At 60.5% G+C, this 131,783-nt stretch overlaps 12 protein-coding genes across 18 annotated transcripts; 4 read left to right on the top strand and 8 right to left on the bottom strand.

The window, feature by feature from the left end:
* Window positions 1-3,215: 3,215 nt before the first annotated feature.
* Window positions 3,216-47,204, bottom strand: NHEJ1 (non-homologous end joining factor 1). Its single transcript, XM_086465857.1, has 8 exons — window positions 47,186-47,204; window positions 46,883-47,068; window positions 45,752-45,961; window positions 43,539-43,677; window positions 42,036-42,094; window positions 4,317-4,434; window positions 3,964-4,067; window positions 3,216-3,673 (listed from the first exon to the last, which is right to left on the bottom strand). The coding sequence occupies exons 2-8, from the start codon at window positions 47,066-47,068 to the stop codon at window positions 3,593-3,595; spliced, it is 897 nt and encodes a 298-aa protein (XP_086321983.1). The 5' UTR covers window positions 47,186-47,204; the 3' UTR covers window positions 3,216-3,592.
* Window positions 47,205-49,749: 2,545 nt separating this feature from the next.
* On the bottom strand, window positions 49,750-54,278 carry SLC23A3 (solute carrier family 23 member 3). Its single transcript, XM_086465791.1, has 12 exons — window positions 54,171-54,278; window positions 53,748-53,908; window positions 53,127-53,221; window positions 52,746-52,819; window positions 52,249-52,430; window positions 51,973-52,096; window positions 51,451-51,598; window positions 51,117-51,370; window positions 50,824-50,929; window positions 50,581-50,748; window positions 50,285-50,380; window positions 49,750-50,096 (listed from the first exon to the last, which is right to left on the bottom strand). Exons 1-12 carry the CDS (start codon window positions 54,276-54,278, stop codon window positions 49,750-49,752), a joined length of 1,863 nt encoding a protein of 620 aa, XP_086321917.1.
* Window positions 54,279-55,284: 1,006 nt separating this feature from the next.
* Window positions 55,285-61,978, bottom strand: CNPPD1 (cyclin Pas1/PHO80 domain containing 1). The gene is made up of 8 exons (XM_009960044.2): window positions 61,868-61,978; window positions 61,503-61,605; window positions 58,869-58,950; window positions 58,154-58,274; window positions 57,933-58,061; window positions 57,706-57,767; window positions 57,358-57,475; window positions 55,285-56,827 (listed from the first exon to the last, which is right to left on the bottom strand). The coding sequence occupies exons 1-8, from the start codon at window positions 61,934-61,936 to the stop codon at window positions 56,183-56,185; spliced, it is 1,329 nt and encodes a 442-aa protein (XP_009958346.2). The 5' UTR covers window positions 61,937-61,978; the 3' UTR covers window positions 55,285-56,182.
* A 295-nt stretch (window positions 61,979-62,273) lies between these two features.
* Window positions 62,274-76,586, top strand: RETREG2 (reticulophagy regulator family member 2). The gene is made up of 9 exons (XM_086465202.1): window positions 62,274-62,614; window positions 65,001-65,107; window positions 69,930-69,960; window positions 70,722-70,857; window positions 72,186-72,270; window positions 73,038-73,175; window positions 73,511-73,605; window positions 74,549-74,684; window positions 75,418-76,586. The coding sequence occupies exons 1-9, from the start codon at window positions 62,274-62,276 to the stop codon at window positions 76,146-76,148; spliced, it is 1,800 nt and encodes a 599-aa protein (XP_086321328.1). The 3' UTR covers window positions 76,149-76,586.
* Window positions 76,587-77,187: 601 nt separating this feature from the next.
* On the top strand, window positions 77,188-81,836 carry ZFAND2B (zinc finger AN1-type containing 2B). 2 transcript variants are annotated; one of them, XM_086465089.1, is made up of 9 exons: window positions 77,188-77,248; window positions 77,946-78,040; window positions 78,479-78,610; window positions 79,238-79,389; window positions 79,869-79,976; window positions 80,147-80,210; window positions 80,753-80,829; window positions 81,427-81,508; window positions 81,764-81,836. In XM_086465089.1, exons 1-9 carry the CDS (start codon window positions 77,194-77,196, stop codon window positions 81,800-81,802), a joined length of 804 nt encoding a protein of 267 aa, XP_086321215.1. In that variant the 5' UTR covers window positions 77,188-77,193; the 3' UTR covers window positions 81,803-81,836. The 2 variants fall into 2 exon arrangements, with proteins under 2 accessions (XP_086321215.1, XP_086321216.1); XM_086465090.1 differs by having other exon boundaries at window positions 81,430-81,508.
* Window positions 81,837-83,416: 1,580 nt separating this feature from the next.
* On the bottom strand, window positions 83,417-89,520 carry ABCB6 (ATP binding cassette subfamily B member 6 (LAN blood group)). The gene is made up of 19 exons (XM_086465138.1): window positions 88,903-89,520; window positions 88,250-88,387; window positions 87,774-87,963; window positions 87,465-87,557; window positions 87,044-87,236; window positions 86,836-86,957; window positions 86,641-86,750; window positions 86,487-86,552; window positions 86,224-86,349; window positions 86,058-86,134; window positions 85,889-85,952; window positions 85,706-85,791; window positions 85,541-85,598; window positions 85,256-85,360; window positions 84,658-84,832; window positions 84,224-84,336; window positions 84,034-84,128; window positions 83,796-83,864; window positions 83,417-83,694 (listed from the first exon to the last, which is right to left on the bottom strand). The coding sequence occupies exons 1-19, from the start codon at window positions 89,416-89,418 to the stop codon at window positions 83,568-83,570; spliced, it is 2,523 nt and encodes an 840-aa protein (XP_086321264.1). The 5' UTR covers window positions 89,419-89,520; the 3' UTR covers window positions 83,417-83,567.
* Window positions 89,521-90,663: 1,143 nt separating this feature from the next.
* ATG9A (autophagy related 9A) lies at window positions 90,664-101,115 on the bottom strand. The gene is made up of 14 exons (XM_086465417.1): window positions 101,006-101,115; window positions 100,590-100,633; window positions 99,215-99,279; window positions 98,756-98,917; window positions 98,511-98,652; window positions 96,829-97,577; window positions 96,329-96,482; window positions 95,920-96,099; window positions 94,791-95,036; window positions 94,269-94,489; window positions 93,737-93,854; window positions 93,349-93,571; window positions 93,063-93,205; window positions 90,664-92,978 (listed from the first exon to the last, which is right to left on the bottom strand). The coding sequence occupies exons 1-14, from the start codon at window positions 101,106-101,108 to the stop codon at window positions 92,973-92,975; spliced, it is 2,556 nt and encodes an 851-aa protein (XP_086321543.1). The 5' UTR covers window positions 101,109-101,115; the 3' UTR covers window positions 90,664-92,972.
* Window positions 101,116-101,771: 656 nt separating this feature from the next.
* Window positions 101,772-108,436, top strand: ANKZF1 (ankyrin repeat and zinc finger peptidyl tRNA hydrolase 1). Of its 2 annotated transcripts, none has more exons than XM_086465436.1 (15): window positions 101,772-101,898; window positions 102,176-102,285; window positions 102,659-102,761; window positions 103,147-103,331; window positions 103,605-103,720; window positions 104,012-104,165; window positions 104,384-104,606; window positions 104,782-104,883; window positions 105,065-105,244; window positions 105,359-105,463; window positions 105,901-106,174; window positions 106,633-106,744; window positions 106,861-107,028; window positions 107,162-107,214; window positions 107,800-108,436. In XM_086465436.1, exons 1-15 carry the CDS (start codon window positions 101,772-101,774, stop codon window positions 107,918-107,920), a joined length of 2,133 nt encoding a protein of 710 aa, XP_086321562.1. In that variant the 3' UTR covers window positions 107,921-108,436. The 2 variants fall into 2 exon arrangements, with proteins under 2 accessions (XP_086321562.1, XP_086321561.1); XM_086465435.1 differs by having other exon boundaries at window positions 105,089-105,273; window positions 105,376-105,463; window positions 107,144-107,214.
* A 235-nt stretch (window positions 108,437-108,671) lies between these two features.
* Window positions 108,672-114,194, bottom strand: GLB1L (galactosidase beta 1 like). Of its 2 annotated transcripts, XM_086465437.1 has the most exons (17): window positions 114,078-114,194; window positions 113,425-113,597; window positions 112,954-113,104; window positions 112,646-112,706; window positions 112,289-112,383; window positions 111,723-111,903; window positions 111,587-111,645; window positions 111,250-111,398; window positions 111,160-111,218; window positions 111,011-111,055; window positions 110,595-110,713; window positions 110,391-110,465; window positions 110,224-110,313; window positions 109,972-110,085; window positions 109,545-109,676; window positions 108,965-109,180; window positions 108,672-108,890 (listed from the first exon to the last, which is right to left on the bottom strand). In XM_086465437.1, the coding sequence occupies exons 1-17, from the start codon at window positions 114,189-114,191 to the stop codon at window positions 108,672-108,674; spliced, it is 2,052 nt and encodes a 683-aa protein (XP_086321563.1). In that variant the 5' UTR covers window positions 114,192-114,194. The 2 variants fall into 2 exon arrangements, with proteins under 2 accessions (XP_086321563.1, XP_086321564.1); XM_086465438.1 differs by lacking the exon at window positions 111,160-111,218 and having other exon boundaries at window positions 111,011-111,051; window positions 111,277-111,398.
* Window positions 114,195-115,047: 853 nt separating this feature from the next.
* STK16 (serine/threonine kinase 16) lies at window positions 115,048-117,253 on the top strand. Of its 4 annotated transcripts, none has more exons than XM_086465440.1 (7): window positions 115,048-115,196; window positions 115,998-116,217; window positions 116,297-116,430; window positions 116,506-116,626; window positions 116,707-116,802; window positions 116,871-116,992; window positions 117,082-117,253. In XM_086465440.1, the coding sequence occupies exons 1-7, from the start codon at window positions 115,048-115,050 to the stop codon at window positions 117,218-117,220; spliced, it is 981 nt and encodes a 326-aa protein (XP_086321566.1). In that variant the 3' UTR covers window positions 117,221-117,253. The 4 variants fall into 4 exon arrangements, with proteins under 4 accessions (XP_086321566.1, XP_086321567.1, XP_086321568.1 ...); XM_086465441.1 differs by having other exon boundaries at window positions 115,064-115,149; XM_086465442.1 differs by lacking the exon at window positions 116,707-116,802 and having other exon boundaries at window positions 115,064-115,149.
* A 1,651-nt stretch (window positions 117,254-118,904) lies between these two features.
* LOC104342013 (tubulin alpha-5 chain) lies at window positions 118,905-120,938 on the bottom strand. Its single transcript, XM_009959899.2, has 3 exons — window positions 120,719-120,938; window positions 120,065-120,213; window positions 118,905-119,876 (listed from the first exon to the last, which is right to left on the bottom strand). The coding sequence occupies exons 1-3, from the start codon at window positions 120,897-120,899 to the stop codon at window positions 118,905-118,907; spliced, it is 1,302 nt and encodes a 433-aa protein (XP_009958201.2). The 5' UTR covers window positions 120,900-120,938.
* A 3,580-nt stretch (window positions 120,939-124,518) lies between these two features.
* LOC104341520 (tubulin alpha-5 chain) lies at window positions 124,519-128,223 on the bottom strand. Its single transcript, XM_086466200.1, has 4 exons — window positions 128,188-128,223; window positions 125,962-126,184; window positions 125,673-125,821; window positions 124,519-125,490 (listed from the first exon to the last, which is right to left on the bottom strand). The coding sequence occupies exons 1-4, from the start codon at window positions 128,188-128,190 to the stop codon at window positions 124,519-124,521; spliced, it is 1,347 nt and encodes a 448-aa protein (XP_086322326.1). The 5' UTR covers window positions 128,191-128,223.
* Between the last annotated feature and the right edge of the window lie 3,560 nt (window positions 128,224-131,783).

Raw genomic sequence — 131,783 nt, forward strand, 5'->3', positions numbered from 1 at the left:
GTCCATGTCACACATGTCTCTCCCCCTCCCAGCAGATCCAGGCTGACAGTAAGGAACATATCCCTGTCCTCGCTGGTACAACATTTGTGTCCCATGGAGGCCCAGGGCTTCAGGCAGGGAGCTGGGTTTGTCCGTGAGAGCAGCTCCTACCCACCCAGCCTCAGCACCCTGCATTGGCTCTGGCCATAGTGAGCAGTGACAGTGTCCTGTCACTGGGTGCAGAGTCCATCACCTCTCTATGCAGCATTCCCAATGCCAGCCCGTGTCCCTGCCAGGGAAAGCCCACTGACTGAGACTGGAGCCCCAGGCATGACAGGACAGCCAGGGCTGGGTGTGCAGGGAGGTGCGACAGGGTCCATCTAGCCAGGGGGTGAGGGGGAATTTCTGCTCGGGGGGGCGGGGGGGGGGATTTCTGCCCAGGGAGCTGGTGGGAAGGGATGTTTCCTGCCGCAGCACTAGGTCACAGGGAGGAATTACCTTCCAGTGAAGGTGGGGAGATGCAGCGTTCCATCTCTGTATGGCACGGCATCTCCTACAGCGCTCAGCCACTCTCAGGCATCTCCGGGACGCCCAGCCACCATGCACTGCTCCTGCCTGCGTCCCGACCATGCCCAAGCCCCTCCTCCCTCTGCACCCCGGCTTTCCCCACCACCGCCTCCCCCTATTCCTGCCCCGAGCGGGAACCGCTAACCTGCAGTGTCCCACAGACACCTCGCTGGGCTCCCAAGGCTGCCCGGGGCAGGGGGCACAGGGCTGGCACAGGGCCCCGCAGGGCTGCCCGGAGCCGGGTGCTGCGCAGGGGGAGCGGGCGGCGGAGTCAGCCCATGCAGTCTAGGTGGTGCTATTTCTCTATTTTTGCATCGGACGGGTTTGGGATTTTCCTCTCCCTGTTCACTGCCTTGGTCGTCTTCTTCTCCTCCTCTCTCTCTCGCTCCCTCTTTTTTTTTTTTTTTTTTTTTTTTCTTTTCCTTTTCTAAAAATACTTGACAGCGATTGAAAGGTCCCTTTAATCGAGGCCACAGAGCCCTTATTAAGGGCACGGGTCGGGGTGCTGGGCCGTGCCCGGCATAACGGCTTCATTAAACCCTGCGAAAACTAATATTTATGGAATCAAATTTATGGAGGCCGAGGCCGAACTTGTGGCCTTTAATGTGTGTCGGGAGCTCAAATCCAGCCGGCTCCAGGGAGGAGGGGGTGGGGACAGGGAAGGAGACCCCAGAGGGACAGGATGGGACAATGAGTGGTGACACTCCCTGGAGCCGGCAGCAACCTGGGCCAGGGAGGCACCAGCGGCCACACACACTGGAGTCTTGGGGGCCGAGGTCCCTGTGGTGGCCTGGGGGGCATCAGCAGAGCTCTTTTTCCTGATGATGTCTTCACTCTCCTGCTTTTATTTACCCCCCATCCACACTCCCGCAGCCCCAACTTCCCTTGCCCTGGGAGCAGAGTGAGTGGAGCAGGATTTGTCCCTGAAGCAGGTCTTTAGCCCCAGCCCATGCCTGCCATGGTGCTCGCCTGTCCCTTGGGCACAGAGCCACAGGGCTCCCTGGGGGGACAGACTCTGCAGCATGACAGGGCTCTTGAGCAACGCCCCTGCGGCATCCCTGGCACTGACTCCCCCGAGGGGAGCACCCCAGGAAGAAGCAGAGACACGGTCTGGGTGCAGCTGGCAACTGGGACGACCCGGGGGTGTAGGTGCTGGTTTGCACCACCCGCTCCCCCTATAGAGCCCACCAGCCACCAGCACAGCGGGCTGGGAATGTGCCCCCTGCTCTGTGATTTCTCCTTATCCCCAAAGGGGGCAGATGAGCCAAGTGCCCTCACTGGGGTGATAAACACTCTTCCTGCAGGTCGTGGTGTGCACAGGGAAGCAGAACGAAGCCCAGGCCCAGTGGGAAGCTGGGGGACCTGGCTTGGAACAGAGCAGCTCCCAAGCCAGGAGATGGAGCCCACATGGATGGAACAGGAGTTGCACCAGGGGACAACCTGGTGACAGAAGACACAGGAAACATAAAGTTGCTAAACTGCTGCTTGGGTCCTACTCAGCTGGTAGCAGGACCCTTCCTGGGGGTAAGTGCCCAGCAGGCAGACTCAAAGCTGCCCGGGTAAGATGCTGGCAGATGGGACAAGGCAGGACACGTAGCTACGGCTGTCAGCACAAGCTCCCCATCCCATGGCTGTCCCTTCCCATCGCCCACCCTGCCCCTCAGAGAGGAAATATAAAAAGCAATCGGCTGCTCTCACTCTGGGGCTGGCCGGCTGTGGCCCAGCAAAGGCCCTTTCATTCCCCTTCCACAGACACAGGGGCTGCTCCGGATGTTTTTGTTTCCCCCTTGCTGCCCAGGAGGGCAGTCAGTGTGACTGCAGCCAGCCCAGCCCCAGGGAGCAGGGCAGCCGGGGCCACAGGTCCCTGCCCCAGGAGAGCAGCACCGTAGGCTGCAGCCTGACTGCGGCAGTGCTGCCTGGCTCTCTGCCTGCTGTTTTAGGACCTGGCTCAGGCACAGGAGTGGGGTCCCATCCCAAAAGCAAGCATGTGGACACAAGGTCTGGAAGAGAAGAGCAAGGGTTAACGGATGGATGGATGGATGGATGGATGGATGGATGGATGGATGGATGGATGGATGGGGTGTGAAGGGGAAGAGGTGGTGCTTTTGTCCAGGGAGCATCTGTAACCTGCTCCAGGCACATCTGTCCAGGGCTGCTCCCAGGCCTGCAACCTTTCAGTGTGTTAGTGGCTTGGTTGTCCCCTGTTCCTTGGAGGCCAGAGCATGGATTAACCCCGTATCACCTGCCCATCAACCCTGGGGGAGCTGCCTGCAAAACAGAGGGTGCCCCTCAGCCCAAGCAGGCTGCCTTTGCAAACCTGCTTCTGCAAGGGCTTCACCTGGCTCCAGGCACCAGCACTTGGCATGTCCCTGGCATGGGACAAGGACAACATGGGCTCCAGCCCCCCCCGGCATGCTGTGCCCCCAGGATCCGGGCGTCCTCTCACACGCACCCCACCCCACATACTGATGCTGGGTGAGGCACAGCACAGGCTGGGAGCTGTCGTCTTGCCCCACAGCAATGAGCTGCTGTCACCTTCTCACCGTCCAGAGCCACTGCAAGCCCCTGGGGCAGCAGGACTGGCCTGAGAGGGACACAGCAGCACCAGGGGCTGCACCCCTGCCTGGACATTGCAGGCCCAGGGAGGACAGAGCAGGAGGAGAAAGGAGTCTCATCCAGACACAGACCTTTATTGCAAACCCACACGACAGCAGCCAAACCCCACAGCCCTGCCAGAACCCTGGCAGCCCCACACCCATCCAGCAGCATCCCTCTCGCTCCCCCCAGGTCCAGCGCTGGTTTCACCACAAGGCAGCCTGGGCAAGCTCTGCACCAGGGAAGAGGCAGAAGAAAAACGTTCCTGAGACACTGTTGAAGAAAGGAGATGCCCCCTCTCCCTGGCTGGAGACACCTCAGGAGGGGACCATGACCTGGGCAGGGTCCGCCAGGAGATGCAGGAGAGAAGGCAGAGGATGCATGGGTGTTCTGCATTGCCTCTCAGATGCTCAGGGGAGCAGAGACCCTCGGGGTGGGTGGCAGTAATCTTTCAGCTGAAGAGCCCCTTCGCCTTCTTTGGCTTGGCCTTGGCCGCAGGCAGACGGGGCTTCTGGACGGGGGAGGAGGCTGGCTGGAAACAAAGGGGAGGCAGTGTCAGACCCTCCCGGGGGGTCACGCAGGACGGGTGCATGTGTGCAAGCAGTGACACTCCCGTCATCCCCGTGGGGGAGCGCAAACCACAAGCACTTGTGCAACTGCACTCTCCCCAGCTAGGGTGCGTGGGGTAGGATGGGCTACAAACCAAGCTGAGACCCCCAGCCCATCCTGGAAGATCATGGGTCTGGGATGCAAGGAGGGAGGGGTGGTGCAGGCCCCATCCTGACATTAGTACAGAGACGCTGTTTCTAGAGCTGCGCTCACCGTGGTGCCCTCGCTGGAAGATGCTGTATCATCCTCCTGGGATGGAGGCGGCGGATGGGGGTGCCCTGTGGTTTCTGCAGTGGGTGCCGGGCTCTCAGTGTCCTCTGGTACCAGCAAAAAGAGATGCAATTTGGGATTAAGATGGGGGAGCACGGGGCATTGCCCAAACCCATACCAGGAATGGTGCCTGGGTGGGGGAGCTCAGCCCATCGGGGGGGAAGCAAAGGGGGCGACTGTTACATGGGGTGAGCTGCACCCAGGGCCCCACTCGCCTTCCCTCGGGATGGGGGGTTAGCTGCAGGGGGGCCGGCTGCTTCGCGTGCTCCCCATCGCACAGCCATGGAGCTCCTCACCCGAGTGCTGCCGTTTCCGAGCCTGCGTGGCCTCCTGCTGCATCACCGCCATGTAGAGCTGCCGCAGGGCGGAGGTGAATGCCTGCCCTGCTCCCACACTGCAGATCTGGGGCAGGGTCTGCAGGAGAGAGCAGAGGCACCATCACCCTGTCAGGAAATCACCTGCCAGGAGCCGGTTCCTGCCAGGACACCCTGCCACAGTGCATCCCTCTGCCCACCGGGCTCCCATCTACTTTGCCCCAGGGACTGCAGCACGGCTTGCGGGGCCGGCCAGCTCTGGCACTGGGCAAGACTTGGCTGCTCCCCAGCCATGCATACACGTGCACACACACGCGTGTGCACACACCCGCACACCTGCTCCAGCCAGCGGACTGCCTTCCCATTCAGAGGCAGACTGCGGAGGCTTGCAGGTCATTCATGAAACACCGGAGATAAGATTGCATGGGAAGGGCTGTGGCTTCCCCGGCTGGAGCAGCGTGGAGGCCACAGCTCGCCCATAAGGACAGTGAGCCTTGGGCATGGGCAGAACCTCGGCACGAGGTGGGGACAAGCCCCTGCCTGCCATGACTTCCTCCAGCGATGTCTAAGTAAGCAGCACAAGCCATCCCCAGTGGCCCCATGGCAAGTAAGGGCGATGTGGCAGCGAGACGAGGGATGCTCAGGTTTACTCCCAGGCTGCCAGAGCAGCCCCCACCTCCCTGCACACAGTTTTTTTCCATCCAGGGCTGCTGGATGCCACCCTCACCCTCTGGGCCATGCATGGGGGACCTTGGGTCTCACGATGGGGAGGCTGTCAGGTTGGGCAAGCACCGCACTCCACTAGGAACCTAATGCAGCACATATCCAGCAAACAAACACATGCAGGGATGGGGAAACACGTGTGTGCCCTGGAAGGGGTGGCTGTGTGGGGGCATGTAGAGCACGATATGGGTGCACATATGCAGGTGAGTGTGAGTATGTGTGCATACACGCGGGCTGTGTGCAGCCATGTGTAGATGGGCATGGCTCTGGGTGCATGCGTGGCTGGTTGTATGGCAGTGTGTGTGTGTGTGTGTGTGTGTGTGTGTCAAAGGTCTGCGTGCTAATCTCTGCTCCGCTCCGCACCCAAACAGCAGGAGAACAAAGTGTAACAGATAAGGCCGGATTCCCTCTGCGCCAGGAGAACGGGGAGGGGATGGAGACGCTCAGACCCACTCAAGGCCAGAGTCCAAAGCCTGGACCCAGCTTGCCAGTGGCAGAAAGGGCAGGTTGAGCCCCACTTGCTGTTCCCCACTGGATGGGGAGGGAGGGCAGGGCTGATGCCAGGATGGGTTGGCTGCTGCCCAGAAAGGTGCCTTCCCTGCAGCTCTCATCCCTCCTGCTGGAGCTGTGGGCATGAAAGGCCCCTTAGGTGTAGGACACACATGGCACTGGCATTTGCTTTTTGGCCAGCTTCTGTGCAGGACTTCCTGTGTCCCTGCCCACTGCCACAGGAGGGAGCGATGCTCTGGTCCCAGCACCCTGCCAGCATCCCAAGGATTGCTTGCCACTGGGCAAACACACCTCTAAATGCCTCCTTGCCTGGCCTCCCAGCCCTGAGATGTGCTGGCCCACCTCAAGGTACCAGGGAGGAGGAGGGATGCTGAGCACCTTGGACACCCCAGGGATGCTCTTGCCCTGGGTGTCTCACCCCATGGGGCCAGGGTTGCACCCGAGGTTGCAAGAGCAGCATCCAAGGCAGGGAAGGTGACTGCACTTCAAAGGCAGGAGAGAGGCTGGCAACGGGTGGCCAACACAGCCCAGATCAAAGGCACAAGCTGGAGTCATAATTCAGAGAAAAGCAAACAGCAGCTCTCAGGAAAGCCAAGAACGGTGGTGGAGTGAGCAAAGTGTACTAGATACCATTGCATGGGTCAATGCCCCAGGAGGGTGGGGGAGTCCCCTGCAGAGCCACCCGGCCCTGGGTGCTACTACCCTGCTGGCCAAGAAGGATAGGCATCTGGGGTGACACAGGGATCTGCAGGTGCAGGGCGCCCACTGCCCATGCCTCCAGGAAGGGCCCAGCTCTGGCAAGCCCACGGTGCAATTTGGGAGTCACTGGCTACCTCCTGCCGCTGCCCTTCCCGGCAGCTCAAGGCCGTGGGCTCAGAGCCATCGGGCCACTGGAGCTGGCCCACTCCGGCATGGGAGGGCCGCGCTTCACAGCCCCAGAGGGAAATGGGTTCATAACCAGGGCTGGAAGCATTTCCCTGCAGAGCCATGACTCAGCAGGGAGCGGAGCATGCTGTGCTAGCCACCGGCCACCTGATGGCCCCGGAGGCTGAGAGGGACAAGGAGGTGTCCCCAGAAGGGGCTGGGTGGGGGACAAGCCCTGGGTACCGGTGACTTTCCCCTCCATCCTTGCCCCACTGCTCCAGCACATCCCCGAGCCGAATCCCGCTGCAGCCAACTCGTTGTCCCGACTGCAACATCAGTCCCAGCCTCCAGTGACTTGTTTTCCTCTGATTACCCATCTCTGGGATAAACACGATGCCCGAGATCCGGCGAGCGCACAAACAGAGAGCTGGGACCCGGGGGAGCGCCGGACGGGTGGCCCACGCAACTCACCGGGCACCGGGGAGCGATGCCTGGGGGAGCTGGCACAGCTTGTCCCATATGTTATGACTACCTGGCCACAAGGCCGAGCGGGATGCCCGGATATCAGGAGTGACTCAAGGCTGCGAGGGAGGCTCCGCAGCACACCCTGAACTGCGATTAGTCCAGCCGGGGGGGGCTGCCTGGCAAAGGGGGGCAGGCGCCTGGCCTCGTGCCGGGAGCAAGCCGTGCTGGCCGGCAGCCCTGCCACGGTGGGGGCAGGTCACGGGGAGCTGGGCTGCAGCCTCGCTCAGTGCCCCCCATCCCGCAGGGCTTTGCCATGGGGCTGTACCCCAGTGTGGCAGGGTATGGCATCCATTTCCCAGGCATCCTGCCTTCGCCCACCCCTACCCAGACTCCTTTCTCAAGAGGCCATAAGAGACGGCAATTTGGATGTCCTCTGGACAGTGTGAGCAGGAGGGGCACGTCACCCAGCCCGGCGCTGTGCCCCCAATGCAGAAGCATCACCTTTCCCTGGCCCGGACCTGGGGTGGGTTTGCAGGCAGGCTGGACCATGCTGGGCCTCCGCACTGGTGCCAAGCACCAGAGTCTAAATCGGTCGTGCTCAAAGCTGGGGACTGACCCTTTCATTATCACACCAGACGTTCGAAGCGGTTACCAACATTCTTCACTACAAACCCCACATTCCTATTTTTTAATATATTTTTAACTGGAAAACAGAGCGAATGGGGCCTGTTTGGAAATTACAGCCTGGCTGCTGTGGCTTGTATGTCAGATCTGCCCACATTCCCGTGGCCAGGCTCAGCACATGCTCCACAGGGGCACACTTAATAATTCCTGCTGGGGCCGGGAGCCAAGGGGTGTGGGCCGGTGGGGGGGGTGGGGGGGTGGGGGGGGGGTGGGGGGCATGGCTTCCCCAGGCTCCCCCCGCCAGCGGGCTCTGCAGAAGCGGTGTGGTGGAGCGGTGGCCCAGGAATGGCGCACTGGCTTTCTGGAGATGGACACGGCCACTGCCGTGCTGGCACAGGCGAAGCCTGGCGGTGCTGTGGCAGCCAGCGGTGGGCCAGGGCAGGGCTCCATGGCTGGGGCATTCCTGCGCCTCATGGCCAGGCTGCCCTCAGCACCCTCCCCTGCCGCAAGCTTTGTGCATGCTCCTGGGAATGTGGCTCACTGGATGCGTGCTGGGCATCTCTGCCCATGGTCGTACCAGTGTTAGTCAGGCTGGGGAGGGATCCACCCTGGGATCGAGGTAGAAGAGCACCGATCTGTGCTAGTTGCTCACCCAGACTCTGCCAACAGCACCAAGGAATCCAGCCAGGACCTGCCTTGGGAGTATAGAGTTGGAGGGGGTTGAACTGCTGCCTTCCAGCTGGGATCAAGGGCAGGGAAAGGGGCAGCTCATCCCCCCTGGGACAGAGCAGGACATATCAGCATGGCCTCCCTCCCCAGCTCCCTGGTGGGGCAGTGACCCTCTCTCTGGGGACAGAGCTGCCCCAAAGCACCCTGAGCTGCCCCCAGGCACCCCAAGCTGCCCCACGCTGAACTCCAATGCCCCTTCCCAGCTCCTCCCAGCCCTTGGACCTGCTCGCACATACTTACCCCAGGCCTGCAGCAGTCCCTGGGGCACCGTGTACCCCAGCGGCAGATGGCCAAGGGACGTGCCCTGAGCTCCCACTGTCACCCCCCACCACCCATGTCCCTGGGGACATGCAGCAGCAGCAGCAGCTAGGAGAGCTGCAGCCAGCCCGCCCGTGGATCACGCAGGGGCAGGATGGCCAGGGCTTCCCAGGCAGGGAGCCAGGCTGAGCACACCTGGCAGGAAGCAGCGGTGCCGGCAGGGGAAGGCAGCCGGAGAGCTGCTGAGAGGTGAAGGGGTCACCCCGGGGAAGAGCGGGGTGGTGAGGCCAGGACGGCCAAGCGTCCCAGCCCAACCTGGCATGGCACGGCATGGCACAGCACGGCACTCCTCCCAGCGCCGCTCTGGCCCTGCTGCGGGCAATGTTTTCCTTTCCCCCTGATTTTCGGGGCCTTTCCAGCGAGCAAATGTCAGGCGCATAAAGAGCGGCACTGTAAGCGGAAGATGGAGCGAGAATGCCTGCCCGCGTCCCTCCGTAAGTGCTGTCTCACACTTCATCAAGGCAGCCTTTGCAAGCGAGGCACCCGCTTAACAACCAGCAGTCTATGCTGGCCGGCGACCGCAGCAGCCCTGCCGCTCAATACCCTTTTCTTTTCTCCTTGTGCTGTTTCTGCGGCTTGGGTTACAGCTTTTCTCGCAGACACTGAGCGGAGGGGCGCGGTGGCAGCGGGGGCTCCGCATTGTGCCGCCGTCTCCGCTGCGGGTCCCCCCCATGCAGACATGCTGGGGGGGGGGGGGGGTGTCCTGCCCCTGCCCTGCCCATCCACTGCTTCTTCCAGCTCCCAGGGATAAATCCCAGGGAAAGGAGGGTCAGCAGCAGTGCAGAGGTAGGGCAGGAGGTTGCAGCATCTCCTCCCCAGCCACGCGAGGACCAGCCCACCAGGAGCAGGCTGGGGCTTGGCAGAGGGCTGGTGGGGAGCGAGGGGCTCCAGCCCCCAGTGGGTGCAGCTGCTACTCCATCACACTTGGAGAGAGGCCACCCTGACATGCTGCTCAGCAAACCCATGGGCATCCGAGCCCTCCCACTGCCCAAGTGCCAACAAACTCCCTGAAAAAGAGTGGAGCAGAGCAGCCCTTGCTACAGGCACCAGCCTTGACTCCCCACCTGGGTGATCCTGCAAGAATCACAGAATGGCAGGGGTTGGAAGGGACCTCTGGAGATCATCTAGTCCAACCCCCCTGCTGAAGCAGCTTCACCTAGAGCAGGTCGCACAGGACTGCATCCAGGTGGGTTTTGAATATCTCCAGGGCAGGAGACTCCACAGCCTCCCCGGACAGCCTGTTCCAGTGCTCTGCCATCCTCAAAGTAAAGTTTTTCCTCATGTTCAAGTGGAACTTCCTGTGCTCAGTTTGTGCCCGTTGCCCTTTGTCCTGTCACTGGGCACCACTGAAAAGAGCATGGGCCTATCCTCTTGACACCCACCCTTTAGATATCTATAAGCATTGATAAATTCCCCAGTCAGTCTTCTCTTCTCCAGACTAAACAGATCCAGGTCTCTCAGCCTTTCCTTGTAAGAGAGATGCTCCAGTCCCTTAACCATCTTTGTGGCCCTACGCTTGACTCTCCAATAGTTTCCTGTCTTTCTTGAATTGAAGGGGCCCAGAACTGGACACAGTACTCGAGATGGGCATTGCTGCCCTGGGGCTGGGGGTGGCTTCTGGTGGCACCCCCAGCTCCAGCCTGACCATGGGCACTTGTCCTCCTGTCCAGCAGTCCATGGGGCAACAGCAGGAGAGACTCCAGGGCAGCTGGCATTGGGTGCCAGTTTGGCAAGAGAGCTGGGCAAGGAGGATGCCCTGAAGAGCAGCAGGTCTCAGCATGCCAGGAGTTGTGAGGACTTGCTGCTGGCTTCCAGGAAGTCAGAGCCACAGGCTGATGGCACCTAGAAGCATCACCTCTGCCAACCTGGCCCACCACCAACATGGGGTGCCTTCTCCAGTGGCTAGTGCAGTTAGGGGAGGGCCTGAGCAAGCTCAGGAGCAGAAGGCACGGAGACCTGGTGGCCATGGTCCCTCATGTCCCAGGGGAACGGTTCTCTGCAAGGAAGCTGGGTCACTCACACTGCCTTGTTCTTGTAGGGTGGTTCGGTCAATATGGACACATCACCCAGGCTTATTATTGCAGAGTTCCTCTGCAAAGTGTGCCAGCTCATGTGGGTTTATTATTGTCTGTCCAGGAAAGCGGGACACATCGCGCTGGCTTGTTATTATAGGGTTACTCAGGAAGGCCAGCCAGCTCATCCCGGCTTGTTATTATTGCACAGGGCTCATGGGGGGCTGGCTAGGAAACTTCCTGCAAAGTGGGGTGACGGAAAGGCAGCCACACCTGGTGAATCACAAGGATGCTGTGTGGCGATAAGGAACAGCGAGGGGTGGGATCCCGCACCCCGGCTCCACCCAGCGAGGACAGGCCACTCATTCACGGGCACAAACACTGGTGGCTCCCCTGAGATGTGTGGGGCAGCGGGGCTGGCGGAGGCTGCAGGAGGGTGGGTCACAGCTTGGGACTGGCAGAGCAGCCCACAGACCCATTGAGAAGCGAAATCGGGGGGGGGTGACAGGAGGAGACCCATGAGGGTGCTGCACCCAGCATGTCCCTAAACCGGGCACGCAAGGGATTAGCTGAGCTGACAGGGCCCAGAGCGGAAGCTGGGGCTGAGCCAGGCAGGATTAGGGGCTTTGGGGGGAATCTGGGTGCGTTCAGGAATGGGCTGAGCGGGAGGCAGCAGCCGCTCCACCCCGGTGGCTTTGCAGTTCCTGCCAAGCATGGGCGCAGCCAGAAGGGCAGCCCCTGGGGACACTGCCCCATCGTCACCCGAAACTGCAGCAGGAAGCATTGCTGCATGGGGCACAGGGGCACCAGAGCTCACCCCTGGGCTGGCTCAGGCAGCTCCCCAGGCACACAGCTCCAGCAGGGCTGGGTCTGACATGCTCCAGTGGCCCTGGCACAGCCACTGGCACAGCCACTGAGTCACCGTCACTTCCCCTTGCTCTGCAACAGCCCGTGTTTCCCAGCCCTGGCAGTCTGCTGGTGTCCCTGCAGGCAGTGTCCAGCTCTGCCAGATGCCTATGTATCCCCCAGGCAGTGCCGGGTGTCCAGGTGGCCCATGGGCAGTGCCCAGCTATGACAGATGCCCAGGTGTCCCCAGGCAGTGCCGGGCACCCAGGTGTCCCTGCAGGCAGTGCCCAGCTGTGCCGGGTGCCCAGGTGTCCCTGCAGGCAGTGCCCAGCTGTGCTGGGTGCCCAGGTGTGCCACGGGCAGCGCCAGGTGCCTGGGTGTTCCTGCAGGCAGTGCCCAGCTGTGCCGGGTGCCCAGGTGTCCCCAGGCAGTGCCGGGTGCCCAGGTGTCCCACGGGCAGTGCCCAGCTGCTCAGCGCAGATGTTGGTTCCCAGCCAGGCAACCGGATTGAGTGTCAGGCGAGCTCTCCGTGCACAGCAGCGGCGGCAGGAGGCCAAGCTGCCCTGTGAGCACACAGCCCCTTCATTCATGGCAAAAAATAGCCCCCCGGGGTGTGGTCCAGCCTGGAAAAGCCCCCTCCAGCCCCGGCCAGCCCATGTTTATTCAGTACGCGGGGGAACGCACTGCCCTCCCCCTGCCCGCCAGCCCTATGCACCATCTCCCTGCCAGAGCAGCCGCTCTTGGACGCGGTTCCCTGGGTCCCACCAGCCAAAACACACAGGCTGGGGTGGGGGGGATGGCAAACCCCTAAAAAGCACTGGGTTTGTCTCCGGGAGGAGCAGCCCCCGGTGATGTCATGAGAGTTTGCAAGCGGCCACATGAAAGGGACTCGCTGCCCAGGAAATCCACAGGTCCATGCTCCGCCAGACAAGCCAGCGATTCTTCAGCGGGCCGGGAAGGAAACCTTGGGGAGCCCGAGCCAAGCCTGCCCTTGCCCCAGGCACAGAGCCTGCCCCAGCCCCACAGCCTCCCAGGGTCCCCGACCGTGCTCTGCAGTCCCCCCGTATCCCTTTCTCAGCATCTACAGTTCTCAGCAGCCCAAGCCCTGCCCCTAAATCAGCACCCCTGGGTACCAATCCCTGCCCCGCAGTCTACAGGGCACCAAGCCTCACCCTGTAGACTCCCAGCATCCTAAGTCCTGCTCTGCAGCCTCCAGAGTTCAGACCCCTGCCCCACAGACCCTGGACCCCAGACCCTCTCTCTTTGCTGGCCCTGGGGGTGGGTAGCACCCCCATTTCCATGGTGATCCATCAGGCAGGTGATTTAGGGCCATGCAGCGCTACCACCAGACAACAGGGATGCAGCAGGGCAAGGGATTCTCTTTCATGAAGGATTACACTGGGGACAGCTGGGAACACACAGACGCAGCCCCCTCCAGCCCCCTGCCCAAAAGCTAGTTTGGATCTCATCCCACTCTGGCGGGCACTGCAGACACGGGCTCTGAAACCAAATCCACTGCCCAGGGCCTCCCTTCCCCATTTCCCACGGGCGCAGGGCATAGCAACTGGACCGATAAGGAGGATCTGCCTTCCTCCTCCTCCTCCCCACACAGGAGAGACACCCCTGGGCTCCCATCAAAGCCCAGAGCCCTAGTACCCCCCATTCTGTCCTACACATCCCCACCATGGATCCCACGTTGCATGGGAATTGGCGATGGAGCTGCCTCCCCTGCCCCATCGCCAGCTGCAGCCCAGAATTGGCAAGTGAAGATCAGGACGGTTTTGACTTCACACCCCCAGCACTTCCCATGCACTGTTTTCAGAGGCTGCAAGCATCCAGCCTGTCCACCTGCAACTTGCCCATGAAGACCTCTCCTGCTCTACTTGCTCCATCTCCCCCTGCACAGGCTCAAGGTGACAAGACCTGTCCGCACTCACAAAGGTGCCTGGGGGCCAGCACCTACCCCTGGCTGGTGCCGCAGCACACGGGGACACTGGCTGTGAGATCCTCTGTGGAGCAATGGGCACAGGTGTCTTCACAGCACAGTGCTGGGGTGGAGGGCTCTTTGGGGCCAGCTGAGCAGTGACAAAGGACCCTGTGACTGAGACCCTGCTGCCCGCAGCAGACAGAGGGTCTTTGCAAAAGGGCTGGCTCTGAGCAGACCACAGCCTGGAACATCTAGGATGTGGGACATCTCCATCCTGCTGGTACTCAAATCCGTCTATGACAGCACTGGGCTCATGGAGGGGACAGGGCCAGCAGAGAGGGGATGGGAGCCCCCAAGGTCAGCATAAGGCTCACAGGGCTGTTCCCTCTCCGCCCTGGAATTGGGATGGGATGTTTGCTCCTGCTGTCCCTGTGTCGGTGAAGAGAGGGGACTCAGTCTCTGGGACTGTCAATCAGGCATCTTTCACCAGAGCTAAAAATGCACTCTCAGAAGGAAAACAAAATAAAAACACAAAGCAAAACAGAGAGGTGAAAAATTCCTTGACATTTCTCTCCTGCGAGTCCCCAGGGCCGGCAGAGAGGCGAGAGCCCCCGGAGTTTGTCAAGCAAACACTTTCACACCCTCGGCCACGCTCGGCACGCTGCCGCTGGAATGCCAAATATATATTTAAGCCCTGCTCATCAAAGGAGTCTGTTCGGAGTCGGTCTCGGGCAACGTGCGTGTGGGTTTGGCCCGGAGAGAAAACCAGAGATGCTGAGAACATTTCTTGGGGATGGGAGACAGCTCACACACACACACACACACACGCGCGCGCGTACCCACACGCATGAGATAAATGACAACCTTCAAGGTCGTGTGGCTGTAAGGTCGCGGGCTGGGCACGAGATACCTGCCCGCTGCAGCACTCACCCTTATCAGCTCCTGTCGCACCATGGGGTGGGGATGTTTAGGCTGGAGGGAGGCCAGCAGCCATTCTGCATTCCAGCACACTATAAACTTTGTCAAAGCTAAATGAGCTCAGCCAACAAAGCCAGGGTCCGGGAAGACGAGCAGGAAGCAACGCTCTGGGAGAGGACAAGCTTGCAGGGACACAGAGGGCTGGCTGGGTCTGTGCGCCCTGCGAGGAGGTGATGACTATCCTCAGCCTGGGCACAGCACCAGCACCATGCAACAGGGAGGTGCAGACACAGAGTTCGTGCTTGCCGGAGTGCCACGGCATTCCTGGCTGCTGCACGGATCCTGCTCTGCCCCCCTCCCCCGGCACTAACTGCACCAGGCAGCCAGTCCCAGCCCTCCCTCCGGGCATCGCTGCTCATCTGCTGCCAAAACACCCCCAGCACCTTACTTAGAGGAGCCGAGGGCAGGGGGCTGCTGGTTGCATCTGCTCCATGGCTCCTCCTCCCAGCCGTGGCTTTGCTGGAATGAGCTGTCTGGGCACAGCAAGGAGCACTTTGGGAGCGGGGCTGCAGGCAGCAAAGAGGAGAGCCTTTCTGCATGGACCACCCCTGTTCCTCAGCTCCTGCCCTTAGAAGCATCCCTTTGGTTTGTTGCAGATGGCCCAGGAACCTATGCCCACCTCATGAACTGCTTCAGAGTCAGAGAAATGGGGGAGTCTCTGCCTTCCTCTTCTTCTGCACGGGGTTTGCTCTCAGCCATGGCAGTGCTGTGGCAAAGCCCTAGAGCTGGCTGCAGGGCAGGAACCGAGATGCTCCTGCCTCATCTCTGAAGGCAGGTCTGGCAAATGCCAGACACAGGCTGGAGGACAGGGCAGGAGCTCCATCTCCAGAGATGACGGCCCAGGCTTTCCCCTCTCTGTCACTGCTCCAGCCAGGAGCAAAGAGGTTTGAGCCTAAATCTTGTACGTAATCCCAGCTGACAGAGCCACAGGTCGGGGTCTGGCCAGGGTCTGGAGCTGGCCAGGGCAAAAGAGATCATTGCCACGAGCACACAGAGCACACCGGCGCTGTGAAATCAGGCATTACGCGCCTGTCGCCCGTGGCAGGACCGGCCCGCCAGGCTGCCGGGGAGCTGCTCTGGTTACGGCAGGGGTAATCCTGGCACCAGTGGGGCTTGACCCTGCACAGCCGTGCCCCCCAAGCCGGGTTCATCTCCAGGTGATGGGAGGGATTGCTGGGCCGTGGGTTGGATTTCAGGCACCTGCTGCTAATAAAACACTCTGTCAGGGCACCTTCACCCTCTCAGCCCTTGGAGAGAGGGATGAGGTCCCTGCGGTGCTGCCTGGGGGCACACAGAGGGCTGGGGAAGCTGGGAGCCATGGCCCAAATGCTGGCCCATGCTGCGCCCCTCTGTCCAGGCAAGCAGACTTCCCCTTGCCACTGCAGCCCCATCCATCTCTGCCCTGCCAGGTTTGGCCACTGCAGCCTGAGTTGCTGCTCATTTTCAAGCACAGGGACCCCAGCCTGTGCTAGGAGCATGATGCTCCGAGCCCCACTGCTCCCCCGTGGGCAATGAGGAGAAAAGATCTCTCCAGCTCCAGTGACCGCTGCTTTTTCCAGCCCCCTGCCCACTCATCACATGCCCTCTCCATTCAGGCTTGCCTTGCTCCAAAAGGTTCACCCACCCCTTGCCATCTCCAGACAGCAAAACCATGCCCTTTGGCTAAATACAGGGTTTTTTAAAAGCCTCACCATTTTCATCCCTATTTTTTCTAGGCATTTTCTTCCATGCAGCACTCCCTGTCATCAGCAGCACTGGAAAACAAGGTACTCAGGGCACCTGCTTGCATCTCCCCTGTGCTCATGTCAAACATCATCTGTTTGCAGTCACTCTCTCCTGGACCACCATCACCTTCTAGTCTAAGAATTTGTTTATCTTCAATCTTATCCATAATAACATGCTCAAATATATTCTCTCCTATATGATGCCAGGCTAGAAAATCCTCCTCCACAACTTAAACCCCTGCCATCCCCATGGCCCTGCTCTTTGCCAGCCTTAAAGACATCAGAGGGCTTGGCAAGCCAAACCGTGCTGGCTCCTGCCCCTGCTCTCCCTTGCCGGACACCAGCCTTTCGTGGGGCTGCTGGCTGGCTGGGAGGGACAATTTCCAGAGCTGCTAGGCCACTGTGCAGGAGGACCTTCTCCCTCCTGTAAGAGTCAGTCTTTCTGAAGCCTCAGGGGAATGGGGGACCTCTACAGCTCCCCCTGCACGTCAGCTGCCATTGTCTCAAAACACGAGCCTGTCACCAGCAGACACAATGGTGATACTCAGGAAGCTGTTTCTTTACTCCCCAACAACCCCAGCTCCTCCAGCAGCCCCAAAACAGGGGGAGCAGTGTCCCCCCAAATCCCCTGCCTCCAGGAGCTGAAGCTGGGAGAGAACCTCTCGAAACACCTGGAAACTCAAAAAGGCAGCTCCCAAAGTAGACATCAGAGCCAAGGCCAGGACTGGGCTGCTCGTCGCCAGGACTGGGCTGGCTCCTGAAGCTGGTACCCACAGCCCACTTGCCTCCTACCAGGCTGCACATCTGCAGCCTCCACCCGCGCAGGAGAGCAGGAATCAATTACAGGGCTGGCAAAGGCAGGGCTGCTCCAGGGCTGGCAAGCGGCACCAGCTCCAGCGGCCGCAGAGCACGTGGCACGGCACCGGAGGCAGCCCGCCGGCCAGCCCCGCGCCTGGGCTGAGCACAGATGTGCCACTGGCTCATGGGGAAGAGGCAGGGGAACCACTTGAAAGCCACAGCATGAAAGCCCTGGTAAACCAGGGCCACTCCTCTGCTCCTCTGGCTTTGCGTGCTATTTATTTATAGTGCTCTGGGTGCCCACCCTGGGGGAGTTCAAACTCTGGGGTGCAGAATTCTGCCAAGCCAGCTCTCTTCTCTGCTGTACAGCTCCCTGGACCCCCAGCAAGGTCTGCAAAAGGTCCCAGACAGCTAAGATGCTCTAGGGTGGGATGTACCAGCTGGGTCTGGGATCCAGCCAGCCACAGGGGCTCATGGCACGGCCACATCAGCCTGCACTGGAGGGGTCAGCCTGCATGCTGCACCCTTGGACAACCAGCATGTACAGCAGGAACATATAGACAAGCCCCACCACATCAGTCAGGAGACAAGGAGAGACCCAACCAAGCCATGGTCACTCACTGGAGACCCACCATCAGTAAACCCAGGAGGCTGTGGCTGGGCTGGGGTGGAGATGTCCCTGCTCTCTCCGGCTGCAAAGGGAGTGCTGGGTGGAAAAACTGTACGGAGGCTCCCCTCAAGCTTGTAGTCTGGTTTCCTTGTTGCATGGGAGGGTATCAGGGCTCGGTCCCGTGTCCCAGCACCCAGCACCTCCTGGGCATTTGCAAGGGCCTCTTGTATCACTGCAAGCAGAGGAGGGAGAGCTGAGCTTACACCAGTGAAACGTGATTCTGCCAACCCCACCTCATCGGGGGTGCCGGAGGGCTTGGGGGAAGGTGGGCAGTGAGGAAGAGCAGCAGCGCCATGCCCTCAGCATCTCCCAGAATGCTGGCCCTGCACCCTCACGTCCTGCCAAGCAGCACGAGCAGGCACGGCTCTGTGCCCAACCCCGGCTGTGCCGGCTGCAGTGTGGCAAGAGCAAGCCGTGGGGAGGGATGCCTGCACCCCCTGCGATGTGGCTGGCGGGGTCACAGCCGTCAGAGACCCCAGGGCAGGGGACAAGGCAGACCCTCCCGATGGTCCCTGCAGCACAGATACTTGCCATGTGCATGTCCAGCACACACACAGGCTCATGGGGCAGGAGAACCACCACTGTGGTGGTGGCAGCTGGGCGACGAGACATGCAAGTGCCTGAGCACCAGGTCACACCCTGACAGCCAGGATGAGGATCTGGGCGCCTTGGGGAGCAAACGTGGCCATAGCCCCATGCCTCCTCGCTCTCCTGAGCAGAGGTGTGGGGGTTCCCAGCATCTCCCAAGGGCTGCAGAGTGAGGATGCTGCCCGTGCAGCCCAGAGCCGTGGTGACCCCTGGGGTGGGGGGGTAGGACCATGCCGATCAGGAGCAGGTGGGTGCTGCTGGCACTCCCCCAGACAGCAGTCAAGGAGCAGCTAGATTTATTCCACCAGTATGTGGGCAGCAGGAGGGGACCAGGGGGTTCCTCCAGCCCGTCTGCCCCATGCACTGCGCACGTCCCACCGCCCTTCTCGGCGCTGGTGTGGCCAACCCTGCCCCGACACCAGTGACGGGAACAGAGCCCTTCTGGACCGTCTCTTTGGCACCCACATGTCCCGATGACTGGCCCTGAGTGGACCCAAGTTCTTCCTCCCCCGACCACAGAAGGGAAAGTTTCCAAATTAAAAACCTAAACCCGACAACAAGGTGCCCATGGCAGGAACCTTTTAAACTGGCCATTAAAGTTTATAAGTTAGACGGGCACCAGGAGCGAGCGGCAGAGCTACAGGAAAACAGCCGCCCCTCCTTGAGCAGCCTAACCACGGCTGTCCCCAAAGCCACAGGGCTGACGTCACGGCATGACTTCACCTCCATCACCCACCGCCTGGCCAGCCCCAGCCCCGTGTTTACCCCTGCCCTTCCCCGCTGCTGTCCCTCGCAGCCCGCTTTTCCCTTTGAGGTCGGTCGGCAGCCCCGGGGCCTGGCGAGGAAGAGGAAAAGAGCAGAGAGAGGGAAACCAAACCTCAGCACCCACAAGGCGGGCTGCAAAACACGGAGCCCCAGTGGCCCTGCTGCAGGGATGGCAGGGTCTGTCCTAGGCCTCCCACCTCTCCCCGGCTGCGTCCCCCCCTTCCTGCTGCCAAGCTGCTGTCCCTGTGGTGACAGACTGGGAAAAGTCCGGCAGACAGGGCTGTTATTCTCCCGTTTCCCACAGACAACACACTCTGTGCCCTTGGGAAGGTGGGCTGGGGGAGGGTATTGGAGCCAACCTGGTGTCCTATCCTGCCACAGCACGCTGGGATGCACTGTGGGTCCCTGAGAGGACCCAGCCTCCATCCCAAGGGGTGAGATGCTATGGGGTGGGTGAGACGCACAGCCTGTCCCCAAGCCCAGCTGGGAACACGTGGCCAGCACCAGGGCGATGCACAGCACGGGGTTTCAACTAGAAGAGCTTTGGGAGTAGCAGAAACAGAAGCCTCAGGTGCGTGGGTGCAGACTGGGGCAGCACCGTTCCCTCTCCCCTGCCAGCATGGGGGCGCTTTGGCTGTAGACCCCTCACAGAGGAGCCACCAGCCTCGGTGAGGTGCTGCGGGTGTGCGCGGGACACAGACTTGCTTTGCACGGCGGGGTGGGAGGGCGTACAGTGGGCGATAAAACCTCATGGGTAGTGAGTGATACTGGAAGAGCCCTGGAAGAAACACCACGGTCATTTTCAGAGTGGCTCTGTGCAGGGGCCAGTGCCGAGCCCTCCGAGCCCTGTGCAAAGCCAGTGCTGCATGCTGGAACCAGCCTGAACGATGCACTCAGCTCAGAGACGCACGTTGCCAGAACATGGGTGAGAGCCACAAAAGCCACATGGGTTCAGGAGGGGCAAGGCTGGGGGCTGAGCAGCCGCAGAGCTGCCTGCAGTGAGCACTGGTCAGAACAAGCTGGGGAAGCCACCGTCCCCATCGGCTGCTGTTCAGAGCCTCGTGGGGCACATTTTGCCCACTGTCACCTCCCGGAGAGGTCTGTGGGTTGCATTTATAGACTCGGCCACAGACTCTGGTCCTTGTCCTCTGGACCGCACAGTGCTGCCGCTGCATCCGCAGCATCTCCGGGAGCAGGGAGCTGCGCTAACCCCCTCTGCACCCCGGTGAGTCAGGGCACACACACAAGCTGCTCGCACGCCTCTCCGCGAGCATCGATCGATGGGGGAGTGCACACACACTCACACACACACACACACAAACAGGGCAGCCTCTGCAAATAACTGCTTGTTAAGTTAAAATTAAACTCTGCACAAATATTGACCTTTGGAGGGGACACAAACTCTGCCGATATATTTACCAGCTTTATAAATGGGCCTGACCACAGTGCCCTATATGCTGAGCTGGAGGAGACAGGGGTTGTGGAGGTGCCCAAACGACGTGCATCTCACCCCTCCCCGAATGGGGCTTTCCCCGGACAATGCCACTGTACCCCCCAGCTGCCCCCCACCCTCCCTGAAGTCTCCACTCCAGCCTGAAGGAGGATGGATGGTGGGCATGAGGATGAGCTGGATCCACTTTTCGCCCCTAGTTCACGGTTTCTCAGGGGAGAAGCCAGCAGCTCACAGACAGCCCTGGAGCACCCAGGGGAAGCTCTTGTCCCTTCTGGGCTTGTGAAATTGGTCCAGCAGAGCAGTCCCAAAGCTCGCCCTCATCCTCCAACCCTTCCAAACCTCTGCACTGACCTAAGCCTCACTGTCTGGCAGGGGCACCCACTGCCAAACCTCAGTTGCCCGGCATTCGGGCAGGCTGCTCTGCCCATGAGTCCGTGCCCCTTCTGCAGAGCAGCCGGCACATCCTGGGGGGTTCCCATCTCTCGAGGGGGACCAAGAGCCCAGGGCTTGGTCCTCCATCTGGGAAGGCTTCAGGAGCTACAGAAACACCAGCAGCCTGCAGCCGAGGGGACAGAAAGCACCCAGTGACAGAAATGATGTGAAGAGAAGGCACAGCACTGCTCTGTGGTGGGAAGTTACCCCTCGCAAACCCACCAGAGCTCTCAGAAGGGGTCGACATGCCCAGCGGAGGATACTGGGGGATGCAGTGGGACTGGGAAAAGACTTTGGGCAAGGTGTTTCCCCAAGGATGGCTAAACCAGCTTGGCTGTCATGGAAGAAGCAGCAAGCTCTTCTCACAGCCTACACCTAGGGTAAAGCACAGGAGGCAAGTTGGAATAAAGGGTGGCTTTTGCAGGCAGAGGATACGAATGGGATGGCACAGGAGGCAAGAGCATTTCTCAATGATATTAAACTCTTCAGGGCAGTCAGAAAAACTGCTGAGTGCAACAAGTTGCTGTTAAATAGCTGGGCAATGAAGGAGGCATGAAATCAGTGCTGACAAATGCAGCACAAAGGACATGGAGAACAAGTCCAGCTATGTGGTGCACGGTGCAGGGGAGACATCCCCTTGTTAATGCAAGGGGAACACACAAGCCCGGGCTCAGCAAGACAGAAGAGGACCCTGAGCATCCCGAGGAGACCAGGATGAGGCCAGTGTGCCTGGGGCTGTCACTGCCCCTCAATGCTTGGCCAAAGAGGGTGACGGGGCAGCGGGCACAGGGTCCAGCCAAGCATGCACCAGCAGGCAGCGGTCCTCAGTGTGCAAGAGGGATGACGGAGGGTGGATCTAGGCAATGGCGCCTTGAGCACGCAAGCCCAAGGCTGCGCATGGCCAGGAGAGGGGTGCAAAGGGGGTGTGCATGCAGCAGGCACAACTCCTGCACCAAGAGCAGTGCGTGCACCAGCTCGTCGGTGGGAGGAAGGCTTGTGCCCGCGCCAACTGCCCGGTCCCTGGCCCCAGGGATGCAGGGAGGAGAGCACGACACATACAGCAGGGGATGCCCAAGTTCCAGCTCTCGGAAATACTGAATAGAGTCTTATTCAGGCTGATGTAAAACACTGTTAAAACACACAAAAATCCTTTGAGTAATGGGCGAGCGGGAAAGAGGCATCTATAATTAACAGTAACTGTTCGAGACGGTCGCTGCCCAGAGACGTGTACTGTGCAAAACCACTTGAAAAGGCCTCGTCTGAAAGGCGAAGCCTGGGGTTTTTCAAGAAGCCCGTCATGTAACGATCCCGGCCCTTCCAAAATAATTCTGCCATATTAAAAAAACCCAAAACCTCAGCTTAATCGCCCTGCAGCACTGGGACTGGAGAGCTCTGAGAAGAGGGGAAGGGAAGCAAAACCGGCTTCCAATTAGAGCCTCGTTAGAAAGGAAAGCTGGGGAGCTATTAGAGAGCGGGCCAGGGGTGAGCTGAGCTAAGCTGAGCCAGCTGCCTGGAGACCCACTGCAGGAGGGGTGTCCCCACCAGGCCTGCCCCTTCTTCCCCCTCGGTGGGCGCTCTCAGACCCCAAGGGTGGCACTTGGCCTGAGCAGGTGGAGAAGAGGTTGCTGCAGTCTCATCCCTAAAAGTTCCCCCTGGGAAGTCTTGGCCCTACACAGGGCAAGGTTTGGAGATGTTCATGGAGCTGTGCAGGGAGTGCTGGGGATGGGAGAAAGGGGAATTGTGGCTAGAAGGATGCTGCAGCTGGAGAGGGGAAAGGAAACAGGGGTCTGTGGGCTTCATTGCCTCCTCCTGCCCTCAGAGGCACAGAGCTGGGGCCAGAGACTGCCCCAGCCTGCGTGTTCCAGTGACACCAGGATGGGGGTCCCAACTCTGCCAAGCCCTGGGTTGCAGCAGCAGGGGGGGGGGGGGGCGGAGAGGACAGTCCCACTGTGAGCGCATCCATCCTCCTGCCCTGCATCCACACCTTGCCACCTTCCCTGGCACACCAGTTCCCTGTCCCCTCCCATGCAGACCAATGTCTTCCAGTGCCTGGCATGCCTGCAGCCCAAGGATGGCTCGTGCAGTGGCTACTGCCAGTCATCGAAGTGCCAGAGCCCAGCCAGGTTGGCATGAATGCCCGGGCATCATCGCCCACAGCACAAGTTCAGCCACAGCATCCACCCCAGGCCATTTCCTTCATCAGCTCTCAATTTTGCCCACCAGCCCTGTCTGCCCAGGCCAGGGCACTGGGCACCCGCTTGCCTGCCTGCAGGCTGGCTCCGGGGCTGGCCGGACGGGAGGCACGCTGCCCAGAGCAGCCTCCCCTTCCCATCCCACAGCCTGGGACCCATCCAACACAAAGTTAATTTCTAACCATGGGTAACCACCAGTGCCTGAGCTGGGATGATTTATCCCCTATCTGCCTGGGTTGGATTTATGAGCCACACATCCCCTAGGCTGCGATAAAGGCCATGTCTGTGCTCCTCCATCTCCCCCTTGCCGTAGCCCCTCCGTGCAGACCCACTGCCCCCCCCATCTACAAGCCTTCCCCCAGCACGGAAACCTGACAGCCCGCAGAAGAACAGTAAACAGCACAGAAAATAGCACACGTTGGAGGCCAAGGAGAGACACGCCGGCCGGGGAAGCCACAAATGATTCCTGCTTTCGGGACCTGTTCAAGGAAACAGAGTGGGACGTATCCTGGGCTCCCACCAGCCTTCAAAAGGGGAGAGGGGAGCTGCTATTAATAGCCAAGCCAGGGCGCTGCTCGCTCACAGGGCAGGGTAGGACAATGCCACCGCCACGCTGGGGATGGCCGGGTGGAGAGGAGCAGTCCCTGTGGCACCAGCCGGAGGCAGCGCTGGGTGGGAGCAGGCATTTCCCCTACAAGTGGGAATTCACATGCAGGGTGGAAAATCCCTCAGCCTATCAGCCCAGCATAAAGGCCAGGAGAACCAGGAACCCAAAGCAGGGCCAGGTGCTGCTACATTTGCCCCTGACAAACAGCACTAGGCAGGGGGTGCCAAGGGAGGGCTCATCCGTGCACCTGCTTGTCCCAGTCCATCCTCCCCTGCACACGATGCTCAGCAGCCCAGCACCTGGGCACGATGTCATGGGGATGGCCCAGGTTTGCACTTCAGGCTGCTCTAGGGTCTGACCCGGCTGAAGGGGTGTGTCACCTGGCTTCTTTTTAAACAAGGTCTGAGCCTTCTCCCCCTGTGCTGGGAACATGACCAGCCCCTGTGCAGCGTCAGGCATTACTGCAGGGCTGGCAGTCTCTGCAGCATGCCAAAATGTGCGGGGAGCTGCATGCACCTTGCACCTGGGTCCATATTCTGTCCCTCCGTCAGCCAGAGGCTGCCTTGCAGCAGCCGAGATGCAGTGAGCCTTGTGCAGCAGTGCCACTGCCCCGCCAGCCAGGATGGCATCACCCTTCACACCACCACTGAGCCCTTCCAGTCCCTGCAGCCAGACGGATGCACAGCCCAACAGGCGGGCAACCTGGCCAAACAGAGTGTGGTCCTGAGCTGCACTGAGCAGCCCAGCCCAAAGCAGCCCCCCTGCCAGTGGCAGCCAGCTGGGGAGGGGGCAAGGGGCAGCAGAGACGGCCCTGGGGTTTGCAGGATGAGGCTGCAAGGAGCAGGATGGATGAGGCTGCAAGGAGCAGGATGGATGAGGCTGCAGGCAGCATCCTGGCTCTCGGGGCAGGCACTGCCAGCCCCCCGCCAGCCCCCAGCCCTCTGCAGTGCTGATAGTGGCAGCCCCGGCAAGGGAGAGAAGAGAGCCTTGTTCTGGGGCCAAGACTAAGGCGATTCAGTGCTCTGCTCCCCTGAGGTTTCTCGGGTGAAACCTGGCTCTGTAATGGCTGTGTCTGTAAAACGTATGGAAATGCCCATAAAACCTGTATCAAATCCTATATGGATATATATGGATACATGGAGAGAACTATGAAATTAGGAACATGCGGGGAACTGGGGCAGGACGGCTCCCTGCGAGCCGTAAAAACACACAAGTGAAAGGCAGGGGAGGCGGGAGCACAGGGAGCCGCGCAGACAGGCCGGCACGGCCAGGAGCCAGGGGAAGGGCACCCTGGCTCCGCGCTGCACAGTTCTGCTGAGACCTGCGCCCATGGAAAGCCACAGGGATGGAAGAGGGACCTGTCCGTGGGGCAGCAAAAAGAGCTGGCACCGGCTGAGCACAGCAGAGTGGCTGATGGCAGCCCCGGAGATGCACCAACCTGTATGTCCCTTCGGGGATGCCCCATCCCCGAGGGCAAGTGCCAGTGCAAGAAGCTGGCACGGCATCTACTAGAGCAAGCGGCTCCTGGTTTTATTCCAAGGGCACACACCAAATGCAAAGCACATGTGCATCCCCAAACACGCAGCACTCCTGAGACAGGCCCCCAGCACAAGGAGCTCTTATGGGGTATCTTCATGTGGGCTGGGCTGCGTGCCCTGCTCTGCAGGGGTCGTGATGTAGCAACATGGGCAAAGGGACGTGCTGAGCAGCAAGCAGAGCCTTGCTGCCATCAGCATCCCATCATATATACCTGCCATGAGCCAGCCGAGTCCCTATGATCCTACAGAGCAGACTTGCTTTTTCTTGCAATCGCATCACTTCGAGAGCTGAGGTTTTAGGAAAAATCTCTAATATCAACAGGTTTTGCAGAAAAATCATAAATGAATAGGCAGACAGAGGGCCCTTGCCAAGGAGTAAGCAGTAAATGACGAGAGAGGAGGTGAGCCGTGGCAGTTTGCTGTCACCACTGGCACTGTTTGCTCCTTGCACTGTGCTGGTCAGCACCCAGTTGGCTCCAGTCCTTCTTGCCTTGCCCCAGCTGGGACCCCACACCCAGCCCTCTGCTGCTCCCACCGAAACCCTTCTCTCCTTGTAGCCCTCCCAAAGCAGAAAACAGGCCCAGAACCCCGAAGTTTGGAGCTTAATCATTTTCCCTGATCCATTTGCCATGAGAGCAGTGAGCATGGGGGGATCTGTGCAGCAGGGAAACTCAGGGCAGGATCCAGCCCCAGGCATGTCCCTGCTCCAAACCCACACGGGGCTGACGTTGTGGTGATGTGGGAAAGCTCCTTGGCCGTTCCACCCGGTGTCCCTGCTGCGTGACAGCCCCTACGTGGCTCCCTGCTGCACCACTAACCAGGGCAAAAGCACAATGCTGGTACCAGCCCCGCTGCCCAGAAGAATCCCTGCCACAGAGCCTGCAGCCGAGCGACGCAGACATGCAGTGCCTGGGATGCAGAGCGGCAGTGCTTGGGACACAGAGATGCGGTGCTGGGGCTGCAGATACAAAGCTGGGATGCAGAAACGCAATGCTGGGGCTGCAGAGATGCAATGCCAGGGCTGCAGTGATGCAGTGCCCAGGATGCAGAGGTGCAGTGCCGGAGCTGCAGCCACACGCAGCTGGCCGCGGCGGGCCATCAGGTGGCCACTGACCAGAGACGGGGCGCCATCTGCCGCGTCCCTGTCACACGCCAGTGCATGGTGTGTCCCCAAACCCACCAGCACAGAGCCAGCTGCCGTACTCAGCTCGGCGGGCGTGGGGAACCAGGCCCAGCTGCAGGCAGGGAGCACGCTGCCCACTATGATCACCCCTGTCCCCTTCTACCTGCAGGTGTGACAACCAGGAAAGTTCACAGCCCCCAGACAGGATGGGTGCAGGGCAAGGTTTGGTGCTTCTGGGGTGCAAGGGCAGCCCACAGCACTGGGGCAGGGGGAGGAGGTGACAGTGCTGGGCAGCTTTTGGGGGACAGGTTTATGCGGTGCCCCACCAAGGCAGGGGTGCCAGGCAAGGACAGGGCTGCAGAGGCTGGAGACCACGCCAGGCTGCAGGGGAGAGCAGGGGCACTGGACAGTCCCTGTTCCCAGGTGCAACTCATGGGTCTGCCCAGCTCCAAGCTCAACTGGGCAGCCACAAAACAGGGCAGAGCCCAGGGAGAGGCGGTCCCCAAATCTGCACAGCTCATCCTGCGCCAGCAACTGTGGCCCTTGCTCAGCCCTGGCTGGTGGCGGGTTGGCACCTTCAGCTCTGCACAGCGCCACCTTCCTGGGCACCACGCTGCCAAGCAGGTGAAAAACACGCAGGGGCCACGCAGTCGAGGGATATGACATGAATATGGATGAGGCTGAGTGGATTCATGAATATTAACTCCCGTTGTGGCTTTCAGGAACATCAACGCGGCACAAAGATCTAATATTACTCTTGGCTAAGCAAATGCAGCGATATCCTCACGTCAACCCTGCCAGGACCGTGCCAGGCGTGCCCCAGCTGGCTGGGACAGGGTGGCATGCCTGGCCCCAGCCCATGTCCCCAGGCTTTGTGCTCCAGCTCTCCCGCAGCCTGGGGGAGTGGGACGGGAGCCCCGCTCTCTGTGCAACCCCAAGGTCCTGAACTGCAGGGAGCAAGAGCAGGCTGGCACGGACCCGACTGCTCTGTGACGGCGGCACCTGCGCCATGCCAGGCACAGGTGGCCGCGGCACCCCAGGAGCCAGCCGAGGGCTGCTGCCTGTGGGGCTGGCACACCCCGCAGCTGGGGAAAATGGCACTGACTGGCTCCAGCCCCTCTGGGCAAGGGGCAGCCCAAGCTAGCAGGGTCTGCATGGGCCAGTAATGCTTTAAAAAGCATTGTTGATGAAGGTTACGGAGCCAGAGGAAGCATCCTCCAGGGACCTGGGGGTGCCTGAGCATCCTTCCAGCCATGCCACTGGCAGGGTCCAGAGGACGGGATGGCAGACAGGGCCCCAGGGAGACACAAGGACGGCAGGAGGGATGTGACTGCATTTGGGACACACACCTCCTCCCCGTCCTTTGGGCAGGATGGAACCTGGAGAGCAGCTCCCCTGGGGCTTCCTAAGGACCCCAGGCCAGAGAGCTCCCAGGACCCAAGGAGCAGCCACACTGAGGGCCATGGGGATCTAGGGATGCTCCCGCAGACACGTCCTTCCTTCCTCTGCCCCAATATCCATCTGCATCTCCCCTCAGCAGCCACAGCTCCCAGGTCAGTACTGCTGCCAGCAGGGACACAACCGAGAAGGATTTTAGGGGTGTAAACCCCTTGGCTTGGCAGAGCATCCCACCACGCTCCTCCAGCTCCAGTACCGTGGGCCACCTGCATCCCCTTGGCGAGGCTGGCAGCCTTGGGGCTGGCGCGGTGGTCCCTGGGCACGGCGGCAGGATCCTGCACTCGGATGGTGCAGCACGAGGTCACGCCCAGGCCCGTGAACCTGGGCAGGCACAGGGGAGACCTTCTAGTCGCACAATTACCATATTATGTAGCACTAATAAAAAAAAAAGGGGGGGGACAGGGGGGAAAGGCTTGAAGTTTTCTTAGTGCCACATAGTAAAGTATTTATAGAAAGCCAGGCGTGAATGGGCTGCTCACAGGCTGCACTCCTCCTCGGCGTCAGGATCTCCAGGAATTATTCTGTGCAGTCACATTGTTGTATTCACCCAGAGATTGAGTTTAATTACAGACACACGGGCAAACAGGCTGTCAGTGTTCCAGCCTCGCCAGGGAAAGGGCAACTGAGCTCCCTTTAATGAACGTATTTTAAAAAGACCCAAGGTTGAAATACAGAGGGGGAGGAGGGGGGCTGCAGAGGCAGCGCTGGGGGCAGCAGGGATAGGGAGAAGGGGCAATGGGGGGGGGTCATGGGGTACTGGGAGAGCTGCAGGGGCTCTCCGGGTGGGGGAATGGGGCTGGGATGCTGGGGAGAGGATGGGGCCGGTGGGTCCAGGGAGTGTGGAGCACACAGAGCAAGAGGCGCATGGACCAGATGTGGCCAGAGCTGCTCGCAGGATGCAGGGCCCCAAGCGTCCGCTCTGCACGGGATGGCAGATCCCTTCGGAGACCCAACGGAGCTTCCCAAAGAAAATGGGGGGGAGTGGGGAGGGCTACCAACTTATTACAGAGCGGGGTATAAACAGAACAAATAAATATAGAGCTGCTTTATTACAAGGCTGGCCAGCTCTGGTGGCTGGCTGATTACAGGGCAGGCTGCTCCAGTGCTACGCAAGCCCAGACCTCAATAAAGGCCAGATTGGAGCTGCCTTTTGCTCATTGACAACTTCGGCGTGCTTCTGCCGTGCTGCCCAGCTCCAGTGCGCCTCTGGCTGCCCCCGCACCCCAGCACGGGGCGACGGGGAAAATAAAAGCTTAAACAAATAGTGACTAAGCGATGAGCAGGGGCAGGCAGGATCAGCAGCCTTGCAGACAAGCACTAAAAATACAGTTTATTTTCCTAAGGAGCCAGCAACTTCCAAAACTGGAGGTTTAAACAAAAAAAAAAAAAAAAAAAAAAGGAAATAATAAAATGCCATAAGAATTATAGATCCATGGCGGGGGTGGGGGAAAGACCCAAGAACAAGGAAAGAAAAACACAGTGATGAGTAAGACACACACATGACGTACATAAATACACCGAGACGGAAACGCATAAGCCTCCTGCACACAGAGGCACACGCAGGCACACGAAGAGGCACACGTGCGTGGCCAGCTCTTGGCTCCCAGCGGGGATGAAGCCAGCCCATGCTCCCTCCTCTGCCCGAGGCCGAGGGCATTAACCTCTGCACACATGCACACATCTTTCCAGGGCTCAGGCTGAAAGGGCACTTTGTCTCCTGGTCCCCGGCACTCCCTACACCTGGGCTCCCATGCCATCACTGGTGAGGCAGTGGCCGCTGTCCCCAAGGGCTCCTGTGACCACCTCTGTGATGAATCCCTGGCACCCAGCACAAGCCACGGACCCTGCGGTGGGGTGGAGGGTCAGGGCACAGACCCAGCCAGGCCAGGAGCCTCCTGGCTGGCAGATGAGGCAGCCCCATGCCCGGGCGGCCGGCCAGCACGCCAGACCCCAGCGAGCCCGCAGAAGATGAGGGAGGGATGGAGACCGGCACGTCCATGGGGCTGTGGGTCGGGAGGTTTTAAAGGAGTTGATTTAGTATTGTCTCACCTGCCTTGAAACAGTCACTTGAGCAAGGGATGGAGGTTGCCTCGGGTCATCGTGGTGCTGAACAGAGCCCTTATAGCACAGGCCTGGAGAAAGGGGCTGCTTTGGGACAAGCCAGCTCCCCTGGGCACAGCTGGGTGGGACTGATGTGGTCCCACATGCCCCCAATGCACAGCTCTGCCAAGGAGACGCTCCCCCAAACACCTCCTCACAGTGATGGATGAACATCACCCTGACCACCAGCCCCACCAAGCCCATATGACGCCTCAGCACCACTGCACCCTCCCCAGGGCACGAGTTTGGGAGAAGGGGCAGAGCTGGAAGGGAAAGCAAGGCATTCCCGGTGCTGTGCAGCTTTCCTCAGCAGTTTGCAAGGGTCCCTTCCCAGAAGGCATCACCGTGTGCCCCCAGGGACCCCAGCCCCACACACTGCCCACCATGCTCCGCAGCAAAGCCTGGCCGTGGTGCTCTTGGGGATGTTGCATGGGGCAAAGCGAGATACAGCAGAGCCCCAAATCTCCTTCCACGCCCCACATGGGACCAAGGCACCTGCCACCTCTGCACTTCTTCTGCCCTCACCATCCACCATCACCTGCATGGGCAGGTTCCCTGCCAGGCACTTGGTACACAGCACACGGTGAGCCCGGGGCCGGTCGGGGCCACCGCAGCAGCCCCCGCTCTTGTCTCCCCCACCAGCCCGGGGAGCGGAAAACGGATCTCTGCAAAGGGCAGCTCATGCGGAAGCTGTTCGCATCCCGTAGTGCGGGCTCGACGGGTGAGGAGCAGGGCAGCTCCCAGGTCGCCGGGTTATCGGATGATAACAAGCCAGCACAGCCCGAGCACGCGACTTCCAGCAATGCAAGGCCGCTTCCTTTGTTTTGGGAAAACAAGAGGGGAACAAGACCTTTTCTGGCACGTTCTTGCCCGGCCTGAAGCTGTCCCCCACTTGCACCGGCTCAGAGAGGAGCCGTCCCCTCTGCCCCGCTCCTGGCAGGAGGAGGGGGCCGGGGCCAGCCCTCGCCCTTTTCGCCTTTCCCACCTCCGTGAGGAGCAGGGCTGGAGTCAGTGACGTGCCGAGCAGCGCTGGACGGCTGCTCCTTGCATCTGGTGAGGGTCCCAGCTGCCTCTCCAGCCTGGCTGTGCCATGGGCTTGCAGCCCCATCAGAGAGCTCCTGGTCCTGCCTGCAGAAGCCTATCTCCCAAGCACCCTGAAAGGGTGATGCTAAGGCTCAGGGGGGCCAAGACACTCTCGCTTTGGGCTGCAGGGACCCTGTCGTGGTAGGGTTAGCTTAACGCCTCCCCCATCTCCAAATGCAGGGCTGAGCCCTGTATTAGGGCAGTGGAGCAGCACAGGGTGGCAGAGGGCTTTGGGCAGCCATTCCCACCTTCCCCTCCATCCCATGGACCTGCTCCATCCCCACAATGCTACCCACCGCTCCCCGGAGAACTGCGGGTTTGATGGGGGTGTGGGAGACCCCCCCCCACCCCTTCCCCAGCGGAGGAGGAGGAGGAAACATAATAAGAAAAATAAAATTTATAAGCGAGGCAGTAATTACAGTGTGGCTACAAAAGGCTGCCTCCTCAGGGCCATCATTATGCGGCTAAATTTAACGCCCCGCACGGCTGCTCGGAGGGGGGGGAGCCGCGTCCCGGGGCTCTGAGCATCCACACAGACGCCGGCTCCTGCTACCTTCCCTCCGTGCCGGCCAGGGCAGCACAGCTGAACGGCAGCCAAGAAAGCCATAAAGCAGGTCAGAATTTTTTTAATAGTCTATTTACCAAGATGCTGTTTTTACTGCCGAGGTTTCTCTCGTTTTATCTCTGGCTTTTTTTTTTTCCCCTCGCTCTCTCTTTTTCCCCTGACTCCTAAACAGACTGGGCTGTATTTTCTGTTTTAGGCTCCTCTCTCTCACTTGCTCTAAATACTATTTTCAGAACTCTAATTTTATATGGTATGTCCCTTTTTTTTTCTTTCTCTCTCTTTTTTTTTTTTTTTGGTAAATATTTGCCATGACTAAGCCAGGACACATCCCGTTTAAAAGGCTCCCATCCCACAAAACATCAGCCCTTTAATGACATGAATCTCATTAGCTCTCACCATGAAAAGAGGTATAGAAAGGGAGCATCACTCAGCCCCTCTGAGTTCCTCTATCTGCACAGACGTATATTTAGCCGTGTGTACTGTACAGTCACAGGAGGGGACAGTCTGGGCACACGCACACCACCTCATTCAGCCGGAGGGACCCAGAGCAGGGGCTCTTGGGACCAGTGGGTTTTGGGATATCCGTCTGCCTGGGATGGGGTTGGGAAGGGCTCTGGGCCCAGCGGAGCCAGAACTGGTCCCCAAGAGCTGGCAGCTGGGCACAGAGGAGCCTCAGAGCCCCTCCAAGCTGGGATCTGGTATCCTGTGAAGGACCTTGTCCAGCATGGGGGCCGGTTGTGCACAGCCCACCCATGCAAGGAGCAGGGCTGCGAGAGGAGCCCAGGCACTGCCCTCTCCATGTCCTCAGCCCCACCGGCCAGGTTCAGCACTGGGCAGCAGATGTCGGCTGCACACTTGGAGCTTGATCTGGAAGGGCCAGCACAGGGTCCTGGGAAAGGTACTGGGTCCGCCAGCCCAGAGAGGTTTCCTTACTGACGTGAGGGTCTGTCTGCGATCACCTACAGACATCAAACACCGGAGCTCGTGGAGCAACTGCAGAGAATCCCTGGGGAGCAAGCACAGCATCCCTCAGGAGCAAGCAGAGCTCCCAAGGGCTCAGGCTCTTCCAGCCTTCCTCCCAGCAGAGAAGGAGGCTCTGTCTCCATCTGTAACAGCACCTGCTGTTAGGGAACCTGTCCATCCACAGTCCCAGAGTGGGCATGATCATCCCTACTTTGGCATGGCCTTACCTTCCCCAGCGTGGTGGTCTTTTGCCACGGCATGAAGTCTTCCCTTCCTCAGCACGGTCATCCCTTCTTTGACACCGTCATCCCTTCCTCAGCACAGTCAGTCCTCCCTCAGGATGGTCACTTTTTCCTCTTGGTTCAAAGCTGTCTGGTACCAGAAGGTGAAACCCCAGGAGATGCCACAGGCTTCTCCATGTCTGAGTTGTCACCCACAGAGCCTGAAGCCAAACGCAACAGAAGAGGCCCATGGAGAAGAATTTGCTTACTCTTTCCCAGATCCTCTGTGCATTTTCCCTCTCATTTCTAGTCCAACCATGTTATGATGCTATTCGTTAGCCCCACCGCACCCCTACCATGCCAGCATCAGGTAAGCATGTTAGCATGACCTCCTCCTCCTCCAGAGCTGTCCCCAGCAAGCCAGGTGTGAAAGCTGTGCAAACATACTGCTTGAGCCCACAGCATGGCGCATGGCTGTGCTCACCACATTCACATGGGTGCTCCTCCACGTTTTGGGGGAGACAGCAAGAGAAATAAGGCAAAGAAGGGCTGCAGATGGGCAGTGCCGTGCAGGGACCAGCGCTGCTGCAGATGTTGCACTGACTGAGCAGCACAAGCTCTCCAACCCATAAATAAACATGGGGGGATTTCACTTCCCCACTATTTTTCTTTAAATTGCTTTAAAGATTGGGTTTCAGCAGCCGAGGAGACCCAGCATTAACCAATACCACCAGCTCAGGCAGCAGATGCCCACAGTCAAAAGATAGCACACCCACGCTGGCTGCATGCATAGTCTCTGGTGTGGGACCCTCTCTCCGACAACTGGGCCACATTTCCAAGAGTTTCCACAACCCGGAGAGCAAGACACAACTGGAAGGGGAGACTCACACTTCCCCAAGTGCATGGCTCCCAGAGCTGGGGCTTTCTGCAGCCGTGCCGGGAGCTGGAGCCCGTGTGCCGGGCAGGGCTCCATGCGCGCATGCACTGCTGAGCCAGGCTCCCCCCTGGCCCCCAGCAGCCAACATTAATTCATTAACAGTCCCATTAACACCCAGCTGTGGTTTCCCCCCAAACTCAGGCAGGGACCTGCTCCCCTGTGACAGCTGCTGACAGGCCAAGTTTCCACCTTCAGCCCTTCTGGAGTTCTGTATAAAAATAAGTGGGGCTTTTTTTTTCAAAAGGAAAACTGTATTTCCCCTATCCACATGCCCGCGCACACGTGCAGGACTCGCAGCAGGAATTTGCTCCAATTTCCCCCACCCACAAACACATCGCCTTTGGCCAGAGACCAAATGTGGGCATTTTCAGCCCAAAATATCAGGTTTTTCAGCACCCAGAAGTCAAGAAGCTGGGTGAACCCCAGCTGGGCTAAATAGGGCACCCGCTCCCTGGCCAAGGGGTGCTGTGAGACCCAAGGGTGCTCCTGCCGGGGCCTCATCCAGCAAGGCAGCTGCCAGCGCCTCCAGAGGAGTTGCCCTCCTGGCATGGCTAAGCATCCTGTTTGGGATCTGGTACCCAATTTCTATTTTCCCCTTTTCATCGGCTTTCACAGACAGCCGTGAGCACCAGATGCTCCAGCATCCCAAGGAGATGCCCGGCCCAGCACCTACTTGGGACCTGTTACCCAACATCTGTTTTCTCCTTTTTCACATCACCATCTTTCCTCAACAGCCATGAGCACCAGCTGATGTTCAGGAGGCAACCCCTGACCCTCCAGAAGCCCTAGACCACCCCATGCCCCAGAGGGGCCCATATCCTTGCCATATCGCATCCAGCTGCACACCAGGCTCTGCAGTCTGTGTCAGCAGCACAGGAGCTGGCTCTCTGGGGCTCTCACTGGGAAACTGGAGACCAGGGAGCAGAGATCTCCATGTGAAATGCAGCCCCTGGGGAATCACAGCACCACTTGGGGCTGGCAGGGCGTGCTACCTTGGGTATGTCACCAACAGGGTGGTTTCAGCTCCCTGGAGAGGACAAAGCAAGGGCCACCTATCTCCCAAGGTGCCTGGCTGCTAGCTGATCACCCTGCATTCCTCTGATCCAGAGGTGTTCACCTCACCAAAAGTCCTCTAACTACTCCTTCCTTTAAATAGCAAAGCTCACAAATGCCCTATACGGCTCCGTGTCTATACGTTGTCTATATATTTGTGTACACACACATGCACACAACACACAGAGATTTATTCGTGTTTTCAGAGTGGTTCAGGATACATTCCAGGACGAAATTCCAGCCAGTGCTGGAGCCAAGAACATCAGTGGCCCCAGCGTTCGCTGCCCCCTCTGCCTGCGCACACACTAAATACGGAAAGGGAGAGGTATAAATAGAGAGAGAAATACATGAATGGCCCTGTTTCCTTACGCAGACACATAGGACGCAAAGGTCTAAGCCGAGTGGGAGCAGGCAGCCTCAGAAATCTGATGGCTGTGCCCCCTGGGGTGCAGGCAGCAGCACCCGGGGATGGTGTGTCTAGCTGTTTGGTACCACCTCTGCATGGGCTGGCACAACTGGCAGAGGCTATGGGGGCATTGGCCCAAGGGATAGGGAGGGAGCAGCTCTCAGAACCACCAAAAAAAGCTGCCTGTGGGTGTCACAGGAGAAGGGGCACAACGGGGGGTATGGGGGGAGCTGGGGAAGGGCTTAGGACATGCAAGGAAGTGGTGAGTGAGCCCAGCAGCCTGTTCTGCACACTGCAGGGGTGCAGGGAGCTGGGGAAGGCAGCACTGAGGGTGCAGGCAGCACCACTCCTCTGCCCTGCCCGTGGCCAGTGGAGCTGGAAATGCCCCAGTCTGGACCCTATCAGCTGGGGATGAAGAAGTTGCCACGTCCCTTGCTGACACAGAGCAGTGCCTATAGAGCCCCATCAAAGTCCACCTTGTTCTCCTCCCCAAAAGGTCCTTTGCTTGTAGAAGCTGCTGCCACATCCTGAGCCAAAGGGCCGGGACAGGCGACTGAGGGGTGCAGCGGCGAGGGGCAGACCATGCTCGGCACCTTCCCCCCACCAGTCATCCTCGCATCCCCCCTTTGCCCTGCTCTAACCCAAACACAGCCCCAGCGAGCTCACCCTGGCGAGGCTGGGACCCCAAACATCTGCACACTCCCCGCTGCCCCCGACGCACCCCAGGGCCGGGCAGCTGCCTGCAGCCGCGGGGCCAGCAATGCCCAAGATGTGGGAGCAGGGCTGGGGGTGGCAGCGGGGGGATTGCTGCTTTGCTTTCCGGAGGGGGAAGGGGCTCTCCCCCTTCAATGCGCCCGTTTGAGCTGAGGCCTGGCACTGGCTCAAACCACCGCTTGCTGACACGAGATCAATCATCCCCCGAGCTGAACTGCTCCCCAGCAGCACCGCACGGCCGGTGCCCATGAATGGGCTGGGGCCTCTCCCGCAGCAGCAGGGTCTGGCCCCTCCTGCCAGATGGCCTGTGATGCCCCTCTGCTTGCTTGCAGCAGCACCCGGCACGGCACAGCATCGTGTGGCACGGCACAACATGGCACAGCTTTACATGATGTGGCACAGCTTTACATGGCATGGCACAGCCCGACATGATATGGTACAACCTGACATGGTATGGCACAGCATAGCACGGCACGGAGAGATGAGGAAGGCTCCAACTGCAAAGGAGGATTCCCTGCGTGTGCCAGACCACACACCACTGCAGAGCCAAGGGCCGTGCAGTACCCCAGGTAGGGTGGTTGTGATGGAGCTTGTCCATCCCTCCATCCCTGGTGATGCTGGGCTGAAGTGTGACCAAGCAGGCAGCTGCCTGTACCTGGCCCAGGTGCCACCTGCCCTCTACAGTGGCAGTGCCAAAGCTGTGGCCACGCACAGCCACAGTCACAGGGGGTCAGGCTGCAAACTCACATCCCCAGGAGGAGCATCCCCATGGGGCTTCCAGGACAGCAGCCACTGCTGCCACAGCACATCCCCATCCCTGGCAGATACAAGGGCTGGAGCAACCACGGTCAGCCCGGCCCTAGCCTGGCTGCTGGGGGCTCACTCCTTGCCCATGGTCTGGGCATTATTTTGGGCAGGCTGCTGCCCTGGGGTGCCTGTGCCAAGTCTGGTTTTAGCAGCGTGCAGCTCCACTGACTCACTGCTTGTGCAAGCGGCCTGTGGCTGCCGGCGGCGGCCCAGAAAGCGAGACCAGGCTGGGCTCCCCCTGCCTGATCGGGCCTCACCAAATAAATAAATAACGCCACAGCACCGACCACCACATGCCTCCATGGCAAACACCACAGGGGGGCTGGTGCCCACGCAGTGGTCAGCACCCACGCAGCGATGAGCACCTGTGCTCCTCCCCAAATGCCCCTCCATGAGCACAAAGTGCTGGCCGCTGTCCCACATTCCCCTTCAGCCATCAGATGTGGCACTCTGTCGGTGCCGGCATGCACACTCCTGCTCTTGCACACACACTCACGCTGAGCACAAGCGACCCTCTGCTCCTCCTGACTGCAGCAGCGTGCAGCTCCTTGTGTACATGTGTGTGCAGGGCAGCGTGTGCTTTGCTGCCCCCCAGCATGGCCACAGCCCACCATGTTTCCAGTGTGGGAAATGGACCCCAGCGCAATGATGAGATGGGGTGACCAAAGTTTGTTCAGGAATGAAGGAAGGACCCCACAAACAGCCCCAGTCCAGAACAGGACATAGGCACCCATGGGTCTCACATGCTTGCTGGGCAAGCACAGCACAGATGCTCGGCTGCACACAGGAAAATGCTCTGCACACAGAAGCATCCCTAAAAGCCATCCCCAAAAGGTGCCACCTCTGCCCTGAGCCAGCCTTCCCCAGGGCCTTGACACTTTTGCACCGCTCAGCCCTGCCAGCAACAGCGCCATGGCTGCCACCTCCTTCCCCAGCCCCACGCCAAGGGAGCCCAGCCTGGCCGAGTGCCAGCGGCATCTTCTCCCCTGAGACCGTGCATCCTGCGTGCGAGCAGCCCATGTCGCACCCATGCCGCCGGCCCCGCTCTGGCCCGGTTGCAGCTGCAAAGCCGCAGCTACCTTGTGCTAATTAAAAACATCCCTCGTTGGAAGGAGCCAAAGGGCCGCTTCCTCCCCACCGCACCGGGCTGGCGTGGGTTGGAGGGATGCCGTCCCCGCCCTGCAAAACACGCGGCCCACCGCCGCCTTCGCCCTCGGCCAGACCGCGGCAGCTCCGCTCCCTGGGGCTTATTTTTAGCACCCATTAAAAAGGAGAGGCAGGGTGCTGGAGGCAGGCAGCGTGCAGGCAGGTGCCTGGCTGGACCCCAGGGCAGCGATGGCCGGTGGCTCCGATGGGCGCCCCAGCCGCCCTCCACCTGCCCTGCTTGTCCGTGTCCCCTCACAGGAGGGGGACGGGCGCCTGGCCCCCGTCCCAGCCCCGGTGGGGAACAATAAGAGGGACGCTGACCCCTGGGCACCCTGACGTCAGCCAGCACCGCTGCCGGCACCGCCGCCAGCCCTGGCCCCGGGGCTCCCGCTCGCCCTCGGCCCGGGGCCGCACTGGAAGCCGCCTGTTTGTTTATCTTCCTCTCCGGCGTTGCTTGTTTTGATGGCACATCCTCCTCCTCCTCGCCAGGCCCCGGGGTCGAGCCGTGAACCCGCCGCGTCCTGTTTGCCGAGGTCCCGCGCTCGGCTTGCGGAGGTGCAGAGCAGCCACCCCTGCGCCCACCGGCCGCGACAGATAAAAATACGCAGGGCAAAGCATCCTGGGGCGCCAGGGCTATATTTGCACTGATGGTATTGGTGAGTTTGTCCCCGGCATACCTGTCCCTGCCCTCCCCGGGGTGGGGGGCACAGTGCTGTATGGACCCCCTGACCCTGCTCCTCATTGAGCCAGGACACAGGCTCTGGCAGAAGCTGTGTCATGAAACGTTGACCACAGTCAGGCCAGGGCAAGCTCTCAAAACCCATGGGTGGGCGCCCCACGCTGCCCCATGGGGTCACCTCTGCAACCCAAAGGGACACCTGAGGACAAAATACCCCTGACCCTCTTGGTCCTAGGCTGCTGGGAAGGGTACTGGGGCAGCCCCGAGGCGCTGAGCCCTCTGCAGCCGCCTGCTCTTTCCCCTCACGGCGTGAACTCCTGGGCTTGCCAATAAAAGCTGCTGGCTTTGCCTCGGCTCGAGCACAGCCGCCGCGCTCCCTCCAGCTCTGCCCAAGCCCAGGCAGCTGCTCAGCAGTGAACCTTTGCCAAAAACTGTGTGTGTGAAAGCGTCGTTTCCTAAACGTATAAATATTCCGAGGGCTTTGCTGGAAAACTCCCCATGATTAGTTAAAATGCCCTGGACAGCTGAGTGCACTCAAGCCCAGGGGAAGGGCATGTTTAAGCTGAGAGGCCATGCAGCTCTTCCCTGGGGGACTGGCAGGTCCTTTCCTCTCTATGGGGGATGCAGCAAAATTTTGGGAACCAAGGAAAGATGTGGAGTGCTTTCCCGCACCTCACCAGCCCCGTGCCACACCATCACAATCCCTTTCCAGCCCAGAGGTGCTTATCGCTACCAAAAATCCACAACCTGAAGCCCCACTTCCCAGAAGGAGAAGCTGGAAGGCCCATCAGACCTCTCCTCCTGACCTCCTGCCCCCTGATGTTCAACCACACACAACCCAAGACCATGCCCAGCAACTTGGCTTTCTTCCAGGCAGGCTCCCAGCCCACTTTTGGAGACATCAAGAGATGAAGGATCAACCGCTGCCCTTGGGAGTGTGCCCCGATCACTAATCGCCCGTGGGAGCAAACCCAAGTGCCTCCGTCCTAGCTCGAAATTGCCTGGCTCCGGCTCCTGGTGCCTGGCTCGTGCTCCGCTGCTCCCCGCGAGATTAAAGAGAGCCCTTCACTAACCAGCATTTTCTCCTTGTAAAGACCCTCACGCACTGTAATCAAAGCGCCTCTCAATTTTCTCCCTGATAAGCTAGACGGAGCTCTTCCCTTCCAAGTCTCTCAATGCCGGGCTCTCTCCCTAGCCGTCAATTCACTCCTGCGACTCCGCACTGATTGTCCGGCGTCTTTTGGAAAACCCAGACATGAGAGTCAGTTGCAGTGTTCCCAGCTCCCTACAGTATGTCCCGAGGGACCCCAGCCTCTCATGCTGCTCCTTTTTGGAGCTGGCAAATGGAGTACTAAATTGTCAGGGGGCTCTGAAATACCTGCCCAGAGACAAGGAGATCATCCAGCCCACCCTTCTGCTGCAGGAAGAGAGGGGAGACTGGGGTGAACAGCCAGTTTTGGTGGTGGAGAGCTGCAAAGCTGTGTTCAGTGCTCCTCACTAACACAAGACCTAGGAGGCATCAGGAGAGGGTACCACGTTCAAACCAAAGGCAGCAGCTGCTTGCAGCTCACGGCTCATTGCTGCAGGAGGGTACATGGGCCAAAAGCATCAACAGCAGGTTTATAAAGCAACGGGATGAATGTAGAGAAGACAGATGCCCCCAGGCAGACTGAACACATTACTGCATCCCTCCACCAGCCTCTCCCCTGTGGCTAGTGCTCAGAACTGGCTGCCAGGGGATGCAGAAGGGGAGCATCTCCCAAACGCTCCCATTCCCTGTCTGGTGCTGCAGCCCCAAGATGCTGCTCCTGGACTGTTCTCGGGACACACAGCACCTACTGCCCTCCCCTCTTTTAAGTCTGGGCTGGATGAGCTCCCCACCAGCTGCTTTTGCAAGGCTCTGTGTAGGGCTGCATCCCTCCCCTCCTGCCCACCCTGCACCACCGAGCACCTTCCCCCGTGCCCCACACCCTACCAGCTCTCGGAGGACTCTGAGTTTCAAGCCTGATGTTCATCTTTAGCAGATGTTATTCAGCCGACCCTCGGACAAAGACACACTTCATCATCCCCCGATCCTGGCACTTCTGCCTGCATCCTTCCAGCGACAGCACCGAAACATTTACCGACTGCTTCTGCCATGTCTGCTCCAGTATCAATCATTTTACCACCTCCATCTACTAATAAGCTTATCCTGTTACTGGGAGCTTGGGGTTTTCTCTTACTACACTAAATAAAACCCTTTCCTTCTGCCCTTTGCCATGATTTTTCCCTGATGTCTTTAGCTTCTGTTATCCATTTTCTACACTTCATAATTTCTAATTTATATTGATTGCTATCTACTCCCGCTCTCCCATTTGTTATAAACTGCTCTTTTATTTCTAATTGCTGCCTTCACTTCGCCACTGAACCAGAACGGGCTCTCGGCCAGCGCTGCCCTCTTTCTTGATTGTGGAATTGTGGCTTTTTGTGGTTCTGAAATTCTTCTGAAAGAGCTCACCATTTTCATTCACATTTTTCTATCTAAATGTTTCCTCCGAGCTGATTTCACTCATAATTTTCCCCCTGCTTTGGGAAATTAGCCCTTTCAAAGCATGAAGGATATAAATTACTGTTTAGGAATGTCCTTTCTTTGCCCAGGGTGAATGTAATCTGGTCATGATCATCGGTCCCTAGGCAACCTCCAAGTTGCAGTCCAGCAGTGAATTCATGTCTATCCATCAAAACCAGGGGGGGGAACAAAAGTTGCCTGCACTGGATGCAATGCCTCTTATAAAAGACAAATAGTTTCTAATTTTTAGAAACTCTGCAGATGGTTCATTTTTGGCTGTGCAAGAGCATCAGCATGTGTCTCACAAAGCGATGTCCTCTCGAAGCCCATGTGACACCACCAACACCCTGGCTGACTCCCCAGTCCCCAGCAGACACTGCTGCTCCCCACTCCTGTGTCTTTGCAGTGAGCACAGGAACACTCCGAAGTATCCTGAGCCTTTTCGCATCAATGGGCATCGATCATTTCTGATCTTGCCACACTGGTTTGAATCATTTTAGTGCTTCTGTGATTATTTCCAGTAATGAAAAAGGATCAGAGGAAAGACTCTCTCCTTCCAGCCCCAGTTTCTCCAAAACACGTGTCTGATTTTAGAGTGCGCCAAGGGGAGAGTGGTGGGCACGGCACAGATAACAAGCTGAAAGGCACTTGTCCCCATGACACGCCATGGCAAAGCCACCCCTAAAAGCAGCAGGTGAAGCAAAAGGAGCAGATGGCTTCCCCTCATTCACCTGCTCCCTGCCTCCCGTCAGCATGGGTGTTTCAGGTCCACGGCAAGCGCGGGGGGGGCAGGTGAGGACACCCTAGGGATGGCGCGCTCCTGTGGAGCAGCCAGCCCGGCTCACACCTCCGGCAACTCCCAGCAGCCAGGCAGTGCCAAGAGGGTGTCAAAACATGGTGCCACGTCCCCATCCGGCCATGGCAGGCGTGCCTCCAGCTCTGCTCGCCCTGCAGACAAGGTGCAAGGACACAAGGAGGGCCTTGGGAGAGCCAGTGGGCATTACCCACTTCCACACAAGTCCAGCCACCCCCACCAGTGCCCTCATCCAGGCCGGCACACCTCACACTGGGGCTGCTGGCGCCGGCTCCCCAACACCCTTTTGCTGAAGGAGGGAGGACTTGCACCGCTCCTTACCTCAGCCATGAAGTTCTGCTGAAATGTCTCCTCCTGGAAAGGCTCTGTCCGCAGGCGGTCTGCAAGGGAGAGCAGGCATCAGCCCGGGCAGGTCTGGTCAGACCTCCCACCCCAGTTTCCCCTTCCCCTGCCTGTGGGGTGAGCAGGCTCATCCCAGACCCAGCAGGAGAGCCCAGCAGGCCCCTTGGGCTAGGGACACGTCACCCAGTCAGCAGAAGGTGCAAGGACCACAGGGAATTGGGAGAATAAGGTTGAGCCTGTTGATGCAGACAGCAGCCAGGTAGCAGAGCCCAGAGCTCACCCACACTTGTCCCAGCACCCTCCTGCACAGAGAAGCAGGGGACAGTGGCAGAACATGCTCAGCACCATTCCCAGATCTGAAAGCTTGAAAGAGCCGCCTGGGTCTGAGCACTGCAGGACGGGGGACTGCTTGTCTCCAGCTGCTTCTCTGGAGGGGTGAGCCAGCCTGTGTCCTCCTCTTGCAGAACTGGGACAAACCCCTGTTATAGCTCATGCTGCTCTGCACCTTGTTCAAAACACTAATTTTTCCCATCGTGGCTAAGATGTTGTCTGGAGAAGCACTTGGCCAGCTTTGCTCAACAGCACTGGTGCAAAGGCTCCTCCCAGCTTCCCGCCCTGCCCAGGCAAGGGACCACTTGCCCACCAACATCCATCCCTGGACCCAAACTGGGTTGTCCTGGCTGCTCTGAGCCCTGTAGAGCCAGCATGCAGCAGGACAGAGGGGATGCAGCTCTAGTGCAGCTGCAGGGCAGATTCAGGCTCCTGAGGTGGGGTACCTGCCATGGGACAGAGTCTGGACCACATCACCTTCCTGGCCATCGTACGTAAGTCAGGGCTGACCCTCATCAGACCCCACATCCCACAGGGGACAAGGTTCCCACGGAAGGGCAGGTATCACCTCTGGCAGCAGGACAGAGCATGGCACTAGCAAGGATGACCCGAAAAACAGTGCCCAGCCAACTACCGTGGGTGGAGGACGACCCCCCCCGCCAAGGTGGCTGCCCCAGGCAGGTCCTGACCCAGATCCTACCCAAGGGGCCTTTGGGTGGGCTGGGTGCTGGAGGGGGGGGCACGCACACGGCTGTGCTTCCCACGGCGGGGCAAGCTGGGAGCCCCTGGTTGCTCTCCAAGCTCTCGGCAAGCTACTGTGCTCGGGCAGGGAGCCTGACACCGCTCCAGGGCCAGCCCTCGCTGGCATCCCCGCCGGCTCCTGGGGAGCAGCCAGGTGCTCTCGGCAAAGCAGAGAGCCCCTTGGCGACTCCCCAACTCCTCCAGCTACCAGTCAAGGGCCGTTCCTCCCCCAGCTCTCCCCAGGGGCTGCTCCCCAGCCTTCTGGCTACCGTCTTGCTGCCGGCGCGGCTGAACATGAAACACAAGCCTGGCTGGGTAGTAGCCAGAGGGAGCAGAGCACGCCAGCCTGGAGCTAAGGAGGAAACTCACTCCCTGCTTGCTCCTCTCTCTGCCCCGGGCATTCCTCCTCACCTCTGCTGAGAGCAGCCCCGCTATCTCTGTAGTCTTCAATCTCAGCATCCTTCTGGAGCAGCAGGGAGGTCAGCTCTTGCACCTGGTACTGCAGCGCCAGGCTTATCCGAATCAGGGGCTGCACAAGGTGACGGGACACCTAGGATGGAGGAGGGACACTCTTTAGGAAGGTCGAGGGAGGCGCATAGCTGTCCACAGAGCGGTCAAAGCAGGGCAGCCAGCAAGGCCCTAGCAAGAGCTGCACCCCAGGTCACACAGGGCTCCCCAAGATACCCCAAGTCTCACCTGAATTCAGTGGGAAGCGGTTGAAAGATGTGAGCCGGGAGAAGGGAGGCCAGATGCTGCGGGACACATCCCTCCATCCCAGCCCCATCCTTTCACAGCTGGGGGCTGCAGCAGGGGAGGGCTTGGGTGGGAGACCCTGACGGGGACAGGGTGCACGGGTAGGCAATGCTCCACCCGCCATTTGGGGTGCAGCAGGAGGCAGAGAGCTCCCCAAGTGCCACCTACACCCTCCCCACGGCTCTGTGCACCCCATGGCATGTTCCTACATAGCAAACAGGCACAGATGGGCAAAAAATCAGAAGGGCCCAAGCTGTCAAACCGTAGCTTGAGGAACGAGAGAGACTTTCCCAGGGAGGCAAGATTAAAAGCAGTGGGGATCCCAATGCGCACGACTCGCACAGGCTGCAGCTCCCCATCGCAGCCTACCATGCCCACCCTTAGCTTACGGCTGCACAAACCCCATGCAGAGCCCTGGGCATGTCCCCTGCCCCAGAGCCAGGCTGGGCCACCCTGGCCCACCAGGCACATGAAGCAGCCTCCTTCCCATCACCTCCCACAGCCCCTGGGAGAGCATTTGGGATCCCTCCACCCCAGCACGCCCCTTGTCTTTGTGGCCAGGCTGATCCCATGGGTGGAAGGGCAGCAAACCCAGCATCATTTGAGAAGCCTTCTCGCTCCTGTCGTGACCCCACGGTGGGCTCTGTGCTCTGCTCACCCCCAGGCACAAGCCACAGAGGTGACAGACATCAGCTACCCAAGCACTCGGAGGGCACCATCCACTGCAGAGCTGGGACGGGGCAAGCAGTGATTTGCCAGGTGGGCTCTGTGCCTGCCTCAAGCCCCTGGCTGGCTGCTGCTGCATGGAGCTTAGCAGGGTAGAGTTGGTCCCCATTCCTGCACCCACACCAGCCACGCTCAGCATCCCAACTGCTCCCCACCTCCTGGGTGCCTTGCAGACATCCAACACGTTTCCAAGCAAAAGGAGAGGAGCGGTTACCAGATGAGAGCTCGGGCTTTGCATCTTCTCAGCTCAGCCTCCGCACTTCTTGCCCAGGGAGGACAGACACCCCCCCGGCAGATGGGGACCCCAGCATCCCTCCCCATGATGCCCAAGCGCAGCCATTCGCGGGGGGCGGGGGGAGAAGGGAGATACCCCGCAGCCAGGACCCGGGGGACCCGGCGGGAGGGGGGTGTCGGGGATTTAGGGCGATTCCTCCCGCGGCCGCCCACCGGCAGCGGAGCCGCAGGGCCGGCCCCGGGGCCGGGGCTGCTCCCGCCGAGGCGGTTAGCGGGTACCGGGCGCCCTCTTGTGCGTGCAGAGCCGCAGGGCCCCGGGGGGGGGGGGGGGGGGGGCGGCCCGCGCAGCCCCCGGCCCCGCAGCGCCCATCCCGCCTGCCGGGGGTCCGGCGGAGGTGCTGCCCCTGGGTGCTCAGCTTGAGACAGCGGGCTCCGGGGGCTGCTTCCCAAAACCCAGCACGGTACGCAGCCCCGTGGTAAGAGCAATCCCTCAAAAGCCGAGGAGAGCTCGCTTTAATTCCCTCCGTCGGGACAGGGTGCCTGCAGAGCCTTTGGGGGTACCCGCCGCTCCATGCCCCACTTCATGGCGTGCACCAAAGGGGAGCAGCATCGCTCTGCCATGGGTGGTGCTGGCGGGGCATCATCCCAAATTGGACGTCTCCCTGCTGCCCTGGTTGCAGCAGCAGGACGTGCTGGGCCATCCCTGCCTCGCTGCAAGGCATCGCCAACGAAGGTGCCAAATCCACGATGGGAAGAAACAGGGACAGTGACACCTCGGAAGGGGCATCAGGCAGAGCCAGGCACCCTACAGCCACCAGATGGCCCAAGACCACCCAAAAGTCTCTAAGCATTAGGAGACAGTCCTTAATTTTGGCTGTCCCCCTCCCCAAACTCTCCACAGCTTTGCTCACCATCTCCAAGGGAGCGGGGCAGCAGTGGAAATCCCAGTAGAAGGGCAGCCCCGAGAGCTCGCTCTTCACATTCAGGCTGAGACTGCCAGCAGCATGGTGGCAGAAGAAGGAGGTGGCAGCGTCCGGCTGCCCGGCCAGCAAGGGGCACATCAGCTTGCTCAAGTGGCGCAGGAAGGAGGACACGTGGACTGTCAGCCGCTTGTTCAGCTCCTGGGGAAAGGCAAGGTTAGGGGTGCAGCAATGACTTAAGGACCTTGGCACTGGCAAAAAAGCAGTAGAAACTCCAGCACAGAAGGAGTCAAACTACTTCTGCATGTCCCAATGCTGCAAAAAGCCATCCCTGGGCCTCGGCTTCCAGCCCCACCACAGGACATTCCCCACCGGTTCTCCCAGGCCAGCCAAGTTAGGAAGGCTCCCCTGCCCTGCCAGCCAAGGAGGGTGCAGGTGGTGGGCAGGGTACAATGGTCTCCACCAGCGCATCTGTCCTGCATACCACCACCAGTGCCACAGGCTGGCCGAGAGCTGTCACAGCTCAGCTCGCCTGCCAGAGCTGGGGCATGGCTGCCACCACATGCTCACTCCTCCTGCCACCAGCCGCTCAGCACAGCCACTCTGTGGGTGGAGGAACATGGCAGACAGGGGTGCTACATGGGGGCCTAGGCACATGGGCTAGGGTGAGGGCATGAGGCATGGGCCCATTTGTTTTGGGGGCCGTGCTGACAGGACGCCCCATGGGAGCCTGTGCCTAGCTATGAACGTGAACAGGAGTCTCTCCGTCACTGGTGGGAAGGTAGCCTTGTTTCAAGCTCCTCTGTAGTACACTGGTCCTGGGGAAACAAGCTGCCCATCCAGCCCACAAGTGAAATGAGTGTGCTGGCCTCAGCATGCAGGCCCAGTGAACACCTGGCTGCCCTGGGCACGCTAAATAGCCTGGCCCACACTTCCAGGAGGAGGGTGCTTGGCCAAGCAGGGTGACAGCACTTAGGCAGAGCCGCCTGGGGACTTCCCAGGCCAGGCATTTGCACCCAAGCCCTGTCAGAACCAAGAGCCATTGAGTCACCAAGCAGTTTATGCTGGCATGTCAGCTGCTGCGAGGAGAAAAGGAGGTCCCTGGACTTTCCAGACACTCACCTTGGACCTTTGTCCCACAGTCTCGGCATCTGCACTCTCGTACCAGACACCGCTGAGGTCGGAGATCAGCACGATGTAGCCAGTATCCCTGAAGCACGCTTTGGCAAGAAAAGCAGACTCGCCAAAGCAAACAGAAGCCCAGGGCTGTGCTAGGAGGCTGCTCTCCAGCTCCTCGGAGCCCTCCATCTGCAAGACAGCAAGCGGGTCTCTTTCTCACTCCCCCACCCAGGAAGATCTTGGTCCCTAGGGTGGCTTTGCAGGGACCTTTGGTCACTGCCGGCCCCTCCACGATGCCAATCCCACCTCGCAGCCCGGAGGTGAGGATGCTCATCCAGCTCTGGCCACAGAAATCCCTGCACATTCATGCAGCTCTGCCAGGACGGGCATTTTGGGGACCTCTGTGCAGGGCGGTTCCTACCCCTGCTCACGAGAAGCACCCCAAATGCAGACGCACAACGTAACTGCTGCCTCCCCGACGTTATCCGGTGCGCGCTGCCATTAATACGGCAGAATTAACACTTAAGCTGCCCCGTTTGCACCGGGACGGGCAGCTCGGACACCCCGTCCCCTGCGCCCCGCGGAGCACGGCGCCACCCCCTGCCCGTACCGCCGCGGGCAGAGCACCGGCAGCTGCCCACGGCGCCCCGAGCGCTGCCGCGCCCCGCTCCGCCCCCCCCCCCCCCCCCCGCAGCAGGCTCGGGGGACCGGGCGCCCCCGGGGGACGGGCGGCAGGGCTGGGGCTCTGCGGAGCCGCGGAGTTACCCGAGGGCAAGAGAGGAGCGGGCGGGCCAAGGGCTGCCGGGGCGAGGCGAGCGGCGCCGGGCCGGAGGCGAGGGCCGGACTACGGCTCCCAGCATGCTGCGCTCTTCCGCGGCGGGCGGCTGCCGGGGCACGCCGGGACGGGGGAGCGGCGCCGCGGCCGTGGCTTCTGCGGGGCGCGGGGGGCGAGGGGTGCTGCTCCCTTGCCTGCCGATGGGGGCCCAAGCTGGGGCTTCCCGCGTGGTCACGGGAGGTGCCGCTGTGCAAAGCGACGGGGACTGAAGTGCCTCAAGGGTTTGGGTTGAGCGTGCTCCTGTTCGGGAACGCCCCGGTGGAAGCGCTCAGCTGGGGACAGCCCTCGGGCTGCGGGCACGGCGCGGCCCGGAGCGGCAGCAGCAGCCGGGGGCTCCTGTCCCTTGGCCCCGTGTCGCCCACGCAGGCACGGCCCAGGGCACACACCTGCACCGCTGCACCCCTGGGCTTGCGCTGGCACTTGGCTGCTGCCCCCCAGTGAGCCCCGCACAGCTGGGGGTGCGGGTGCCCGTGTCCCCCACGCCCGGGGGCTGGGCTCGCAGGACACCGCAGAGCAGGGTTGTGCCAGCCTGGCAGGGGCCGTGGGCGCTGTGCACCCTCCGGCCCTCCGACCACCCCCACGCTGAGTGCAGCCTCATCCTCGCCTGGGTACTGAGCCCCCCTCCCCACCCAGCACCTATGCACTGTGATCTCCTGCCTGCACCCCATGCATCAAGGATACTGGGAGCAGGCAGGGGCTTTGGGGTGCAGGACAGACTGGGTTGCATGGTCAGTTTAGGGTGCACAAGGGTTTGAGGTGCAGGAGAGGGTGGGGTGCCAGACCCAGTTGGGCTTTGGGCACAGCTGGCACACAGGGCCAGGTTGGGGTGCTGGGAAGGGTGCTGGCTGGGTGAGGCCAGGCTGTGCATTACACCCTATACACACTGGGTGCACAGGGCCCAGCTGTGGGGATCACAGACAGGTAGGGAAAAGGTGCTCACCCCTGAGGACCTGCACGCACAGTGGCACCACATTCCTCATACCCTGCAGCCACCTTTGGGTGTTCCTGGGCCTTGGGAGGGCTCCTCAGGACCAGGTGGAGGGGGCAACCAGAACCTGGAGCTGTGGTCTAGCCTGAGCATGTCACTCCTGTAGACCAGCTCCATTGTCCTCCAACTCCATCCTGCCTTCGAGCTTGCACTCCAGGCCAGCTTGCATCACCCAAGGGCTGCAAAGCCCCAGCCTTTCCTACCATACAGCTGGGCTTTTGCAAGCTAGTTCAGACTGGTAGAGACAGCACTGGGAGTGCAGGGCCCTGCCCCTGGACTCTGATCTGCTGTAAATCCTGGAGCAACAAGCAGGACTGGTGCAGACTCTGCTGCAGTTGGTGTAACCAGCCAGCAGCGAGAAACAACTCAGGCACTGAGCTTAATCACGGGGGTCAAAGGCAATGTTTTCTTCCCCAGAGAAATCCACTGCTGGCTGGTTTAGCAACGAGAGTGATACCTGGGGGGCAGTTAAGTGGTGAGCACTGCTGGCACCAAGCCGCTGCCGATGGAAGGGGTTCACTGTTTCAGGGAACTGAGCTGAGCTGCACCCCGAGCCTGAGGCATCCTGGTGTGCCAGAGCATTTGTATACGCCTGGTGCCATGGGCACAGCTGGAACACAGCTGTGTCCTGAGCATGGTGCCAGTGGGTGAGCAGAGCCCAGGACAACAGCCCTTTGGGGCTGGCCAAAGCACTGAGCCCTTCTCCAGCCACGTCCACATAGTGGGTTTTAGGGGCACCCACATCCCCAGCTCCAGTGGCATCAGGTGGCCATGCCCCCCGCAGTCACAGTCCTCAGGGAACCAGGGGAGGGTGAACTGGCATCTCCCAGGCAAATCCTGGCTGGAAAGGAACCCCCTAGAAGGGACAAAGTTGAATGAAGGTTTTTATAGCTCGTTCCCAAGCAGGGAAATGAGGTTTGTGCTGGGAGTGTGGAAGTGCAGGTCCCTCCAGTCCACGTGGACTTCAGAAATGAGGATCAAAGTGACTCACAAGCTGCCTTGGGGGCACAGCCCCAGTCCCCCATGAGGTGTCCACACACCGTGGGGTCAGGCCACAGCGTGCCATGTGGGCATCTCCATCTCGCTTGGCCTCCTGTCAAGCTGTGGCTCCCCTGAACTGGGTTTGGGGAGCAGTTGCGTCCCTTCCCCTGGGGCAGTGGTCCCCTCCTCAGTGGCATGGCTGCCCTCCTCCTCCTTCTCTTCCTCTTCCTCACTCCCCGGGCAGAGGAAGCAGCAGGGGAAGGCTTTGCAGGAGGACGGCAGCAGCCTCCTCAGCCCAGCAGGGAGCCCATACGCCTGGCTGGCTTCACCCCTCTCTCCACGGGGGTGACGATCACCTGCCCCAGCTTTCCATGGCGCCAGCTCGGAGAGCAGCCCTCGCTCCTCCAGAGTTCCTGCAAGCAGGGTGGTGTGCAATGAGATGGGAGCCCCTTCCTCCAGCTGCACCCTCCTGGCCCACACCAGCCCCAGGACTCCCAGCAGGGCTGCCTGGAGGCAGAGCTGGTGGTTCAGGGACAATCCCATGGCCAGCTCCAGCCCTCAAAGCAGGTGTTCACACAGAGCACCAAGAGCAGCCCCTCACCTGAGACCGTGTTCTCCAGGAAAAACGACAAGAAGCCAGTTAAGAAGATGGGCACCATGAGCAGGGAGAGGAAGAGGAGGTCCAGGGGCACCCAGCCTGTAGGGACAGTGGCAGAATCACCCATGACGTCCCAGCCTGACAGTGGGAAAGGGGCAGGAGCTGCCATGGCAGATCCAGGGGTTGGAGGGAGCTGCCTGCTGCCATGAGCTGAACCAGCCTCCCAGGACATCAGAGATGTGTGGTCACCATGCCACAGTGCCCGAAGCTTTGCCTTCCCTGGGGAATATCCCCACTACCTGTGGCCAAGGGAGCTGGAGTGGCACCGAACCACCGCGGCACCAGCAGTGCCATGAACATGGTGAAGCCAACGATGAAGATGTTTCTCCCAGAGTCGATGTCCGCATACTGGAAGTAGGAGATCCCGGTGCCCACGGCCACAGCGTAGGTGACACAGAGCACCCCTCCTGCAAGGGGCAGGAGTCAAACAGAGCCAGGCAGGCTGCAGGCACTGCAATGCAGGGGAAGGGCAGGGTACCCACCGTGAACCGCCAGCGGGATGCGGGTGAAGAGCCCTGCCAGCCTCGGGGACAGGCCCAGCACCACGCACACTAGTGCGCTTACTTGCACCGAGAGGCGAGAGCCAGCCTGGTGGAAAGGAAGGGAAAATGAGGATGGGGAGCATCACCCCCCACTGTCCCCCCAGTCCTGCCATACAGACCTGCCTTTCCCAGTGCTGGCTCAGTGACAGTCTGGGTGCCACAGGTCCACCACACCTCCTGCTCCAGTGCCTCCCCATCCCTTGCCGACCTTCCTCCCCCCACCCCAGGCATACCTGCGTGAGGCCGGCGGTGCAGGCGTTGGCAATGCTGGCGGCCGTGCCTCCCAGGGTGCCCAGCAGCCCTGCCAGGAGGCTGCCCAGCCCTTCTGCACAGAGCCCCCGGTTGCAGGCATGGGGGGGCAGCCGGGGGGCCCGCAGCAGCCTCCCGCACAGCACGTAGCAACCCACTGAGTTCATGCTGCAGCCGATGGCCATGGCAATGCCCACTGCCAGCGCCCGGGGAGTGAGCAGCGGCCACCCCCACTCGCCTGCAGCGGAGGGAGAAGGGGCAGGTGAAAGAGGCCCTGGCCAAAGGCGGATGGCTGCACCCAGCCCTGCCGCCCCCCACCTGCGTAGGGGATGCGGACCCAAGGGGCATGGACGGTGCTGTTGGCCCAGGACAGCCGTGCCATGGCCAGGTCCAGTGATTCCCAGGGGATGTGGAGGTGGCTGAGGATGGCACAGACGATGCAGACACCAGCAAATGGGAGCAGTACCTGCAAAGCAGCAAGAGGACTCTCAGCTGGGGACCCTCCTCCCCTGCCTTGGCCAGCACCCCATCTGCTGTGCCCCAAACAGCAAGTCCTTGTGCTGTGACCTCTCCCAGGGAGCAATGCCACAGCTCCCCTTACCCCTGCAGGGAGCATCCCAGGATCTGCTGCTCCAACACCCTCAAGCACAGGTTCCTTGCACTCCCCCAGCAGCACCCATGCCCTGGGACCTGCACCAGGACTTCTCACCCCTGCCTCTGCCTCCAGGACCCAGCTCTGCTTCAGGGCTACCAGGTCCCACGTAACCCCACACCAAAGAGCCAGGCTCAGAGAGAAGCCTGGGCACGGAGGAGAGAGTGGGGTCAGACAAACCACGGTACCGAGAATGTGCGCAGGGTGGGGACAGGCGGCTCCATGGAGCCCCCCTGAGCCTGAGGCCAGGCACAGAAGGGCAGGCGACAGGACCCCAGATGCTGGGAGAACATGACAGCGAGGAACATGAGCCTAGGAGAGGGAGCACAGGTTACCACGCAGCATCACAGCGATGAGGCCCCAGACGTGCGCCATGCACTGCACACTGGATGCCCCATTCCTGTCCCCATGGTGAAGGGAAGCCTCAGGGGCTGCACACTAGCATGGACCCCAGGCTCACGTACAGCAGTGCTACCCCCCAGTTAGTAGAGCAGAAAAAAGCAGCCTCCTTGTATGCAGACAGCCCGATGATGGAGAGGCTGGGGGCCAGGACCATGGGCCCACAGCACTGGGCTGCCCACCCACACACGCCAGACACTCCCAGCACCAGCTGAACTAGCCCAGAGACCAGCACAGCTCCAGAGACCTGCAGGAGGAAAGGATGGGATCCATGGGACAGGATACATGGAGAGCAACCCAACACCTTCCCTTGGCCACCCTCCCACCACCCCTGTAGCATCGCTTGTACCCCATGCTCCACTCACCCCAAGCCCAAGGGAACATATGCACCCACATGCACCACAAACCCCGTTGCCTTTGCGCACCCCCTTGTGTCCCCTCTATTCATGGCAATCCACAGGAGGGCTGGAAAACGGACTAGGGGCACAGGGATGCAGGTGACAACTGGGGTGTTGGTGGAGCAGGAGGATGAGGACCCCCAGCCCAGCGCAGGAGCACCCACCTCTCGCAGTGAGGCAGCCTGGCTCCCTGTGACAGTGCAGTGTGGTGCAGGGCACGCACTGGCCACAGCTGTGCCTGGAAGGGAATTTCCGAGGGGTATGATGCACGTGGATGCTGGGCTCCTGGAGCCGGGTCCAAGAGCACAGAATGGAGAAGGGCCAGCATGCCAGCATCCCTGTAAGCTCTGACCCCGGGGAGGCGAACAAATGCATTGGGGCTGCGCTAAGGGGTGAGTAGGGTGCTGTGCACCATCACCAGAGGGGCCAGCAGGCAGGACCCCTTGCTATCCCTCACCCCTACCCCATGGGCCAGACACCATGTCACTGCCTGGCACTGGTACGGCCTGGGCCCCACGGGACACAGGCTCCAGGGCTGCGCTCACCGTTTCTGTCCACGCTGGCACCGAGGGATAGGTGGGAGCTCAGCACCATGGCAGGGACCAGGTACTCAAAGGATGGGATCTGAACCAGCGGCAGCCTGGGGAAGGGGACAGCAAGGGCACATTATGGAGGAAAGAGGGGACAGGGCTGCTCCCCAAGCTCTGGCTGCCAGAGGAGCAAAGGACAGGAAGGGAAGGAGATGAGAAGCCCAAAGTGGCAGGAGGTCACACCATGTCCCAAATGTGCCCTAGCACATCCCAAGCGGCAGCACACAGGATGCACACAGAGGTCGGGGGCTTTGCCAAAGCACACACCCAGCCCCCATGTGGGGTGTGGGCAGCACAGGCACCGGACAGTCTGGAGGAGCAGAGTCTGGTGCTGGAGTGAGGAGCTAGAGGTAAAGCACAGCAGCTTTGCTAGAGGGACACGTGAGAGAGGAGGATGCAGTGATGGCAGGGAGGGGACAGCCACGCAGAGATGCAGGGCAAAGGGTTGTCCTCATGTCCCTTCCCACCTCCAGCAAAGCCTGTCTTCCCACAGCCTAGGAGGGGCAGAAACATGCCCTGCCGTGGCATCACCCTTCTCCTGGCGACAGCTGTGTCCCCTTTGTCCCCCTTGCTCACCGGCTCCCCAGGGTGGTCTGCAGCACCGTGGAGATGCCACAGGCAAAGAGGCTGCGTGCCAGGAGCTCGCTGGTGGTCTGGGCCTGGAGCAGGTCCTCGGGCAGGGTGGGCAGCAGGAGGAGGTGGAAGATGCAGAGCGAGGAGGCCTGCACGGCCAGGTGCTGTGCGGGGAGAAGAGGGGGTGGCCATGACTCCCTGTGGCACCCAGCGCTGCCGCCCCCCACGCTGAGCCCCCCTGAGTGGGTGCATGCTCACTGACACCCACCGGGCAGCATCCACCACTGCCCACTCCCCTCCCAGCACACCCTGGCCAGAGCCCCATGCACCCTTTGCTTGGCAGGATGCAGCCCCTGCCCTGCCACCTGCGAGGATCCCAGCCCTCTCCCCATCTCTCTGGATGTTGATCGTGGTCCCCCCCATTACCTGAAGGGCTAAACAACAGCTCAGCATCCAGGAATACATCTTCTGCGGGGCGCAGGATGCGAGCATGGCGCTCCCAGCACCAGGCGCTCCATGGTGGCCCCCATTCATGCTGCTGCCTCCCCACACCGCTCCCAGTTTGCGGTGCAGAAGGGGTGGGCAGGCTCCCCCGCCCCCGAGGGCTCCTCTGAGCCCTTGCAAGGCTGAACTTCCACCTTCCACAGCAGCTGCCCCGGGGTTAGCCATTAACTTGAGTTGGTGAATAACCTGCCCTTGCAGCCAGGAATGCAAGTGTCACCCTGGGTTGTCACAAGGGCCAGATGACAGCCACCCACAGCCAGCACAGTGCCAACTGCCCACAGCCCAGGTCCCATCCCTGCCTCCTCACAGGGACTGGGCGGGCCACAGCAGACACCTCTTCCTTCATGTGCTTGGAGCATCCGCACCAGCGGCATCCTCCGGCTCCACGTGCCCTGCCTGTGCTTGTTCCTCCCTAGCACAGCATCCCCCTGCCCTCCCGGCCCCGAGGAGCCTGACAACAGCTACACAGCCCCCCATACGTCCTGCCATTCCCCTCTGTGGGCACTGTGCCCACACCAGGAAGATCTCTGATGGGGGTCTACCACATCCCCTGTGCTCCTAGGAGGAGGGCACTGAATCCTGCCACTGGACAAGGATGCCAGGGACAAGAGCTGCCCGCTTGGCTGGGAAGGCTCCTCAAGGAGCACAGGCAGGGGATGCTCATGTTTTGTCACAGCACAGAGGTGGCTGTGCCAGCAACCACAACGGCAACCCTGCCAAGCCCTTGCCGCTCAGAGCTCGCTCATTAACTGGACAGACTTTGGAGAGCAAAGAGCAGTGGAGACCAGGCGTTCCACACATTCCCAAAGTCAGGGAACCTCCTCTCTCCCACTGTCGCTGCCTTCCCCAGCCACTATGTCCCTCTTGTCACCAGAGGGCCTGGTCCCTCTTGAGCCCTGGAAGCCAGGCCTCACAGTGCTCCTGAGCTCACTTGCAGCACCCAGGATCTGCCTTGCACCCCGGCTCAGAGAGCAAGCGCAGCTGCATCGATGGGGCTCCACACTGGGGTAGGGGCAGCTCAGCAGGACAAGGCAGGTGCACAGCAAGAACTACTTTTATTGGAAGAGATTTGCATCTACAAAAGAGTGAAAAACAGGTGTAAAATCCACAGTAAAAAGAAGGGGCACAATGACTGGGCTGATCAGCAAAACAAGGTGCCTTCTCCCCACCCCCAGGAGCAGTCAGGCACTGTTTGCTCACAACCACATACAGCTGGGGTTTGGGATGGGGTCACAGAGCACGCCAGTTTCAACACATCCAACACAAGCAGGATAAGGAAGCACAGCCTTAACCACACCACACCATCTCCAAGCCCAGCAGAGCACAACCCTTCCCTGGGGCACAGCCACATCGGGGTCCCCTCATGGTGTGACCCTTACACCTTCCAAAAAGCGGCCTGGCAGCCCCCAAGGGGAATTGCTGCCGTGGCCAGCCAGCTCAGGCTGCTCGCTCCCGCCCTCCTTTGACCTCCTCTTCCCTCACCCAGGCACCCCACCTCCTCCTGGACTACCCTGTTCCCCACACTGGGGTTACTGCTGCAGCCCCTCCACCCTGCACACACAGCCACAGCGTCCTACATCCCACACACCACCTCTGTCCAGCACAACCAAGGGCCACCCACTCGCTGTAGGAAGAGGTACAACACCCTCCTTGCCCTAGCACCCCAACCCATGGGCACCTCATTTCTACCCTCCACCTAATAGGTTCCCACCCCAGCACCCCAACAGCAAGCCAACTCTGCCCCAAACTGTCCCAGCAGCCCCCAAAGTGAAAGACACCCCTGCCCTGGGTGGGGAGACACAAATGCTGGTTTGGAAGTAACACTGGGGCCTCCCGCCCCATGCAGTCCCAGGGATCAGGGGTCCCAGAAGTGCAAGGAAGTGAGTTGTGCCACACTAGGAGGGAAGGGGGAAAGGGGCTGCTGCCCCATGCTCCTAGCTGGGGAAAATGAAGCTCTTGATTCTACTGAGATCCATGGCAGTGTGCAAGGAACACTGCTGCAGCCCCAGGGGGTCCAGCCAGTCCCTGCGGTTGGGGGCTGCACCCCACGCGGGGCCCGCGCCGGCTGAGCAGGCATGGCAGTGGAGCGCCGGGGGAGCCGGGAGCACGGCGAGTCCGAAGGGGCCAGGCTGGCTGGGGGCTGCGGCGGGGGCGGTACGGTTGGATCTCTCACAGGCGGTGGGTACTCTCCGGCAGTGGCCTTGCGGGGGGCTCCTGCGTTGGGCCAGATCAGGCGCCTTCGGGTAGGACAGAGCCGTCATCACACTGCCCCACAGGTAGAGGGCAGTCGCTGTGACACCCCCGCGACGGGGCTCCTCGGTCGTCTCGTTCTCCCCCAGGCAACGGGTGCTGCTGGCTGGGGAGCTGTCGGGCAGCTCGGGCTGCGGCTGGTCAGGCACTGGGGCCGGCTGGGCATCCAGCTGGGCATCCAGCTGGCAGGTGCCCTCCTCGGGGAACAGCGCGGGCCGGGGGCCTGCAGGGCTGACACTCCTCAGGCACACAGAGCGGTGCACCGCGGTGACAGAGGCAAAGAGAGCAGCGAAGCCGGTCAGGTACACCACGCCCAGGAGGCAGGCCAGCTGCAGAGAAGCCAACGGTTAGCCCAGACCCCCCCAGCAGCCCCCCGCAGCCAGCTGTGACCCAGCAGGGCCGTGCATCGCCCCAGCAGCCGTGATGGCAAATGGCACCACCAGCACCAGGGCCAGATGGTGGGGAGCAGGTAGCCACGCTGCTAACAGCGGCCGGCACACAGCCTGTTCAAAGCAGGGCCTAAATATCACAAATCAAGATGCCACAGCTAAAAATCTAACAGTTCCTGTTTAAATTCCCAGCCAGCACCCATTTTCCTCCACACCACCACCATGAGCTTGCACCATGACTTGTGGGGCTGTGCTCCACCACAGGGCACAGACTAACCCAGCACCAGGCTGCAGGGCCTCAGGCAGCACAGCTGCAAATCAGCCATCTTCTGGCTTCTGACAGCTTCCCTTTTCAACAGGGAATAAACCAAGCTGCTGCTCCCAGTGGAAAAAAAAAAAGGGACCTGCTCCAAACCCATGGCCTGCTGGGTCTCACATTCGTGCAAATAGCTGCTGTTCCACACCCTTACCTTCACCACTTGCTGGTAGAACTGGCCCAGCACATGCTGCCACATGGACTGCTCCATGAGGACGCACAGATCCGTGTAGGTGAACCAGCCGCGCCACATGCCCTGCTTTTCTGCCACACTGCAGGAAAAAAAGGGAATGGTCGATGTTGTATGGACCCTCCCCATCAAAGAAGCTTCAGCCCAGGCAGGCTTGGGTCTGCTCAAGGTCTGTGGAAGGGAGCTGCAGAGCTAGCAAAGGCTCACGGGTACCCCAACCTGTTATTTCACTGCAGCAGGGCTAGCTCTGAGCAGTGGCAGAGCCAGGGCTGCAAGGCAGATGAAAGGCTCACCCCCGCCCCGCACACCTACCGTCCTTCCAGCCAGCTCAGCACTTCAAACAGCTCCCGGGGATCCGTGTAGAGACTCCAGTCCTGTCAAGGTCAGAATGAAAGGTCAGAACCGTCAGGGCAGGGCACCCAGCATCCAGACACACCCCTCCCTACTCCTTCATGGGAGTTTGTGGGGAAAAAGCAGAAATCCAGACTCCCCTCACTGCCTCCTTTCCCCGACCCTGTGAAATAGCTGGCCTCACTTACAATGGCGCTCAGGAAGTTCATCTCCAGCGTGTTCATGGTCTGGACATCCACCTTCCCTGCTGCTCCCCACTCGTCATTGAACACCTCCTCCTCCTCACCCTCATCATACAGGTACTTACTAGCAACCATCTAAAAGCAGGACAAAGGACAGGATCTCAGTCCCCTCTGCAGTCCTCCAGGCCTGCCTCCAACCCAATGACCCCCTAGCCCATACCACTCACCATGGAGATCAGGAACAGGTCTGAAGATGAGATCTGCTGCAGGTATTCAGGGTTCCGGTGCCGGAGTCTCTCAATGTAAACCAGTGCCAGCATCATGGAGCAGGGTGAGATGCAAGCTTCCCTGTGGGACAGGGCAAGAACCAACCCAAAGGTTATCTGCGTGCTACAAACATCCCGGCCACCACAGCACAAGGCGGCCGCTCCCTCCCCATATAGGTAACGGGGAGGTTTAGCACATAGATGGCCAGATACATCCCAGCCTCGCCAGCTCCACGCCAGCTGCCCTGAGCTGCAGCAGGAAAAAGTGCAGGGGATGCAGGCTGGAGAGCAGAAAGCCCTGGCTCCTGTTCCCAGGCACAGGCAGCTCCAAACCGAGCAGCCCTGCCCGCAGGCAGGCACACTGCGAGGGCTCAGCTGCCAAGAGCAGACCCAGGGTTCAGACCTGGCTACCTAGTGAGCTGCAGATCCAGCCAGTACAGACTCCCTGTAACAAGAGCACCCCCGCACCCCAGAGACCAGGGCCAACCTGAAGCAGGCCTGGCTGGGTCAGGAAGCCACTATGCCTCCTGTCTGTCACCTTCCCCTAGCTCCTCTTTGACACTAATCAGGCCTAAGGACAAAGCCAATGCTGGCCCAGGGGACAGAAGGGAGTCACAGGTGAGACCAGAGCTCCCAGTTCCGACATGGGACATGAGCAATAGGTTTTGCTTCTTACCGAGATACGTGAGACACATATTTCTTCTGGAGTCTGCGGATAGGGCTGGGAGCCACCTTCTGCAGCAGCTCCACAGCAATATCTAGGACAGAAAAGCAGCAAAAGGGTTTAGCCCCATATGGCACAGCCCACCCTCACCCTTCCCCTTCCCACCCAAGCCCATTGAGTCTTGGTGTTTGCTCAGCCCCTCAAGTCTAATTTACACTGTGGAGGTAGGCCAGGCCCTGACAGCAGAAGTCAGGGATGAGGGAGGAACAAACAAATAGGCAGGACAGCCAGACCAGAGCAGGAAGAGGACGCGAGTGTCCAAGGCCCAGCAGCAGTGCCAGATCCAGATTAGCATGTCTGCGTCATGAGGAGTTACCAGCAGTTAGCTGCACAGAGAGGTTAACACCCTCCCCTCACCCTGCAGGACCTCAGGCAGCCCTTTCGGAGGCTTTGTAGGACCAGATGTCAACACTACGTCTTCCCAGTCTTTTGCTCCCCTCCAACCAGCGCCCTCCTCCTCCAGAGCTCATCAGCACTGACCCAACTTCCCCCACACCACAGCCCCAGCGTCTCTGAGACAATGACGAACAAGGTACTCATTCACGTGAGGAGGAGCCCGAAGGCACTAACAGGGTATGGAAGCAGTGACACAGTGTAACTGCAGCTCGTCTCAGCCTGTTTCCCCTGTGCCTCAACATTCAAGCACTGAAAAGGCCAGAAGCTGACAGCTTCAGCAGCTCCCATCTCACTTCTCAAGGCAATAGGACCAGCTAGGAGCACCCCAAACAGGACTACAGCCTAAGGCTTGGCAAGAAGTGTTTCAACAGGCAACTCCAGCTCCATTTTGCTGCTGAGCCTTTGGGTGACAGAATCAAGAGCAGAGCTTGTCCCAGCAGCCCTGCATTTCCAGCTTCCAGAGGAAGCATCACCACGCAACCTCTTCTCTCCACATCCCTCCTTTCCATGCCTCTCCAGGAACTACGAGAACAGCTGCAGTCCCACAGGAATTACTTGCCCAACAGCAGCCACCAAGCTCAGAAACACACTGCTCTAAGGGACCTCCCCAGGTCATTCCAGCCACCCGTTGGCAGCTCCCAGCCTCTCGTGCTGCTGCTGCTCCCTCTGCCCCGCTTGGCCACCCATGCGCCACCACACCAGCCACCGCAGAGGCAGCGGCGATGCACTGAGTGATCAAAAGCACACGAGGCCCCCCCAGGCCCCATCCCAATGGGAAACCTGATTCTTCAGCCTGCAAACCCAACCCATGACAGCGTGTCCTGCCCTAGAAGGCAGGGAGAGCAGCTGATTGCTGTCCCCATCTCGCAGCCACAGCACGCGGAGGGTGGTTATAGCTCCTTTCCAGAAGGAACAAATTCACTTTTCAACCTCTCCTCCCTCAACCAGCTCCACAGTGCCTCCTGCGATGGCCCCCCAGTGCCAAAGACCTTTTCCAGCTCCTCCTGCTACTCTGGACTCTCCCCACCATTGCCTCTCTCTCTCATCTGAAGAGCAGTGCCGTAAATTCTCCACACAGCAATGGCCCAGCTGTACCAAGGCAGGTGCCATTGCCCCAGGTCTCGTTTTTGATAACGGCCACGAGCAGCTGGCAAAGGAAGCTGTCAGAGCAGATAACCCACAGACATTCTCTGTGTTGCTCCCACCCCCAGCTGCTGGAGCAGAGGCATTTCCTGGGTGCGAGGCAGTCTTTATAGTTCATGGCTCCCAACAGCTGCCTTCTGTGAACGTGCCCTTTGAACCTGCAACACTGGTAGCGCCCTGTGGAACAGCCCCGTCTCACACCCGGGTGTGACACCGGCCCCAAAGAGGAGCCACATGCCTCCCTTGCACCGTCCACGTCAGAACTCGTGATTCCCAGCAGCTCCCGGGCATCTGGCTGTCCTGCCTGGCCCTGTTCCATCACCACGCACCCAGCACCCCCCTCCTTGCCGAGGTATGTCACACACAGCCTCTTGGCAACTTCAGACCATTTCCCTAAATCTATCACAAGAGTTCTGAACACAAGTATGCTTCTCCACCTGCTCAACAGCCCCCTGCAAGCTGTGTGAGCACGCAGCAAATGGAAACGCTAACACAACTGTGCTGTGAAGGCGCTCTAGCAAACCACTGCTTGCCCTTGACCCCTCCTCTCCACCTTCACCAGCTCTTCAGCCTCCACCCAGCTGCGTCCTTCTGCTCTCCCAAACACTGCTGAATCAACAGCAAAAAAAAAAAAAAAAAAGGATGTGACCCAGACAAACACAGAGCAGGAACTTGCTACAAGTTAAATGAACTAGAAGTTAAATAAACTCTCCAGCACTTTGCAGAGCACAAGAAGCTGTCCAAGACACCTCTCATCAGGAGCAGGGACATAACCTTCACTGCCAAGGAATTCACAAAGAGCCTAAAGGCCTCTGCACACCAGCGAGATGCCAAAAATGCAGCAGTGGGCCAGATGGGGCAACAAAACAGAGAGTGGCAGCATAAGGCTCTGGCACCCTGCCTGTTGTGCTGCACAGGGCACAGAAGGCTGGGCGAGGGTGGGATTTGGCTCTGGTAAGGGAGCGGGTGACTTGCTGGTCTCAGACCCTGGGCTACTTCCAACCCCCTTGACTCAGCATTCCCATCTGGGGACATTCAGCAACCCACCTGCCACGGGGCTGGAGAGATTATCCAGGCTGCAGTCTTTATCCCAGCCATAATAGAGCCGCTTCCGCACTCTCTCGCTCAGCTGCTGGTGCCTGGGCAGGAACTGCAGGCAGACAGGAGAAACATGAAAAACGCCCTGAGCACTCCCCACACCGGGCTCTCCACCCCAACCCAGCTCAGGAGTAGAACGGCCCCGGCAGGGCCCCCAGGAACTCAGCCAGGGGCCCGGGTGCACGGTCACACGGGGCTCTTCAGGGCCAGGGGTTAAGGGGGGAACACGCCCGGGGCCTGCAGAGGGGTAGAGCTGGAGACAGGTTGGGCCGGGGACATCAGGCACGACCAGGAGCGCCTCGGCAGGAACTCACGGTGAACTCCTGGAACCCGCTGAGGGAGAAGGTGCCCTCCTCATCCAGCAGCAGCCCGTCCAGGTCCATCCCGCCCGCCCCTAGGGCAGGGGCTGCCGGGTCCCCTCCGGGGGTGCCGGGCCGACTCCGAGGCCGGGTCCCCACCGGTAGCCGACAGGTGCCGGGCCCGCTCCAAGGGCGTAGGGCCAGTCCCCTCCGGCGTGCCGGGCCGCTCCGAAGAGGAGGCCGGATCCACTGACCGGGGCGGAGGCCGCAACACCGCTGCTAGGCCTATTCCTGCCGCCCCCCTTCCTCTTCCGGTACAGGGGGCGTGGCCTAAGGCGCGCCTGCGCAGAGTGCCATACCGCTCCCGCCCCTCTCAGGCGCATGCGCGGGCTGGCCCTCCCCGCGGCGGGGCGGGCTGCGCATGCGCGCGGCGCCAGCGGCCGCCGGTCCCCCTGAGGCGGTGCCGCCCGCCCGGGCCGGTGCAGCGCTCGCCGCTCCCCCCCAGCCCCCGGTGACAGCGGCCCCTTCCTCCCCCTCCGCAGCCATGGCGAGCGGCCGGGCCGAGGAGGCAGCGGCGGCGGCGGCGGCGGCCGAGGAGGAAGAGGAGGAGGCGGCAGCGGCGGCGGCGGCGCGGCTGGCGGCGGCGCTGCGGCAGCGGCTGCGGGGCTGGGAGGCGGCGCTGGCGGCGGCGCAGCGGTTGCTGGTGTGGGAGAGGCCGCTGCACAGCTTGGTCACCGCCGCCGCGCTCGGCGGGGCCCTCTGGTGAGCTGGGGCGGGGGTAGGCCGCGGGGGGGGTCGGCCTGGCAGCGGGGCCTGCCCCGGCGAGGCCGTTGAGGCTGGGCGGGCGGCTCTGACAGCAGCCGGGTGGCTGTCGGGGTGCCTGCTGCTCGTTCAGCTCTTGGCGGTGGCGGGCGGCCGCTTGTGACCCTTCGGGGTCGATGGCGATCCCCTGCGCTCCCTATTTCTGCAGCAAAGCTGAGAGGTAGCTGCACCCTGTAACGCCGCGGGGATGTGCTTAGCCGGGAGCAGCCGTGCTGTTTTCCTCCGGCAGGCCCCTCCCTGAGGGGAGAAAGTGCCAAGAGCTTGGGCAGGATTTGCCCCGTGATAATAAAATGCAGCTGGGCTCAACTGGAGGCTCGCCCAGGCACGTTTCTGGTTAATTTTTGCATCCGTGTTTTATCGGTTCGCTTCACTCCGTAATCGCGGTCAGTAGGCCCTATGGCCTCCTGCAGTGACAGGCTGCCTCGTGGCATTTTATTTAAACCCTTTTGCTCATTAATATTTTTCTGGAGGGTGATGATTTTTTCATGCAAAGGCCAAGGACGGCCAGTTTAGGGACAAGCGTATTCCCCCTGCCCTGCCTTCCCTTCTCCTCTGCCTCTCGGGCAGGGCAGCAGCATGAGGAGCCGGGAGCATGAGTGGCAGAGCCCAGCTGTGGATTGGAATGAAAAACATCCTGTTTGTTTGTATAAACAGTGAGTCAGTTTTACTGCCAAAAACGCTCTCAGCCAGCAGCTTTCCCAGCAGAAAAGGTCAAAACTGGCCAGGGAAAGAGTTAAATGTTGGTTGCAGATGAAATAGGAAGGGTCAGACTGAAGTCAGAGAAGGGGAAAGTATGTGACTAAACAGCCTTTGAAGTCACTGTGAAGAGGTTGCTTATGTTCTGCTCCCTCATCCATATGATTATCAGAGGCGTATGTGCTAGCAGGGTACTTAAATGGTTTTGGACTCCTCTGCTGGAAAGGTCTGAAAGCAGAGCTTTGAAGTTAGTGGGAGGGGGAGAGGCGTGCTGTGAGGTGACAGGGTTGGTAGACAATGGTGGCTAAGGGACTGTGCGTAAAAAGGTCGAGAAGAACAAAGGGTGCCCAGAATATGGGACAGCAGAGAGAGATTTAAATATGATGGAGGAGGAGGAATTATTTACGTCCCATGGAGGATTCAGACAGTATCCTTCAGCTGCAATCCATAAATGAGGCGGAATAGGAGGAAGAGCTGACGTGTTAAGCCACAGAACTGTTGTCCCATGAGAAGGGATAAAAACGTTGTTTAGGTCATTGTAGGTCCTGTAAGCCCGCGGAAAGTGTGTGGCTTTCATGCCGCGCTGCCCAGTGAGGCAGAACGTGCTCCTAAGTCCTCTGCCTCTGACCGTGGCGTGGTGGAAGCGCAGCCCTTCCCCGCGCTGCACGGCCAGGTGCTCTCCAGCTCCGAGCGTTGCTCAGTCCTTTTGAGGTTAGTTATTGGCAAATACTTTCTGGAGAGGGGCGAGGTAAAACAGCAGAGCGGCTCTTCCTTTCTGGAGAGGAGTGTTCATTAAAGGGGCGAGGGTGAAGGCATTTCCCTGGCATTTGTTTCTGGAGTGACTTAGAAACGGTCCTTCTGAGCCTGAGGGAAGTGCTGATGCTCTGGCTTGGAGGAAGGAAGTAATGCAGGCAGCCACTGCTGGCACAAGCACCACCCTGGGACCTTTGCTGTTGAATCTATATGGAGTGGGGAGATAAACTCTTTGACAGTGGGATTGCACGACTATGTGTGAGTAGTATTGTGTGAGCTGGCATTTGGCTCGAGCCACTGTGTTGATGAGGGACATGAAAGGTTTTACGATAGAGTCAAGTGAGGAACAAAACCGTTTAAGTGCTGGGCTCTGATTAAACAGGGAGAGGTTTGTGATGAAAGAACAGGCATCTAGAGGCAGGTGCAGGATGTGTTTTGGTGCTATTTGAGGGTAATGCTGGACCTTGTGGTGACAAATAGGACCTAAGTTTTCAGCAAACAGGCTGATTCTCAACCAGTCTTCTGCTACAGCAATTTGTATCTGTGTTATCTAGAGCCTCCACCTGGAGGATTTGGAGGGACTTGTACTCCTACAAGGGAGCATTAGCCTTGTTTTAGAACCGAAGGAGGAGCTCAGGAGCAGTGGAGGAGAGCACTGGGAGATGGCAGGTAGTCAGCTGTCTGGTGGTGGGCAGAGGCGCCGTTTGAGAAGGTGCTGGGGCAGGGGGGGTGTCTGCGGAGTACAGTGCTTGCTGCAGTGGCCGGTAGCAGTCGGGTGTTTCCGCCCTGCCGTACACTGAGCCGTACCTGCCTGCTCATCAAGAGCAGTAGTTTGCAGCCTTTTATCCTGCCTAACAATTTCTCATTTGATTTCTAGGTTGTTTTCCTCCACCTCCCTGAGACCCCTCTTTCTCCTCAGCATGTCCCTTCTTGGCATCCTCTTGCTGGAGAGGTGGAAGCCGAGGTTCCTGTTTGATTTCTCAGGTATGTGATGAGCAGCACTGTAGCTAGTGACACGGTTCTAGTGTTACCAGGTGCTGGGCTGTGGGCACAGTCGGTGCTTTTCTGGCTCTCTCACAGGTCCGTGTAAGCCCTGTCCTTACTGTAACTGCAGGCTTTGGTACTGGTGCTGCCTTTTGCCTGTCTGTGTCAGAGTATGAGGATGTATCCTAATACTCTGGGCATGAAGAGAATTGCTTCCAGTGCTGGGAAGTTCTGGGAGTAGCTCTATTTGAGAAAGACTAAGAGGGCCCAGCTAGTTTGTCAGGGAGGCTGGTGACAGGGATGATGCAGTGTTTCTGTTGTGTCCTTTCTCTCCTGCAAATGTTGTGACAAAAAGATCATTCCGGGTCTGAGCATATGTGGCCAGCTGAGCTGGGGGAAGGAAACGGGGGGGTTGAAGTGTATTGGTTTTAGTTTAGCATGGTCTTATGCCCTGAAAGAGGCAGAGGAGATAAAAGCCACTTCTCCTTGCGGCAGGTAGCAGAGTGGATGATGGGGTCTGACAGCCGGGACAGTTAGTGTATTGTACCTGTGCCGAACAGCATCTGGTCTCCAGCTAATCAGCGAATCTGGTCACCTGGCTTATCTTTTCCATTTATTGAAGGGTCTTTGCCAACATTAGACACAAAAGCAACAAGAGGAATAGCCTCATGATGATGATAGGTGTGGATTGGCTGTGTCTGCTTTGAGTGCCTCCTTCACTGGAATTTATTAAACGGCTGGACCCGGACCTGCCTGCAGCATCTACTACTGCTGTTCAAAGGCAGCTTGGGGCCCTCCATCCCTGCCCCCCTACTCTAGGGAGGGTTTCTGAATGAAAGCCCCTCTATATGTGTGTCTGTAAGGTGCCCTTTATTTGACCTAAAAGGGTACTGACTTAAAGGGTGCTTTCACAGAAGTCCTGATAAGATTAGATATGTTTCAGCTGTAGTCTTGAAACTGTTTGCTTTGTGTGGTTCAGGTAACTAGGCAGCCAAACTGAACTGGCCAATTTAATTTCCTGCTTATTCACATTGGATTTTTAAGGGAATAGTTTAAAGCCAACCCAAAACATCTCACTTGAAACATGTCCAGAAATGCAAAAGCCTGATGTCCAATATAGAATGGTGTCATTGAGGCAGATGGGGGTAGAATCACTCCAGCAAGTACCAGGCCTGTAAAAGTTGTGTTATCACAGAAGAAATAGGAAATCCGTACTGAAATAAATTTATATGATGCAGAGCAGTGAGGAATAAAACCAAAAAAAATTCCAAAAAACCCAAAACAACACACCAGCAGTTAGGCTAATCCTGTGTCATCGTCTCTGCAAGGAGTCAGTGCACAGCTTACTGAGCTGCTCCTGAGTGGTGTTCTTCCCCATCTTTCACTCCTTGCTGCTTTTCTGCTGCTGACAGCAAAGAACAGGGACACCTTTCTGATGTACCTGGTTAGGTCACGGCCCTGATTTCGACATGGTCCACTGGACCGTGTTTCCTCAGCCACCGCAAGGAAGGAGCAGTGCTCTGCCTTCCTAAGGGGCCTCCTGTTGAACTGGCACCGCTGAATACTTAGGGGTTCTTGTGTGGCTCTCACTTCCCGCTGAAGCAGAGCTGCAGCTTTGTGGCTTTCCTCCTCAGTGCTTCCTGTAAGCCTTTCCAGGAGCTTTTGGAAGTAGGTCAGTACCACACCTTCGAGAGTCAGCGCGTATATACACAAACCTCAGCTTGTGGCAGTTCTGTGTGTCTCGGGTGACTGCTTGTAACATCACTTCTGAAGGAATGCTAAAACCTCAGCATGTGTTTTGCAGTTACTCACACACTGTGATCAGGGACGTACTAACAGCAGCGAGATGCACAGCCTTTTTAAGTCCTGTCAGAAGGGACTGCGTATTGTCAGCTCCCACGCAGGGTATTTTCTCAACGTGTAACCACCCCTACGTGGAGTTCCACTTAAATATTGTTTAAAGACTTAGGAAGCACCTCCACTTTTCTCCTGAAATGAGTGCCAAGTAGGGATCTTTTCTGTACTGTCGTTCAGCAGTGTTTTGGTCAGCGTAGGAGAGTGCAGCGTGGGAGAGCTTTAGCAAAGCCTGCGTTGCAATTGAACGCTGGTGCTCCTTAAAAAGGGCCCCTGCTTTCTAGCTAAAGTTTACACACAGGTGAAGAATGCCTCTTGAGGGAGTGTTGAAAACCTCTAAGAGTCAAGGAATCCATCAGCGATAATTTGTCAGTACCAACACGTAACCTAAACTCTTGGGCAGCTGACTGGTCTCCCAGAAGAGTCTGGTGTACGTCAAGTGGTTTGTATTAATCCACAATCTGGTGTGAAATGCCAGCAGCAAGATTTCAGCTGGTTATTGATGATGCGAGGCCAACTGTGGGCGTCCTGCTTCCTGGCCTCTTTGTACCAGTGCTAGACAGTATTGCAGTACAGGTTGGAGTTAAGCCTTACCTCGGTGAACATGTCCTGTTAGACATGCTCTAGTTTTTTTTGTGGTTGGGCTATTCTTCCAACTGATGTAAGGCTCCAGTGCTTTGGGATGGACAGAAGGCAGACTACTCTACTACAGGAAACAAGATACTGTTGATTTTAAAGAGAGATTGTGTTTTGCCAGATAGAAATCACGTGAACACTCTGCAGCCTGCTGAAACGTTCTGCAGCTCCCCAGAGTGTCTCTGAAGCCTTCAGAAGCAACTGAGGAGAATTGTTTCACTCCCTCTGCTGGCATATTTTGGATGGTTTGGATTACTGCAGCCCGTCAAGAGAGGAGTGGGGTTCCTGTGCCCTCCCATGTACTGGGTTGCTGGCACATCTGTCCCTCCGAGTACGGCGAGCATCCCAGCACCTCATTTGATAGCTGATAACGACCAGTATAGCCAGCCATCACAGACAGCCAGTGCCAAATGTAATTTATTTGGTGATTAAGTGGAGGTAATAGATGAGGCTTTGAGATATAGCTGGATTTCTGCAAGCTGCGATTAAGCAGCTTTAGATTCCTGAGCACAATAACAAAATACAGCCATGGCGGTCGTGCGAGAGAAGCAGCAGCCCTGGAGGGGTGGAGCTGAGCCCGCAACACTCCCTTCGCACCCGAGCTCCCTCTGTGAGCAGGGCTTGCCCGCTGCACCCAGCAGTCGTGGCCAGGGGAGCGGGTGGGCAGCCGGCTCTGAAAGCAGTCGACTCCTCTTGTCAGGCCCGATTACTGGAAATCTGGGTCACGCTCTCAAAGAATCGCCTCCTCCCCTGGGCGGCTGGCCTCCCGCTCCACTGCGCCCTGCGAGCCGAGCCGGCTGGTGCAGTGCCTGCAGTGGTAGGAGGAGTCTGACATACTTGGCCCAACGTCCTGGGCCTTGGGAGAACGGAGGCAAGGCTGCTACAAGCGGTTGCTCTCTTCTGCGGCTCGAACGGGAGTCTGAAGTCTCGCTGAGTGTTGGCAGTGACGGATGTTCACCTCTTCTGGGTGTTTCCCTGGGGGAGTCGTTGCCGCTGTTGGGCTTTGCATCTGGCTGATGACTCCAGGGAGGATTCAAACCCCATTTTGCTTATGTTGCATTTTGAAGCCCGTTTCCAACAAGTAGCCTGGACTTTGAACATAAACTTCCTACCTTTATTTTAGTCCTGTTTGTGTGGTGACGTGCAGTGTGGGGGATAGGGTCCCACCGGTTTTTAGAACCTCTTGGATGGCCTGAACCAAGTTTGCAGTTGGCCAGACAGCATCAAAGGTATATCTATCCCTACCAGCTTTAGGACATTAGGCTGACAGGTAGAGGAGGGTAAACCTCAAGGGACCTTTACAGCATGATCAGTGCGTGTTAAACACAGGAGACTTATAAAGACTGTGTTGCTGCAAGAGCTTTGGTTGAGGCCTGCATGTCCTCAGACACTAGTCAGCTAGGCAGGAGGCCCAAATCCATGGACAGCCAGGCTCATGAGTTCCAGTTGTCATAGAAATATTTGTTTTTTTTTTTCCTGTATATCTAAAAGCAGAGCAGAGTCATATGTGACTTCTGCCATTGAAACACTGCTCCTCCCTTCAGTACTGCGTGGAGTAAGTCCCTGTGTGATCATCCCTGGGTTGGGTGCAGAGAGGAATAGGAGAAGCTTTCCCTTGCCCTTGTCCAGACTGGCAAACCTTTAGTAGTATAGTTATATCTGTGCCTGGCACAAAGGGCTGTCAGGGGACATAAAAGAGCCCTAAAATTAGATAGTTATACACAAGGCTGTTATTTGTTACCTAATTCCCTGGGAAAGGATAGAGACAGCAGGGAGATCTCTGGCATTTATACACAGCATCCTGCCAGGGACTGTGGTCTGGGCTGGTCAGTGGGAAATGCAGCTCAGACCTGCTAGTGCCATGTTGAGCTCTGAGGTGGGAGCTGAAGCTTTGCCCAGCTCAGGGACGGTGCTGGCAGCCCTCTGTGAATGACAAGGGCTAGGAGCTGCCCCGGGGATGGCACTGCCCAGATGTGTGGGACACTGGGGCAAGCTGTACAGTCCCTGCAGCGGAGAGCCCACGTGCTAGCGGCAGGGTGCACCTCAGATATGGGTGTCACGCCACGTGTTTGTCAACACGGGTTGCAAGGTGTGCTGGGGCACCCTGAGACTGCTGCTCTGGCTGCTCCGAGCCTCCAGGCATGCTTCACTGAAGCCTGCACAGCTCAGACTCCAAGCCAGTGAGTCCTGCTTGCGTGAGAGCATGAAGAAGGTCCCTGGGGTGCATCCCTAGCTAAGGATGATACATCTCCAGCTCTGCTCTGTTCAAGTGGTAAAAATGTCGGGTTGTGTTTTTCACTTGGCTGACTAATCTGCTCTGTTCTCTCTACAGCACAGCCATCGGAGGAGCTGGGAGGGGAGAGGTAAGCTCACTGATGTGTTCCTTGGTGAGAGGGGAGAGTGGGGAAGCTTTAATTTAGTGTGGTAATCTCACCTGCCCTTTTTGCTGTTGTCAATAGACTGCATGGCTCCTGCTGCAAAACATTGCTAGCAGTTTCTCCTGCACTGGGAGCTGCTTATCAGCTCAGGAGCCACAGTTTGAGACTCTGGGGAAAGCTGCTTTCGGTACCCATAAAGCACAAGTGCTTCTGATGTTAGGAACTCTTGAGTTTCTTCCCTGGATCTGTCATGGACTATTTTAAGAATCCTCCAGAGAGAAGGGAATCCCTGAGACTGACTTTCGCAGGCCACACATGCTGTCTGTGGTGGCGTCACCTGCATCCTGTGGTTGGCCATGGTCATAGGTCTGAGCACCACGCTCTGGCCACCTCGGATTTGGTGCCAGCGGCAGCCACGTAACTAGTTCCACCTCCAGTGCTTCTGTCTGCGTGGCTTTGAGTAAACTGCTCTGCATCTTGGTCCTGTGGCATGGGGATGCTGTGGCATGGTGTCTGCTGCTGCTGCTTGGCTCAGGTGTCTCTCGGCTCTCTCCCTGATTAAAGGAAAAAAATATCTCCGAATCAAGCATCTTCCACAGTTGGGTTGAAGATGCAGTCAGTATTGTCAAGCCTTTGGTAGGGATCTCTGCTTCCCAGTGCAGGTGTTGTGTCCTGTCCCCCCGATCCTGTCCCCAACAAAACAGACCTTGTTCAAAGATTGTCTTCTTGCTCTTGTCTGTCTCCAGTGAGGGGGTGACTTCAGGGGCACAACCTCATCTGCTCAGTGTCCCTGAGCTGTGCCACTGTCTGGCAGAGAGCTGGGTCACCTTCAGGCTGTACCTGCAGGAACTGCTACAGTACAAGAGGCAAAATCCTGCCAAGGTAAGCTGGAGATACCTACTCTTCTGTGCAGGGGCTTTTCTTTCCATTACTAGTGGCCTAGGAGACTGAAGAATGTAAAATCAGTATTTTTGCAATTGCTGTCCCTGTTTAACGTTTACCGTTCATTCCTTTCAGACTCTATGCCATGGGAAGCTTAAATAATGAGTAATTGGCTTCCATTATTTGTAAACTGGATCTGAACTTCACCCCTTCTGTGAATGGCTAGCTCTACTTAGTTTTATTTCTTAGTGTGCAAAGGAAGCTCTTAGGGAGTGGGGAGAAAAAAGGGGAACCTACAGTCTCTGCCCCTTTCACAGGCTCCATTCTTAAGCTGGTCCTACCTATTTTGCTAACCAAGATTGTAGCTAGCCAAGTCCAAATGCAGCGGTGTTTCTGAGTGCATGGAAACTTGTCATTAACCGTGTTCTGATGGCTGTGATGTGTGTTGTTAGGAAAGCGTCTGTAGACAGGAGTTGCCTTAGCATCACAAAAGTAGGACAGACCAGCCACTGGGATTGTATCAGGCTTGTTGGGGTCCACTGTGCCAAGAGGAGTGGGTTTCTATCACTGCTGATTACTCCTGTTAAAACACTCTCCCAGCTACAGGGAGTAGGAGACCAGGACCAAGACACCCATAAAGCATGAATTCATTGGGAGCAAAGCCCTTAGAGGGCCTTAGCTTTTGTATACCCTTTCCATTACAAATGAAACTCTTCATTGCTGGATTTAGGTGACACCTGAACCTGTGCCCTGGCTTGCAGGGCATCTGTTCTCACTTCCCCCCCTCCCCAGGACAATGCAGGACAAGCCATCAGGGCTGCACCGTTATACTTGCACTTTTTCCAGAGGAGGAAGGTTCTGGTCTGGTGGGAGCATGGGTTCTGCTAATGCTTCTGCCAGCTGGTTTGTGGCGTAGCAGTGGCACAGCATCCGGTGACTCCGTAACAGCTTTGTGTCTCTGTCAGGACAGTACTGTCTTCTCTTACAGTGCTGAGCTCTGCAGGAGAGATGTACTCCAAAATGGCAATTTGCGATATCCCATCCTAGCCTCAGGGAACATAATTTACTCCATAAAGAACTGTCCAGTAAAGGTTTGGTTCGTTTTATTGGGATGTTGGGTTACCTTGGTCTTCCTGCGCTTGAACTTCTAATGCTTACAGCTTAACCCAACCAAGCTGAGTTGTGATTGTCAGCATCTGAATGTAGTCAGTGCAAAGCTGGTGTACTGACTTTGTTAGGAGCATCCCTCATTTTACTCTAACTGGGTTTCCTGCGTGGATGTATCTCTGCCTCTTGTCACTTCTATTTGTTCCTCTCTCTTCCTTCAGTTCTGCATGAGTGTCTGTTCAGGCTGCCTGATTCTGGCTGTAGTTGGACACTATGTTCCAGGCATAATGATCTCCTACATCATTTGTGAGTATAACCAGCTCTCTTGTCTGACTTAAGCTGAAACATGACCTAACTGTGCTGTTGATACGCTGGTACAAGCATATTTGTGGTTTTCTCGAGGGGATCTGTGCTAGAAGATCAATCAATATAGGCAACGTGCTCTGGGAAGTCTCTTGCTTTAAGTGCGTGCATGCAGTACAAGCACGGAGTCAGGAGAGGGAGCCGTCGCTAAAACGTTGCTTTCCTCTTCTACCCACGGCTGGGGCTGTGCTGGTGGGCTCAAGCTGCAGTCTCTCCGTTCCTCGAGTGGGCAAATCCATATCAAGAGTTGTTAAAGAAGCTGCATGTTTAGTAAATAAGACCTTTTTCACTGCATCGTGAGTCCCTGCTAACTCTGAAGACTGTTCAGGTGGTCTGCTGCTAGTGCGTCTACGTATGAGCTCTGTGCTGCTACCCTTATAAAAGTTGTGGTGATTTTTAGTTTTAATCAACTCATTTCAGGGCCTCTATTGCATGTTGGGGCTGGGATGCAGTGGCTGAAGAGGAGGGCTTACACTTCATCTTAACATAAATCTGCATTCTAACAGAGATCTGTTAGGAAAACGTGGTTAATCAAGCAGCTTTGGAATGAGTAAGAGCAGCCATGGATGAGGATTTTAGGCAGTGTCAGATGGGAAAGCACCTGTGATTCAACTGCGTTTCCCTTCATGCAGAGTTTCTTGCTGACGCCCCGTGAAGGGCCGGGCTGTGCTTGGCCTGTCCCTCACGTTCCCCACGTCCTGTGTCCGCAGTGCTCAGCATTCTGCTCTGGCCTCTGGTGGTCTACCACGAGCTGATCCAGAGGATGTACACGCGTTTGGAGCCTGTCCTGATGAAACTGGACTACAGCATGAAGGCAGAGACGCTGCACCACAAGCATGAGAAGAAGAGTAAGGACCCACCTCCTCTCTTAACTTTTTCTGGTGCCGTACTCCCAGGGCGGAGCCCTAGCGGAGGGACAACGGGACAGCACGGCTGGCAGCGCTGGAAAGCTGCAGCAGCACAGGGGGAAACAGACTGAAACTGGAGGGTTATGGAGAGAGCAGCTGGGCAGGTGATCCTGGGAATAGCAAATGAGAGCAACAGATTACGGTTGTCTCTGGAACCTTGGGCTTCTGGGAAACCTGTGCAGTTTCACAGGGCGGTAGAAGTAGTGGGAAAGTGATGAATAAAAGTGTAACATTCCTTCAGTCTCATGGGAAAGGCTTTCTTCTCTTTTTCATAGAGCGACAAGGGAAGAGTGAGCCTGCAGCAGGTGATGAGCCAACAGCGGAGACGGAGAGTGAGAGCGAGGCAGAGCTATCGGGCTTCTCGCCAGTGGTAAGAGCACAAAGAGCTGAGCAGGAACTAGTCCCTCCTCTCTGGTCCGTGGCAGCAGCACGAGAGCCAAGGGGTGGTCTGAGTCCAGCTGCATTGATAACGACCAGCAGAGTAACAAGTCACTTCTTTGCAGAATCCCAAGGGGAGAAGGGTATTTGTTTGATGAAGGTCATTGCCTCCCATCCTGGGTAGTGAGAATTCGGTGGCACAGGGCTGGTGATGCAGTGGCAGGACAGGGCGAGCTGTGCTCCAGCCTCCTCCTGACCTGCAGAATTGCTCTGATGGTTACACTTCATGCTCAGAGAATGTGAGTGTCTCCTAAAGCAATCAGCTCTCCTGGGGTAATGTGCAGAGGCTCCTCACCGCTGGAAAAGGGAGATGAGCAGCACTAGTGTCTCTGACTGAGTTCCCCGCTCTCAGTCAGACTGGGTGGGACCTTCCCATATGTGCACCGCAGAAATGGACCAAGTGTCTTCCTTTACAGGAGCTCTGGGCATGTAGCTGGGCTGCGAGCTGGGAGGCTTCGGCTTCCAAAGGAGTGCAAATACTTGGAACTGCTGCCACTTTTAGAAGGCTTCATTGGGCCCAGTGTGAATGCAAAAGGGAAGGAGTGTTCTGCTCCTTGGTGATCCCAGGAGAGGAAAGAGGATCAAAGCTGCCTGAGACTCCTACAGGCTGATCCCGTCTTGTGCTGGCTCTTTCGGGTTCTTCAGTGGAGGCAGGCAGAGCTTCAGGCAGTGAATCATAGCAGGAAAGCCAGTGAGCTGAGGCTGTCCCTCCCTGGCAGTGCAATGAGCACTCTGCGCAGCCCCCTCCTGCTTTCATACTATCCCTGTGCAGAGTCTCTCCAGCAGAGGAGTTCTTGCCTGGAAGCCTTGCTTTGTGCAGAGGTGTGTGCAGGCAGACACCCAGGAATTTGTCCCTGTGCCTTCATCCCATGCAGGTGGATGTGAAAAAGACTGCCCTGGCACTGTCAATCACAGATTCCGAGCTCTCTGATGAGGAGGCTTCCATCCTGGAGAGCGGGGGCTTTTCTGTCTCAAGGGCTACCACCCCACAGCTGACGGACGTTTCTGAAGGTACGTGATGGGACACTTCGCTGCCTTCCTGACCCTGAGTGTTTTGTCCCGGAACAAGCGTGCATCCAAACCCAGGGAGGGAGCCCAGCAATTTGCGGGAGGAAGAGCATTGAAAGGAGGAAAGAGTAGTAGCAGCGCAGCGTGCCCTGGCTTCATTGTGAGCTGGTCCTGAGTGGGCGTCTGCCTCTGATTACTGCCCCGCCAGGCAGTGCTCTCTTATGACTCCGGCAAGGGAGGAAGGCCATCCGCAAAGTCCTGCCGAAATAATTGTGTGGTGTAGACACACGGCCCTACGGCTGGGTGAAACAGGTCAGCCAGCCCACCCTGTCAGCCTTACGAGCTCAAAGAAAGACTGGTCAGTGGTGAGGAGCCCGAAGGTAACCCCTCGGATGTGGTCACTCACCTGTCTGGGGAGGAAGAGGCAGGTGACGTGCTGTGAGCACTGTTTCCCTGACCCTGTGGGTTTTAGTGGAGGGCTCTGGATGCAGAGAGCATGAGCTGGAGAAGGAAATCCCTGAGCCCAGCGTGCGTAGAACGGGATGAGAAAAGGGACACTCCACGTGAGTCGTGCCACCGGGAGAAGGGAGTAACTGCAGACGCCTTCCTGCTGTGCTCCCAGCGGGTGCCGAGAAGCGAGCCCTGGTGTGTCAGCCGGGGGGGAGGTGGGTGGGGGAGGTGTCAGTGCCCTGGGTCGAGGTGAGGGGACCTGCGCCTTAACGCTGGTGCCTTTCAGACCTGGACCAGCAGAGCCTGCACAGCGAGCCAGAGGAGTCGTTTTCCAAGGACCTGGCGGAGTTTCCCTCGGTGGAAGAATATCATTCCAGAGACCTGGGACCACAGAGCGATGAAGACGCGTTCGGTGTGCCTCTGGGTCCTGAGCTTGCCCATGCTGCCCGTGAGCTGGACTCGGCAGAGAAGGAGGCCGTGGACTCTGAGCTCTCCATCCTTCGCCTGGCGTCTCCTCTCCATTTTGTAAATACGCACTTCAACGGGAGCGGGCAAGCGGCGGGAGGCAACGCAGAGCCACAGACTGTCCCTGCCCCGGGCCTGGGCATCTGCATTGACACACTGAGCGAGGAGATCGTCACCACTGCCATTACCACGGCGGTGCAGAACACCCTCTCTGCCCTGCTGCGGTCCTCGGAGGCCAGCGAGGGGCCGTCCCTCTCCGAGTTCCTCCCCACTGAGCCCGAAGAGAAACTGAGCTTCCAAGCACAGCTGTCAGAGAGCGAAGCGGTGGAGACAGAGACAGCAGCTTCACCGGAGGATGAGGAGGAAGCAGATGACTTTGAGCTACTGGATCAGGGGGAGCTGGAGCAAATGGATGTCGAGCTGGGGCTCGGAGAGGAGCAGGAGGCACGAGAGTCTCCTGCCGCTCCGGCTCCCCCCTCTCCCACGCTCGCTGAGCTGCCAAAGCAAGGAGATGAGGAGGAGGCAGTGATGACAGCGGCATCTATGTCTTAGGTCTCCTTCACGCTCCCCCTTTTCCTCCGTCGTCACTGGAAAGAAGGAAGAACTGGCATGGTTGAACGTGCAGTGGGCTTTTAGATGTTTGTGTTGACCGGGGTGGCAACGCGTCCGTGTTAGTGTGCTGTGTCTGGAGTAACGAGTCCTCTCCATCCTTCTAGAGCCCGGCCTGGGCTGGCTGAGCGGCAGGCGCCCCTGCCCCGCGGCAGGGGGGAGCCGGCTCCTAGAAGCCTTCTGCCACAATCGAAACACCAACCCCAGCAAACGCTTCCTAGTAATGGTGCAGTATTTCGGTCTGTCTTCTGTTTGTCTTTCCGTTTTGCACGCAGAGTACCGAGCTAGCTGTAGCTGCTGCTAATGCCCACGTCCCCAGTAGGACATACGCAGTCTTATTTTATTGGGTTTTTAAATGGCTAAAAGTGTAAATAATTTTAATTTTCCTTGGTTTCGTTTGGGGGGAGGGATGGGGTGTGCAGTCAAATGCGGCTCTCGGGGGCCAGGGGTGGGTAAGGGGTCATTGGAGGGGAGGGTAGCAGCACGGGGACAGAACCAGACGGGCGCCATGCAGCGACGAGACCCCTTCTGCCATCCGTGCCCGCCTTCCCGCCGCTGCAGCGAGGGGTCGGGCGACACTGGGTTTTTCCCCTCTCTGGTTTGAGTTCTGCTACTGGGCAGCTGTGGAGGTTCTCGCAATCAATGAAATTCGCTCCTGGCCCTGTTGGCTACTCCCGTTTCTTCTTGCCGTGGCCGTCTCGCCGCCCGCACCACCGGCCCTGCTCCGTGCTTGGTGCGACGCCGAGCGCCCCAGGACTTTGGAGGAGCTCCGTTAGGCCGGGGGGGTCCGTGGTTTGTGTCCCGGCCGGCGCTCGGGCAGGGGCAGGGGCAGGGGAGGGGACGGGAGGGAAGGGCGGAGGGGGACCGGGCAGGCCGCGGCGGGGCGGGGTCCGCCGGGGGAGGCGGGGCTAGGAGGTGGCCCCGCCCCACGTAGCGCCGCGCCGGAAGCGGGAGCGGCGGGAGCCGCCGGTGCCGGTGGGGCCCCGCCATGGAGTTCCCGGACCTGGGCGCGCACTGCTCCTGGCCCGCCTGCCAGCGGCTGGGTGAGGGCCGGCGGGGGCACACCGGCGGGTACCGGGCGGCCGGGCCCCGCTGCGGGCCGGGCGAGGCGGCCGCAGGCCCGGGATTCGGCGGCGCGGAGCGTCCAGCCGGCCTCGGCGGGGGGGAGGGGGGGGGGCGGCGGCGGGTTGAAGGGCGGGTCGTGCCGCCCGGCCTGCCCTTGGCTGGAGGGGCGAGGGGCGGCCGCGGTGTCCGGGCCTTCCCGCCGGGTGCCGGTAGCGCGGGGCTCTGTCCCGGTACGCGGCTCTGCCCGGCGGAGCGGCCGGACGGCAGCGCAGGCAGCGGCTGCCGGCCGGGGGCGGGGACCGGGCGGGCAGCGGCTGCCGGCCCTCGGTGCCGCAGGCTGGGGAGGCCGGACGCGGCGGTGCCGGGGGGGTCCCAGGGGCACACGGCGGCGGTTGTCCCGGGTGGGTGAGCCCCGTGGCGGGTGTGGCAGCATCGCTCGCCTCTGGCTTGAAGCCGGCAGCCCCCAGGGAGCTCGGTACGGTTTCAGGATGCTACTCCTGAACCCGGGGAGGGCGCGTTTTGGGCAGGAACCCTAGGAATTTCTGAAGACGGAGCTATGGCCTTGCAGCCCTTTTTTGGGAGCTGGGGGAAGAGAGGAGCGGGTCAGGGCTGTGCCTTCGGAAAGGCAGGTAGGCAGGCCCCCGGGCTGCAGCGCTGACCTCTCCCCGCTCCCAGACTTCCTCCCCTTGAAGTGCGATGCCTGCGAGCAGATCTTCTGCACCGACCACATCGCTTACGCCCAGCACGACTGCACCTCTGCCTACAAGAAGGTAAGTGTGGAGAGGAGGTCTCATCCAGCCTCTTGTACGGAGCTGCTGAGCTTTCCCCGCCAGTGAATGAAACAATTTGTGCCTTCTTTGATCACCTGGGCAATCCCCTTGGGATGGGCGCTGAGTCTGGAGGTGTCCCTGAAAGCCAGGGTCTGTATCTCAGTGCCACAGACTTCCAGCCTGCCTTCTGCCGCTGGGTGAAATGGTTTGGACATCTCCCAGCCCTGCTATCGTCCCTTCCCAGAGTGTGTGTCTGTGCCTGTCGCCCCTCCTGGGTCAGAAACAGCACGCTGTTGGGAGGGTGGTGAGCAGGGTCTCAAACCCCAGGTGATGCTGTGGAAGCTGTGTCAGGCAGATCCTGAAAGGGAGAGAGATGGCCACCCAGCACTCGAGGTTGCCCAGCTACACGCTCCCAGCCCCCTTTTCTTGTCTCTACAGGATGTGCAGGTCCCTGTGTGTCCCCTCTGCAACACCCCGGTCCCCGTGAGGCGGGGGGAGATGCCCGATGTTGTGGTGGGTGAGCACATTGACCGTGACTGCAAGTCCGACCCCGCACAGCGCAAGCGCAAGGTAGGAACCCGGCGCGCTCCGTCTCGCTGCTGAGCTCCGCTGAGTCCCTGCTGAAGCCTGGGGGTGGGATGAAACAGCCCAGGGCTCGGCCCTGCCCGGTGTCGTGTCTGTTGGCACGAGCTGTGGGCAGGAAGGGTTGGTGAGCTGGAAGTGTGCTCACCTGCGGGGCTTTGTGGTGTGAGTCTGGGGCTGAGGCAGCCACATGGGATGTGAGGATGGGAAATTGCATGCTGCCATTAAGAAAATGCCATCAGCAATTAGCTGCCTCATCTTGCCAGGAGAAGAAATTGCTGCGAGGAGCTGGCCCTGCAGGAATCTAGCCAGGCAGCAGCTGGTGGGCTTTGGGCTGTCCCCACTATGCTGGCAGGGCAGGCCGGAGTCCCTGGGCCAGGCAATCTCTCTCCTGCTGTGCATTCTGTGATCATGCAGACCTTGTCTGTGGAGAATGAAGCGCAGGTGAACTGCTAATAAACTTATGTAAAGAAAACTAGTGTTCAGAGACACACTCCAGAGCCCCGTGGAAGAGGGGCTGGTGGGGAAAGCTGGTCAGGGCCTGGCATGGAGGGAAAGGACAGCCCCAGCCCTGCAGGGCACGTTCCTTTTCATCACCGCCATGTCGTCTTTCAGATCTTCACCAACAAGTGTCTGAAGCCTGGCTGCAAGCAGAAGGAGATGATGAAGGTGATCTGTGACCAGTGCCACAAGAACTACTGCCTCAAGCACCGGCACCCCCTGGACCATGACTGCAGTGGGGCAGGGCGTCCCCTCTCCAAAGCAGGGTGAGGGCCTGGGGACAGGTGGGCTGGCAGGGCTGGGGCAGTGCTTGCCGGATGGGTGGCAGGGAAGAAGCTGAGCTCCTCCTGGCCCGTTGCCTGGGACTGCTGCATTCTCACACTCCCTGACCTGTGTGCTGGGGTGTCCTCCAGCAGCTTTAAGGCTTGTAGAGTCAGTGCAGCTGTGTACACAGTCTCTCCCTCCTATAGCAAAAGCCTGCTGGCTGTTACTCTTGCTTCTCTGCCCGGGCCCTTATTCTGTAGCTGATAGTTTTTGCTTATCCTGGCACAGTATTTCGAGGAGAGAAACAGCATTTGAAACTCTTGGGCATAGCTGAGCCACAACATGGGTACTCTTGGGAGGAAGAGGAGCAGGGAGCCAGGAAGGTGTCTTGCTTATCCAGTTTCATCTGCCTGGGTACTCAGTGCCCAGGGATGGCTCGTGGTAGTAAAACAGTGGCTCACAGGTGTCCTGTGTGTCCTAGGCACGCTGCGGTCGCGAGAGCACAGGCGTCCTCCTCCAAAACAGTCACCGCATCGAGCAGTGGAGCTGCCCGGCCAGCAGACAGCCCCTCTTCTCCAGCCCCCGCCAGGTAAGGTGGTGGCTTGACTCATAACTCTGAGGTGGGCACAACCAGGCTCAGCGTGGCTCCCTGTGGCACGCAGGAGCGACAGTTCCCTGCTTCTCGTGCATCAGAAGGATTGCATACTCGTGCCAGGGCTCCCTGCCTTGACAATAACGCATCTTCTCTGTTGTTCACAGAGGAGGCAGAGCAGCTGCAGCTCGCAGCACCTCCCCTCCAGCTGTCATGCTGCAGAATGGGCTGGTGAGTGGCCTGGCCTGGGCATTTGGGGTGGATTTGGGTGGTTCCTGTGGCCTGGGGAGCTACTGCAGCAACTGCTTTTTAACCCACGCTCTGTGGGTGACCATGGTGCTCCCCAGCTGGGCCTTCCCTGGCAAACAGGGATCCCAGACACTCACTGGGGCGTCAGAGTTTGCTCTGGTGCCTGCAAACAGCAGCTCTCAGCTGTGCTTGGTGCTCAGCTTTCCCCAAAGGGGCAGAGTGCTCTGGCTGTTTTTCCCTGGGCGTTGTCTTTCTGCTCTGCAAGCCAAGTGTGCAGGAGGAGACTGGAAGCTGCTTCCCACTGGTATTCTTAGCATGCTTCTGGCACTGGCAGGCAGGGCAGGGGTAGAGAGAACAGAGCTGCCGGTCTGTCCTGAGCCCCAGGCCTTCACCTTGTCTGTGTCTGGCCTAGGAGAGGGGAGATGCACCCACCCGAGGCCAGGCAGGACTGTACCTGCTGTGTGTCCCTCAGGGCTGCCTCCTGCCACCCCCAGCCAAGCTGCTGACAAGGTGTTTTGTTTCAGAGTGAGGAAGAGGCACTGCAGCGAGCTCTGGAGATGTCCCTGGCAGAGTCAGCACGCAACTCAGCACAGACACCCAGGTACGGCCGGGGGACACATGGTGTCATGCCCCAAGCCTGTGTGTGAGAGGTGCTCGGGGCAGCATCATGTGGCTCTGGGGTGACATTCCTCTCAGCACGTGGCTCCGGATGATGCCTCTGTGTGGCTGATGGGGGGGTGGGGGAAGGAAGAGTCCAGAGCCATCACGGAGCTCTGTTCATTGAGCAAGCCCTCCGGGGTGCTGTGAGGGGACAGTGAGTGACAGCGCAGAGTAGGGCAAACATTGTCTGACCATTTGTCAGCTAATGAGCATGGCTAGAGTGAGACAGAGGTGGAGTAGGGGTGTTCACAGGGGACACTCAGGAGCCCACGTCCTCGGGCACATTGCCTGGTGCTGCCAAAAGCCCTGTCCAACAGACTGAAGTTAACAGGGTTCTCCTTGGCCCAGGGTGCTGGCTGCCAGCTGGATCCTCTGGTCCCTCCCCAGCCCCTGGGCTGGTCGGGGTGATCCTCAGTTGCTCCCTGCCCTTAGCCATCCTAGAGAGTTGCAGTGACAGGAGATCCTGACACCCCGAAGGGCTCTTTTTGCTGCTGAGCCCCAGGGGAGGCTGAGGCACAAAATGCACCGCTGTCCCCAGCAGCACGCAGGAGGAGGAGGATCTGGCCCTGGCCCAGGCGCTGTCAGCGAGCGAAGCCGAGTACCAGCAGTCGCAGCGGCAGGTGAGTGGGGCTGGCTGCAGGCTCTGCACCACGGTGGGGTTGATCCTGGCCTGGCTGTGCCGGGCAGGGGTCCTCCCTGGGTTCGGCTTCCTCTGGGCTCTGTCTGGGGTCATGTCCCTCACCCAGCACAGCCTGGGTGGCAGTGGCACTGCGGAACACATCACCCTGGGGACATGAGCACTGAATGTGCCCCTTCCTAGGACAGAGGAAGAAGCCTGCCTTCCCTTGCTCACTGTGTGCTGCTTCCCGTTCCAGGCGCAGGGCTCGAAGCCATCCAACTGCAGCATGTCGTAGGCCAGCGAGGCAGGGTGTGCCAGCGGACGTGGGATCCCGCTTGTGACCCGAGGAGCGACTCTGGCTTGGACACCAATGACAAGAGCCCCTCGCCAAGGACAACTCCTCTCCCTGGGGGCTGTAAGCGAGCCACCAAACACACACTGACATCTCAGCCCTAGTACCTGTATAAAATCAGTGCAGCCAATTGCTGATGCTCCTGGAGAGGTGAAGACGGTGTGGGGCGAGGCTGAGCACACGCTGACCAAAGCAAGCAGCAGCCCACGGCGTGCACTTAGCCACAGCTGCCGCGGCCGTGTCCCAGCACTGCTGGGACGGTGGGGTGAGGGCAGGGCTGGCCCGGAGGGCAGTGCCGCCTGGGGACATCTCTGCGCGATGGGACGTACAGCCGGGATGCGGCTGCCTGCTGCAGTAGCCGGGGGCTGGATTTCATGCTCCAGGGAGGGCCGTGCCAGCCCCTCAGCACAGAGCAGCTCTGGCTGGGACGGTCTCTCGCACGGGCATGGCACAGCTGAATGTGCAGCCTCCCAGCAGCGTGAAGGCAGCCCCTTCCCCGCTCCCCGCGCCTCTGTGCCTCTCCTGCTCTTTGCATGCACAAGAGCATGTTGGGCCTTACCCGACTCGGCTGCGGCCCAGGACCTCTCTGAGACTGAATGGAGCTACGTTTCCTTTCTGGTTTAACAAGGGCCATTAATTGAAAAGCAACCTCAGCAGTGACTTGACTGTGCCAGCGTTGCTGCCACAGGAGGACTGCACCTGCCTTCCTGCTGCTGGCTGCTCTCTGCTGCCCTAAACTGTCCCAGGGCCCTGTTTTAGTGGTGCTGGGGCAGGAATGCCTCCCTCCTTCCAGCCGTGCTGTGAGGGATCCCCTCCTCGGTAGCAGCAGCAAAGAACGCCTTCTTGCAAACACAGCCCTTCCTTGCTGGTGTTTGAAGGCAGGAGCTAACCCCTGGGATGGGGACTTGTCCTGCTGGTCTCTTGCAGGAGGGCCTGCAGCCGTGCAGAGCGGTGCTGCTTTTGCATCTGCTCTCTCAGGCTGCCTGCGGGGCTGCGCCGGGTTCTGCCCGGGGACGGGCTGTGCCGTTCTGAGCAGCAGCGTGCAGCTGAAGGGGGGTTACTGGCTGGCAGTGCCTCCCTGGGGTAGGAGGTGGGTTCCGGCTGGGCTGAGGGAATGCGAAGACTTGTCACGAAAGTGCTGCTTGGGAGAAAATAAAAGCATAGCACAAGGTGCAGAGGTGCTCTGGGGGAGGAGCTGCTTGCTGGCCGGCCCAGAGCGGTGCATCTGTGCAGATGGGGGCACAAGGAGGTACAAGGGTGTGGGGGCACATGGGGGTGAAGCCAGCACCAGCTGCGTTGCTTCTTCCTTGCTTTGCCAGCGGAGTGCGGCCCCGTTGCCACGCTCAGCCCTTTGTGCAGGGGTGGGGCGGGTGCTGACAGCCTGCTCTGCCCTGAGCCCGAGGAGCCCAACCACCCCATGGCAGAGCTCCTGGTTGACCCAAGGGCAGAAGCACGGCCCCCCGGAGGCGATGGTCCTGTGGGCGCATACCCTGCCCAGAGCACGCAGGCGCAGAGCTGGGAAGGACCTGGTTTAAGAAACTACACAACAGCAAAACAAACGAGTACAAATGTAGTGGAGTGTCCAACCCAGCCCCTGCAGCTCCCAGGGCACGTGGGGCCCTGACTGGCAGCCACCAAAGGGCTGGCTCCCTGGCAGCGTGGGGGCCTGGACCCCGGGTCAGTGTCACAGCAGAGCCCCCGGCCATCCTCACGGCCCCTTCTTGCTGCCCAGGAGCTTCTCGGTGTGGCGCTCCTTGTGCTCGCCCTCGTCCCCGGCCTGCTGCTGCAGCCACATGCCAGCGTAGACGCCACCCTTCTGCAGCAGCTCCTCGTGTCTGTAGGGAGAGCAGAGGGGTGCAGGGTCCTGAGCTGCCCCCAGAGCCAGGGAAGGGGTTCCCTGTGGGCAGACAGCACCAAGCCCATCCCCTGAACTCACCTCCCTCGCTCTGCAATGCGCCCGTCCTTGAGCACCAGGATCTGGTCTGCACCCACCACGGTGGAGAGCCTGCACAGAAAGGCAGGGTGTTCCTCTGGCTCAGAGGGGAGAGGGTCCAGGAGGGGTTTGCACAGTGCAAGGAGCCACAGTCACGGGGGCTGTCACCTCCTGAGCAGGAGGGCAGGCCAGCTCAGAATGCTCAGCGCTGCCTGGATCAGCCCTTTCCCCTCATCCCTACCTGTGTGCGACAACGATGGTGGTGCGGTGGGCGCAGACCTTGGCCAGGGAGGCCTGGATGTTCCTCTCAGTCTCCGTGTCAAGTGCGGACGTGGCCTGCAGGGGAGGCAGGGCGTGGGGCAGGGATGCCGGCAGCCGACGGGGCAGGGGCTGCTGCAGAGCGGGGCAAGGCTGGGGGCTGCTGCCGTTACCTCATCCAGCAGGATGATGCGGGGACCCTTCAGGATGGTGCGTGCGATGGCAACGCGCTGCTTCTCCCCCCCGCTCAGCTTCAGCCCTCGCTCCCCAACCTGGGTGTCGTATCCTGCAGGCACAAGGGCAGGAACGTGCTGTGCTGGTGCCCTCCGAGATGGGGATGGGGACCAGGGCTCTACTGCACAGAGGGGGGTCCTGCCAGGACCACACAGCCGCCTGGCACAGCCTCAGCCCGTCCCTCCCCAGGGGCTGATTTAGCCCTGGAGAGATGGCAGGATGAGGCAAAGCAAGGCACAAGGCCGTGCAGGTGTCCCCATGGGGGAATGTCACCCACGGACATCTGTGAGGGCAGCTACAAGGTCATGAGGGAACCCATGGACAGCAGGGACGGGCAAAGAGGGGACTGGGTGGCAGGCAGGGCGGGTCTCACCGTCGGGGAAGGAAAGGATGCGGTCATGAATGTCAGCAGCCTGGGCTGCCTCCTGCACCTCCTGGTCCGTGGCCAGGATCCGCCCGTAGCGGATGTTGTTGGCGATGGTGTCGTTGAAGAGCACCGTGTCCTGGGGCACCACCCCGATGTGAGCGCGCAGCGACGCCTGCTTCACCTGGGGAGGCAGGGCGGGTAGAGGGCTCAGCCAGGCACGCACCCTGCAAAGAACCTCCCCCCCCCCACCCCAATCCCACCTCTCAGCCATGAGCCCTGCACCCCAGTCCTTGCAGGGTGTGTGCTCCAGGGTCCCCCCTGGACAACAGGCTCGGCTGCATCTCCACCCTGCAGTGGGGGACCCTGCCAGTGCCCCCTGGCCCTTCCTGGGGAGCCCTCACCAGTCTCTAGCATTTCAGCCCAGGGGTCCTCCAGTCATCCCATTAACCCCACTCCTGGCACAGACGACATCAGCCTTCAAGGGGGCTGCGTGCTCACCCCTGCCCTGGGGAGATGCCAGTGCCTGCACCGAGCATTGCTGCGAGGCCCAGAGGAGCTGGTCTGTGTCCCCCCGCCCCAGTCCCTGGCGGCCTCCCACCCTCACCTGGGCAATGTCCTGCCCATCGATGCGGATGCAGCCGCCCCGCACATCGTAGAAGCGGAAGAGCAGGCGGATGATGGTGCTCTTCCCCGAGCCTGAAGGTCCCACCTGCACACAAAGGCAAAGGGACTTGGAGACACCAGAGCCTCCCGGCTGCTGGAAGCCAGGGGCTGGGCAGGGAAGGGCCGGCCCCACAGGGGGTCTGTCCTTCCCACCCCCGTACTTCCCAGCCCCTCTTCCCCCATCCTACCCTCTAGCACCAAACCCAACCCAAGGTGCCGCTCTCACCAGGGCCAGCGTCTGCCCGGGCATCACAGAGAAGGAGACGTCCTGCAGGATTTCCTTCCTGGGAGAGGGAGACGGAGAAGGGCTCAGGGCCACCTCCATTGCCCCACATCCCTGTGCCAGGCCCCATAGCTCGACTCGTCCCACCCTGCGCCCGCCACTCCGTACCCATCCACGTAGCTGAAGTGCACGTTCTCAAACTCGATCCGCCCGGCCTCCAAGCGCAGGTCGCCGGCATTCACCATGTCCTTCACCTGCCGGAGGGAGAGACACGGCCTCAGAGACAACCCCTCCCCAGGACAGGACCACGGGGCCGTGCCAGGGAGCAGGGTCTGGAAAGGTGGCACCCACCTCCTGCTCCTCGTGGAAAAGCTCAAACATGTTCTCCATGTCTACGAAGGAGTTCTGGATCATCCTGGAAGGGGGCGAAGAGCAGGGGGAAGTGTTTGGGGGAGCATATCCTGACCCAGGTGCCCATGGGGAGGGGGACCCCGGGCACCCCTGCGTCTCCCAGCGTTACCTGTAGTAAGTCCCGAACCAGTTGAGCGGCGTGTAGAGCTGGATGATGTAGGTGCCAAAGAGGACAAAGTCACCCACCTGGAAGGGACAGAGGAGAGGTGCCCGTCACCACCAGCCCTGAGGCTCTACCTTGGGCAGGAGGCTGCCCAGGCTGGCACCAGCCTTACCTGCAGCTTGTTTTCAGTGACAAAGTAGGCGCAGAGTAGGGACCCTGCCAGCAGCCCCAGGCCAATGACCAGGTTCTGGGTCTGGTTGAGGAGGCCCAGCGAGGCACTGACCTTCCACTCCGAGACCTGGAAGAGGCAAGGTCCTCCAGGATGCTGCCGCCTCCAAACCAGACCCACGTTAAGCTCCATCCTCCCCACAGGTGCTTGTGAGGCTCAGCTCCTTCACCCCCCTGACTCCCCCACTGGTGCTGAGTGCCTCGTACCTGGTACTTGATGATGGCATCATTAAAGCGCTTCACCTCGTAGCTCTCCGCATTGTAGTACTTCACCTGCACAACACAGAGCCGGGGTCAGCGCGTGGATCAGCCCTTCCAGCACTGGGCAGTGCTCAGCAGCACCTCCCCCAACGCATGGTACCGTCTCAAAATTGAGGAGTGAGTCCACGGCCCGGGACTTGGCCTCGTTGTCCCGTGTGTTCATGTCTCGACGGTACTTGGTCCTCCATTCGGTGATGAAGATGGTCAGAGCTGCGGGCAGGAGGGGGCTGTGTCGGCAGGCACCCCCTGCCCCACAGCCCAGCACAGCACCACTGCACCCCGACCCCCCACTCACTCAGGTAGAGGCTCATACACACGAAGATGATGAGGCCGAACCAGGCGCTGAAGACCGAGGTGAAGTAAACAATGCTGATGATGATGTCTGCAATGGTGGGGACGATGCTGAAGACGATGTAGCTGGGGGGTGGGAAGGGGGATGGTGTGTCAGCCCAGCCTGGTGGGGCTGCCCAGCCACCCGCTGCCCGCCGCAGGCGTGCTCTGACCTGAGCAGGCTGTTGATGCTGCTGGTGCCCCGGTCCACGCTGCGCAGGACCTCGCCGGTGCGACGCCCCAGGTGCCAGCGCAGGGACAGCCCGTGCAGGTGGGCAAAGAGCTGCACCTGCACCTGTCGGTTGGTGAACTGCTGCACCCACACCCACAGGAAGGTGCGCAGGTTGCTCACGAAGCCGGTGGAGCCTGCGAGGCACCACGGGATGGTCAGGGAGGACTGGTGCCACTGGGGCATGCAGCTAGCTCAGAAAGCCCAGCTGGGAAAAAGGGATATGGGATGGGGCCCCCTTGCTTTCCCCAACCCAGGACCAGCCCTGGTTGCCGCTCCCAAAAGAGAGCAGCAGTGATGGAGGCATCCCTGGCCACCTCAGTCCCGGCACGATGTGCCCCACACTCTCTCTCCAGCAGCCTTACCGGCACCTCCGCCCTGCAGGAACTTCAGCCCCACATAGGTGCAGACAGTCCAGGCCAGGGTGTGCCAGGGAACACCCTCCGTCAACTCGTTCACTGGGGAAAGGGTGGCAAGGGTCAGGGCGGAGAGGCAGGGAGCATTGCTGAGCGCCCCATGGGAACCAGCCCCAGCACCCAGCGCTGGTCCCTGACCCCCTGGACCCTGTTCCTGTCAGGTCCCTGCAACCCCCCCCTCCCCGGTCACTCCCAGCCCCCCTTGAGCACTTGGTGAGGCCACGGGCAGCCTCGCACGCTGAGCTCCAGGCACCTCACCGATGTTCTTGTAGTAGATAGGGACGAAGACGTTGATGGCCCGCTCCAGCCCCATGAGTGCCATACAGAACAGCACCAGCCCCTGCAGCCTGTGGTTGCCCTTCGGCCACATGTACGGCACCAGCAGCCGCAGCTTCCTCCGGAAATCCTTCCAGGTGGAGGTGGTCCTGCCGGCATCGGGCAGGAGTGGCTGGGGGAGAACAGAGCAAGGGGTCACTGCCCCAGCGCCCCAGCCCAGTTAGCAACAGCCCTGGAGAACACCCCACCAAGAAAATCAGCCTCATCCTCCCAGGGTCCCCACTCCATCCTCCCAGCAGGGCCGCATCCTGTTGACAGTAGGCAGGGAGCTTGGGCAGCCCTAAACCTCGCTCCTCCCTGGTCTCCTGAAGATGCTGATCCCAGGGCAGCTGTATTTCCATTTTGTCCTCAGCTCCTCCCTGGTCATGCCCCCAAACTGTTCCGGTCCTGGGACATACCTGGCTGTTCTCCACGTCCCGCTCCTCCTCATTGACCAGCAGCATGTAGGGCTTGCGGGGCAGCCCCGGGGCCTTCATGCCCAGGATGAAGAGCATGAACGTGCAGATGTAACGCAGCAGCCAGAAGCCAAACTGCACCTGGACAGAGAGCTGGGGGTCAGCGCCGCAGCTGGCCCTTGGCACAGCCCGGCTGGGCATGGGATGGGTATGAGCTGAGAGGCAAGGAGCTAGGTGCAGGGATGCGGTGCAGTGCAGCCAGGGGAGGGAGGACACCCCACACAGCCTGGACCCCCTGGCTGACCACAGCACCTCAGGCAGCACCCAGACCCCTTCTTTCCTCCCTGCCACATCTGGCTCTGTGCCCTCTGGCTTGGGGTGCCCCTACCCTGGGGGGAGCAGGGGGGTAAAGGGCCATGGGGAGCAGGCAGACACCCCCCTGCTTCTGCACCTGAGGCTGGGCCAGACAGAAGCAGGAGCTGAGCCAGATGGGGGAATGGAAAGATGTGCGATAGCTGGGCTTGGGGCCGAGACAGCAGATGTGTGGGTGCAACTCTGGGCATAGCACCCTACCCCAGCACCATGATGCTGCAGCCCTCTCCTCCTCCCCACAAACGGCCCCGTCCCCCTTCCCTGCCCACAGCCCCCCAGCCGACCTTCTGGTTGGTGTCCTCCAGCGCCCACCACCACAGAGGGCTCCTCCAGCACGCCAGGGTCAGGTTCTCGGCGGCGAAGGCCAGCGCCCAGAAGAGGAGGAGGATCACGCCATGGCCCCGTGTCCGGTCGTGCGCCAGCACCCGCGTATGCTCCAGCTGCAGGAGGGCGACGGCGCAGCCCCAGCTGAGGGCCCAGAGGCAGGCGTGCAGCAACATGTACCCGTAGAGCCGCCCCGGCCCTGCCACTTGCCACAGGAGCCCACCGAAGGGCTGCAGGGCCAGGAGCAGGGACAGCAGGACCTGGCCTCGGTAAAGGCGTGAGCGGGGGATGTACTTGGGCTCCATGGCGCGACCGAAGCGGACGTAGCAGGCATACTGCAGGGCGCCCAGCAGCAGGCAGACGCTCAGCAGTACGGCTGGCACCAGCGTGAAGAAGAAGCAGGGCTGGAAGCCCTGCTGGACCCAGGCCCGGGCGATGGAGCTGTTGCCCTCACAGTAGCCCCCCAGCACCGCCATCCTGGCAGGTCACCGTCTGCGGAGAGAAGAGGGGCTGGAGCAAGATCTCAGGATGGGCTGTCGGGTACGGCTGCCAGGAGGGACCCACGGTGAGATGGCACAGCCAAGTGGGGGGGGCACTCATGGGGACAGGGACAAGCACCGCTGGACACGGGCACACAGGACATGCCGCATGCCACACACACACACACACACACACACACACACACGTGCGTGCATGCAAGCAGGGCCGGCTTTGCATGGTGATGGGCATAAGCACCACGCCAGGATCCGCTTGTGAGGCCTGGGGCAGCGGGGGTAACACTGCACTGGGTCCCCCCGGGCCACCTGGGCCCTTGGGGATGCACTCGGACGCGGAGGGCAGCGAGAGCCGCAGGGGTAGGAAGGCAGCGGGGTGCTGGGACCGGTCTGGAGCAGGGGGGGAGCAGCGGGGACAACGCAGCGGGCGGGGGGCGCGGGTGTAACGCGGGGCAACGCTGCGGAAACGCAAAGGCACAGGCAGGGGACACGCCGGGGACGTGACCGGGGAAACACGCGTGCAGGGCGAAGGACACGCAGGGCCGAGGTAGGGGCCGTGCCGGGGCAATGCCCGGGCGGTGCCGGCACCGCCCGGCCCCGGGGGCTGCCGCGGCCCCCCTGCCCGTTCAGCCGCCGTGCCGTGCCGTGCCGTGCCGCGCCGCGCCGCGCCGCCCGGGGCTCCGCGCCCGCTCACCTGCCCCGGGCCCGCCGGCCCCGGCCCGTTCCGGGCCCCCGCGCCGCCGCCAGCCGCCGCCAGCCGGGCCCCGGCGCCGCTCCGCCCCGCTCCCCGCCCTGCCGGGCTCCTGCGCTCCCTCCCCGCCGCCGGGACCGCACCCCCCCCCCCCCTCCCCCCGCCGCGGCTCCCTGCCCCGCAACCGCCCCCCTGCAGAGCCGGGGATGCGGAGGTGTCGGTGGTACGGGGCCGGGGGGCCAAGGGAGGGCCCCGACGCCGAGGCGAGGCACCCCGCTCCCGCTTATCGCCGCCGCCAGCGCAGCCCTGCGGTGCCGCGATAGCCCCCGCCGCCCTGGCGAGGGCCCTGCCCGCCGCAGAGGTCAGGCAGGACGGGGCCCGGCCCTCCCCGGGATAAATATAGCCCCCGCCTCCCCCCGCCGCGGCCCCCGGCCGGCCGGCCGGCGCTGAGCTCCCAGCCCGCAGCCCTCCTGCCGCCATCGCGGGCACCGGCTCGGGCGGCTTCCTCGAAGAAGGGAGACTCGGAGGCGGGCAGGGATGATACAGCCCATCTTTATTAGACGGCTATACAGCTGTACAGCGAGGGCACGGGGAGCGTGGGGGGGCGATACCGCCCTCCCCAGGGACCCCCGAGCCCGCACGCCCCGGTCGGAGATGAGGAAGAGCGGCTCGCCATGCACATGGGACACTGACACAAGCACAACATGCGGCAAGGACTCTGGCCTGCTCCTGCCAGCCCAGCCTCTCCCTCCTGCCAGCCCAGGGAAAGGCCCAGACTTTCCCCCCCCCGCCCCAGGGCACTGCCAGCTTTCCACCGCTCAGCTTGGAGATCAGCAGCAACTCTGCCGGGGAGCGCAGAGGCCAGGGTCCGGCAGCCCCGGGGTGGGGGGCTCACCTCCGTGCAGGGAGGCAGCACAGGTGGCAGGGGGCAGCCCCTGGAAAGCTTGGTTTCCTGGAGATTGGCTTTTAGTTTCCGTTCACCACGCCGTGACAGCCCCAAGCTGGAGCTGCTCCTCCGTGGGAGGCCCCCAGCAGCACGCAGGTCTACGGACCCCCGGCTCAGCTCAGTCCCCACCCCAGCAGCGAAGGGCTGATGCCCATCCTGAGCTCTGTTCGGTCTCTTACAGACCCCAGAGCAGTCACAGCTCCGGTCCATCCCGCCCCATCGCAGCAGGGAGCCCACCACCCTGAAAAAGCCCGCCCCTGCAGACACACCCCATCCCTGCTCACGCCCTGGTGTCCTGGTTTTGGCCGCGGTGCACATAGGCGGAGCGCACCCAGCCCAGGCTCAAAGGGCAGAGGGTGATAACCCTGGCAGGGGAAGAGAGGCGGCCCCGGACCGAAGGGATGGCAGAGCCTGCGGTGCTCCTGGAGGGAGCAGCCCCTGCCAGAGGCAAGGCGAAGGAAGGAGGGAGGGAGGGAGAGAAAGCAAAGCCTGGCAGGGGTTAGCCGGGATGCAGATCCTCACAAGCTGCCGCTGGAAGAGAAGAGAGGGAAACCAGAAAGATAGCGGGAAGGTCTTGGCTGAAGCTGCTGCTGCACGGATGGGATCTTGATCCCCCCCCACCCCTCAAAGGCTGGGCTGGGGTGTGCCTCTCCCTCCTGGGTTCAGGGCACCCCTCCTTGCCCTGCCAGGCACAAGCCAGCTGTTTGGCATGCGGTCTCCACAGCAGCCGAAGCCATGTGGCAAGCAAAAGGATGGTTTCAGGAGCGAAGGAGGAGCTGGGAGCCCCCGGGTGAGGCGTGAGACGCACCAAAGCCTTTGCTTGGGGAAAAGGAAAGGCCCGATGCCACAGAAACGGCCACATCAGGAGGACAGACCCGATGTGCCACAGCCTGGGCACGGAGAAAAGGCCTTTATCATGCCTGGGGGAAGTGACCCAACACACAGAGAACAAGACCTCCAGGGTGGGCTCCAAGGGGGTCATGAGCACTCCTGGGAAACGCCGGGCTGCCCCGCGCTGGGGTCTTTTTGGCACTGCAGGGGGGCCTGTTAGCAGCCCACATCCCACTGGTGCTGCCCTAGCCCAGAGGTACGGCACGGGGGCTGCCAGCTGGGAGGGACGTCAGGGACCCAGGACTTTCACCCCACTGACTCTTCCTTGCGTGCAGGGGCCGGGCCAGCTGCCATGAGAGGTGTGGAAGAGCCGCAGCATCCCTGGATCCTGGGCAGAGCTGTTCCCACCAGCTCCAGATCCCACCAGCAGCAGGGCCCCTCTGCAAGGTGCTGGGGCAGAGGGGTGGGCAACTACCCCACTGCTGTCCTGCTCCGGGCTGAGGGGCACAACATCAGTCCTCTCCGGGAGGGCGAACTTGGTCCTGGACACCTCAGGGATGCAGGCAGGGCAGGTGTGCTGCTACAGGTTGATCTAGACCCCCCTCAACAGCTCCTGCCTTCATTTTGGAGGCAGGTCCCAGCGCCGGGCGGACATCTGGAGCTGGTGCCATCTCCCATTCCTTCGACGAGCAGCTGCCGCTGCCACCTCCAAGCCCGTCCACAGCTCCCCACTGCTAGTCCTGTCACGTCAGCTCCCGCAGGCTCCGCAGCGATCCTCCGACACGGACGACACAGACGTGAACACAGACACGGGGATGTACTCACACACGCATTCACCCCACCAGAGTCAGAGTGGCGATGACTTGACACATGGCTGGGCACGAGGTGCCGCCGCCGCCGCAAAGCCGCCGGCCTGGCAGTTTTGTCTCTTCGGCAATGGATGGCAACAAAATGGAGCCCGGGACTATCCTGTCCGCTCGGGACGGGAGAAGAATCAGGCTGACGCCACATCCTGCTGCCCAGGCGGCTCCCAGTCTGCAACCCCCACAAGATCCCCAGTCTACAAGGCTATACCTGCAAGACAGAGAGGGGATGTCGCACCCATCGGGACCACTCGAAGTACACGTTTCCCCTCTCGGCCACAGCCTTCCCCCCTACCTTGTGGATCTGCGGGGGAAGCTCATCCTCTGAGCTCTCCTCTGGCACGGGCTCGGGGTGTCTCGCTGACTGCCCGTCCTCAGCCCAGCCTCCCAGAGGGAGGCGGGAGAAGTGGGATGGGGCTCGGTGTACTGTGCCCGGGTCTGCAGGAGGGGCAAGGAGGAAGATTAGCTACCCAGGGGACTGTCAGTCTGCAGGGGCAGGCAGGCTGCTCATGCCGGTCCATACAGGGCACCGGGTGCGGGGCTTTGACCCGGAGCTCGGACCTTTGCCCGGGCTCCCGTACCTGTGATGCCACCGTATCGCCGCTGGAAGCCGGTCTGCAGCGTGGCCGTCTCCTCGGCAGGCTGCCGTGGCGAGGAGAAGGGGTAGCTGGCAGAGCGGGGGATGGGGACAGGGGCACCCCGCTGAGCGTCCAGCTCCTCGTGGGCGCTCTCCCCGCTCTCGTCGCTCTCTCGCCGGTGCCAAGTGTGCCGCTCGGGCTCCAGCTGGGCGTGCTGCTTGTGCAACTGCAGCCCAAAACACGAGCGAGTCAGCTGCGTGGGAGAGCCCAGGCGCCCTCTCCCCAGCGCTGTGCACACACTGGTCTTGGCTCTCACTCATGCTGGCATCCCAGGCGCTCCAGACAGGATACCCCAGCGCTGCCTGCCCTGCCCCAGCTCCCGGCTGCTCACCTCGTGCATGTAGAGCGCGTGGAGACTCATCTCCGTGGAGGCGTACTCCGACAGGATCATGCTCTGCAGCTGACCCTCCCAGGCGCTGCTCCCTGAGCTCACGGTCCTCGCGTCGGCGCTGCCGCGGGACACACAGGTGGTGTTTGCCGCCCAGGTGCCCCCCACCCCGCCCAGCCCCGCTCTGCTCTCATGCCAGGCTTGCAGAGATCCGCTCCTGGGCTGGGTAGGAACAGGCCCTCTGTAGCATCTCCCCAGACGCACAAGGTGACCAGCCCCGCTACGGCACTGCCTCTTCCTGACCAGGGGTTTTTCTCACCACACTGGTACCTACAGGTGACCACCAGAACCCCAAGGCTGTCCTTTGGGGCCAGCCTAAGCACCTGGGCCTAACTCTGCTTGTGAACGTGTCCCTTGCTGTCCCGGGCTGCAGAAACAAATGCCACTGTGCACCTAGGTCCACAGAATGGCAACTGGACAAGGGTTTAAGGAATCTGCAAGGTGTCCAGTCACCCCTCTCCAGCATGCAGCTTACCCAGAGGCTGTCATGGCACTGGCACCCCGAGGCTGGGCTCCCTCTCCATCCCTTCCTGCCGCCTGGAAGCCGCTGGGAGGGTGCTGGGCAGACTGGAGCGGGGAGAAGGAACGCAGGGCCGAGGCCACTTCAGAGAGATGGCGGGAGGCCTGTCCATCCCGGCCCATGTGGAAGCCCAGTGCTGAGGAGCCCGCTATCACGTTGGCAATCAGGCTGTGAGGCTGCAGAGTTGAAAGGGAGAGAATCACTGTCCTGTGCAGACTTGGAGGGCTGATCCCCACCAGCCACACAGACCCGAGGCACCCCAGCTCTCTCAGCCCCAATCCCACCTCACAGGGCCCCAGAACAGCCTGCTGCCTTCTCTAGAAACCCAGCAAGTCCCAACTAGTGCTGATCTATCACGTTGACATCCCCAGAAACGGCCCAGGCAGGAGCAAAATTGCCCAGCGGGCCCGATGATCAGTTTGCCAGCACCCAGCAAGCACACCAAGAACAACCCTGCATCCCCCCCAGCCTGGGCACCTCCGACTCCGACTGCAGGGACTGGATGGAGCTGAAGAGGGCATTTTCAGGGAGCACAGCCTGCTGAGCCAGCGCCACACTGCTGTCCCGGTGCACCCGCTCCTTCAGGAAGCCGATGAAGGCCGTGCTCTCGCGGGGCGGCTGCCACTTGGGGTTGGTGATGGCAAAGTGCATGAGGGACAGCTCCGTCTTGCCGTCCTCGGCCTGCTGGTAAATGGAGGCCTCCGTCTTTCCTGCTGACATCCACTGCGGAGCACAGACACGTAATGAGGGACAGGATCTGCTTTACACCCCTGCCAGGCCTGGGAATCCTGCAGTCGGGCTGGGCAAAGCACGCAACACCCAGCACAGGCTGGGCCACGGCTCCACATGTTGCAGGCACTTCACCAAAAGCCCCGTACTAGTTCAGCCCTCACAGCCTGGGGAAGAGGCAGGAAACAGAGCGTCTTCCACTTCCACCCGAGAACACACACCGCCACAAGGGAACCGGAGGGACAGGGACTAGTCACAAAACACAGTGCCGAAAGCCTCGCCTTGCACTCTCCAGCTCGCAGCAGGAGCGACTACAGCCAACAAATGGCTGTTCTTAAAAGCTTCCTGCCACAGTGCGTCCACCCCCTCCCTAGTTCGTGGCCCTGTCACTAGGGAGTCTTTCCTGACAAGTAACCTAAATTCCCAGGCACAGGAAACAGATGGATCCCCTTTCCCTCTGCACTAGATTTTACATAATGGAAAATGCTTCTCATCTCCCCGAGGCTGCCTCTCCCCTGGGCACAAGCAGCCCAGCTTCTTTAAGCCAGTTCTCAGTGGTCACACTTTCTAAATGTCCAAATATCCTCATTCCTCTCTCCTGAGGACACGGGACTTTTGGTTGTGAAGACAGACAATGACATCAAACAAAGAAATACCATAGCCTGGCTCACAAAACACCAGGTTAATAATCACAGCTGGGCCACAAGAGCCTTCTGGGGCTGGTGACCTGCGTTGGCAGACCCAGACACTCAGCAGAGAGGCAGGTGGCTGGGCTGCGGGCTGCCAAGAGTGGTGAGTTATGGCCTTCCACGGGTCTAAAGGATCAGACAGGGTGGTGGGGAGCCCAGGGTGCTCTCCTGCCACCCACGGGACCTACCGCCGGGTGGCCGTGCTGGCGCACGTCCATCTGAGCGAAGGAGCAGGTGTCGCCCACGCCCACCACCTCCACAGTGAAGTTGCGGAAGAAGTCAACGATGTCCAAGGACTTGGGCCGCAGGCAGACGATGAGGATCAGGGGGGTAATGATGGGACTCAGGAGCTCCTCCAGGATGAAGACCTGAGCACAGAGATGGTGGGCTCAGCACAAGCTTGAAGATGTCAAAAACCCCACAATCGCAAAGCCAACCCCCAGCTCCAGCCCCCTCCATCTTCTGGGGCAGGGTGTCTCCGAGAAAGCTGCCTTTTTCGTCTTGCCAGCCTAGGAGCTGCTCAGCTCTCTGGCAGCTTCTCCCTCCTGCAGGGGTGGGGGTAAGTCCCCAGCCCGGCCCGGTGCAAGCCAAGCTCACCGCTTTGTACTGGAACAGCTGGGCAAACTCATCCCGGGTCTCGTAGCGGTGGGCATTGCCCTGCCAGTGGTCAGGCATGTAGTGGATGTGCGCCAGGATGACTCGCAGCAGCTGCTCTGGGCAAAACACCAGGTGCTGGTCAGGGATGAAAGACCTGTAGGACAGGACAGGGAAACGTCACAGCATCACGCCTCAGTTCCTGGGAGGGCAGGGTGACCTGCCTGTATCACAGCTCCACCTGTAGCCTCCACGCCCAAGCCAAACCTTCAAGCCAGTCAAGTCCTTCTATCATACAACCACAGCCCCCAAGAACACCACTGCCCCCAAGATCACCACTGCCCGCTTCTCCTGCCTGCCCATGACCCTCTCCAGCCGTGCCCTTCGCTCGGGCAGATTCTCGTCCACTTGCAACCAAAGAGCACGTTTGCGTGGGTGGTCGTCGGCCCCACTGCTCCCCACAGAGCCGCCAGGAGCACAGCGGCAGCACGGCCCCACCTCACCTGCACACCGTGATGCCCACCCCGAGCAGGGTGACCGTGGTCAGGACGTGCTCAACTGCCAGCACGTCCTCATCATAGATGGTGAGAGCGATGAGCACAGCCAGGATGGAGCCAGCAAAGAAGGCCACGTTCTTGGCCACGATGGTGAGGAGCGGGGAGATAAAGCAGTTCATGTACTTGGAAGCTGGCTTGTACCCCTTGCTGAGGCGTGAGTGCAGTTCGTGGTCCAGCTCGTTGAAGTGACGGAGGTAACAGCGGCCGTAGAGAGACCAGCACCGGGCACCCAGGCTGCCCGGCTCCCGCTTCAGGATCTCCGTGTAGCTGAAGAAGGCATAGAGGATCTGCCAGATGAGGATGAGGGGGCAGAGGAGGAAGTTAGCAATGCCAATCCAGAGGATGCGAGTGCTGAGCTTCTCAGCAAGCTCCAGGCGGTTCCCGGCCCGCTTGTACTCAGCCTTCAGGCTCCACTCGTTCTCAAAGAGGGAGCCGGGCCCCCAGAAGAAGATGAGCTCGAAGTTGTACTTGAGCCCACGTGTGTAGAAAACGGTGTCTCCCAGCAGGGGCAGGCGGAAGCGGATGGGCAGCAGCGACTTGTTCACCATGGCCACCATGTAGTTCTTGAAGCGGAGGATGCGGTGGTAGATGTCCAGCTCCGTCAGCTCCTTCTTGTGGATGCAGATCTGGTGCTCCTTCTGGATCTGCACGATGCGGGCCTGCACCTCCTGCCAGGTGTAGTACGGCAGGGTGGACTGGAAGGGGGCAAGGGGCAAGGTTAAGGGTAGGATGTGTCCAGGGACAGAGGCTGGGCTGAGCCCACGCAAACACGGGGACCCGGCGCACGCCTCGGGGTGCTGAGGAGGCACAGGCAACACTGGGCACCTCCCTGCACCGCCTCAGCCTGCAGCGAGCAAACCCCACACCTTGCCCTGGTGCCCTTTACCCCTAGGCGAGTGCAGATGGCTGTTTCCCAGCCACTCACACGCCAGCTGCCTCGGAGGCATGAACACAGCTCCACGCTCCCACGGGTCCTCCCAGAGCTGCCGTTTGGAGTCAGGAAGGAGACACAAACGGGGGAAGGGACTAAAGAAGTGTCTCAGAGGGAGCCTGTGGAAAAGCTGGGGACAAAGCAAGCCTCTTGGCTCACCGCACCCTTCTCGAGGCAGTCTCCCCTCACAGGATGCACACACACCTTTTGGCGTTGTCCATCAGAGCAAGGACACTGGACTAGGCTATATGTGCAAGCCTCAAACCCCATCTTTGACACACTGATCTCCAGTGTGATCTTCACCAACTAAGTAGCTCCGTGCCTCAGTTCCCCCCCCCCCCTCGAGTAAACAGGGAAGGTGACGTTGTCCACAAGCCAGGGAGGTACGAGGATATCCTCGCTTATGCCGCCTTTGTTGGGAGGCATCACAGAAAAGGCCATCACCAAAGAACAAACATATTGGGTGGCAGATGGCAGAGGCGTGTGCCAGCAGGCAGAGAGGCTGGGCAGAGAGGGGTTAACACAAAATAAGCTGGTTGCTGGAGAAAAGGCTGAAAGGAGACATTCTTATGGAGCAGACAGAAGAGCAGTACAGATCTCCCGGAGAGGAGAGAAGGGGAGCTGCTGCTCACCACTCAGCAAATGCCTCCCGCGGCCCTCAGCGGCCCCACACGCGGCCCTTGGCCCAGGTACTTACCATGGGGATTTTGAGGGCGTTGATGTAGAAAGAGTGAATCTCCCAGTAGCAGCAAATGTTGTAGATAAATTTGACGAGCCGGTGGATCCAGAAAACGCCAGCTATCACCAAGATACAGATGAGGAAGCTGTTTGCCTGGATTCTGCAAGCAAGAAGAGGCAAGTAGCAGGAGACAGGCTTGGGCAGGTGCCCTGAGTACCTGAGAAAGAGCAAGCGGTGGCTGACACGGCCTCCACTGCCCTTACCTTGCACTGCAGACATTTGGAGGCAGGAATGCATCTGGCAGAGTCACCTTAATAGGCTCACTGGGATGCTGGCTGTGATTTACTGCTTTGTTGGCAAAAAGGATGTCATAATCAACGCAGCTGATAAGAAAGGTGGTGAATGCCACCACAAAGATGAACTGCCTGTGAAAAAAAGGGAGCAGGCATGAAGGAATCACCCTTCTGCCCCCCAAAATGCAAAGCAGCCAAGGTCATGCATCACGGAGATGCATTCCCATAGTCATGGCAGCAGGAAAGCTCAAAGGCACCAATTCCTCGAAGTGGAATGCAGGTTTGGGTCACGGAAAACCCTAACGAAGGGGAGACAGGACACCTATAAAGGGAAGCCTCCCACCCACCCAGCTGCAGGAGCTTGGCAGATGCCTGTGGCTGTTCCCCAGCAGCTGTCACAGCCACAACAGAGGGGGAACCTGCACTTACATGAGCTCAAAGATCTCTCCAATGAGCATGCAGGTGAAGCCATTCTTCTGATGCAGGTTATAGACGTGAAAGCTACAGTCAAGGAGAACAGTCTGGAGACCCCTTCTCTCTGATGAAGGATGGAGAGGCTTCTGTCCCACTGACATCCATGGCTTCCCAGCCTAAGTCCCACTCCACTACCACCAGAAAACCCCTCCCACCCCTACTCATCAGCAAGCTGGTTCTCCGTTGCAGGAAAACACACTCCACCCAAGTAAAGCACAGCTGGGATAACAGGGCTTGGCTGCATCCAAGCTCTTTTCTCGCCTCACCCAACACCCAGAGGGGGTCTGTCCCAGCACAGAGCAGAAACTCAGCCTGCCCTCAGGCCACACAAGGGTGGGACAACACAGAGACAGGCAAAAATGCATTTAATACCCCTAGCGCCTGTGACCCGTACCCTCTGCTCCTGACCACGGTAATGTGGTTAGCATAACTAACGCCACTTTATAAGGCCAGCAGCCATTCTCGGTGACTGAGTGGATCACCTGTTAGTTCCTTTTCCCTCATTATCAGGCCCTGAAGGTCTTGTGAACCAAGCAGACAAACTAAATGGATGTATTCTTCCCCTCCCTACCAGCCTCAAGATTCCCGGGTTCCAGGCTGATTACTGCCTTCTGTGCCGGCCTTGAAGGTCCCAGGCATCTGGCCAACCCGATGGTGGTGATGACCCCCTCACACGAAAGGAAAGTGGAACAGCACCCAGAGCACTGTCCAAAAAACCATGGAGTTACAAGTCCTAAGTGGGAACTTGGACCAGGACTGCTGCTGGACAGTGAGACCCAGGACCCACCAGTAGCCAGGGATGCTCCCACTGTCATCTGATTCCTCCAAGGACTGAGTAACTCGTATTCTTTTATATGATTTTTGAGTCTAGATTCTGATTGGTATATGCAGCAAACCATGTATTAAGATATGACCCGATCTGCATGGAGTCCAGGTGATTAGAAACCATAAGCTAAGCGGTGCTATGAAGTTCCGCACTATGCTACTTATAAAATCGTACTACACTGATTCTGCTTACAGAAATCCTGTGCTACTCTGATTATAAATGCTATGCTAATAAAAAAATCCTGTTAATAAAGCTTTAATTGTAACTACAACTTAGTACCGTCATCAGTCCACCAAGGATCCTTAAAAGAACCTGTCTGTCCCCTCAGTGTCAGGTGACAGCACCCCACAGGCATGGAGATTCTGCCAGCCCCTCTGGAGCCGTGTAACATCCTACGGGAAGCGGCAGACGCTGCCCCAGCTCCGAGTGACACCAAACCCAGTGTTCCCACCTGCACTGTGAGCTCAGGCGGCGGGGGGTGAATGCTGCCCTGCAAAAGGATATGCGAGAGAAGAACAGGTCCAGGTTCTCGATGTGATGCCAGGGAGCTGAAGGAAGGAGAAGCACAGGGTGAGGGACCCTCCGGCATACCCAGCCTCCCTGCGTGTGAGGCACAACCCCACCTCTTTCCCCTTGCCCCAGCCCCCCTGAGGCCCCAGGCCGGCCCCCCAGCCCCCAGCCCCAGCTCCCCTCGGTGCCCAGCCTCTCCCCTCGGTCCCTGCTGCTCCCGCCATCCCCGGCCACCCGGACCAGCCTGGATCTACCCCCCCGCAGCCCGGACACCGCCGGTCCCCAAGGCCTCCGCCGCTTCACGCTTCCCCACCCCGCTCCCCAGCTCCCCTCAGGCTCAGGCCGCCGGCGGTGGCCAGGCCCAAATCCCCGGTGCCGCCGGTGCCGCCGGTGCCGCCGCCGCCGCTCACACTTGGCGCCCTCGGGGACGTGGACGAGTAGATCGCCGCCGCCGGGGGGCGACTCGGTGGAGGAGCTCTCCAGGCGCTGGTACTGCGTCTCGAAGTGGGCCATGGCGGGGCCCCGCGCCGCCGCCACCGGCCCCGGCCCCGGCCCCGGCCCCAGGCCCGGCCCGGCCCGTTCGGCCCCCGCCCCGCCCACTTCGCGACTGGCGGCCACGACGCCCAATGGCAGCCGCGGGGCGGAACGGGGGGGACGGCCAATGGGAAGACAGGAGGGCGGGAGGGTGGGTTGAGCCTAGCGGCGGCCCGTAGGCGGAGAGGATGTGACGTTCGGCAGCTGAGGGGCTCTTCCGGGCCGGGGCGGCCGCTGCCGCACGTGAGTGGCGGGGCGCGCGCCGCCGTTACCGGAGGGGAAGGAGGGGGTGGGGGGTGGGGAATCATGGGGGTAGCAGCTTCGGGACGGGGTGGGGGATCGCGGGGATAACGGCTGGACGGGGGGAATCCCGGGGGTAACGGCGCCGGGGGACTAACGGCGGGGGGGGGGGGGGGATCCCGGGGGCAGCGGGCGCGGGAGGGTCCCTGCCGCAGGGAGGGCTCGGGTGGAGGGAGAAGGGTGGGCCCTTGGGGCGGGGACCCCGGGGGGATCCAGGGTAGGCGGGGAGAAGGGGCCCCGGGGCGGGGCGGGGGCCCGTCCGGTCACCGGCGGGTCGTTCCCGCCACCCCTGGGGCCAGGCCCGTGGCTCAGACGCTGTCCCTTCTGCTGGGAGCAGGAGCGATGCCGGCCCCGGAGAGCAGGTCCCTTTTCGAGGCCACCCAGGACCCCGTCCTCCTGTGCGGGCTGACCCTTGTCACCGGAGTCGCTGCAGATGCGTGGGCCACCGAGCCGGCACCGGGGAGCCGCGGTGCGTGGGGCTCCGCGGGGGCAGCGGGGCGGGGAGGATTTGGCCAGCTGGCGTCTGCCAGCCCCAAGCCACAAAAAAGGAGCTTTGCCCCCAACACGGCTTGGGTGGCCGCCCTGGGGCTTTGTGAGTGGGTTAAATGAGCTTTCCTCCGTGTCACCACAAGGTCCCCGAAGCTCTTACAGCCACAGGGCTTTTTGGGTGGCTGGGAAGAGACCCCGGAGGCCCCACTCCCGGCAGTGCAGCCTGGGGAGTCCACAACCCTTCCTTCTTCTTCCAGAAAATCCCACGGCTGCCAGCAGCGAGAAAAAGGCCCACGGGGTCCCTGAGGTGCCGGAGCGGATGGGCTGCTCGACCTGCGGGCAGGCGTTTGGCAGCCGGGAGGAGCAGGTGAGCGGGGCCAAGCAGCCAGCGTGAGGTGGGAGGAGGGCTGGCATGGCTGCCTGGGTCCTGCTGTGGAGGCTCAGCCCCAGTGCGGTGCAGCCTAGTGCTGGCTGCTTCCCAGAGCTCCACTCTCCCCGTCCTATTGGGATCTGGAACTCAGACCCTGCATATTATTGCTTAAAATGCCGGTTACTGGTATGTGCAGCACAGGCCTGTGTCCGTGCAGGTTAACTGTTGCGTAGGTAACTCCTTAATGTACCACGGTCTTCCAGTTGGGATCACTCAGCCTCAGTTTAGCCCTTGGGGTCTGTCACCTCAGGGCCTTTGGTGGTCCATGGACTGCCAAGACTCTGCTGGCTCATACCTCTTCCCTCCACAGACTGAGCACTACCATCTTGACTGGCACCGCTTCAACCTGAAGCAGCGACTCCTGGGGCGCCGGGCGGTGCCAGTAGAAGTGTTTGAGGAGAAGACCCGTGCAGGTGGGGAATGGGGCTGCCCCCAGCAGAGCCCAGAGGCCGTCAGTGGTCTTGCTGGGGCTGTTCTGTCCAGGAATGAAGCCCCAGCCTACCTCTGCCAGCTCAGGGGCCCTTTATTGTGACCTTGATCTCCTGGGGGTCCAGCACTGCTCCTGAGCCCTGCTGACATGTTAAAGGGAGAAGGGAGTGTTCTACCTGAGCCATGCCTATGCATACCTGGGGATCTAGAGTGCCGAACGCCATCTCCCCAGCCCACAGCCCCCTTGTGATACATTGGGTATGGGACAGGACATTTTTGGCTTTATGGGCTGTCCCTTGGAGCCACCTCCAAAGCTTTGGGGAAGCTGTTGGTTAATGTTTGCCCTGCTCCATTTTCTTTCTCTTGCAGGTGATGTTTCCAGCATCTCTGGGTCTGATTCGGAGAGCTCTGATGCAAGCAGTGACTCGGAGTTGCTGCCTTCTGCCAGAGGCAGCCCCGGGACACCCCCGATCCCCCGATCCCACAAGGTGCTGCTCCGGAATGCAAAGGGCCAGCTCATCTCCGCCTACCGCTGTGTGCTGGGCACCGGGAAGGCAAGTCACAGGCCGGCTTGTTGGGAGAGGGACCCCAGAGAAGGCAGGTGACACTGGGGTGTAGACATCTGCCTGACAGTCCCTCATGTCCCATGATGAGAACAGTGGTCTCTAGTGCCAGGTCAGAGCCTTGCTGGTGGCCTGGTTTTTGGCTCTAGGGTGCTGCCAGAAACCTGCTTCTGGTGCCAGCAGAAGGGCTGGTCCCTGTGCCAGGGGACAGCAAGAGGTGATGAGGTGACCCTGTGGGTGCTAGCAGAGGTGTCTGTGTCTCAGGGTGGCAGTGAGGAACCAGCGGAGCTGATGGCATCACTGCAGAGCCTTGGTGCGAGCACGTGCTGGGTCGTGCTGATGATGGGCGGCGGGCACTTCGCAGGAGCTGTGTTCCGGGGGTGAGTACAGGGGGACAGAGCTGGGGTTGCCCCTCTGAGGAAGGACATGTGGGGCTTGGCACTGGATGGCCATCCCCTCCCTACTCCTCCATCACAGTGCTTACCACGCCCTGGGCACCCGCAGCTCCTAGTCTTTGCTTGAGAGCTGGCTAAGCCCGGTTGTGCTGCAAGAGAATTATTAACCCCTAGGGCGCCAGGGGGGAGCCACAAGCCCTCTGGGGTCCCAGGAGCATCGGCTCGCCCCCTCTTCATGCGTGGGGCCCTGTTGCTCATGCTTGCCCCTCTCCACAGCCCCCAGGTGCAGGAGCACAAGACCTTCCACCGCTACACGGTGCGAGCCCGGCGGGGCACAGCCCAGGGTCTACGGGATGCCCAAACCCCGGGGTCAGCACCCAGGTCGGCAGGAGCCTCCCTGCGGCGTTACAACGAGGCTGCGCTGCTCAAGGTGGGGCTGGGCCCTGTTTTTCGGCAGGGAGACGTGGTCATGGCTGGCTCCGTGGGGTGGTACCATACCGCTGCTGGAGGGCGTGGGTGGGGTGTGAGCTCCGGAGGGGGCTCAGGGCCCGATTGAGGCTGCCCTGTCTTGGGTCTGTCCCTGCTCCAGACCTGCCTGTGCTCCCACGGTGTGCTCAGGACCCCATGGTGTCTCCTCTTCCTCCCCAGGATATTCAGGACCTGCTGGCAGCCTGGGCCCAGCACCTGAAGGAAGCTCAGCGCATCTTCCTCCGGGCCCCACGCCACAACCGTGCACTGCTCTTTGGCGGCAGGAACCCACCCCTCAGCCAGGGGGACCCTCGCATCTGCCACATCCCCCTCAGCACCCGCAGGGCCACCCTGCGAGAGGTGCTGCGAGTCCACGCCACGCTGGCCAGCCTGCAGGTGTACGGTGAGTCGGGCCAGCCCTGGCGCCCCTGTGGGACAGAGCGGGTGGGGGTAACGTGATCTCTTGTGTCGTCCTGTACGTGTTAGGGGTTGAGGTGCCAGTTCTCCAGCACTCAGTTCCTGGAGACGTGGGGTGCTCCCTGTCCCCCGGCAATGACAGGAGCACACTTGCTGCCCAGGGAAGGACACGCCACTGGAGGACATCACTGGGTCCCCCCGGAAGGGCTGGCAGAAGAGGCGGCAGAAAGCAGAGGTGGATCCCCTGCAGGAGGACGCAAGTGGTGAGCTGAGCCATGGAGCAAGCAGTCTGCTGTTATGGTGCAGGATGAGATTTGCAGTCCTGTGACGGGGCCTGGCACTGCAGTGGGGATCTGCAGCGTGTGTCCTCATGCTGGGCAGGAGAAGTGTAGGGTGTGCTTGGCTGAGAGCCCAGAGTGATTCGTGCTGTGTGTGGGGCCTCAGCCCCTGTCTTATCACCCCCCTCAGCCCCAGAAGAGGAGGAGGAAGAGGAGGAGGAAAACCCTGCAGGGGAACTGGAGACTGTAGAAGTAACACTGGGCACCTTGGACCTCCGGGAGTTCGAAGTGATGCCCAAGCGAAACCGCAAAAGGAGGAAAAAGAAGGACAAGAAGGTGGAAAGAGGTGAGGGGGATGAACTGGCCAGGCACAGTGTAGGAAGGCATCGGGGAAGGGACTGCCATGGCTGGGGTGCAGGCTGGCCCTGGCCCTCTTCCTCACCGTGTGCTCCCTGTGCAGGGCCCTGTGCTGAAGAGACGGCATGCCGTGGGCAGCCCAGCCTGGAGCTGGTGACGGAGCTGCAGGGGGAGGCTGGGGCTGAGCCCCTGCCCTGGGGCGATGGAGGTAAGTGGGGTCGGGAGCTGGGCCAGCTGGATGCCTGCCCCATTAGCTGGTGGCTTTGCAGTGGGGTGAAGAGCACGTTGTCACCTAGGTGTCCAGAGCAGCTGGGGGTGGGATGGCTGTAGTGCAGCCACATGCCTTTGAGTGGCTGTGTGTTTGGAGCAGTAGCTCTAAACCAGGGGCAGGCAGCACCTGGCTAAGCCAGGTGTGTTGGGGGGGATTGGAGTGCACCTCATTTCAGGAGAGGGCTCAGCTGCTGCCAACAGCGCCCAGCAATGCCGTGGCAAGTTGTCACAGACTGAAGGTGCTGGAGATCCTGCAGTGCCCAAATCCAGCTAGCAGGACAATGCTTTAGCTGTGCTCTGTGTGTTTCCTAGTCGGACCAGAGCACCGTTCTGCCCAGGGAGCCATCAGCCTCCCCTCCTGTTCTTCCCTCGTAGGAGACCCTCAGACCCAGCTCCGCGATGCCCTGTTCACCGCCTGCAAAACAGGGGATGTGGGGGCGCTGCGGCACCTCCTGGGTGTGCCAGAGAGTGGGGACCTGCCAGGGGACAGCAAGGATGGGGAGGGCGCACAGCCCCTGGATATGCCCCGCTCCCTGCTCAACCAGCCCGTGGATGAGCGTGGCTGCACTCTGCTTCACGTGGCGGCGCGGGCAGGGAAGGCCGAGGCTGTGTGCCTGCTGCTGGAGGCGGGGGCGGACCCTGCCCTCAGGTATGGCCGCAGGGTGCCCAGCAGTTGACGATCACAGCTCCTGCTGTAGGAGCCCAGCAGCTCCCTCCTGTCTCAGCCACGGGAGACTGGTGCTAGGTTTCTCCTGGGGTTGGTCCCTCCCAGCCAGAACATCTGGGTTTGTTATGGGAGGCCCAAGAGCTGAACCATCGTTCTCTCTGCCTGCCCGGTCTGGCACAGCAGCACTGCCTCAAAGTGCTCCTGGGTTTATTGGTAGACAGTTCAGAGGGTAAGGGTGAGACCACGCTTTGCAGGGTATTTGAGATGCAAGGGGAGGATTTGGGGGATTCTGGTGTAGGGATAAGCAACTTTCCCCTCCTTGGCTGCGATACCCTGGCCTGTTGTACCCACTGGACATCCCTGCGAAGTTGCTGCGCTCGCAGCCCGGTGGGACGTAGGCAGGTAAGTGGCAGGGCGAGCTGCTCTTCCATGTCCTGCAGAGACAGGCAGGACAGGACCCCCTACTGCGTCTCTGCTGACAAACCAACCCGCAACGCCTTCCGCAAGTTCATGGTGGACCATCCGGACAAATACGACTACAGCCGTGCCAAGGTGGGTGCCTGCCCTTGCCTTTGGGGAGCTAGGGGACCCCAGAGCACAGAGCCCCTCGCTCACTTGTGCCGTTGCCCCTGGCTCAGTGGGAGATGCCGGCTGCCCTCTGCCCTCAGGTGCCGGGACCCCTGACGCAGGAGATGGAGGCCAAGAAGCTGGAGAAGAAGCGGGCCCAGAAGGCCCAGCGGAAGCAGCGGGAGCAGGCGCAGCGGGAGGAGCGGCAGCGCTGGGAGCAGGAGCAGGGCGAGAAGCAGCGGTTTGCAGCCCTGTCTGACAGGGAGAAGGTGAGGCCGTGCGTGGGGAAGAGGATTCGGCCTGGCTGGGGCAGTGCTGATGCGGTGGGCTCTGGGCACAGCAGCTCGCAGGGGCTGGTGGGGCTGAGATGTCTCTGCTCCCCAGAGGGCCCTGGCTGCCGAGCGGAGGCTGGCTGCGCAGCTGCAGGACACCGGCACAACTTTTGCCAACATCAGGTAACAGCCCCAGCAGCGCAGCTCCGCAGACACACTCTCCCACGTCAGCACAGCTGTTCCCTGCCCTTCTTGCTCCAGTTCTCATTTCCAGTCTAAAGCTATTTCTGTCCACTCGATTCCCAGTAGTGACTGTGTAAAAGCTTTCTCCCTCTCTTGCTCTACCCCCAAGAAGTATTTTGGAAAGGATGACTTGGTCCACTGGCAGCCAAACCCAGCCACTCCTGTGCCCCTGTCCCTGACCCCACCTGCCACGTTCCTTCCCTGTGCCACCCCAGAGGCTTGTGGGCAGCCAGCCCTGCCTGTGCTGATCTGGGCAGGGGCTTTACAAGTCTGTATGGGGCCAAATTCCCCCACGTTCGGCCTGCCTCAAAATGCCTCACACAAAATGCTCCCATGCAGCATTGCCTCCAGGGACTGTGTCCTGGCCAGGCTCCTGGGTGAGCACATCAGCCCTGTAGGACCAGGGGAGCTCTGGCTCCCCCATACTGCTGGTGTCTCGGGTCACAGCCCAGGCAGTGACTCGTCTCCTCCTCTAACCTCGTGAGTGTCCCCCTCGCTCAGGGCAACCTCTGCTCTTTGCTGCAGCCGCTGCTGGCTTTGTGGAGAGTCCCTGCTGGGCCGGAGCCCTTTCCATTACCTCGACTTCTCCTTCTGCTCCACGGCCTGCCTGCAAACCCACCGCCGGGCCCGGGCTGGCCACACGTAGGGCTGGGGCCTGCTGTCACCTGCCAAGGACCGATGTGGTGGAGACACAGCTGAGCACTGGCTGTGCAGTGAAGGAGAGCCTGTGGAGCAGCGCTGGTCGGAGGGACTGAGCTGGCCATCTCGCTCTCTGGGACAACTCTGTCAAGGCTCTGGGCATGAATGTCACTCTGGGTGGTGACTCTGAGGACATTACAGCTGGGAGGTCCTCATGTGCTCGTGTGAGGTGCCAGGACTGTTTCATGGCCTGGCTCCAGGCAGGCGTCCTGCTGCTGGCTTTTCTCATGGCTACCTCGTAGGCTGCTGCCTGTGGTGGTGGGACAGATCCTGACATACCTGGAGCCAGCAGCCCTGAGCTACCTGCACCTTGCCTGTGGGCACCCTCAGGGCTGTGCTTTGCCCTCTCCTCTCCTGGTCACCATCAGCATCTCAGCTGTATCGTGTTAGCAACTACCTCCTCTGCCTGCATTGTCAATAAAGAGGTGCCTTGACCCCCTAGGCGTAGGGTGCGTCAGTATGAGCACTGGAACTATTTGGGATTAATGTGCAAAACAAGCTCAAGTCTGAGCCCCTTTCTCCTTAGCACAGACCCTGCCTGGCCCCAGAGGGGGGCAGAAGCTCTGGATGTCCATGCCAGGATGTGTGCCCCTTTCCTAGGGCCCTGCAGCCCCTCCACTGGCTCGTGAGCTTCACCAGCCCCCTGCCATCTCCACGGCCCCAGTGAGAGGCGATGCTGGTGCCCAACAGCCCTGCGTTTATTCTGTGGACACGGTGCTGAGGCTGAGGGTCCTGTTGAAAAGGGGTCGGTCGAGAAAGAGCAGGAAGGGGGTGGTGGGTGCCCCCTCCAGCTCCAGCACTGTGATGTTGTTGGGGCGGCCAACATGCAGCACAGAGCCAGGCACAAAGAGGGTCTGCTGGGGCCCGCGGCGGGGCCAGTACCGGCCCAGGTTGAAGCCATTTATCCACAGCTGGCCCTGGAAGATGGAGATGGGACTGAGCTGTGCCCCTCTCCACCCTCACCCCTGCTCCCGGCTGTGCGCCACCTTACCTTGCTCCAACCGGGGAACTTCACGAAGGTGTCCCAGGTGATGCCAGGGGTCTCGAAGGTCCCGGTGTAGAAGGCTGGCCCTGCCCTGCCCCTGCTGTTTGATTTTGGTGGAGCAGCGTGGGGCCAGCCCTGCTGGATGGCAGTGTCTATGGCCAGGGGGTAGATCAGCCAGTTCCTGAGAGGGCTGGAGTCCAAGGAGAGGTTTGCCAGCAAGCCCTGAGATGGAGCAGGAGGGAAAATGAGGCAGCAGGGTCTGCCAGAGGCAGGAGGATGCTTGGCTTCCCCAGGGCACGTCCCACCCACAGCAGTGGAGGTGGGATGGGATCCCTCAGAGGGGCTGCACAGCCCTGGCCGCCACAGCAGTGTAACTGGGAAACGGGTGCCAATCCCACAGGCTCATCCTGGTCCCCATGGGTTTGCCAGAACCAGCGTAGGGGATGGTGGGAGACTGACCAGGGAGCAGGGCTGGGGGTGACCCTGCCGTGGCTGGGGTCTGTGGTGGGTGGCAGGAGAAGGGGGTGTTTGGCCATGTAGGAGCCCAGGCAATCCCCTCCTGAGCCCCAGGGCCCTTTCCCCTCACCTTGAAGTCACTGATGTTGGCCCCGAAGCTGATCCTGCCCATGTTCTCCAGGAGCACATCCAAGGTGTCGCCTGCGCTGCCTGTGACACGCAGCGCCGTCTGCCCGTCCCGCTCCAGCGTCCCCTGGTACTCCTGCAGCCACAGGGTCAGCACTGCTGCCCCATCCCTGCATCCCACTGCCCCAGTGGCTGCCGGCAGCCTGCCAGCACTCCATCTGCTGCCTGCTCTTCCAGAACCAGCACAGGGCTGCCCTCTGCCCCCAGAGGGGCCAAGTTGGGGACAGAGGGCTACCCCACAAGGGCTCAGTGTGGCTCTTGGCACCCTGGCTGTCCCTGAGACCCCCGGCAGGGCAGGGTCCTGCTGCTGACAGGTCCCATGGCCCTCCTGAGAGGCTGGGCTCGGGACGGGTGTGCTTCTGCAGCCTCACCTTCTGCAGCATCACGTAGCCACGGTCGCAGACGGTGTGGGGAGGAGCACCCAGCGTGGCTGGGTCCAGGACATCCCGGGGCAGCTGTGTGCGGTACACCACGAAGCCATGGGCCTGCAGGACACAGCAGAGCGGCACAGAAAGGGAAATGTGTCTGGAGACAAACCCTGCTGCTCCACCCCGGAGCCAGGACAGTGCAAACAAGCCTAGAAACATCTCCCTCAGGGTCCCCCACGGTGCCCAGCGCCTCACCTGCTTTATGGCCTCAAAGGTTAGGGGGAACTGGCTCTGGATGGGCCCGGAGGGGCACAGCACATCCAAGATGTCCAGGAGGTTGGCATACTGCAAGGACAGGGATGGGCACTAGGCAGCCGGGCAGTGCCAGGCAGGGCAGCACAGCCCTCGGGGCAGGCACTCACCTTCCGCAGGGCCACCCGGCCATAGGCATACTTGGGAGTGGCAGGTGGCATCGGACCGATTGGCAGGGGCTGGAACTGAACAGCAAACTGTCAGCTGTGCCCCAGGGTGAGCAGGGAGATGTCCCCTGCCCTGCCAGGTCCCTCTGTGTCCCCGCTTCCCTGGCACAGGCAGTGGTGTCCCCCTCCTCCTGCCAGGCTCAGCACCTTGCTGATGACTGTGCGGATGGCAAACAGCTTCTCGGTGGGGTCTCCCGCCTCCGAGAGGGGGGCATCATAGTCATAACTGGTGGTCACTGGTTTGTACTGGTCCTTGAAGTCAGCACCTGTCCAGGGAAGTGATGGGAGCTGGAGGAAGGGGCTCTGGCAGAGCCCAGGGCATGGACCCCAGCCCCAGTCTGGCTGAAGGCAATAGCGGGGGCATGACCCAGAACTGAGGGCCCCTGCCTGGGGACAAAAGGAGTCCCCGGGGGGGCCAAACTTGGGTTCAGGGGCCCTTGAGTATGTGTCAGCCTGCCACGTGGAACAGAACAGGAGCCTGAAGCAGGCTCCTCTGGGATTGCCAAGGAAAGCCCCCAGTCCCGCAGTGTGCCCCTCCTCCCCAGAGCAGGGCCCTTACTCACCGCTCCAATAAGCAAAGTTCGTCCCCCCATGGAACATGTACCTACGGGACACCCCAGAGACCCCCATTAGCACCCCCACAGACCCAGTGGGGGCTCACCAGGTGCTGCCCACCTCCCTCCTGCACCTGCAGTCCCAGCCCTGCCTGCCTCCCCCCTGCCCAAGCCCTGGGGGATGAAGGCGAGCGGCAATGCCCACTGCAGTGCTGGCAGAGGGGAGGGCATTGCACCCCCCCCCCAGCTGTGCCCCCTGCCAGCTGGCTACTTGCATGTTGACGCTGGCTCCCAGCTGCAGCATGTCCTCCAGCCCCCGGGCCACCTGCGCCGAGCTGGTGCTGGCATGTGCCTCTCCCCAGTAGTCCAGCCAGCCCGTGTAGTACTCCGAGTTCACCTGGGGGAGAAAGGGACTGTCACCTGCCTGGAGCTGGGGCTCCTGGCACCCCTCTGTGAGCCACATCCCCCCTGCTCACCAGCAGCCTGGCCCTGGCCCCCCTCTTTGCCTTGTCCCCCGCCAGCCCCTCTGCCTCCCCAAAGCCACCACAGGTGGTTCCCCCCCCACGGTGCCCATGCCAAGCTCACCAAGGGCCCCTTCGGCTCGACCCGGCGCTGGGCACCAAACGCCTCCGTCACATTGGAGCCTGCGGAGGTGGAGGGAGCAAGATTGGAGCAGGACAAAGCAGGGACCCCCATCCCCTCTCCTCCCCCATAGGGGTACCTGGCCCAAAGTCGATGGTGGCGTAGAGCCCCTGCAGCGTGCCGCAGCGCAGCTCCTCTGCCCGCGTGCCATCGGTGGTGAAGAGCAGCACCTCGCTCCCCAGCAGCGCCCGAAAGGAGCCCAGCAGGTGCCGCAGGTACCCATAGTCGCAGGCATAGTAGCTCCCATACTCGTTCTCCACCTGTGAGCAGGGCAGAGGCTGGTACCCAGCATGCGCGTGGCAGGCCTGCAGATAGGTCCCACCACCCACTGGGACCAGCACTCAGCTCTCCCCTTCCCTCCTGACATCATTAGATGTCGTGACAGGCCCCAGCTGGATCCTGAGAATGACCTTCCAGCCCCATCAAGGCCCCCATCTCTGCCACTATCCTTCAAACCACAACCGGGGTGGTGGCGAGTACCCAAGTCCCAGCCCTTCGATTTAAGCCCAGGTCCAGAGATCAGGAGGGATTGATCAAAGAGTTGTGCCAGAGGAGGTCATGATGTAGGGGATACAGGTGGCTTTTTGGGGCACATCCAAAGACAACCCAGAGCAGGGCAGGGGGCTGGGTACCACAGCACCCTACCTGCACACTGATGATGTTTCCCCCATGCTGGTACAGGCGTGGCTTGATTTTGGGTAGCAGGACATGGAGCCAGGAGTCCACAGCTGCCAGGTAGGCTGGGGGGACAGAGGGGAGCTCAGCTTGGCAGCAGCATCCCCCCCCAGCCCACCCGCAGCCAGCCCTGCCAGGAGGAGGATGGAGCAGACGGGGCAGGGCTAAGTGTGATGGGGAAGTGGAGGTGGAGGACAAACTATGGGGCTACCAAAAGATGGAGAAGAGGATGGAAGGGACTGGAATACGCGTGGAGAGAGACCAGCATGCCAGGGCTGGCACCAGGCTGTAAGGACATGGTGGCCAGAGCCCCGTGCTGAGGCTTACCCGGGTCGGAAGAGCGCAGGACGATGTCTGGTTTCCACAGCAGCCAGGCGGGCAGGCCGCCCTGGAGAAACACACACAGCAGAGAGGGAAGGCAGAGAAACCGCTCAGCAGCCTGGGCTGGCACGTGGCCGAAACCCAGCCAGCACAATGCAAACGCTCAGCACTGGAGCAGCATGTGCCCCGCAGCGAGGCACCCTGGGCATAGCTGGCATGGCACCAGCGTCGGCGTGCCAGTCAGAAGGGCCAACACCACTGTGCTGTTCCCGGGCTGCCCATCACCCCTCTGGGCCAGGCTGGGGGGCTCTCACCATCTCCCACTCCGCACAGATGTAGGGCCCCGGCCGCAGGATGACCAGAAGCCCCAGCTCAGCTGTCAGGTCCAGGAAGGCTTCCACGTCCCGGTCCCCAGCAAAGTCATAAACCCCCGGCAGCGGCTCATGGTAGTTCCAGGGGACATAGCTGGGGCAAGAGGGGAGATCAGCACGTGGGGGCTAAAGGCACCCTGGCACAACAGGGAACCAACCCACATGCTGGTCCCTCTGCTGCTGGGAACTGGCATCCAGCCTGAGCTGGGGATGGCAACTGGGGCTAGCCCAGACTCATGCTTGTGTCTGGCAGGGGCATCCTGGGGGTCCCAGTCAGCCCAGTGCAAGGGCTGTCCCCGCTCCCTGTGATCAGACAACACCCTTGCCTCTGTCCCTACTCTGGGGACTCCAGAGACCCCGAGGGGCCGTGGCGGCTGTGGTCTGTGCAAGGTCGGGGCCGCCCCCGTCGCTTACACCTGCACGGCGCTGAGCCCGCTCATGTGCATCTTGAGGAGCCGGTCCCTCCAGGCAGGGCGCGGGACGCGGGCGTAGTGGATGCTGCCCGACACGTAGCGGAAAGGGGCACCATCCTTGAGGAAGCAGTCCTTCTCGTAATCCAGCTGGAAGGAGCGTGCCGGCGGGGAGGCCTGTGGGAGCGAGGCAGTGCTGCGGGGCTGCAGACCCTCCCCGAGCCCAGCCACACCCTCCTGCGCTCCCTGGGACAGGGACTGATGGGGGGATGGTTCCTGGGGGGGGACCCTCCCCGCGGGAGACCCTCCGCATCCTCCATGCAGGGACGGGGCAGGTACCATGCTGTCCTGGGTGAGCAGGAGGGCCGAGTAGGGCAGCCGTTTGCACCGCCTGATGGCCCCCCCTCACTAATCGAACACCCTGCGGCTGAGCTGGTGGCATTTTGGGGGGTGGGTGCTGCTGGGGACAGGTGCTGGGAGGGCAGGTAGGGAGCTGGGAGCGCAAGTGGGACACGGGGCGCAGCAGAAGGGAGCCAACAGCAGGAAGGGCAAGGACACGGGGGAGGAAAGCAAGGCAGATCCCGGAGCCGTCCCACTGGATCCTTCGCAGCTCAGCCCCGTGCGCTTCTCCCAAACTTTCCACCCGCGTTCGCTAACCTGCGTGTGCAGGACCCCCGCCGCCAGCAGCAGGGCAAGAGCCAGCAGCCCCATCCTCGCTGGACGCTCGGCAGGCCCGGGGTGGGGGACGAAGGGGGACGTGGACACCGCCATCACATGATCCTTCTCCGCCAGCACGGCCCGCTGCCTCCAGGTCCTAAGTGCAGGCAGCCGGGACAGCAGCGCCGCTGGGGGGTGGGCGGCCCTGTCCCCCCGCACCCGGGCCAGCTGCGCATCTGCCCCCTCGCAGCCCACCCAGCACGGGGTGCAGGCAGCCCATCACCGCCCGAGCCGGCGGCCATGGCATCCCCGGTGCCCCTCGGGGTGGTGGGTGACACACGTGGAGGGACAAGGAGCCTCATAAAAGTGTCACCACCAGACAAAACGCCTTCGGGGAAACTCAGCCCACTTGAGCGGTGGTGATGGGTTATAGACCCCCGGGAGGGGGGGGGGGGGGGGGGGGGCAGGGGGAGGGGGCGATGCTGCTGTTGCCTGAAGGAAAACGTCCCTGGACCGAGGGCCGGAGCCCGGTGACAGAGCTGGTGACGGCGGTGTCGGGGAGGTGCCGCAGGGCAGGGCGAGGGGGTGACGCCGTCGGGGACGAGCCTTACTGGGGTGGCCTCGTCATCTCCGTCCCCTGCACCGCCGACCTGCCCGCCCGGGCGAGGGGCTTGGCTCACGGGGGCCAGCTCCGGAGAGCGGCGGGGCTGCGGGCTGCCGCTACCACCGCCACCGCCCGCAGCCGGGGGACGCCACCGCGCCGGGGACACCGCGTCCCACCCCGGTCACAATGCGGGGCGAGCCCGGCGCTCGGCGCCGCCCGGCTCCGCTCCCCGCCACCCGCAGCCCGCTCCAGAGGAGGGAGCGTGGGACCGCCGCCATGGCCGCAGCGGCCACCGGGCAGGCTGCTACACTCCGCCCGGTGGGTGACGCGGCGGGTGACGCGGCGGGTGACGCGCGGCGGCGGGCGATGACGCGGGCGGGCGATGGGGCAGGCGCTGTGCGTCTGCTCCCGCGGCACCGTCAGCCTGGGGGGCGAGCGGTACCTGCTGCTCCACCGCCTGGCAGAGGGGTCCGCGGCGGGGCTGGGGCACGGGGGGGCTCGGGCGGGGGGGGGGGGTGTCCGCGGGCACGGGGGGATGCTTGGGCATAAGGGGTGCTCGGGCGTGGGGGGGACGCTCGAGCATGGGGGGGGACGCTCGGGCATGGGCGGGGGGGTGCGTGCGGCGGGCTTGTGCGTGGGGTTTACTCGGGCATGGGGCGAATGCTCGGGCGTGGAGGGGATGCTCGGGCGTGGAGGGGATGCTGGGGCATGGGGGGTGCTCGGGCATGGGGGGGGTGCTCGGGCATGGGGGTGATGCTCAGGCATAGGGGATGTTCGGGCATGGGGGAACACTCGGGTGGAGGTGATGCTTGGGCGTGGGAGTGATGCTTAGGCATAGGGGAAGTTTGGGCATAGGAGGATGCTTGGGTATGGGGGTGATGCTCAGGTGGGGGGTATGCTTATGTGTGTGTGTGTGTGATGCTCAGGCATGGGGGGGAGATGCTTGAGCACAGGCAGTGCTTGGGCATAGGGGAAATATTTGAGCATGGGGGGCGAGACGCTTGAGCAAATGCACAGAGGAGGATTCTCATGCTGGGTTGCAGGGGTCAGTCATAGCCAGGAGTGGGTGCTTGGACGCACGGGACTGAGGGTGATTGGTCCAGTGGGGTTGTTCATGCACAGGGGGGCTGCTTTGGTGCCTAACAGGGGCTCCTAAGGTGGGGGGGACATGCATGCCTGAGAGGTTCCCATGGAGAGGCATGCAGGCACCTGCTGCCCTCTGCCCCTTCCCTCAAAGTTGGGGCTGGGCACAAGACCCTGACGCAGGCGCCACAACAGTGTGACACCCAGCCTGTGCCGTGCTTGGCTTCTCACAGGGGCTTCAGCTATGTGGACCTGGTGGAGGGGCTGCGGGACGGGCGCTTTTATGCCCTGAAGCGCATCCTGTGCCATGACAAGGAGGACCGCCAGGCCGCCCTGCACGAGGTGGAGATGCATGGCCTCTTTGACCACCCCAACATCCTGCGCCTGGTGGCCCACTGCATGGTGGAGAAGGGCACCAAGCACGAAGCCTGGCTCCTCCTGCCCTACGTGAAGGTGAGGGGGGCTCCCCTGGCTGCCCCCACCCCTTTGCTGTCAGGAGCACCAGTGGCAACCGGCTGCTTCCATTTGCCAGGGGGGGACCCTCTGGAGCGAGGTGCAAGCACTGCGGGAGAAAGGGACCTTCATGCCGGAGCAGCGGATCCTCCTCATCCTCCATGGCATCTGCTGCGGGCTGCAAGCCATCCACAGCAAGGGCTATGCGCACAGGTCAGGGGCCGACAGCCTCGGCTGGGGAGGTTGGCAAGGGGCCCAGTGGGCATTCGGTGACATCTATTCCCACAGGGATCTCAAGCCCACCAACGTGCTGCTGGATGAAGATGATCGGCCTGTGCTGATGGACCTGGGCTCAATGAACCAAGCTCGCATCGAAGTCAACAGCCCTCGGAAGGCCATGGCTGTGCAGGTGGGTGCCCTAGGACATCACCCCACCAGCCCGTCCCTGCCCTGAGCCCTTCATCCCCACCCTCACCTTCCTCTCTGCAGGACTGGGCTGCCCAGCGCTGCACCATCTCGTACCGTGCCCCCGAGCTTTTCACGGTGCCGAGCCAGTGTGTCATAGACGAGCGCACAGATATCTGGGTAAGGATCCAGCCCCCCGGTCCCCATCCCACCACTGCGGGGGCTGCCCTGACCCCACCGCACTCCAGTCCCTAGGCTGTGTGCTGTACTGCATGATGTTTGGGGAGGGCCCCTATGACGCCATCTTCCAGAAGGGCGACAGCGTGGCTCTGGCAGTGCAGAACCCCATTGTCGTGCCCACCACGACCAGGTGAGTGGCTGGGGAGGGTGACCCTGCTCCCAGGCAGCTCCCTGTGCTGTGCACCACATGGGACTCACCCCCCTACATCTTTCGTCCAGGTATTCGGCTGCCTTGCAGCGCCTGCTCTTGTCCATGATGACGCTGAACCCCCAGGAGCGACCCAGCATACATGACATCCTCCACCAGCTGGAGGGGCTGCAGCCAGCGCCGGCAGGCCAGGACACCACGCAGATCTGAGCCTGTCCCACCCCGCAGCGGCAGCGTGCCTGAGGCCAAGCCAGGGGAAGAGCGGCTGCCCTCATCCCTGCTCCCCCGCCGAGCTGTTGCAGAGGGGATTGCTGCACCCAGGGGAGAGCTGCTGCTCTGTGCCGGAGGTGTGTTGGATTTGGAGTGTTCTGTGTCCTGGGTGCTGCTGCCTGGGACTTGCTCTGTGCCCCAGGACTGTGGACGTGTGACCTGCTGCTAAATATGGGGCCCTCGCTGGCCACTGCCTCTCCCTGGGGCTTGCAGAGGAGGATGCTGTAGGACCCGACCCCAGGGTGATGGCCACCACGGTCCCGCAGCTCTGCACCCCAGGAAAGTCACTCATGACCAAGGGCAGAGCTGCGGTCCGGGTCCCGGTGCGGTGCTGGAGCAAGGTGGTGGGGGGACCCAGCGCCCTCTCCGCCGCTGCGCTCGGCACCGACATTGCCTTGTGTTTGGAGTAAAAGATGTTCTTGTGGAGGTGTGGATGGTGTGTCCCTGTCTGCGGGGAGGGGGTTCTGCCAGGGGCACGCTGCCTGTGTTGAGCAGCCAAGCGTTGCCGGAGGGGAAGGGCAGCAGAGGACGGCCCCAGTGGGGCGGTACGGCCATAGCATTAGCAGTAAGCAGGGAAAGTTAATCCCTGGCCCCAGCACGCTCCTGATGGGAGTTCACGCAACTCTGCAGCTGGAGCCAGGCGCCGCTGTTGAGAGCCTCCTGGGCTGGGCACTGCGGGAAGGGGCTCAGCACAGCGCAGGCAGGCAGCGACAGGGGTACAGGCAGAGCTTCTTGTCTGCCCACGGAGAGGGAGGTGGGTGCCAGGCTGGGGAGCTTCCAGAGCTTGGGAGGCAGGGGCAGCAGCCCTGCTCCAGTGGGTCGAGCAGAACCTGGGGACAGCACCACCACCCCAGTGCTGGGGACCCCTCCCAGCTGGGCAGACACCCTTGGCTGGAGGGGGGCTCACTGGGACATGCAGCAGTTGGGCTGCCCACAGTGGGGTGGGGGGTGGGGTGGGGGTGGTGGTAAAAAAAGAGATGCAGACAAGCAGTTTCACAGGGAGTGTTCCCCTCCTTTAATCCTCTCACCACAACACAGCAGTAAAGCAGCCACGGGGGTTCATGCCGTGCTGGCTGCCCTTGCAGGGTGCACCTGCTGCACCACAGAGCTGGGCATGCCTCTTGTCCCGCACTGAGGCCACAGGGACAGGGGACAGGCTGCTCCCACTGCATCAACCGCTGTCCTTCCAGATGAGCCCACCTACCCTCAGGCTGCACATGGGGAAAAGTCCCAGCAGCCACTGGTCTTTTCCTGCTTGGGCTAAATCTGCTGCCCTGAGCTACGGGTACAACACGGGTACCATGGGGCCATACATCACACGAGGAAGCAGTACCCACCCCCGCCTGGAGCAGTGAGTGGGGTGGGTTGTGTGCCATGGCCCCAGGGAGCAGACCCAGGGGCTCTTACCTGCATGGGGAGCAAGCCGGAGCTGGAGCAGAGCGCTGGGAGGAAGCATAGCAGCACCAGCAGCAGAGCTGAAGCACTCACCACACACCTGACCTGGCAAGAAACCAATACAGCTGGGGGGTTAGTGGGAGACATGGAGGCTCTGAAACGGTTTATTGCAAAGGGTTTCTGCAGGTAACACGGGGAAGGAGCACAGTCCTTTTTGGCAGGGGCTTCTCTACTCCTCGCCCTCCTCTTCATCCTCGTAGGAGTCCAGGCCCACCTCCTCATAATCCTTCTCCAGAGCGGCCATGTCTTCCCGTGCCTCAGAGAACTCCCCTTCCTCCATGCCCTCGCCCACGTACCAGTGCACGAAGGCTCGCTTGGCGTACATCAGGTCGAACTTGTGGTCCAGGCGAGCCCAGGCCTCGGCGATGGCCGTGGTGTTGCTCAGCATGCAGACGGCGCGCTGCACCTTGGCCAGGTCCCCCCCCGGCACCACCGTGGGCGGCTGGTAGTTGATGCCCACCTTGAAGCCCGTGGGGCACCAGTCCACAAACTGGATGCTGCGCTTGGTCTTGATGGTGGCGATGGCAGCGTTGACATCCTTGGGCACCACGTCCCCACGGTACAGCAGGCAGCAGGCCATGTACTTGCCATGGCGAGGGTCACACTTCACCATCTGGTTGGCCGGCTCAAAGCAGGAGTTGGTGATCTCGGCCACTGACAGCTGCTCGTGATAGGCCTTCTCTGCAGAGATGACGGGGGCGTAGGTGGCCAGGGGGAAGTGGATGCGAGGGTAGGGCACCAGGTTGGTCTGGAACTCGGTCAGGTCGACATTCAGGGCGCCGTCAAAACGCAGTGACGCCGTGATGGACGAGACGATCTGGCTGATGAGTCTGTTCAGGTTGGTGTAGGTTGGGCGCTCAATGTCCAGGTTCCTGCGACAGATGTCATAGATGGCCTCATTGTCCACCATAAAGGCACAGTCCGAGTGCTCCAGGGTGGTGTGGGTGGTGAGGATGGAGTTGTAGGGCTCCACCACGGCAGTGGAGACCTGTGGTGCAGGGTAGATTGAGAACTCCAGCTTGGACTTCTTTCCATAGTCTACGGAAAGTCGCTCCATCAGCAGGGAGGTGAATCCAGAGCCGGTGCCACCTCCAAAACTGTGAAACACGAGGAATCCCTGGAGGCCCGTGCACTGGTCAGCCTGCAGAGAGAGACACATGAGAATGTTCTGAGACGGATTTCTTTGTGAACACTGGACTGCTCAGAAGTCCTTCAGGAGCTGGTCCATCCCTGCCATGGGCAGCCACAGACCCTTCCCACGATCACAGGATCTAGCAGGATGCTGGAACCCAGCCCAGGGGGACATGTACCCCCTCTGTGGTCACCTACCAGCTTCCTGATCCTGTCCAGCACTTGGTCAATGATCTCTTTGCCGATGGTGTAGTGCCCACGGGCATAGTTGTTGGCAGCATCCTCCTTACCAGTGATCAGCTGCTCGGGGTGGAAGAGCTGGCGGTAGATTCCAGCCCGAACTTCATCTAGGAGAGAGCAGGGGAGGGTTGAGCCTGGTGGAGGCTGTTGGTTTGAGTTGGCTGCCAAGCAGACTGAGTGGCTGCAAGCACCCATGCCTTGCCCCGGCTCCGCCTGCTGGGGGCACAGCCAAGGACCCACACGTCAGCAGGGCCACCACGGGCTTCAGGTTTCTCTGGCAGAGGGAGGTGGCTGCCACCTTCTCTGCGCAGGAGCTCAGTTTCTCCAACCCATCAGGAGCTGCCTGCCCACAGCGTGCAACAGCACAGCGGGAGCTGCCATGCCGGTTGGGCTGGTTTCTCCCCATGAACATGCAGTAGCAGAGACTACCTGCACTGCTGCCTCTAGGACACTTCAGCAACAAAAGATGGTGCTCTGGTCTGTGGCTTCTCCTGGGGAAAGGATGGCCCTCAGGTTGAACCCAGTGCAGAATACTGCCAGCAGACCACAAACACCAGCCTCTTGCTGCTCACCCAGATGTGCACCCCAGGCCGTGCAAACTCTGGCACTCACCGATCACGGTGGGCTCCAGGTCTACAAAGATGGCCCGTGGGACGTGCTTCCCAGCCCCGGTCTCGCAGAAGAAGGTGGTGAAGGAGTCATCCCCTCCACCGATGGTCTTGTCGCTGGGCATCTGCCCGTCAGGCTGGATGCCGTGCTCCAGGCAGTACAGCTCCCAGCAGGTGTTGCCCATCTGGACGCCGGCCTGGCCGACGTGGACGGAGATGCACTCGCGCTGGGGAGGGGGAGGCAGAGTCAGACCCTGGCACAGCTCTGTCCTGCTCCTCCCAGGGAGGGCTCTGCCTGGTGCCTGTGCCCCATGGCCACCTGCATGGTACCTGCCCTGGCCAGCAGCCCCAGGGAGCATATTTTCCTTTGGGTGATCTCCCACATGCCCCTAAGGGTCCCCACAGGGCTGTCGTTGCCCTCGGCCATGCTCAGCACCATGCCGGGTAAAGAGCTGGTCCTGGCATCTGTCCCACTCAGCCCACGTTGGGAGCCACCAGCCCCACGGACTCTGGCCAGGGCTGCCCTCCAGCAGTGTAGGGAGCAGATCCTGGCCCAGCTCCCCTGCCCCAGCCGCCCTGCCAGACTCCTTGACAGCCTCAACACCTTCCCCATGTACAGCAGCCCTGCGAGGTGCTGAGCTGAGCAGGCACATCCTTAACCCATGAGGTGCAGCCAGCACAGTGAACCCCTCGCCTGCTGCTCCAGAGCCAGGTTAGCACTCAGCCTCCTGGGAGAAGGGGCCTTGGGGATTTGGGGGCAGTGGGGGGCAGCCAGGGGAGGGCTGTCTGTGAAGACCAGCAGTCTTCGAGGCAGCACAGAGACTCCCCAAGCTATGCAGTCCTAACCCCGTGCTGTAAAACCTGGGTGGGCAGAAGTGCCGGGGATCAGGCTGCGAGCTGGAGATGTGCCTCCTGCGCTCCCATCCTGCAGGTGTGCTCCGCTACCCCTGGCATCCCTCCTCCCCCAGCTCCGGCATCCCCACTCGCCCGGGCAGGACACCACGACTCAGCCTGGGGGTCCCGGAGCTCCTCGCTCCTCCATCCCTGACTGCGTAGCGCTCTGAGCCGCCATGCGGGTCGTGCCCCGGCCCAGCGCCGGGGGAGAACAAGGACTCCTGCCTCCTCCGGGAGGGACAGGGCCAGCCTCAGCCCTCCGGGAGGAAGGGGAGCCCGGGGCAGGGTCCCCGGCCGAGCCCGGTCAGTGTTGCGGCGGGCGGGGCGCTGCGCTGCGCCTCCTGGCACGGCCCCGTCCCCCTCCCGAGCCGCTAAATATAGCCCCGGTGAGGGCACCGGCGATTGCCCGGTTTGGACAGCAGCCCCGGCCCGGTCCGCCGCTACCAGACCCCCGCGGGACGGGACGGGATGGGATGGGAGGGAAGGGACCCCCACACCAGCTCCCCGCCGACAGCCCCGACGGGGCGCCCGGTGCCACGGGGGTGCCCCGCCGAGCGCACAGCTCCGGCCCCCGGTGCCCGGCTGGCGCCTCCACCCCCAGCAGCTGTGCCCGTCCGTCCGCGGGCACCGTTCCCCACCGGAGGGGTCACCCCCCTCCATCCCCAGCGCCCCCTCCTCTGCGGCGGCACCCAGGAGCCCCGGGACCGGTGGCGGAGGGGCGGGAGGTGGGCGGGTAGAAGCGGCGGGGGGGCACGGCTGCCCCCGGACAGGGTCCGGTGGGGCTGCCCAAGGTCACGGCGGGGAAGGAGGGGGCGCGTCGCGGCGGCTCCGCCGTGCCCGGAGCTCCCGGGGAGGGGGGGCTGCTGTCCGTCCCCCCCGCCCCCGCCGCCGTGCCCGCAGCCCCGCACTCACCATGCTGCGGCTGGGGGTCCGGGTTCTCCCGGCGGCTCCGTGCGGCGGGTGCTGGGAACGGAGCTGCGGCTGCTGCAATCCCCTCCGCAGCGCCCTCTTATAGGGGGGAGGGGCCTTGTGCCACCACGCCCCCTTCATTTGGGTACATTTGCATGCGAGGAGGGAGTACCCACTTGGCGGGCAGCGGGAGCTTGCCTGGGTTCCTCCCGGCAGAGGAGGGAGAACAGCCCCGGCCCCCACACCTTGGGGTTCCTCCGCAGCATCCAGCCAGGCTGCAGGCAGGAGGGCTGGCCCCCAGCCCTCAGGGGGTACAGCCACCAGGACGGGGGGGGGGGGGGCTGGCCAGAGCAGGTACAGCAGCCCCCTACCCTGCTCTGCCACTAGCAACCCCGTACTGCAGGCCCAGTGGGATTTAGGGTCACCCCAAGACCCCCTGGGCCTCTAGAGCAGGAGAAAGGAGGAGAAACCTGTTAGAGACGTGTGTCAGGCTCTGGGGCTTGGAGTGCCCCCAAACCTCCCTTTGCCATCAGTACTTTGGGAACCTCTGGCCAAGGGTCCCGGTGGGGACAAGCAGGCAGTGCCGCATGTCTCCGCAGATCAGCACAAATCCGGGCTGGGGGGCAGGCCCAGCTGCAAAAAAAAGGGTCATTGCAGCCCATTTGCTGTTAATTGCTTGTGACTACACTCAGGGAAGCCTGGCTAGCACAGCCTCCGCTGCCAGGGCCAGGGCTGCTGAGGATGCAGGGACCAGCGTCCTGGCTGCTGGTTGGGCAAAAGGCAGAGCCCAGCGCCCCAGCCTTGCATGCTGCATGCAGCGGGGAGAGGGCTCTGTCCTTGCTGCCAGGGTGTGGGCTCACACGGCTATCCCTGCCCATGGGGATGGGGGCTCTGTTGCTCAGTAGCATGCCAGGAGACACTGCTATGTCCCTCTGCAGTGGGGTCCAGATCAGAGGGGCAGGATAACCTTTAGAAAAAGGCAATAGGGCACAGTTCCAACTCCCATGTACTTCCAGCAGCAGAGTCAAGTCTCTGTGAAGACACAGGGAGAAGGTGTCTCTGCAATAGGATTACTCCTGGAAGAGCAGAGTCCTTCCTTGCCCCACACCCAAACCCCAGTAAGGAGCGGATCAAAGCAGTGCCTGGCATGAGGGGCAGCAACTCCTGCTTTGGCGCAGCAGCAGGCACCATTCAGTCTGAGCCCAGTGCTCTGGTCACGGGCACAGGGAACAGTGCCAGCAGCCCTGTGCAGTGGGACGAGCGCCTGGCTGTGTTCCAGCAATCTGTGCAGCCCTGGGCTGGCTCACACTTTCTCCTCCAGCTGACACGGGTGCATGCTGGGAGGAGGAGGGCAGGGGAGGACAGCCCCTGTGGGTCAATATAGCTGGAGCATTAGTGATAAGCAGGGAAAATTAATCTCTGGACCTAGCGTGCTGGATAATGTGTAACAGAAATCTCCATTGTGCAGCTGGAGCTGGGAGCTGCTGTTCAGACGTCTCACTGCCAGGCAGGGCAGGGATAGGGCTCAGCATGGGAACAATGCAGAAGAGGACCTGGGGCAGGCAGAGCGGGGCCATGTGCCCCAGGGGGATGGCAGAGCACTGGCAGAGCCAGGCAGGGAGTGGGTAGAGGTGCTCCCAGACAGAGGACACCATGCCTGAGGGAGGTGCTTCTCCCATATTACGTCATCAGCACTCCTCCGGATCCCTTTGATGGACACGTTTGGGCACTTCCCCAGAGCATGCCACGTGTCCAGGCCATATCCCCCTGGTATGGGGCTCTTACCTATGTGAGGAGCAAGTTGGAGCTGAGCAGAGCGCTGGGAGGATGCATGGCAGCACCAGCAGCAGAGCTGAAGCACTCACCACACACCTGACCTGGCAAGAAACCAATACAGCTGGGGGGTTAGTGGGAGACATGGAGGCTCTGAAACGGTTTATTGCAAAGGGTTTCTGCAGGTAACACGGGGAAGGAGCACAGTCCTTTTTGGCAGGGGCTTCTCTACTCCTCGCCCTCCTCTTCATCCTCGTAGGAGTCCAGGCCCACCTCCTCGTAATCCTTCTCCAGAGCGGCCATGTCTTCCCGTGCCTCAGAGAACTCCCCTTCCTCCATGCCCTCGCCCACGTACCAGTGCACGAAGGCTCGCTTGGCGTACATCAGGTCGAACTTGTGGTCCAGGCGAGCCCAGGCCTCGGCGATGGCCGTGGTGTTGCTCAGCATGCAGACGGCGCGCTGCACCTTGGCCAGGTCCCCCCCCGGCACCACCGTGGGCGGCTGGTAGTTGATGCCCACCTTGAAGCCCGTGGGGCACCAGTCCACAAACTGGATGCTGCGCTTGGTCTTGATGGTGGCGATGGCAGCGTTGACATCCTTGGGCACCACGTCCCCACGGTACAGCAGGCAGCAGGCCATGTACTTGCCATGGCGAGGGTCACACTTCACCATCTGGTTGACTGGCTCAAAGCAGGAGTTGGTGATCTCGGCCACTGACAGCTGCTCATGATAAGCTCTCTCAGCCGAAACCACAGGAGCATAGGTGGCCAGGGGGAAGTGGATGCGAGGGTAGGGCACCAGGTTGGTCTGGAACTCGGTCAGGTCGACATTCAGGGCCCCGTCGAAACGCAGCGACGCTGTGATAGATGAGACGACCTGGCTGATGAGTCTGTTCAGGTTGGTGTAGGTTGGGCGTTCGATGTCCAGGTTTCTGCGACAGATGTCATAGATGGCCTCATTGTCCACCATAAAGGCACAGTCTGAGTGCTCCAATGTGCTGTGTGTGGTGAGGATGGAGTTGTAGGGCTCCACCACGGCAGTGGAGACCTGTGGTGCAGGGTAGATTGAGAATTCCAGCTTGGACTTCTTTCCATAGTCTACGGAAAGTCGCTCCATCAGCAGGGAGGTGAATCCAGAGCCGGTGCCACCTCCAAAGCTACGAAACACGAGGAATCCCTGGAGGCCTGTGCACTGGTCAGCCTGCAGAGAGAGCCAAGTACGATTACTCCAAGTACTGATTTTGCAGAGGGAAGTTTCAAACTTTGGCTTAGGAAGCCACAGATCCCTCCCAGGGCACAGCAGGGCTCACCCCATGCTCCCACCCCCAGCAGGGTGCTGGAGCCCAGCTCAGGGGGACATGTACCCCCTCTATGATCACTTACCAGCTTCCTGATCCTGTCCAGCACTTGGTCAATGATCTCTTTGCCGATGGTGTAGTGCCCACGGGCATAGTTGTTGGCAGCATCCTCCTTACCGGTGATCATCTGTTCAGGGTGGAAGAGCTGGCGGTAGACTCCTCCCCGAACCTCATCTAGGAGAGGTTGGCATAATGTCAGAGCATTTCTAATTGTCCCTGGGAAAGGGTTGCAGGAGCCACCCTGGGGATTGTCCCGCAGTGACTTCTTTCTAGAGATACTGACCACTGTCACTGCCCAGCTGAGGTGCACTCACCAATCACGGTGGGCTCCAGGTCCACGAAGATGGCCCGTGGGACGTGCTTCCCAGCCCCGGTCTCGCAGAAGAAGGTGGTGAAGGAGTCATCCCCTCCACCGATGGTCTTGTCGCTGGGCATCTGCCCATCAGGCTGGATGCCGTGCTCCAGGCAGTACAGCTCCCAGCAGGTGTTGCCCATCTGGACGCCAGCCTGGCCGACGTGGACGGAGATGCACTCGCGCTGGGGAGGGGGAGGCAGGGTCAGATCCCGGCCGGGCCCACAAATGCAATCGCTGCAGGTGGTGCACAACCCAGGCAGGGCAGCCCAGGCCCTTGTCAGCTTGTCCATCCCAGTCTGCTGCCCGCTCCCAAATCTGCAGCTACACCTCCCGTCACTGCACTGCCCACCTCAGGGGCCCATGGAGAGGGAGACCCATCTGCTGGAGCCTGGGACACCAGAGCAGCATGTTCCCTGCACTGCCCTGGGAAGCATCCAGTGAGCAGGTTCTCCATTGCCCACTTGGCTAAAGGGTTGGAGCCCTGCAGCTGCTGGTATGGCCCCTGTTGCTGCTCCAACAACAGGGCTGAGATGACAGAGCATCACCCAGACGCTGGGAGCTGAGGAGGTGACAGCGCTGAGGATGGGTGCCCAGCAAGGGGGGGGATTTGCAGCAATGAACAGTTGCCATGCTCTGAGGCTCAGCTTCCCTAAATTAGCTCTGGAGGAGGAGGAAGCGTTAGCTGCGCTTCTTAACTGAACGGAAGGGTTGAGGTGGGAGGGTCCCCTAGCTCAGAGCTTCAAGGGCAGCCTCAGGTCCCAGAGGGGAAGCCAGGCTGGGGTGGGCTCTGCAGCCTCACTCCCTCCAGGTGAGGCACTCCAGAGCGTGCAGCTCAAGAACCAAAATATTCAGTGCCTCAGCTCTGCTGTTGCCAAGGACTTGGATGCGTCATCCCGCACAACCGAGGCAGAGGAGCATCCAAACCAAACCGGATTTCTAGAGCCATGGGTGCCCCGCTGTGAGTCAGCTGGCAGGAAGCCGGTGGAGCCAGCCATTTTGCTCTCAGGAGCACAGCAGGGACTGCTGTCCAAGGGAGTTGCGATGGGTTGCAGCAAGTCCTAGCTCTCTGCATCTGGGGTGCTTTTGGTGCTGCATTTCAGAGGCAGCAGTGACAGTGAGGAACAACAGAAAAATAAGCCCTCGATACCCGTGGTGAGAGGCAGAAGTCCATCTCCCCAACCTTTCCCAAAGCTGAGGTGCAAAGAGCAGCAAAGTGACACCCCGCTTATCCCTCCCAGCAGGTCACACACAGCAAACCCTTGACACAGCAGCAAGCACCTCTGGATGACCACAAGAAAGGACTCCTCCCTGGCCAAGGACCTTGTGCATCAGAGCCGGGGGCAGAGAGTCAAGCTGGTTACTGCACTTCATCCCACCGACACACAGCAGCCAGGACTGGCTTTGTGGGACCCAGTGCAGAGCCCGGCAGCACCAGGGATGCAGCAGTGCTGGTCACCAGCCAGCAGGCTCCGCCTTCTTCACGGCAAGGTCTGGCTCAGGGAGGGCAGGGAGCACAGCCCCGTGCGGCAGCCAGCACCTTGGAGCTCGGATGTTCTCCAGAGCAGCCAGAGAGCTCAGGAGCCAGAGCTCGCAGCAGGACCACAGCAGCAGGGCAGCTCCGAGGCTCACCCACAGCGATGGCCACCCGTGGGTTGTCCCCTGGCACCCAAGGAGTAGGGTGATGGGTGAAGCCACAGCTTGCTCCCGGGGCTCGGCTGTGGGTTTGCAGCGTGGGGGGCTGGCAAGCTGGGCGCATTCACGCCAGCCGGAGATGTTCCCACGGGAGATGGGGCAGGAACCGCGGCTATCAAAAGGAAGGAGAGGTGAGAAGGTCAGCCCGAACGCCGGTCTCCACACACGGCGGGGCTTGGCTGGTGGCCTTCTGGCCTCGGACGTGTCAGACGGGTGCAAGGGGATGCTCCAAGGAGGGAGGCTGCTGAGTGCCGGAGAGGCAGCAGCTCAGAAAACGCAGCAGCCAAGCAGCGGCAGGGCAAGCACAGCGGCTACTCCCGTCGGCAGCTGCCTGCACCTCTGGACTCCCAGGGGAGCCCCCCGGAACCCATGGGGGTCGCAGCCTGCTCCGGGGAGGGTCGCTCCGGGGAGGGTCGCTCCGGGGTCGTGTCCCCCCCCTCCTGGGAGCACCCGCGGGGCCGGAGGGAAGGGGCAGCCCGGGGCCGGCACTCACCATGATGCCGATGCCGCCGCCGCCGCACGACCTGCCTCTCCCCGGGCTGCCGCAGCTCCGCACGGCCGGGGCGGCCCCGCCGCCGCTGCCTTATACCGGGGGCGGCACCGGCGCTCCGGGGCGGGCCGCCCCGCCCGAGACGGCTCCGTGCGTTTGCATAAATTTGCGTGCATTGCGCATATTTGCATAGATGCGGCTGTGCTGCCCGGCAGCCGGCTGGGTGCATCGGCGGGTCCACCGAGGAGCAGCATCCCCCGGGTCCCCCCGCCGCTCCCTGCCTTGCAAGGACCGCGGGAGACCGGGGGTTCCCTCGAAGGAAGGGCAGGGGGGCATAAGGGTTAGTCTTGCTGCGTTTGCTGGTCTTAGTAGAGGGGCTTCCATTGAGATGGCACGTTCTTGCTGGGTGTCCTGGTGGTGTGGGGCACCATCCAGGCATTAATCGGGACAGACTTAGGGAGCTGAGGAAGGAAAATCAGCAAAGGACCTGGCTCAGGTCTTCCCTGCTGGTGGGTGGAGGTGCTGATGTTATCCCTGGGCAAGCACAGAGCTGGGTCTCTGCCAGCCACCCAAGGACCCTGACAAACACCAGGGAGAATTTCTGGAGAAAACATGGGCAGAGGGAACACTTCAGAGACAGGCACAAGCTTTGCTGGCCTCTTTGGGGATCAGTGAGGGAAAAAGCAGGAAAACTCTGCCCTATCCTTTGCCGAAAGCCCCTCAAGGACAGTTGTGCCCCAGGGCTGTGTCTGAAAGCCCTGTTTGCGATGGGCTCTTTCTTCTCCAGCCTGGCTCTGCTTTACCTCCCTGTTTTCAATCTGATTTCACAAACGACCAGTGAGGGGATGGAGAGAGCTTGGAGCACCTTAAAGAGGGTCTCTTTGCGGTGACTTCACTGATGTCTGGCTTTGCTACAATGAATAATATGTCTGTCCCTTCCTTCCCCCTCCAAAATGCTTGCAGCATCTGCTGTGGTGCAGAGCCAGCCCTGCCTCTGCCTGAGCCCTCTGACTTAATGAGTTTTCACTGAAAGGTGCTGTCATCTCTCAGCTCACTCTGAAAGTTGAAAGCTGGACCTAAATTATCCACCCACAATGGCCTTTCTTTGTGCCTGAGTCACCTGGAAAATGTCACCTTCACTGATGAAGATGTGTAAAGTGACTGAAAGCAGCAGTACTGCTGTGAAGCCTGTGCCAGTGTCTAAGCAACACATTTTTGAGACCTGCAGAAATAGCTGAATCAAATGATCAGAGTGAGTTTAATCAAGCTGCTGGGAAAAAGGTTTTTTCCACAGAGATACCTCAGGTTGTGAGTGCTGCTGGACCTGGGCAGGATGCTGTGACAACTAGATAACTCTGGAAATGCCTAAACTCCTCCCCGTGGTATAAATGTCCTTTGAGTGACCTCAGAGATCACTAGATAACACAGACCATGCTGATGCAGACAGTCCATGAGAGTGAGAGAGTAACTGGTAGCACTGAGGCATCAAAATTTGAGCCCCAGAAGTTAATTGGTGTGAAAGGAGCGATGGGATCATCTTTCCCTGTCAAAATCTTTGCCAAGGTGCTCGCTGAACTGCATGCTGGGTGCCAAGGCGTCACTTCTGACTGGGTGTCTCCTAGCACCCTCCTTACTTCCACGGTGCCAATTAATTCTGGGGCGTTTATAGCATGAATGCTTTGCAGCAGTGGTTGGAAACACAAGCGTTGGAGCTAGGCAGTGAGCAGCATTTCAGGAAGGCTTGCGTGGTTCACCCAACTTTGGAAAATTTGTATGACAATCTGGTAGCACCTCGGGGTGTAAAATGATGTGATACTTCTCCAGGAGATGCCTGGATCTGCTTATATACCATTCTGGAAGAGAGCTGAGGGTGGAATGTCCGTGATTTGTCATTGCTGCAAATGCGTGCTCACAGTGAAAATAACCACTCAGATGCTGTTATGTTGAACAAGCAGGGCAGCAATGACTGACAAGAGAGCCGTGAGTCATTCGGAGCTATGCATATCCATGTACCTCTGATCCGAAAAGCCCAAACAGATGTCTAAGCTTTTTTTGAAATGCTTAAGAACAGCTGGCTAAATCCAGGGAGCACCAATCAGCTGCATCTTGTCAGCGCCTAACTGCTCAGCAGCCTGCCAGATGCCGGTAGCAGCAGCCTGCAAGCACACGGCAGAAGCTGAGCTCACCCTGGCTGGAAGAAGATCCGTCCCGAGGCGACCCCTCTCTCACAGAGATGTTACCCACACGTCTAAGACCTTGCAAATGTTTTTAGGCCACATCAGAAATCACAAGGTTGCAAGAATTGCTCGGGAAACATTTTCATCATTGCTCAGAACAAATTTGGACCCCACACTAGCATCCAGAAAGGTACAGAACACAAGTAAGGCAAATTTTAGGCTAGTGAGTCAGAATTCAGCCCTCTCTTGATAGAAGAATGGGAAAAAGATTGAAGATACCCCAGGGGAAGAGTGCTGCATGCTGTAGGGGAAACCCCTGCTTGCTGCTGCCCACGGGGCCCAGGGGATCAGCCAGCTCTCGGACAGGTACCTGCTGGTGCAGGAACAACTGCCAGCAGAGCTTGCAGTTACTGAAAGCAAGCCTCTCAAATAGCTGTCTTCCAGAAGTATGTTAAAGTCTGCCACAACTAAAGGCACCCAGAGCTGAAACTGGGGAGGAGATGACCTGTTCAGAGTCCAGCCTGGTACATCCCATCCATACCCCAGTTCCCTGCTCTCTTTGGGCTGAAAGCCCAAACTATTGTTCCCACTTTTCAGACCTCAGATCCACCCAGGGTGTTCCCAGCAGAGCAAACAGTGTCGCAGGGCAGTTTGGGGACACGGCTGTCTTGGGAAGGTAGAAGAGACTGCAGCTGTGCTGTGGGTTCAGGGAGGAAGCCCAGTGCCCTCTGCTTTAAGCCTAGCTTGGGGAGGTGCAAGGCAAGCACCAGATGATGAGGGGTGCTTCAGGATCAGGTCCGTGTCTTTAACCTTGGCCAGGAGTTTCCCAAAGAGGTTGCATCCGTGCCTGCCCTGCTTACGCCTCCCTCCATCCTTGCGTAGTTGCTCTACCCATGATCCTCTTAGTAGCATGGTTCAGCAGGGAGTGGAGGAGCCGGGATATGCCTCCAGCCCGTCAGTGCCCTGTGCAGGTTGCTCTCCAGCAGTGGTCTGCACTAGGTGATGTGGTGGCACCCTGAGCCCAGGAGTAACAAGGCAGGAGGGAGCTCCTTCAGCTCAGCAGCTCCCAGGGACCTATATGGCCAAGCGCTGCCTCCTGCTTGGTTGAGGACTCGGGCAGCAAACCCAGCTGCTGGGCTGGTGAGCCCCGAGATCCAGTGATGCTCTGCTGCAGGGTGAGTTGTGATGACAGCCTCAAAGCAGAAAGGTGGCTCTGCATTAGCACAGAGTGGACAACATTGGCTGGTGAAAATAACGATTTTGTTGAAAGCATGAGGCTTGACTGCACCTTGCAAATGTTGTGAGTTCAAGCAAGTCTATAGTGGTGTTAACTGCTCCAGCAGTATCCCAGTGAGCCATTGTGCAGGGTCCCTAAAGGACAGCTTGCTCCTGATGACAGCCCGGCATCCTATGTCTGACTGC

The sequence above is a fragment of the Leptosomus discolor genome, chromosome 5 (genome assembly GCF_034619465.1).
Source record: "Leptosomus discolor isolate bLepDis1 chromosome 5, bLepDis1.hap2, whole genome shotgun sequence".
Taxonomy (NCBI): Eukaryota; Metazoa; Chordata; class Aves; order Leptosomiformes; family Leptosomidae; genus Leptosomus; species Leptosomus discolor.

Bases quoted from the DNA above. Each gene is read 5' to 3' on its own strand.
- NHEJ1 (XM_086465857.1), bottom strand. From the start codon at position 47,068: ATGGAGGGCTCCGAGGAGCTGGAGAGCAGCCTCCTAGCACAGCCCTGG. The intron at 43,678-45,751 runs GTGAGCAAAGCT...CCTCCATCCTAG, and splicing joins GCCCCGCTCCCTTGGAGATG to GTGTCCCGTCACCTTGTGCA. The intron at 42,095-43,538 runs GTGAGGAGGAAT...TCTCCCTTGCAG, and splicing joins CGGGGCTGCTCTCAGCAGAG to ACCGCCTGCGGACAGAGCCT.
- SLC23A3 (XM_086465791.1), bottom strand. From the start codon at position 54,278: ATGAATGGGGGCCACCATGGAGCGCCTGGTGCTGGGAGCGCCATGCTC. The intron at 53,222-53,747 runs GTGAGCAAGGGG...CCCCTTCCCCAG, and splicing joins CAGACCACCCTGGGGAGCCG to GCTGCCGCTGGTTCAGATCC. The intron at 52,097-52,248 runs GTACGTGAGCCT...TCCCTCTCCTAG, and splicing joins AACTGGGGGGTAGCACTGCT to GCTCATGTTCCTCGCTGTCA.
- CNPPD1 (XM_009960044.2), bottom strand. From the start codon at position 61,936: ATGGACCTGGACGGGCTGCTGCTGGATGAGGAGGGCACCTTCTCCCTC. The intron at 58,062-58,153 runs GTGAGTGGTATG...TCCTGCTTTTAG, and splicing joins ACCTGTTCCTGATCTCCATG to ATGGTTGCTAGTAAGTACCT. The intron at 57,476-57,705 runs GTAGGTGTGCGG...TTTTTCCTGCAG, and splicing joins CTGAGCTGGCTGGAAGGACG to TGTGGCAGAAAAGCAGGGCA.
- RETREG2 (XM_086465202.1), top strand. From the start codon at position 62,274: ATGCGCGCGGCGCCAGCGGCCGCCGGTCCCCCTGAGGCGGTGCCGCCC. The intron at 70,858-72,185 runs GTAAGCTGGAGA...CTCTTCCTTCAG, and splicing joins AGAGGCAAAATCCTGCCAAG to TTCTGCATGAGTGTCTGTTC. The intron at 73,606-74,548 runs GTAAGAGCACAA...CATCCCATGCAG, and splicing joins TATCGGGCTTCTCGCCAGTG to GTGGATGTGAAAAAGACTGC.
- ZFAND2B (XM_086465089.1), top strand. From the start codon at position 77,194: ATGGAGTTCCCGGACCTGGGCGCGCACTGCTCCTGGCCCGCCTGCCAG. The intron at 80,830-81,426 runs GTACGGCCGGGG...CGCTGTCCCCAG, and splicing joins AACTCAGCACAGACACCCAG to CAGCACGCAGGAGGAGGAGG. The intron at 81,509-81,763 runs GTGAGTGGGGCT...TTCCCGTTCCAG, and splicing joins ACCAGCAGTCGCAGCGGCAG to GCGCAGGGCTCGAAGCCATC.
- ABCB6 (XM_086465138.1), bottom strand. From the start codon at position 89,418: ATGGCGGTGCTGGGGGGCTACTGTGAGGGCAACAGCTCCATCGCCCGG. The intron at 88,388-88,902 runs GTCGGCTGGGGG...CTCTCTGTCCAG, and splicing joins TGGAGGACACCAACCAGAAG to GTGCAGTTTGGCTTCTGGCT. The intron at 85,361-85,540 runs GTGAGAGCGGCA...CTTTGTGTGCAG, and splicing joins CCGGGCAGACGCTGGCCCTG to GTGGGACCTTCAGGCTCGGG.
- ATG9A (XM_086465417.1), bottom strand. From the start codon at position 101,108: ATGGCCCACTTCGAGACGCAGTACCAGCGCCTGGAGAGCTCCTCCACC. The intron at 97,578-98,510 runs GTAAGTACCTGG...GCCCCCTTCCAG, and splicing joins ACGCCCTCAAAATCCCCATG to TCCACCCTGCCGTACTACAC. The intron at 95,037-95,919 runs GTAGGTCCCGTG...TGTGCTCCGCAG, and splicing joins GCCAGCACGGCCACCCGGCG to TGGATGTCAGCAGGAAAGAC.
- ANKZF1 (XM_086465435.1), top strand. From the start codon at position 101,772: ATGCCGGCCCCGGAGAGCAGGTCCCTTTTCGAGGCCACCCAGGACCCC. The intron at 103,721-104,011 runs GTGAGTACAGGG...CCCTCTCCACAG, and splicing joins GCAGGAGCTGTGTTCCGGGG to CCCCCAGGTGCAGGAGCACA. The intron at 104,884-105,088 runs GTGAGCTGAGCC...CACCCCCCTCAG, and splicing joins CCTGCAGGAGGACGCAAGTG to CCCCAGAAGAGGAGGAGGAA.
- GLB1L (XM_086465437.1), bottom strand. From the start codon at position 114,191: ATGGCGGTGTCCACGTCCCCCTTCGTCCCCCACCCCGGGCCTGCCGAG. The intron at 111,056-111,159 runs AGGCAGGCAGGG...CTGGGGTGTCCC, and splicing joins CCAGGGCTTGGGCAGGGGGG to GTAGGTACATGTTCCATGGG. The intron at 110,086-110,223 runs GTGAGGCGCTGG...TGTGTCCTGCAG, and splicing joins CCTTTGAGGCCATAAAGCAG to GCCCATGGCTTCGTGGTGTA.
- STK16 (XM_086465440.1), top strand. From the start codon at position 115,048: ATGACGCGGGCGGGCGATGGGGCAGGCGCTGTGCGTCTGCTCCCGCGG. The intron at 116,218-116,296 runs GTGAGGGGGGCT...TCCATTTGCCAG, and splicing joins TCCTCCTGCCCTACGTGAAG to GGGGGGACCCTCTGGAGCGA. The intron at 116,627-116,706 runs GTGGGTGCCCTA...TCCTCTCTGCAG, and splicing joins GGAAGGCCATGGCTGTGCAG to GACTGGGCTGCCCAGCGCTG.
- LOC104342013 (XM_009959899.2), bottom strand. From the start codon at position 120,899: ATGGGCAACACCTGCTGGGAGCTGTACTGCCTGGAGCACGGCATCCAG. The intron at 120,214-120,718 runs GTGAGTGCCAGA...GCTCTCTCCTAG, and splicing joins CCTGGAGCCCACCGTGATCG to ATGAAGTTCGGGCTGGAATC. The intron at 119,877-120,064 runs GTAGGTGACCAC...CTCTCTCTGCAG, and splicing joins TGGACAGGATCAGGAAGCTG to GCTGACCAGTGCACGGGCCT.
- LOC104341520 (XM_086466200.1), bottom strand. The intron at 125,822-125,961 runs GTGAGTGCACCT...AACCTCTCCTAG, and splicing joins CCTGGAGCCCACCGTGATTG to ATGAGGTTCGGGGAGGAGTC. The intron at 125,491-125,672 runs GTAAGTGATCAT...CTCTCTCTGCAG, and splicing joins TGGACAGGATCAGGAAGCTG to GCTGACCAGTGCACAGGCCT.